Source organism: Oncorhynchus kisutch, linkage group LG28 (assembly GCF_002021735.2).
Source record: "Oncorhynchus kisutch isolate 150728-3 linkage group LG28, Okis_V2, whole genome shotgun sequence".
NCBI classification, from domain to species: Eukaryota; Metazoa; Chordata; class Actinopteri; order Salmoniformes; family Salmonidae; genus Oncorhynchus; species Oncorhynchus kisutch.
The window spans coordinates 59,839-190,215 of NC_034201.2; the positions used below are offsets into that span (position 1 = coordinate 59,839).

Genomic DNA, 130,377 nt, shown 5'->3' on the forward strand with positions numbered 1-130,377 from the left:
GGAGGAGAGGAATGGCGAAAAACTGGCTGGTAGAAAAGTGATAAAACTGTGTGTGTGTGTGTGTGTGTGTGTGTGTGTGTGTGTGTGTGTGTGTGTGTGTGTGTGTGTGTGTGTGTGTGTGTGTGTGTGTGTGTGTGTGTGTGTGTGTGTGTGTGTGTGTAGAAGTTATAAAATGACTGTGTTTGCATTTTTGACTTCAGAACGTTCTCTGAATAAAGAACTAACCTATTGCAGACTGGGGGCTTTGTCTAATTCTTCATTAACCAGGGTCTTACAAACTTCTGGGAATTGGTCCAAGCTATAGTGATAGTTGAGTTCAACCATTGGGATAAAAATTCTCGTGACAAGAAATGGGACTAACTCAGAAATGTTTCGGTTTCTTTTGCAGATTTGGTATAAAATAATCATAATAAACAACCGGAACATCCAAGGACACAAAGAACTTAACCTCCAGTCTGCCATTGACATCGCATAAATGTTTGCTGAGCACAGCAGCAACCCTGCTTGGAGGGTCCAGGCTGGCTCCACCCTAGCCTGGCTCAGTGACAGGATGACTCTGCCAGAGAGCACTACCGTTCTCTTTAATCTGAGTTTCCCCATGGAATGGAATCAGTCTGACTCCAGACCAGAGACACCTGACAAGGAGAAGAACTGGCCTGCTCTGCTCATTTTGCTGGTCATCTTCTTCACTGTGGCGGGCAACATCCTGATCATCCTGGCTGTGCCACCAGCTTCATCCTGCGCTCCCTGGCTGTGGCAGACATGCTCATGGGCTTTCTCGTCATGCCGGTCTCACTGATTAACATTCTCTATGGTAGGTGGTAGGTTGAACTCTTTTAGAATTGCAAAGCAGTGTTTGTTTGCCCTCTGGATAATGATCTCTTGAAAGCAGCAAGGGATGAAAGGCTTTACTGTGAGGCAGGGGCGTAAATTGGGTATGGCAGGGTATGGCCCTAGCTCAACACTAAAATGATTCCAATCCCGTTTCAATGGCAAATGCAGTTTAGCGGTACTCAGGCCGACCATGCGGATGCCTGGGAGCGGGATGGAACGCTGTGTGTATGGCTGGCTGGTTTTATGGAGAGCACATCAACGCAGCTGCTGGGAACAGCGCAACCTTTTCTCAAAACAGTGCAGAGGTAAAGATGGCTGTGGTAGATAGCTTTGGCTAGTTAGCTGCTGTTTGATTTGACATGAAACTAAACTAGAGTTTTAATCCCGGTGCTGAGCTAGTGCGTAGAAGCTAATTCTTGTATGATGAGCTTGATGAATGTTAAGTGTCCTATTGACTGACCTGAATGAACCTACGGCAACAAGGTGATAATGGCTAGAGTCAATTTGACTTGTTTTTGCTGTGCTCCAAATTGCATTCAAAAAAATTAATTAGCATAGAAATGCAGTAAATGAGCTTCAATTTGATAAAAATTCCCATCCAGGGACCGACTTTGCTTAACTTCAGAGACAAACCCGCAGTGGGATGCAGGGTGCAACTAGAAAAAAGTCAGTGAAATTGAAGGCCACTGTAACATAAACAAATATAGGGAAAAATGCAGGAAATATAGAGGCGTTTTATTTAATTGTGTTATCGTATTTTTTTCTTGCTGAAAACAATTTTTTTGCATCTATTTACAATTCATTTGCTCTTGCATTTATCAATTATTTATTTGCAATATTTTGATATGCTATCAATACTTTTGGGTTTATGTTTTTTTCTTTCAATATCATTATTTTTGTTTTGCAATACTAAGAATTGTATTCTCGACTTAATACGTTTTGCTTGATATTAATGTCACAAAGGTAATTCACACACTAGAGGATTGCATCATATAATAACATCATTACTCTGTTAAATGTGTTCTAAGCGGGAATCCATAATTGAAACATTTACAATTAAGAACCAAAATAGTTTCCCCGCCACAGTTTCTGTAAAAAGCTGAGGGATGAGGCTGGAGAAAAGCAACCACTTTCAAATCCATAGACTACGCTATGGATACAAGGACTGACCATCTATGTTATCCCAATTATAGCATTAACCATGGTTTTAGGCTATACTGTGTTTGTTTAAATTGAGTTTGTTTACAAATATTGGAGTAAATGTGGAGTTTTCTGACATGTGAAAGTACAAATTAGATTTTCACTTTCACATGTGGCATTGCAAGTTCACGCATGACAAAAAAAATGCAGTTCTATATGTGAAAAACTTTCACAATGTGGAATGGCAAATTAGATTTTTACATGCAATATTTTTTTTTTCACGTGACTGTTTTTCACATTTAAAAATGCAATTCAGCATGTGAAAGTTTTTAACGTAGTAATCACACGCAGCCAAATTGTACGCAAAATAGTACGCAGCATCATTGTACGCAGCATCATCTGGATATGTACGCAACAAAAGTTCAACATTCATCTTCTGCTACAGTTTCTGTCAAGACGTCTACGCGAACAGTTTGACGAATATGTTCGGTAAATCCAACGTATGCACCACCCCGAATGCACTGCAACTGCAACTGCCTCTGCAAGGCAACGCTGCAAGGCAAACGCAGCGTTTCGTTGGAAATGAGTGTAATTCTGGTGTACCAAAATGCTGTCTATTTGATGATATACTGAATAAGACTGAAAAATGACTTTGGATTTGTTTGCATGGTCACAAAGCAGGTGTTCCTATTTGATAATGAAATGTCAGTAATTCTTGGTGAACTGTGCCTGTCCATTCTTCAGACTACCTGGGGCCCTTCCCCAGACCCCTTTGTCCCATCTGGATCTACCTAGACGTGCTGTTCTCCACAGCATCCATCATGTACCTGTGTACCATTTCACTGGACCGCTATGTGGGCATCTGTAACCCCATCAAACACAGCCGCTCCAACTCCCTCTCCAAGGCCAAGGCTAAGATCGCCCTCGTCTGGAGCATCTCCATAGGTGAGTTCCTGCTGACATACAGTGCCTTGCGAAAGTATTCGGCCCCCTTGAACTTTGCGACCTTTTGCCACATTTCAGGCTTCAAACATAAAGATATAAAACTGTATTTTTTTGTGAAGCATCAACAACAAGTGGGACACAATCATGAAGTGGAACGACATTTATTGGATGTTTCAAACTTTTTTAACAAATCAAAAACTGAAAAATTGGGCGCGCAAAATTATTCAGCCCCTTTACTTTCAGTGCAGCAAACTCTCTCCAGAAGTTCAGTGAGGATCTCTGAATGATCCAATGTTGACCTAAATGACTAATGATGATAAATACAATCCACCTGTGTGTAATCAAGTCTCCGTATAAATGCACCTGCACTGTGATAGTCTCAGAGGTCCGTTAAAAGCTCAGAGAGCATCATGAAGAACAAGGAACACACCAGGCAGGTCCGAGATACTGTTGTGAAGAAGTTTAAAGCCGGATTTGGATACAAAAAGATTTCCCAAGCTTTAAACATCCCAAGGAGCACTGTGCAAGCGATAATATTGAAATGGAAGGAGTATCAGACCACTGCAAATCTACCAAGACCTGGCCGTCCCTCTAAACTTTCAGCTCATACAAGGAGAAGACTGATCAGAGATGCAGCCAAGAGGCCCATGATCACTCTGGATGAACTGCAGAGATCTACAGCTGAGGTGGGAGACTCTGTCCATAGGACAACAATCAGTCGTATATTGCACAAATCTGGCCTTTATGGAAGAGTGGCAAGAAGAAAGCCATTTCTTAAAGATATCCATAAAAAGTGTCGTTTAAAGTTTGCCACAAGCCACCTGGGAGACACACCAAACATGTGGAAGAAGGTGCTCTGGTCAGATGAAACCAAAATTGAACTTTTTGGCAACAATGCAAAACGTTATGTTTGGCGTAAAAGCAACACAGCTCATCACCCTGAACACACCATCCCCACTGTCAAACATGGTGGTGGCAGCATCATGGTTTGGGCCTGCTTTTCTTCAGCAGGGACAGGGAAGATGGTTAAAATTGATGGGAAGATGGATGGAGCCAAATACAGGACCATTCTGGAAGAAAACCTGATGGAGTCTGCAAAAGACCTGAGACTGGGATGGAGATTTGTCTTCCAACAAGACAATGATCCAAAACATAAAGCAAAATCTACAATGGAATGGTTCAAAAATAAACATATCCAGGTGTTAGAATGGCCAAGTCAAAGTCCAGACCTGAATCCAATCGAGAATCTGTGGAAAGAACTGAAAACTGCTGTTCACAAATGCTCTCCATCCAACCTCGAGCTCGAGCTGTTTTGCAAGGAGGAATGGGAAAAAATGTCAGTCTCTCGATGTGCAAAACTGATAGAGACATTCCCCAAGCGACTTACATCTGTAATCGCAGCAAAAGGTGGCGCTACAAAGTATTAACTTAAGGGGGCTGAATAATTTTGCACGCCCAATTTTTCAGTTTTTGATTTGTTAAAAAAGTTTGAAATATCCAATAAATGTCGTTCCACTTCATGATTGTGTCCGACTTGTTGTTGATTCTTCACAAAAAAAAACAGTTTTATATCTTTATGTTTGAAGCCTGAAATGTGGCAAAAGGTCGCAAAGTTCAAGGGGGCCGAATACTTTCGCAAGGCACTGTAGCTACTGGAACTAGAACAACAAAAAAACAACAGATCTAAATCATTTTCTCCCACGGTGTTGTCTGTGTGCGAGAGAGAGTGCGTCTAGAGAGATAGTGAGTTACTTTGAAACCCTCTTTTTCTTTCTCTACTGTCTGCCAAGAAGGAATGCTTTTCTCTCACCTCTCCTCGGGCTCTCAAGCGGAGCCTCATGGCATCTTCTCATGGCATGCTCTAAATGGTTGCCGACTGGACAGGCTATCATGGTCTCGACGGCTCAAGGCTTTTTGGTTTTTGCGGAAATCGGATAGCCAGGCAACCTTCGATCGACCGGGCTACCTTACTCGGGACCACCCCAAGGCTCCCCGCAGGGGACAGTCTTAGCCTCCTCAAACAGGACCCTAGTCCCGAGACCTTGCCAGCTGTTGCAGCCTCCAATATTTCCGTCTCTCAAGCCTCCTCGCAACCCGTCTCTCCAGCAGGGAGGCAGGAGCCAGGGGGACCTGGTGGGAAACCTGGCGTGGCTCAATCAATCAAAAATGAGAGGAGAGCCTCCAAGGTCCTGGGTGTGGTGTTTTTCCTCTTCCTGATGATGTGGTGTCCGTTCTTCATCACCAATGTGCTGAGCGTGTTGTGTGAGGACTCGATAATAAGCCTGTGCAATAAGCCCGTGTTGGCAGTGCTCCTAAATGTCTTTGTTTGGGTGGGATATGCCTCTTCTGGTGTCAACCCACTGGTCTACACTCTATTCAACAGGACCTACAGACAGGCCTTCCACCGCTACCTACGGTGTATCTACCACAGCCCGCCAGCCAAGAGCACCCCAGCCTACCCTGTCTTTCCAGTTTACACCGTCACCCATATTCTCTGCGGGAAAGATGCCAACCGGCTGTAACTGTAGCAGACACAATGGAAATAATGGGGTGCGTTAATGGCAGAATGAGGTTGGAGAGAGTGTAAAAAAAAAGTTCTGGGACGTTAGAGAAGTTGGTCAGCGTCTGTCCCACCCCCTGCTGACCACGTCAGCTGTGTCTGAACTAGCTAGCTGGCCTCCAGGCTTTCTCTCTCTCTCTCTCTCTCTCTCTCTACATCCAAATCAGTGTGGTGACAAAGCCGTTGCTTCATGTCACTGCTTGGATTGCCCCCCTCCACTCCCTGTTCGAACACAGGAGATATACTCAATGTCTCCCTGCCCAAACACGTAAATATGAGATATGTATTAGTCTACAAGGCTGCACAATGTGACTGAAGACATTTGATACTGTGTGTCAAACTTTAATATTTGCATTACATTTAGTGAGTAATAAGCGCATACTCAGTGTGGTGATTGTGGTGAAATGTCCGTTAACTGCGCTGCTGTTGCTGTTTGCATCTCTCATTGACAGGGCTGTGAGAGGTCACGGATGGCATGACAGGGGAAACCACCTGATGTATCTCTCCAATCATAGAGCCACAGTGCCACCATGTGGGATCATAGAATGCAGCACACAAGCGTTTCACTTCTTACTTGGTCTCTTCTTTTTCTGCCTGTCTGATAGCTTCAAGTGGCCGTTGAAGGGGAAGCGTATGTCCCATTAGACACAGATATGTTTCCCTCCTCATTCCCAGAGGACTGTTGCTATTTTGGTACATTCTTCCTGACAGATTAATATGATCTGTGTCGTCTTCTTCCGCAGTTCTAACATGCAATATACATAATGGCGCTACTGCTGCAGGATTCTCGAAGATCACCAATCCCCAATCTCTCCGAGGGTCGGGATGGGCCCGTGTTCTTTTCTTATTTTGTAATCATGTTCTGATCAGACGATTGTCCGCCACTGACTCAATGATCATGCGCATGCTATTGTTGTGGAGGGTTTCAGATGTACAATATTTGAATCGGTATTGTCTTCCAACTTCCATCATTAGTCTTGGGTAGATGGTTGGTTTGCCCTTTACTAGAAACCATGTTATGCGTGCAGCAACAAGGACGTAAAACATTTCAAAGGTCACCTCATTAGCATTAGATATCAAGAATAAACCATGTTGAAATGCCCCTATCCTTTCAACAGAATACTTTTGCTTAAAGATTTAATGGTACACATTTGCTTTCAGCCTCATAGATACGGTGTATTGCAATACCAAGTATCACCCTATTGCCAATATAAAGAACTGTATAGGTACAACTACAAGAGCCATTGTTGATCTACATACATATTTATGACTTTTGACTCTTTTGCATTGTCATTAGTGGGTGAGATGTAGAGTGAATGCAAGAGAAAGAATTAATGTTCATCCAAGCTTCCGGTTAATTCCGCACTGAGCTATGAATTAATGAATTCTTTCCACTTTAATAGGCTGTACTACACAAACAAACTCAACACAGGCACTTCTCACCCTCGACAATAAGAGTCCCATGTATTCCCCTTTCCCACAGATTCAACAGCATAGCACACTAGTACTGCCCCCCACCCTGATGCATGGAACATGTGATTATCACATAACCTGGCCTGCATATTGGATGAAGCCATTTTGTCACAGCTACAGTATGCCATTATATTATGCGTCTGCTCTTTGTTGTTTGACAGATAAAGCATGTATGTCATTTTGCCTATTAAATTGTTTAGTTTTTTCTCGGTTCTGTGGGGTCTGGGCATCTTTGAAACACAGGGTGGTGGTCCGTATGAGCCCATGTACGCATGCGTCGTGGTTTCGCTGCTGCAGAGCGTTCGCGTTCCACGGTCGCGGAGGAAAGCCGACGCTGCCAAGGAAACACACATGCAGACATAAGAGAATCCAGATTTCAGCTTCGTCGTCCATTCCCTTGACTTCGATAATTCACCGGTAGTGATGGTAGCGCGCAGTAACGCATTTGACCTATAGATCTATTCCACGCGCGATGTCTAAATAGCTGCCAAATAATACAGGCAACGAGAGGAGGTAAAATAAATCAAATAAAAAGTAAAGGGAAAGACAAACCAGCGGTAAGTAGATTTAGGTACCATTTCACCCTTCTTAGATCGCTAGGATAGACATCATTATTATACATTGCACAATAAGTATTTCCAATTATATAATGTGTTTGTGTTTGGGGGCGGGGGGGGGCTAAACAAGAAGAGAGGGGATGCGGGTGACACCGGTTCTATTTATTATAATCTTACAATATAAGAAACGCTTGCATGGCAAAGAAAAGTATATGTTTGTGTGACAGATGTTGTGCCTTGGAATTAGGGACATAGATTGACGCTCTCACCACTCGAGACACCCGTCTCCTGGCCAATTCTAATCAATATATTGGTTTTCCTCTTCACATTCACGAATATACCATTTTCAGCTGTACTTGAACAATGGTTAACTGCTGTAGCCCTATGGTCGTAGCGAACACCTGTTCTGTTCCCTTTGCGTTACAAATCACATGCTTGTGCAGAAACAGCAATGGTTGGATGTATGACGTGATCATCAGTCCAACTGCAGGAACTCACTGATGTCATTATTTTTAGTCAGTCAGATGTCTAATGAAGGATGACTACTAATTAAGTCAAATGGATATTTTTTTGGGGGAAAATAAATCTGTACCTGCACGAGGCTGCAGGTGCAGTCACATATCTGCTCATCTATTACTATGAAGTTACAAAGAAATTAGGCTTACTGAACTAGGTTACTGTGAAACAACGTGAATACTACAGTAAGGAATTGCTACAGAACATGATTCAGCCCCCCCAGAAATGTCAACCTGCTAATTACACAGGTGCAACTGATGCACAAGTGTTACCCAAATGCACTATTTAAATAAAGCATACTGTATATCCTATGAGATGAGAAGTCCAGGGTTTCTGAGATTATCGGTCTCTTTTGTAGCTCAGTTGGTAGACCATGGTGCTTGTTAATGGTTAGCGGGTTCAAATCCTGGGACCACCCATTTGTAAAATGTATGTGTGCATGACTGTTTGTTGTGTTGGATAAAAGTGTCTGCTAAATGGCATATGTTATTGACAACAGACAACAGCAGTATCACTAGTCTGAAATATCACCTGCATATTTCTTATTAAAAGAGGCACATTTCTGCAACCAAGGCCTCAAACAGTTTGTAGGAAAGAAATAGGAGGGGGGCCTCAGAGCTTATATGGAACACATTTTGGTTGGCCTTGATAGTCTATGACCTTGTATGATTGACAGACAATTCTTGGTTGTCTTGTTTTATTTGTCAACTCAAATGGTAGTTTGGCAATCTTGATTGATTTGGGATTACAAAGGGTAGGCCATAAAATGTGGGTCTTAATTGCGGTGACAGTTTGCAATTTTTTTAAGCAATGGAGGAAGCTTATGGTGTCATGACTTTGGCAGTTTTCGGCAGGTGTCATGACTTCGATGGACTCCATACAGTTCTTTGAGGATTCACTTAATTTCAGCAACAGGAGAAACCTGTCAAGTTGGGTGTTGTGCTTGTATATTTGACTCAAATGCTTGTATATTTGTGCTGATCTTTACATATTCTAACTGCTCTTAACTAGTTTGAATAGATTCACCCACTGACTATGGTTGAACTGCTAGGTCTACGATGGGAGGAATGCAGTAGATCATTGAGTTTCTACTATCTTGTTCTGAACATAGATTATGTAAAAGGGAGCCTGGAGCCAGTGTCATGCTAGCAGCACTGTGGACGTGTTGCTATGGTTTCCACTCATGAATCAGTTTTCTTCCCATGACTGTTGAGGCTGTGGCGGCATGCTATACTGGCTCCAGTAGAGGAGACAAGAATGAGAGATGAGAGAAAAGACACACAACTTGACGTTTCGGGAATCAATGGTAGCATTTAGCCAGATTCTGAGAGCCACTCTTAGTTTGAATAGTGAGAAACTCCAACAAGAAAGGGGCATTGTGAGCGATGGAAAGGATGGCAAAAAATGCGGAAGAGGGTAATGGTTAGCAGATGCCAGCAACAGACTGGGGGCCAATAGATTTTTGAGGGGACAGCAGTGTTTGGGTGTGAAAGTAATCATTCATGAAGAATTAACACACAAAGGAGAACAGAAAGTTCACTCATTCATATTTGAACAATAAGCTATGTCAGTAAATAAATAAGCATTTGGAAGGTGGGGTCTCAGCGGTCTCAGCAATGGGAGCGAGTCATGTATAAATGATCCAAGGGATAGTTCACCCAGATAGTAAACGTACAGTTGAAGTCGGAAGTTTACTTTCACTTAAGTCGGCGTCATTAAAACTCGTTTTTCAACCACTCCACACATTTCTTGTTAACACACTATAGTTTTGTCAAGTCGGTTAGGACATGCATGACACAAGTAATTTTTCCAACAATAGTTTACAGACAGATTATTTCACTTATAATTCACTGTATCACAATTCCAGTGGGTCAGAAGTTTACATACACTAAATTGACTGCCGTTAAACAGCTTGGAAAATTCCAGAAAATGATGTAATGGCTTTAGAAGCTTCTGATAGGCTAGTTGACATCATTTGAGTCAATTGGAGGTGTACCTGTGGATGTATTTCAAGGCCTACCTTCAAACTCAGTGCCTCTTTGCTTGACATCATGGGAAAATCAAAAGAAATCAGCCAAGACCACAGAATTGATTTTTTTTACCTCCACAAGTCTGGTTCATCCTTGGGAGCGATTTCCAAACGCCTGAAGGTACCACATTAATCCGTACAAACAATAGTATGCAAGTATAAACACCATGGGACCATGCAGCCGTCATACCGCTCAGGAAGGAGACGCGTTCTGTCTCCTAGAGATGAACGTACTTTGGTGTGAAAAGTGAAAATCAATCCCAGAACAACAGCAAATGACCTTGTGAATATTCTGGAGGAAATAGGTACAAAAGTATCTATATCCACAGTAAAACGAGTTCTATATCGACATAACCTGAAAGGCCGCTCAGCAAGGAAGCCATTGCTCCAAAACCGCCATAAAAAAGCCAGACTACGGTTTCCAACTGCACATGGGGACAAAGATTGTACTTTTTGGAGTAATGTCCTCTGGTCTGATGAAACAAAAATGGAACTGTTTGGCCATAATAACCAGCATTATGTTTGGAGGAAAAAGGGGGAGGCTTGAAAACTGAAAAACACCATCCCAACCATGAAGCATGGGGGTGGCTGCATCATGTTGTGGGGGTGCTTTGCTGCAGGAGGGACTGGTGCACTTCACTAAATAGATGGCATCATGAGAAGCAAAATTATGTGGATATATTGAAGCAAAATCTCAAGACATCAGTCAGGAAGTTAAAGCTTGGTCACAAATGAGTCTTCTAAATGGACATTGACCCCAAGCATACTTTCAAAGTTGTAGCAAAATGGCTTAAGGACAATAAAGTGAAGGTATTGGAGTGGCCATCACAAAGCCCTGAATCCTATAGAAAATGTGTGGGCAGAGCTGAAAAAGCGTGTGCGAGCAAGGAGGCCTACAAACCTGACTCAGTTACACCAGCTCTGTCAGGAGGAATGGGCTGAAATTCACCCAAGTTATTGTGGGAAACTTGTGGAAGGCTACCTGAAATGTTTGACCCAAGTTAAACATTTTAAAGGCAATACTACCGAATACTAATTGAGTGTATGTAAACATCTGACCCACTGGGAATGTGATGAAAGATATAAAACCTGAAATAAATAATTCTCTCTCCTATTATTCTGACATTTCACATTCTTAAAAGAAAGTGGTGATCCTAACTGACCTAAAACAGCGAATTTTTACCCGGATTAAATGTCAGGAATTGTGAAAAACAGAGTTTAAGTGTATTTGGCTAAGGTGTATGTAAACTTCCGACTTCAACTGTACATATACACATAACCAAGGAGCTGCAGAGCAGACATGCTAAAAGGCCATACTCCCATCCTCCAGAGAGTATCATGAACCCGTCTCTCTCTGTGATAGTCTCCGTGCATGAGGTTGCATTTCCCTGCTAGAGGTTCCCCTTGAGGTTGTTTACGCATGTTTAGCTATTTTACCGTGCCAATTTATTGCAATTTTTGACAGCTGCAAAAAGGACTCTGTAGCCTTGGGGAACATCTCGGCCTATTTATTTGAAATAGGAGACATATAATTAAAGCCTGACATTCCAAGATGATATACTAATGTAGGAAAACGAATGTTCTTTGTCTTTCTGGTCCTATGTTTATATGTTTTGTGTATTCTGTCCTTTTTCATTTGGTCCAATGCTTCTATTTGCAGTGTACTACAGTATGTGTATGATTGCTTTGTTCTATTTCTCTCAAATGTACTTCTTCTCATCACATTGCAATGGGCAACAGAGCATAAGGGAAGGTCCTTGGAGGTTGCCATGGTGATGGCCCCAGACTGTAGCTCTGATATAGTAGAGCCCCTTGCTGTTTGCATGCACACTACTCACAACCCCACCACACACACCCCCAATGCAATACACTTTGTTGTATACGATCACATAATAGACATTAGTCATCCATTGACATGAACAGAATAGCCTTCATTCGATAAGGTACATTAGTACTATCTCACGAGCAACATTTGTAAGCTTACTGTAGGTAAGTCTGTTTTTAGACTTGATATGCCCAAATGCCAAATGAAGATGAAAGCCCATTCTCATTGGATCCAAACTCTTTGTCATTGGATATGCTTATTGGGTTATTTTTGTTCTGCTATTCTTTATATTTTTAGACCAGTGCTTGAAAGAGACACGACATGTAAAGGCCTATAAATACAGTGATTGAACTGAGAGAGATCGGAGGTAGAACACTTGTGAAAGAGGGACGTAAGCCAAAGGAAGAGAGGTCTCTTCCATTGTCTCCACTATAGGGACATGCTGAGCAGTAGGCAGTGGGTTGTGTAAAGGCATGCCAGGCGGTTGTGTAAAGGCATGCCAGGCGGTTGTGTAAATGAATGCCAGGCGGTTGTGTAAAGGCATGCCAGCCTGCATTAGGGCTGTGTGGGGAGAGATTCAGGCTAGATGGCCACTACCCATTAGCCTGATGGGCTGAGCACAGAGTTCGTACCCACACACACACACACACACACACACACACACACACACTCACTGCCAATCACACACTATCCATGATGCAATAGGCCATGATACTGTCCTAATATTTCATTGGTTCTTTAGTCTGTGCCCCCCGACCTTTGAATCCTAATTTCCAGGCTTCCTTTGATTGCCCTTCCTTTCAAACATAGTAAAGTACTTCTGTAATCACAGTGTCATACTAATGAAGTTATGACCTTTCATAAATGCTTACTCTCAACCTCTTTTCTTTGACAATACTAGGTCTTTGTCCAGCACACCTTTCATTATTAGTCCATATGATTGCACCATTGCTGTAGATGTCGGTTAATTCCATGGTTTCTATCGGGTTCTCTCCGTTCTCTCTCCCCCGCCTATTGACTCTTTCTTTATTCAGTGCCTCTGATTGAGGTGTCACACAACATGGCGTTCAATATAGACTGCTCCACTGAAGACTGAGTTCTATTGTTCTATAGCCGCAATGAATGTGTTAATTGGAGCGTTTTTTTGTGTGTGTTTTTTTAACCCTTTCCTCCCTGGCTCTCTGTAGGTGAGTGTGTGTAGGGCGCAGCCGCCATGCCGCTGGTGAAGAGATGCATCGAGCCCAGGCACCTGTGCCGTGGAGCCGTACCGGATGGGGTCACCAGCGAGCTGGAGTGTGTCACTAACAGCACCCTGGCAGCCATCATCAAACAGTTGGGGGGCCTGAGTAAGTCTACACACCTGACTGACTGTCTGTCTGCTGACTGACTGACTGTCTGTCTGCTGACTGACTGACACCGACTGACTGAATGCAGAATGGAAATGAAATCTTAACCAAACAATTTCAGGCAGTATTTTTTATTTTCTTCAAACATGCAATGTATGGGTTATTTTAAAGGTACATTCTCATAGCCCTACTCTGACCCTGACCTCTGTTAATGCATGTTGTGTGTGTTTTTGTGAACGCAGGTCGACATGCAGAGGACATCTTCGGGGAGCTGTTCAACGAGGCCAACAGCTTCTACATGAGAATGAACAGCCTCCAGGAGAGAGTGGACCTGCTGGCTGTCAAAGTCACCCAGCTGGACTCCACTGTGGAGGAGGGTAGGTGGAGGCGGCGGGTGACAGGGGTTATGAGGGGCTATAGCATGATGATACTCAGTCAAAGTTGCAGCCCAGCATATGGTATGAGAGCGTGAATAAGCATCGAATTAAGCGCACCGTGCTAATTAGCGAAGTAAAACATACCGTTGCATAATGCAAGGGCTTCACCAGGGCTTCGTGCATCACAGCTGAGCCACAGACTCACTGCTGCTGCAATCACCAATACATTGATTTCCATTATACAGCCTGGGATACGCTGAATACTGTATACAGTGCAGTCGGAAAGTATTCAGACCCCTTGACTTTTTCCACATTCTGTTATGTTACAGCCTTATTCTAAAATGGATTAAATTGTATTTTTTTCATACACACACCATCCCATAATGAAAAAACAAAAGCTGTTTTTTAGAATTTTTGCACTGAAATATCACATTTACATAAGCACTTCAGTACTTACTGAGTAAAGACTCAGTACTTTGTTGAAGCACCTTTGGTAGTGATTACAGAATCGAGTCTTGAGTATGACGCTACAATTTTTATTTTTTATTTTTTTTATTTAACCTTTATTTAACCAGGTAGGCTAGTTGAGAACAAGTTCTCATTTGCAACTGCGACCTGGCCAAGATAAAGCATAGCAGTGTGAGCAGACAACAAAGAGTTACACATGGAGTAAACAATTAACAAGTCAATAACACAGTAGAAAACAAAGGGGGAGTCTATATACAATGTGTGCAAAAGGCATGAGGAGGTAGGCAAATAATTACAATTTTGCAGATTAACACTGGAGTGATGAATGATCAGATGGTCATGTACAGGTAGAGATATTGGTGTGCAAAAGAGCAGAAAAGTAAATAAATAAAAACAGTATGGGGATGAGGTAGGTGAAGAAGGGTGGGCTATTTACCAATAGACTATGTACAGCTGCAGCGATCGGTTAGCTGCTCAGATAGCTGATGTTTGAAGTTGGTGAGGGAGATAAAAGTCTCCAACTTCAGCGATTTTTGCAATTCGTTCCAGTCACAGGCAGCAGAGTACTGGAACGAAAGGCGGCCGAATGAGGTGTTGGCTTTTAGTGAGATACACCTGCTGGAGCGCGTGCTACGGATGGGTGTTGCCATCGTGACCACTACCTGTATTTGGGGACTTTCTCACATTCAACTCTGCAGATCCTCTCAAGCTTTGTCAGGTTGAATGGGGAGCGTCGCTGCACAGTTATTTTCAGGTCTCTCCAGAGATGTTCGATCGGATTCAAGTCCGGGCTCCGGCTGGGCCACTCAAGGACATTCTTGTGTTGTCTTGGCTGTGTGCTGAGGGTCGTTGTCCTGTTGGAAGGACAACCTGGGTGCTCCAGGTTTTCTCTGTTCATCTTTCCCTTGATCCTGACAAGTCTCCCAGTTACTGTTGCTGAAAAACATCCTCACAGCATGATGCTGCCACCACCATGCTTCACCGAATGGATGGTGCCAGGTTTCCTCCAGACGTGACGCTTGGCATTCAGGCCAAAGAGTTCAATCTTGGTTTTATCAGACCAGGTGCCTTTTGGCAAACTCCAAGCAGGTTGTCATGTGCCTTTTACTGAGGAGTGGCTTCCGTCTGGCCACTCTACCATAAAGGCCTGATTAGTGGAGTGCTGCAGAGACGGTTGTTCTTCTGGAAGGTTCTCCCATCTCCACAGGGGAACTCTGTCAGAGTGACCATAGGGTTCTTGGTCCCCTTCCTAACCAAGGCCCTTCTCCCCCGATTACTCAGTTTGACCAGACAGCCAGTTATAGGAAGAGTCTTGGTGGTTCCAAACTTCTTCCATTTAAGCATGATGGAGGCCACTGTGTTCTTGAGGACTTCAATGTTGCAGAAATGTTTTGGTACCCTTCCCCAGATCTCTGCCTCGACACAATTCTGTCTCAGAGCTCTATGGACAATTCCTTCAACCTCATGGCTTGGTTTTTGCTCTGACATGCACTGTCAATTGTGGGACCTTATATAGACAGGTGTGTGCCTTTCCAAATCATGTCCAATCAATTGAATTTATCACAGGTGGACTCCAATGAAGTTGTAGAAACATCTCAAGGATGATCAATTGAAACAGGATGCACCAGAGATCAATTTCGAGTGTCATAGCAAAGTGTCTGAATACTTATGTAAATCAGGTATTTCTAAAAACCTGGTTTCACTTTGTCATTATGGGGTATTGTGTGTAGATTGATGAGGGCCTTTGTTTTTATTCATCCATTTCAGAATAAGCCTCTAACATAACAAAATGTGGAGGAGTCAAGTCAAGGGGTCTGATTACTTTCCGAAAGCACTGTATGTATCCCATTTAGCATCACCTTAATCATGATTCATGAGCCTCTGTTTGCGGTCCTATTAAACTGTGTTGAAGCATTGATCCACCACTAATGAATGTGGTTGGTTTTCATGTTATTGAACTTCTAAACGTCCTCATGCAAACTGGGTTCCCGTGGCCATTCATAGCTGATAATGAGTCAGTGTTTGAGGGTTCATTCATTGTGTTCGTTCTTGGCATTCTGGTCCCAGTTTCGCTGCAGGACATCAACATGAGGAAGGCTTTCAAGAGCTCCACCATCCAGGACCAGCAGGTGGTGTCCAGGAACTCCATCCTCAACCCTGTCATGGAGATGTACCATCGCTGTGACAAACCTCCACCCCTCAACATCCTCAGCCCCTACAGGTCAACCCTCATCCAAACACATAACAACTTACTGAACCCCACTTTAGTCTTTGCATTTTTCCTTAGGTACAGGATACAGAATTAAGCATTGGGGATGTGCAAATGATGTGCATTATAACATAGTTATATAATGTATCATATATAAAGTGTAGGTGTCAATTGCATTGCCGAAGCACAGTCTCAGGTCAGGATGTGTTGTCATACAGGGATGACAAAAAGGATGGTCTGAAGTTCTACACAGACCCATCCTACTTCTTTAACCTGTGGAAGGAGAAGATGATCCAAGCAACAGAAAACAAGCGGAAGGAGAAGAGGAAGCAGAAGGCGGGTGACAAGGTGTGTGAGTTTGTTTGTGTGTCTTATGTGCGTCGATGATGAATCACTACTCTCACACATGTCGCTACATTCCGCTGCAAGCTCTTTGCTGGCTCTTGGTATTTTTGGGGGGTATTTTATTAGGACACTCTTCCTGGGGGTCCGCACCGGACATGAAACATGACATAATACATAACATTAATAGACGAGAACAGCTCTCTCTTATCCTCTATACTCTCATGACTGTTAGCTGTTTTTTCCCCTCTCAGATCCGCTCTCCTTCCCTCCGCCATTGACCATCAGGCCCGTCAGGATTAGCTCCTTGCTCCTTTTAGACTGTCTGCGCACAAGCGTCCTAAGCCTGGGGATGTGGACGTGTGTTTAGACCAAGATAGAGGAATAGCCTTGTCATATGTGTTTAGCAAGATGAGACACCTCTTACAAACACTACTAAGCTGTATAGCTTTTTTTTTTTGACCTTTATTTAACCAGGCAAGTCAGTTAAGAACACATTCTTATTTTATTTTCAATGACAGCCTGGGAACAGTGGGTTAACTGCCTGTTCAGGGGCAGAACGACAGATTTGTACCTTGTCAGCTCGGGGGTTTGAACTCGCAACCTTCCGGTTACTAGTCCAACACTCTAACCACTAGGCTACGCTGCCGCCCCACGCTCCTATAATTGACTTAATTAGAGGAGGCGTGCTCATTTATTTACTAAGAACTAAGACTAAGAAGGTCCACCACTAATCTAAGGAACCGTAGCGGAATTGAAATGCATTTTATACATAATAAATGAGCACTTACATGTCCTGTTTATGGTTTATGTTTGTCCCATAATGATGATAGTCGATGATAGTTTTTTCCCATATGTAGGGTTTATACCGCATAAGGGAATCCTCTGGCGCAGTCCATATCCCTGTATTTCGGCTGTAGTCACCGTCCTTGTCATTTTCAGGAGCAGAAACAGGTGGAGGACCCCAGCCGGGAGGTGAAGAAGGTGAGGAAGGCCCGGAACCGCCGTCAGGAGTGGAACATGATGGCCTACGACAAGGAGTTCCGTCCAGACACCCGCCTCACACCTTCACCCTACCATGGCATGTCCTCTGAGGGATCCCTCTCTCCAGACAGGTCAGTAGGGATGCACTGAATCAATCAATCAAGGAACAATTACTATATATTACTGTATATATTATTATAGATATTATGTGTAATATGGGGAAATGCTAATCACAAAATGTAAATGTACAAAATCTGCTGCCATCTACCTAAATGTTTGAACGCCTCCATGTTCCTTAGAGGGATACTGCGAGATTTGGAGATTTAGGTATAGAGATGTATAGAGAGCTCAACATTGTATGTTTCTCAATGGCGCTGCCCGTCCGCTCACAGACGCCATAATGGAACAGAGACAACGTTGTGACCTCTATACATCTCTATGAGTGAGGATGTGAATAGGATCTTGTTTCTTATGATTATCAGTCAAATAAGCACATTTAGAAAATATCGATTACTATGTATAGCTTTGTAAGACTTTAAATGACCAACCACCAAGCTTTGGGGTATTTAGAAGGTCTGTTTCCTTGCTTTTGAGAGGAGCTGGCTACTGTACCAGCAGACTTTCAGCAATTGCGCTAAGCTAACTTTAATAAAACTGCACGCAGAGACATAAAAATGGTATCATGAGTTATTCTGACTCCGGGTAAGTAGAAAAATCACCTAAATCGCGAAATATCCCTTTAACATGAAGTATTCTACATTGTACTCACAGTATAATGTTTGACTACCAAGTTATAGGGTCTTCTTAGATGGCAAATAAAGAAACGTGGATGTCCATTGACATGAGACTAGGTGTATACTGAACGTCTTGGAAGATATCCCTTTAACATGTAGTATTCTACATTGTACTCACAGTATAATGTTTGACTACCAAGTTATAGGGTCTTCTTAGATGGCAAATAAAGAAACGTGGATGTCCATTGACATGAGACTAGGTGTATACTGAACGTCTTGGAAGATATCCCTTTTGCTCCTCGTCGACCTCTGTCTGTGGATGAAATGTTCCAGGTCTGGTATGTCTGATGAACAGTCCTACCCTGCCAGCCCTAACCACCCACCCCAGGAGGGAGTTGTGCTGGGTCCTGATGGGAAAGAGCACCTAACAGGCCCCAACCAGACCCAGTCCCTGGACCGGGCCTACCGCCCCCCTGCTGCTGCTACCACTGCAGCTCAAGGCCGCCAGCATTCCCTGGGCCGCATGCAGCCCCACCACGGACCCACACCTGCAGACCCATCCCTGAACGGACCCCGGCCCGCAGCTTCCAAAGAGGCCAGGTGTGTTAGCCAGCTACCCCTCTTGTCCCGCCTTCTGTGCCCATTTTTGCTATTTTATCTAAGCTGAATTCAAGTCTGAAAGCCTTTTCTATCTACAGTAAATGTCACAGGTATTTATCTCATCCAACATGAATGATGTAGTGCTGGAATGGTGAGAAAGACTATGTCTGACTTGGTTGGTTTCCTGTCATTGGTCCACAGCGGTCACCAGATGCCAGAGCACTTTATCCCTCCGGCCCCGCCCCCACCTCCTCCCCTCATCCCCTCAGCCCAGACGGCCTTTGACAGCAAATCAGGGCCTCCCACCCTGGCCCCTGGCACAGTGGCCACCCTGTCCCGCCCCTACAGCCCCTCACCCCCTCCGCCCCCACCCGCTGGCTATGTCCCCTCTCCATCTCACCCTGTCACTGGAGGACCTCCTGTTGCCCCTCCTCCACCCCCACCTGGTGGCCCCCCAACATTCGCTCCCTCTCCAGCCCATGCCATACACCCCTCTGTGGGAACACTGCCAAGGAAGGGCAAGGTGCTAGGCATCCCGATAAGTGACGCACGCAGCGACCTGCTGTCAGCCATCCGCAGAGGTGAGACCCTATGGTTCTAGGTGGAACGGCCAGGATTACACTACATGATCTGTCTGCATTACTGTACATGGAAAGCTACTATTCTAGTAACATATTTACTGTATGGAAAATGTATTTTGACAATTTGTAGTACGTATCATCTGTACAGTAGATGACCGTTGTGTTGTGTTCCTCAGGCATCCAGCTGAGGAAGGTGCAGGAGCAGCGTGAGCAGGAAGCCAAGAAGGAGCCAGTGGGGAACGACGTGGCCACCATCCTGTCCCGACGCATCGCAGTGGAGTACAGCGAATCAGATGAGGACTCGGAGCCTGAGGAGAACGAGTGGTCAGACTGAGACGGAGCAGAGGGCTTAGGCTTACTTTACTTACCGACAGAGTGCTGCTATTCCAATAACAGGAAACACACACACACCACACACACACACACACACACACAGTCATCGCACACTACGTCTTGATAGACCTCTTGTTAGAGGAAGTAGATGAGAAAGTAGATGAGGAGACGCTTACACAGTATGACAGTATCCATTATCTAGTCAGATATGGGCTTGGAGGAAACCACAGTGGATCTGGCGCTGGGGCCCCCGCGAGCTGGGGGGGTCTGTTGAAAGCAGCCACAGCAAGCTTATACTTATATATATAATATGATATAGTATAATATATTACTTATGGTCCAGTATAAAAGTGTTTCTTTCATGAGTCCTGATATTGTAGTTTGAATATTATTTGTGGTTTCAGTTGCATTTAGATTTTCAATGCATCTCCTCCACCTGTAACTGAGCCACACCAACACCACAGATGTTGTTTTCTAGGTGAAGATGCTATGGCATTCTTTCAACTCATCTAACTTGATGCACTTAAATATTTGTTCATTGAAAAGTATTATTTAGAGTCATCTTCTATTCTGGCTGTGCTGTTTGTGATAACTGTGCATATGAAGATGATGTCACATCAAGTGTTAAATCGGGTGGGTGGATACTTTTGGACATATGATGCTGTAGCCGTAACCGTATTGTCAACACAGCTTTTTGTTATCTGAGGGATGTTCCTTTCATTTTGGCACTTTGTTCAATTGTTTACAGTGTTGTGGTTGAGTATTGATACCCTAACTGGCAGTGTTTAACATCAGTTGTTTACAGTGTTGTGGTTGAGTATTGATACCCTAACTGGCAGTGTTTAACATCAGTTGTTTACAGTGTTGTGGTTGAGTATTGATACCCTAACTGGCAGTGTTTAACATCAGTTGTTTACAGTGTTGTGGTTGAGTATTGATACCCTAACTGGCAGTGTTTAACATCAGTTGTTTACAGTGTTGTGGTTGAGTATTGATACCCTAACTGGCAGTGTTTAACATCAGTTGTTTACAGTGTTGTGGTTGAGTATTGATACCCTAACTGGCAGTGTTTAACATCAGTTGTTTACAGTGTTGTGGTTGAGTATTGATACCCTAACTGGCAGTGTTTAACATCAGTTGTTTACAGTGTTGTGGTTGAGTATTGATACCCTAACTGGCAGTGTTTAACATCAGTTGTTTACAGTGTTGTGGTTGAGTATTGATACCCTAACTGGCAGTGTTTAACATCAGTTGTTTACAGTGTTGTGGTTGAGTATTGATACCCTAACTGGCAGTGTTTAACATCAGTTGTTTACAGTGTTGTGGTTGAGTATTGATACCCTAACTGGCAGTGTTTAACATCAGTTGTTTACAGTGTTGTGGTTGAGTATTGATACCCTAACTGGCAGTGTTTAACATCAGTTGTTTACAGTGTTGTGGTTGAGTATTGATACCCTAACTGGCAGTGTTTAACATCAGTTGTTTACAGTGTTGTGGTTGAGTATTGATACCCTAACTGGCAGTGTTTAACATCAGTTGTTTACAGTGTTGTGGTTGAGTATTGATACCCTAACTGGCAGTGTTTAACATCAGTTGTTTACAGTGTTGTGGTTGAGTATTGATACCCTAACTGGCAGTGTTTAACATCAGTTGTTTACAGTGTTGTGGTTGAGTATTGATACCCTAACTGGCAGTGTTTAACATCAGTTGTTTACAGTGTTGTGGTTGAGTATTGATACCCTAACTGGCAGTGTTTAACATCAGTTGTTTACAGTGTTGTGGTTGAGTATTGATACCCTAACTGGCAGTGCTTAACATCCGTTGTTTACAGTGTTGTGGTTGAGTATTGATACCCTAACTGGCAGTGTTTAACATCAGTTGTTTACAGTGTTGTGGTTGAGTATTGATACCCTAACTGGCAGTGTTTAACATCAGTTGTTTACAGTGTTGTGGTTGAGTATTGATACCCTAACTGGCAGTGTTTAACATCAGTTGTTTACAGTGTTGTGGTTGAGTATTGATACCCTAACTGGCAGTGTTTAACATCAGTTGTTTACAGTGTTGTGGTTGAGTATTGATACCCTAACTGGCAGTGTTTAACATCAGTTGTTTACAGTGTTGTGGTTGAGTATTGATACCCTAACTGGCAGTGTTTAACATCAGTTGTTTACAGTGTTGTGGTTGAGTATTGATACCCTAACTGGCAGTGTTTAACATCAGTTGTTTACAGTGTTGTGGTTGAGTATTGATACCCTAACTGGCAGTGTTTAACATCAGTTGTTTACAGTGTTGTGGTTGAGTATTGATACCCTAACTGGCAGTGTTTAACATCAGTTGTTTACAGTGTTGTGGTTGAGTATTGATACCCTAACTGGCAGTGTTTAACATCAGTTGTCGTTTTTGGTTTACATAATTTGCTAAAGATTTGCTGGTTGACTAATGACCACTGTGTAAGACAGACCCTAACATGGAAATTATTTTGGGGTTTATTTTCTCTATTGTACTTTGTGTGTGCGTGCGTGGTGTGCGTGCGTGGTGTGCGTGTCAGCGAAAGGGAATATCTCAATGCCTTGCTGTTTCCTTCTTTTCTGACTCACTTCTTTTATGTTGAAGGCCTGGAGAGATAGTATCTGATTGCTGGTGGGCTTGTCGTCCATTTTGACTAACGTTCTACTGGAAGAGATGAGAGAGAGTTCATAGCAGTGTTTCGAACATACTGCCCCTGTGTTCTATTAAGTCATGTGTCTGTACAACTACTGTGTTTTACAATTCATTGTTGTATAGATTTTTTTTGTAACACTGCTTGTAAAAATGAATTTGGGTATCTAGATATGAAATGACTATCACACTGATCGAACCTGTAAATAATAAGGGCATGTGTGAGGGGGTAATAAAATGAAATAAGTGTTACGAGGCCTTACTTTTGTATTGGATCCTCTTGTGGCTGTTTTTTTTTGCTAATCGTTGGTCTATTCCATTGACATAACTTCCCTATTGTACCGTATCACTCGAATGTGAACAACCAATTTATGCACTAGTTCTGAGAGACATTTGTATGTCGTTATTTTTTGCATGTACAGTGTGACCACCACCCACCACGTCAGGCCATCTGGCCATCTGCGACGGCAGGAAGGGCATAGGGACAAATGAACTCATAAGATCCACAACATGGGATGGGACAGCTCATTCGGAGCCCAGGGAGAACACAGTATTTCTTGCCCAGCTGTATAGCCACACCCTAAGGATGGTATTTTAAGTACAGGTAAATCCCCACTAGATGTGGCACTGTACAAATACAATTATAAGGACCTTGAGAGTATGAATATCTCATGTTTCACACAATTACACGAATCCATAGAGAGCTCTGTTTTGTATGTTTTGGGGGTGTAGTTCTTTCCAAAATTCCAGAACCTTCCAGTGGTACAGTGTTTTGGAATTAACTCTCTGTGTCTCTTTCTGAGTTCAGTGGAGTTTTTCCACACCAGACAGATACGGATAGCTGTTGTTGGATCCTGTTTGTCTTCAAAGGCAGTGGCATCACACACGACAGCGGTCACTGTGCCTCCATCTGTCCCAGAGTGCATCAAGCCAGGACCCAACTGAGTGACCCAAAACAGACGAGCGGTTAACAAACATTTATTGACCTTTCCCACAGACACCTAGTTGGATATCTCGGTGCTACAGATTTGGTTGATTGCCTTTGTTACGAAAACCTCAACTAAAACCCTGTCTTGGTGACAATATGGTGAAGTGTATTGAACAGAAGTCACCAATGCAACACAACGAGTAGTCCAGGATCTTGAGGAAGCAAACAAATTTGACAGTAGTGTTGCAATCGTTTGGCGTCGTTTATGACAACAATCATTCCTTGAATACATTGAACGGGACACATTGAAGTTGTTTCCTAAAGACAAAATTAATAATTTATGATTTAAAAAACAACAACTAGATAAACAAACTACATACATTTTTTTCAATAAATATATAAAAATATAGCTTTATACCAATACAATAAGACCTTATGGGTTTCTAAACCCTGTGAGAATACTAAATAGCTGAATCAATCATGCTGACTGTGGTGGATAAGCGACAGTGAATCATCTGAATCGGACACAAGCATTCCATACAGTACTTACACAAGCAAAGCTTGGCGGCACACACAAGATCGTCTTCAATTCAATAGTGATGACACTGGTTGCAGAGTTCCCACCAATGTTGACTGGAATCATAGGGGGTTCCAATGATTGTGGATTGCTTATAGCAGCTCTTTGGCTGCACAACAAGAGAATAGGCAGTAGATAAGCCTACATACTCCACACACATCTCAAACAACAGACGTTGCATTATCATTCAAGCGCTGTACACCACACATTATTGACGTCATAGAGCTGCTCATACTGTACCATACAGTCATAAACTGGCAAATGGCTATTTGTTAAATATATTGGTCCCTTTCTATTGAGAACCAACATATACATGTCATTCAGTTTATCACTTTACACAAGTTATACATTATTGCCAGTGAGACATAGTAAGGCAAAACAATTAAGACATTCTGTAGAAAATTGGTGTTTACCGACTATTGGAACGAGTGCCATAACAGAGAACAAAACTGTACCATTTGCATAATTTAGATGCACTGCACCTATTATGTACAACTACCCAACAGACAAATCTAGGTGTGACAAATATTGATTCGCTGTGAAAACATGAGCAATGTTATAACCAATAAAACAATATATTATGACTTCTGTCCGCAATCAGATGTCGATGTGTTAGGTCTACCAAGGATGTGTAGGCTATGTGCGTACAAATATTGCACGTGGACAATTGTAATTAGAAGCAAGTAGTGTTGTGCGCGTGGCGAATGTAAGGAGTTTACCACTTTAAACATTTAGAGTGCCCTGTCATACTGGGAATATATGATACGGTCTGGGCGCGTTCATTTGGAAAACTTTGGCTGACACTATGTTGCTGTTTTTGTCTTGAATTCAATATGCACACAAGTGAGGCTTATTCTCTGCTGCTGTATTATTTATGGCAGATGACGCCACCGAGCTCGCATAACCAGACATACGCGTGCGTTATTGAGTGGGTGACAGCTCACGTTTCACTGTCCATGGTGCTGAAAAGGCCGGCGCTGAATTGAGCTGTCCACTCATTCCAGCCTTTCTCCCTCGCAATGCAACGTTAATCACAAAATCAGCTCACTTTGACTTGCCCCAACATTTAACAGACTGAGGGGACAGTTTCGGCATAGTTTTGAGGGTGCAGAGACGCAGCAAGTCAGTAGCCTACCACGTTTCAGCGTCATTCGGAAGAACATTCAACAACCTTTGATAAAAAAAAAACATTATTCCCAATTAATTGAATCAGTACGGGGACATTATAAGTAGTTTGTTTCCTTCCCCCTGTTGTACTGACACAGAACAGGTGTTTGCCTATTGAGTCAGGGCGCTAGGCTACTCTGAATGCTTTATGAGCAACACCGAGCCACTGCACATCACATGTCCCAATGGGCGCACACTAGTTGAATCAACGTTGAACCAACGTGGAATAAAATTGACTTGAGTTGACGTCTGTGCCCAGTGGAGTACACTTATAAACGCATCTATTATATATAATAAAAACGGGGTGTAACATGAGGCCTTTACTATACAGTGAAGGCTACTACCTCCACATTAAAGGTGCAAGTAGCTCTGGCACAATACACTTTTAGAGAGATTGAACGACTTTGTTTCGAGAAGAGCCTATCCCAATGCCATCACCAGTAAAAGATGCAACAAGAGGACAGTTATTCAATACAAATAAAATGCACACAACAACAACAACAACAAAAAACACTTAGAAACATTTTCGGCATAGTCAGTAAGATTGGGATGTGCTTGTAACTACTTGATAGGCTATGACGTTCAAACGTTTGCCTAGACATCACTTGGTGTCCTTGGTCGCAGAGAAACGTTGGAAGATACACATCCACAACAACAAGCGATTCTCATAGATTTCTGTAGGTCAGGATTTCTGAAAGCATAAATGATGGGGTTTATCATAGAGTGACAAATGGCCGGCAGAGCGGTGACGTAGGTATAGACAGGTGGATATCCGATGTCAGCCACCAGAGAGTACATGGCGAAAGGGATCCAGCACAATGCAAAGGTGCCAAGGATAATGGAGAGGGTGGATACCCCTTTAGTGGTGGGGGAGGAGGAGTGGGAGGTAGTCATGAACTTCTGCTGCACGGCGATTTGCTGCGCATGCCGAAAAGCAATCTTGCAAATCTGGAGGTAAAGTTGCAAAATAAGTGCAAACACAAAAAGAAAAGTCACCGCCAGTGCAGCGGCGTGATTTTTATCAATGGGGGCGCAAATGCTGCAAGTCGTCTCATCCTCAAGGCAGTTCCATCCCATGATCGGTAGCGCACCAAGAGTGATGCTAGTCACCCAAATGAGCACCAGTGTGACGATGGTAAAAATCACCGTTCGTTCCGTGTGGTAAGTCAGTGCGTTGTAAAGGGAGAGGTATCTATCCACCGTGATTGCCAGGATATTGAGAACGGAGGCCGAAAAAGCAGTGATGAGCAGTCCAGCTGATAGCAGCGTCACGAATCCGGTATCAAAAATGTAGGTGATGGTGAAATTCACTATCAAACCAAGCCCGGCCAATAGGTCCGCAAAAGCCAAGCTCCCTATCAACACAAACATGGGCGCTTTCAGGGTGGGCGTGTAAATAATTAAGGCAAGGACAATTGCATTTTCGCAGGACATTAGGGTTCCCGTGACACACAGGACTATATCCCAGGGGTTGACGCTTATGACCACCGGTTCCATTACGAACTGGAATGATGGAGGTGGTGTGGAATTCCCTCCTTCTTGAACATCCCAGGTTGAGGAAGAGGTGTTTTTGAATTGGTTACTCATTGCTGCGGCAGAGAGTGAATCATCACTGAGAAAGACAGAGAAGGGGAGGGGGCGCGAGATAGAGACAATTTCAGAGTGATCACCGGAGGAAATGTACAGTGTAAAGACATTTGCGTTCAAGAGTGTATCTTACATATTTCCAAATAAAACATGTGACTCATTAGACTGCCGCACGCCAAATTGGAGAGTGGCTAAAACGCCACATTTTACTACTTATGATTCCCTCCGTTGACTCAACATTTAGAGCAAAGAGTTCAATTGAAATGAGAGCCCCTCTGTAGGGAGTATTCACATCACACATTGACTGTTTAAGCAGGACTTGAATGAAAGGATAAACATGGAAATTAATGGGTTGTCTTTGATCTAATTTGAGATCTATGTAATTTCGATTAGTAATAGGATGCCCAAAAAATAGATATGGGTTGTTTCACTTTGGGCTTGTCGTCAATATTATTAATCCACACATGTAGGCTATTGTGCCCTCACGCCTGATTATAAAGGCCTTCTAAGGTAAAAACACACAAAAAAACACACAAAACAACATATGATGACATTTCTGTGAGAAAGTGGTTTTCTAGTCTATAATTTCTATGTAGTCTAAACCTGAACATCACATAATATGTAGATATATAACCTGATCACCAACCAGAGCATCCATGCGTGTCACTATCAGTCAGTCAAGTGATGTTGCGATGGCTTGTTGAGGTCTTCCCGGGCGCATTCCTTAACAGGGAAGATGGAGACGTGGAGCGCCCAGGTGGAGACTATCACCAGTAACCGCTGGCGCCGTTTCACCCCTCTATTTTCTTTTGTCGTTATTGTAACAAATCTTTTGTAAATCGATTTCTCACAGGAGGACGTTAAGACTTGGGTGACACACTGCTAGTGATGTTGGCAATTCGCTGGCATTGACTCTTGCTTGTTTCAATCCTATTGGTCCTTTGGATTATTCTCCAAATGACGTCAAGTGCTCCCTCTCCATTCTTTACCGATGTGTTATTCAGAGCATCCCCCCTGCTCTCACATTAGCATACCAGTATAAATAGACAACTGTTTGTAAACCTGGAACCTGTAGGTGGCAGCATATTACTTTAAAGGCTCTGCTTGCCAAAGAAACATCCAGATTTCGCTATGTCTATAATTTAGTTAGCTGACAAAATTCAACTCCATCAGAAACTTCCTTCACCATGGAGCTGTCCATTTGGCAAATCTGACCATAACTCTATCCTCCTGATTCCTGCTTACACGCAAAAATTAAAGCAGGAAGCACCAGTGACTCGGTCTATAAAAAAGTGGTCAGATTATGCAGATGCTAAGCTACAGGACTGTTTTGCTGTCACAGACTGGAATATGTTCCGGGATTCTTCTGATGGCATTGAGGAGTACACCACATCAGTCACTGGCTTTATCAATAAGTGCATCGAGGACGTCGTCCCCACAGTGACTGTACGTACATACCCCAACCAGAAGCCATGGATTACAGGCAACCTTCGCACTGAGCTAAAGGGTAGAGCTGCCGCTTTCAAGGAGCGGGACTCTAACCCAGAAGCTTATAAGAAATCCTGCTATGCCCTGCGACGAACCATCAAACAGGCAAAGCGTCAATACAACTAAGATTGAATCACACTACACCGGCTTTGACGCTCGTCGGATGTGGCAGGGCTTTCAAACTATTAAAGACTGCAAAGGAAAGCACAGCCGAGAGCTCCCCAGTGACAAGAGCCTACCAGACGAGCCAAATAACTTCTATGCTCGCTTCGAGGCAAGTAACACTGAAACATGCATGAGAGCATCAGCTGTTCCAGATGACTGTGTGATCACGCTCTCCGCAGCCGATGTGAGAAAAACCTTTAAACAGGTCAACATTCACAAGGCCGCTGGGCCAGATGGATTACCAGCACATGTACTGCGAGCACACGCTGACCAACTGGCAATTGTCTTCACTGACATTTTCAACCTCTCCCTGTCTGAGTCTGTAATACCAACATGTTTCAAGCAGACCACCATAGTCGCTGTGCCCAAGAACACTAAGGTAACCTGCCTAAATGACCACCGACCCGTAGCACTCACGTCTGTAGCCATGAAATACTTTGAAAGTCTGTTCATGGCTCACATCAACACCATTATCCCAGAAACCCTAGGCCCACTCCAATTTGCATACCACACCAACAGATCCACAGATGACGCAATCTCTATTGCACTCCACACTGCCCTTTCCCACCCAGACAAAAGGAACACCTATGTGAGAATGCTATTCATTGACTACAGTTCAACACCATAATGCCCTCAAAGCTCATCACTAAGCTTAGGACCCTGGAACGAAATACCTCCTTCTGCAACTGACGGGCCGCCCCCCCCCAGGTGGTAAGGGTAGGTAACAACACATCCGCCACGCTGATCCTCAACACGAGGGCCCCGCAGGGAGGAGGCCAGAGACCTGACCGTGTGGTGCAAGGACAACAACCTCTCCCTCAACGTGATCAAGACAAAGGAGATGATTGTGGACCACAGGAAAAATTGGACTGAGCATGCCCCAGTTCTCATCGATAGGGCTGTCCACATCACCAACAAACTAACATGGTCCAAGCACACCAATACAGTCATGAAGAGGGCACGACAAAACCTATTCCCCCTCAGGAGACTGAAAAGATTTGGCATGGGTCCACAGATCTTCAAAAGGTTTTATAGCTGCTCCATCGAGAGCATCCTGACGGGTTGCATCACTGCCTGGTATGGCAACTGCTCGGCCTTTGACCACAAGGCGCTACAGAGGGCAGTGCGTACGGCCCAGTACATCACCGAGGCCAAGCTTCCTGCCATCCAGGACCTCTATACCAGGCGGTGTCAGAGGAAGGCCCTAAAAATTGTCAAAGACTCCAGCCACCCTAGTCATAGACTGTTCTCTGTGCTACCGCATGGCAAGCGGTACCGGAGTGCCAAGTCTAGGTCCAAGAGGCTTCTAAACAACTTCTACCCCCAAGTCATAAGACTGCAGAACAGCTAATGAAATGGCTAACCAGACTATTTGCATTGCTGCCCCCCGCCCCCACACTGCTGCTACTCTCTGTTATTATTTATGCATAGCCACTTTAATAACTCTACCTACATGTACATAATTACCTCAATTACCTCGACAACGATGCCACCGCACATTGACCCATTGACTCTGTACCGGTACCCCTGTATATAGCGCCGCTCCCCACTATTGTTATTTACTGCTGCTCTTCAATTATTTGCTAGCTAATTTCTCTTACTTTTTTTGGGGGGGGGGTTAAGGGATTGTAAGTAAGCATTTCACTTTAAGGTCTACACCTGTTGTATTCGGCGCATGTGACAAATAAAAATGTATTTGATTTAGTCAGCTATAATTGAGTGAAACCACTGTCAAGCTTTAGCCTTAACATGGAACTGAAATGAAATAGCTGTCAAAATAGTGATTCGTAAGGCAGCTGAAATCTTTTGACCCTGAAAAGTTTGACCCCAACACTCGTGATTACAGAGTAACTCGTTACTGACCCTAAACTGATCTTTGACCTGGCAAAGTAAATATTTTTTTGTACTTGTATTTTATGAAGACCAATTAACCAGCAATGTTCCCTCTAAGGTGCGCACATACAAGGGCAAGCAGCCTCAACAGAAGAAATATGAGCCAGCGCAGAGTAGCACGAGATTGAATTGCAATCGACTTTCTACAGTTTTCCCCTTTAGTTAACACAACAGACATTTCCCCCTTACATTGGGAATTGTGATCGAATCAACCCAAAATGTGCCACTTGCAATGCAATATACTGAAACAAAACAAACTATGCAAGATTTAGTATGCAAAACTAACTGTGAAAGAGATCGTCTTGTAGGCAGAGCACATTGGAGTAGAATTCTATTACGTTGGCAGGCGTGCGACTCAGGCCTGTACTCTACACAGGCAGGTGCCCCACCACCATTCAGACCTGCAGTAGGCCTATATGCAAAGAGCCATTGCCAGTTATGGATCTGTGCCATTTACTTTGAACTGGACTTTGTTCTGCCTACAGCGGTCACGAGTAGATGCACTTGTTTTGAGATCAAAGTGAGATCTGCATGCAGCCACATGTGCACATTTTGTTCATATTCTTTGCTAGTTAGTGAGTTATTAGCCCAGTTATAGCTAATTTAATGGGGGAGTGGTTGTTTCCTTACAAGAGCACAAAATGTGTGCATTTCTATCCATCTTTAAAAAGGCAAGTCAGGGAAATAGCTTTTTTTTATGTCTTAAAGGGGAAGCGTTGTATTTTGAGATTGTCTTGAATAGCTAAGTAGCCAATAGGCAGAGCGTAGCATAATTTGTCCGATTCTTTTTTTTTTGTTAAGTGGTTTCTTGCATCAAACACAACATTTTCAGACACCTTGTCTGAAGAACAAGTGGATAAGCACGTTCATGTCAAGCACTGCATGTTTCTTTTCAAAAGTCTCATGGAACGTAGACATTGTATCCCCCACACATTGGCTGCGACTGTAGGCTGAATGATAGTTTAGTTTAGTTTAGTTTATTTTTTATTTTTACATGGACAGTGCACATTAATCAACGTTTCAGTAAAAGTGCCGGTTTTAGCCAGCCGGCTAATTTTCACCCGCAGTCCCTGGGCAGGTTATAAAAACAATTACAATATAGACAATAGCAACATAGAACAGGCAAGACATAGGAACATAGGACAAGCAAGACATAGCATACAGACAGAGCAACATAGGACAAGCAAGACATAGCATACAGACAGAGCAACATAGGACAAGCAAGACGTAGCATACAGACAGAGCAACATAGGACAAGCAAGACGTAGCATACAGACAGAGCAACATAGAACAAGCAAGACATAGCATACAGACAGAGCAACATAGGACAAGCAAGACATAGCATACAGACAGAGCAACATAGGACAAGCAAGACGTAGCATACAGACAGAGCAACATAGAACAAAAAGCAGCAAGACAAAATTCATAAAAGCAACAAAGTGTTTCCACACCTCACAAGCTACAGACAACAGACAACATGGAAAGCGGCAACACACAGCTAGGGACCATGTTCACAAATCTGATTGACCTTTAGCCATGTCTTCAAGCATTTTGTGAAAGTGTGATATGTGGTGCAGTTATGTGTGTCTGATGGCAGTGTATTCCAGACATGGGAAGCTCTCACAGAGAATGCAGATTTACTAAAGGTGCTTTTCCTTAGGGGAACTATACAGTCACCTCTCATGGCAGACCTTGTGGATCTGCTGCCATATGTCTGGGTTTTCTGTTTAACAAAAATATTGAGTGGAGGGGGAGCCAGGCCATTAAGGATCTTGAATACAAGACATGCGTCAGTGTATTGCACAAGATTTTCCCAACTCAAGAGCTCATGCTTTCTAAGGATGTGACAATGATGATGGCTATTGGGCTTCCTATCAAGCACTTTGAGAGCCTGTTTGTAGACAGACTGAATAGGTTTTAATGTTGTACAGCAAGCTTGGGCCCAACTAGTCAAGCAGTATGTTAAGTGGGGGAGTATCATAGATTTGAAGTACAGTTTTGCTACCTCTGTAGTCAAACAATTTCGTATAAATCGGAAATTAGCTAGGTTGAATTTGGTTATTTGAATGACCTTTTTCACATGCTTTTTAAAAGAGAGGTTGGAATCAAGTATGATGCCAAGGTACTTAAAATCGGATACCACCTGGAGCTTCTCCCCTGACACATAGACATCTGGCTCAGTAGCATCTGTTGCCCTCTTTGTGAAGAACATGCAAACAGTTTTTTTTCACATTGAGATGCAAACACGAGTCACTGAGCCACTTTGTAACCTGGACCATTACAGTAGTGAGTTCTTGTGCAGCTTGTTGTTTGCTCTTTGCATGCACATATATCACTGTATCATCTGCATACATTTGAACTTCAGACCCAGTACAGACAGAAGGCAGATCATTAATGTACAGGCTGAACAGGAGGGGCCCCAGTATTGACCCTTGGGGCACGCCCACATCATAGCTACGAGTGGGCGACAGCTCATTGCTCACTCTGACACACTGAGTTCTGCCTTCAAGGTATGATTTCATCCATCTCAAGGCATCAGGGGAAAAGTTGAACTTGGACAATTTTGTGATGAGAATCTCATGGTTAACAGTATCAAAAGCCTTCCTTAGGTCCAGAAACACAGCCCCAACAGCACCCCCTTTGTCCATCTTGGACTTCACATTTTCCAGAAGAAAGCAGTTATTAGGACAGCTATTTCCGTGTTAAAATGTTATGGGATGCATATCCTCCATTGTTTTTGACGCTAGGCCACTCTGGGTACAGCCTCAATGTTCACAGTAAACACACACTTTATTTTTTGAGGGAACATTGCTAACCAGTAATGCTTTACACCATCCATATATCCCCATCATCACTGTAAGACGCCCAATCAACTTCAGCAATCCCCAGGAGGGTGTGTGAGCATGATGTCTGCCTGTAAGGAAGCAAGGGGTGTGGTGTACATTCGATGGTTCTCACCCTTCACTGAACCCTTGACCCTGATCATCGAGCCCCAGCCCTAATCACTCCCCTGCTCTGGTTTCCTGTCACAACGCCTGGTACACAGCCACTTCCTGTGTTCTAAGGGAGGGGCTGATTTAGAAGTTACATTTGAGGAACATTGGGTCATATTGGGACATATGTGACATATGTGATAAGAGTGGGGGTTACAGCTAGGTCTAGAGAGACAACTCACCATCTCATTCAGCAGCTTGAGGATGCTGATTGTGAGCTCCTTTCCTGCATGTAAAAAGGTATGTGATTTGGTTTCTATAGTGTAAAGGCTTATTCTACCAAGGGCTGCAGGGTTCGATTGATAACGTCAGTATGGAATGGTGATTTGATGGCCATTCAATAAACTCTCCGTTTTGAGCTCTTGATGATCAGCTAAGGCTCATGGCATGAAGATGACCTGTAGCAAGTTCAAGTATTTCAAAAGTACAATGATTTGCCACTTTAACTTTTCTAAATGTAATGCAGCAAATCAATAAAGATTCAGTGCACTGAAATACAATTTAGTAGGTCATGTCGGCATGGTATTATAAAGGAAGAAATTGAATGTTCATGCACCATCTAAGTTTACTCTTGGGAAATAAGCAAAGCGTGCTTGAATAAACCCCAGCCTTTTCATTTCAAGGATTCACATTGACTCGGATCAAGAAACAATTGGCACAGCAGAGCTGTCTCGGTAAGGTTTGTGTGCATGAATTGTCTGTTGTGTTGTAATGCGTCTACTTTTCTTGCTATGATTAGCACAGTCATAAACCCAGCATTCCCACCAAGTTCATGAAGGCCTCAAAAGGCTCTATTCATATGTGTATCACAGAATAGTCTTCGCCTGGCTACCCAGACTCCAGACTCCGGCCAAATGTTACACGCCGCCCGTGGACGTTTAGTCTCTTCTTCGCAATGAAAAACGAAAGATCAGCTGAATCAATTTTGTGTGAGTCGTCAGACTACACAGGCAATGTATGTGTTGCACTGTTAATTCAGAGGAAAAACTCACCTCTCGTCATCTTTCACCTCAGTTCTTACTGTCAACACCTGCTACATCATGCATCAGTAATTTAGTTGAATTTGACTGTAATGGCACGGCACTTGTTGATTGATACGAACATAAACATGGTTTATCTTTCTACAGCATCTGAAGGGACGTTCCTGAGCGAGCAGCCACTCATGACGTGAACTTCTGAACACACCCATTGAGATAAAAAAATATATACAAAAATAAAAACACTGAGGTGATTGTAAGTTGACGTTAAAGTGTCTCAAGCTTTCATTTGTTTCTTTACATCAAAAGTTGATGGAGTTGAACATTTCCATCTGGCAAAGTCAATTTAGCAAAACAGCTGGGGCTGACTTGCAAATACAGTACTGTACATTGCATGATTGTGACGTAGAAACGGACATACATTATCTATACTCCTCAGTGTAAACCAACCAAGGCGTACCAGGAATATCAAGTCATGTTAAGTCTGTTATGTCAATTCTTGTCATGCTGCAGCTGTCTTGAGTCCACAGAACTATTTTGATGTCCCATCCTCTTTGAAACTGTTCAATACCCTTCCTGTCCCTTAGAGGCAAATGTGCTCCACACGCCATCAGAAAACAATTTTGATGTCCATCCTCTGTTCTCCCCTGTCTGTCTTTCTACCTCTCCCTCTCCCTCTCTCAGCATCCGACGAACTCAGAGCAAGCAGCAGCCCACTTCCAATTGTCATGGCAACAGCATGTGAATGCATTGGGCCATAGGTGCAGACTGTAGAGTGGATGTAGGAGTGCGGCATCGGAAGCCACAGCTCTATCTCCTGAAGCAAGCTGTAAGGTAGGAAGGGGACAACACAGAGGTTTGTAGGGGTTTAGGAACATGTTAATTGGGGTCTGTTTTACAGGAAGGTCGAGATGACAGTATGCCACTGTTGTCCGTTCATTCTGTCATAGATTCATTTTGACTTCATGTATGTAGACATGCGGACAGAGCTGTGTGGTTTATGTCAAATAATGGCATGTTTATTGTTCAAATTAGTATGTATTTATCCAAGGAAGTCGAGGGTCTCTGTCTATCTACAGTGTGTACACGTCTCTCTCGCTATCTCCATCTCGCTCTCATCTATCTGGAAAGGTAAAACATGAACATGATTATGTCAGCAAGCCCTCTATTTTAAGCGTTGTTGTTATTGTGTGTGTGTGTATTGTGAGAGGTTGTGTGTGCTTGTGCATTGTGAGAGGTTGTGTGTGCGTGTGCAATGTGCATGCATTTGTGGGTGCATGTATGCATGTGTGAGTGTGTGCATGAATGTGTGCATGCATGTGTGTGTGTGTGTGTGCGTGTGTGTGTGTGTGTGTGTGTGTGTGTGTGTGTGTGTGTGTGTGTGTGTGTGTGTGTGTGTGTGTGTGTGTGTGTGTGTGTGTGTGTGTGTGTGTGTGTGTGTGTGTGTGTGTGTGTGTGTGTGTGTGTGTGTGTGTACAGTACCAGTCAAAAGTTTGGACACACCTGCTCATTCAATGGTTTTTCTTAATTTGCACTATTTTCTACATTGTAGAATAATAGTGAAGACATCAACACTATGAAATAACAAATATGGACTCATGTAGTAACCAAGAAAAAGTGTTAAACAAATCAAAATGTATTCTACATTTGAGATTCTTCAAAGATGTCACCCTTTGCCTTGATGACGGCTTTGCATATTCTTGGTATTATCTCAACCAGCTTCACCTGGAATGCTTTCCCAACAGACTTGAAGGAGTCCCCACATATGCTGAGCACTTGTTGGCTGCTTTTCTTTCACCTTGCAGTCCAACTCATTACAAACCATCTCAATTGGGTTTGGGTCAGGTGATTGTGGAGGCCAGGTCATCTTATGCAGCACTCCATCACTCTCCTTCTTGGTCAAATAGCCCTTACACAGCCTGGAGATGTCTTTTGGGTCATTGTCCTGTTGAAAAACAAATGATAGTCCCACTAAGAGCAAACCCGATGGGATGGTGTATCACTGCAGAATACTGTGGTAGCCATGCAGGTTAAGTGTGCCTTGAATTCTAAATAAATCACTGACAGTGTCACCAGCAAAGCACCATCACACCTCCTCCTCCATGCTTCACGGTGGGAACCACACATGCGGAGATCATCCGTTCACTTACTCTGCGTCTCACAAAGACACGGCGGTTGGAACTAAAAATCTCAAATTTGGACTCATCAAACCAAAGGACGGAATTCCACATGTCTAATGTCCATTGCTCATGTTTCTTGGCCCAAGCAAGTCTCTTCTTCCTATTTGTGTCCTTTAGTAGGTGTTTCTTTGCAGCAGTTGGACCATGAAGGCCTGATTCACGCAGTCTCCTCTGAACAGTTGATGTTGAGATGTGTCTGTTACTTGAACTCAGAAGGGCATTTATTTGGGCTGCAATTTCTGAGGCTGGTAACTCGAATGAACATATCCTCTGCAGCAGAGGTAACTCTGGGTCTTCCTTTCCTGTGGTGGTCCTCATGAGAGCCAGTTTCATCACAGCGCTTGAGGGTTTTTGCGACTGCACTTGAAGAAACTTTAAAAGTTATTGACATTTTCCAAATTGACTGACCTACATGTCTTAAAGTAATGATAGACTAATTTCTCTTTGCTTATTTGAGCTGTTCCTGCCATAATAATGGACTTGGTCTTTTACTAAATAGGGCTATCTTCTGCATACCACCCCTACCTTGTCACAACACAACTGATTGGCTCAAACACATTAAGATGGAAAGAAATTCCACAAATTAACATTTAACAAGGTACACCTGTTAATTGAAATGCATTCCAGGAAGCATGAAGCTGGTTGAGAGAATGCCAAGAAAGTGCAAAGCTGAGATTATACAATGTAGAAAATAGTAAAAATAAAGAAAAACCTTAGAATGTATAGGTGTGTCCAAACCTTTTGACTGGTACTGTATGTATGTACACACACACACACACACATAAAAAACGTAAATATTACATTTACATAAGTATTCAGACCCTCTACTCAGTACTTTGTTGAAGCACCTTTGGCAGCGATTACAGCCTGGAGTCTCCTTGGGTATGATGCTACAGGCTTGGTACACCTGTATTTGGGGAGTTTCTCCCATTCTTCTCTGCTGATCATCTCAAGCTCTGTCAGGTTGGATGGGGAGCTTCACTGCACAGCTATTTACAGGTCTCTCCAGAGATGTTCGATCAGGTTCAAGTGCAGGCTCTGGCTGGGCCACTCAAGAACATTCAGAGACTTGTCCCGAAACCACTCCTGTGTTGTCTTGGCTGTGTGCCTAGGGTCTTTGTCCTTTTGGAAGGTGAACCTTCTCCCCAGTCTGAGGTCTTGAGTGCTCTGGAGCAGGTTTTCATCAAAAATCTCTCTGTACTTTGCTCCATTCATCTTTCCCCCGATCCTGACTAGTCTCCCAGTCCCTGCCGCTGAAAAACATCCACACAGCATTATGCTGCCACCACCTTGCTTCACCGTAGGGATGGTGCCAGGTTTCCTCCAGATGTGATGCCTGACATTCAGGCCAAAGAGTTCAATCTTGGTTTTATCAGACCAGAGCATCTTGTTTCTCATGGTCAAAGTCCTTTAGGTGCCTTTTGGCAAACTCCAAGCGGGCTGTAATGTGCCTTTTACAGAGGAGTGGCTTCCGTCTGGCCACTCTACCATAAAGGCCTGATTGGTGGAGTGCTGCAGAGATGGTTGTCCTTCTGGAAGGTTCTACCATCTCCACAGAGGAACTCTGGAGCTCTGTCAGAGTGACCATCGGTTTCTTGGTCACTTCTCTGACCAAGGCCCTTCTCCCCTGTTTGCTCAGTTTGGCTGGGCGGCCAGCTCTAGGAAGAGTCTTGGTGGTTCCAAACTTCTTCCATTTAAGAATGATAGAGGCCACTGTGTTCTTGGGGACCTTAACTGCTGCAGACATTTTTTGGTACGCTTCCCCAGATCTCTGCTTGGACAAAATCCTGCCTCAGAGCTCTATGGACAATTCCTTCGACCTGATGTCTTGGTTTTTGCTCTGACATGCACTGTCAACTGTTGGACCTTATATAGACAGGTGTGTGCCTTTCCAAATCAAATCCAATCAATTACTGAGGAGTATTTCTGTCTGTAATAAAGACCTTTTGTGGGGAAAAACTCATTCTGATTGGCTGTGCCTGGCTCCCCAGTGGGTGGGCCTAGCTGCCAAGTGGGTGGGCCTATGCCCTCCCAGGCCCACTCATGGCTGCACTCCTGCCCTGACTGATTTCCTTATCTGAACTGTAACTCAGTAAAAATCTTTTAAATGTTTGTATGCTGTGTTTATATCTATCTATCTGTTTAGGTCGAGGAAAGGTAGTGGGACTGATCCTATCTAAATGGGGTAATTCCATTTGAATTCAATCACTTTTTGACATCATACCTTTTGCCCCATGGAAGTGGTCAGAAAGTGACTTTTTGAACCGGAATGCCAAAACATGTAGGAGATAAAAGCTGCTCAAAATTGACCCATTTTTCGATACCCCATAATACCACGAGACATCCATGTCTTCATCACTGGAAAAGATAAACGGTCGAGAGTGACACAATTGAACCCTATCAGTCCCAAGACCCCGTTTTTTCTCTCCATTTTCTGACGTTCATTCATCCGCATGTCTGACTAACGGTTTGTTGGAGTCATTGGATTAAAAGCTTACAGTGCTGTCAAACTCTTTTTATTATTCCTTGAAAAAAAAAGGAAATTGTCATTTTGATACCTTTTTAATGTCAATGATCTAAAATAACATAAACCTAAAAATACTTTAAAAAATCTTCATATTTGCATATTAAACCCCATTTCACATCATATGAGTTTTTTTTGAGGTGCCAGCCATCGATTGAGACACAACATGCTCTTGAAAACAGTGTGGCTGTCATTTCAATCATAGATATAGAATTCAGACCCTTTACTCAGTACATTGTTGAAGCACCTTTGGCAGCGATTACAGCCTGGACCTATCCCTTCAGACCACTGCAATGTAGCTGCTACACCATTGAAACGTAAATTAAATTGTAGCTTCTAATTACTACCACAAAGATGACCGCAGGTCCACCCACCGTCGAATGTCAACTTAAATGGTCATGTTTATTCTGTTATCTACAGTGCCTTGCGAAAGTATTCGGCCCCCTTGAACTTTGCGACCTTTTGCCACATTTCAGGCTTCAAACATAAAGATATAAAACTGTATTTTTTTGTGAAGAATCAACAACAAGTGGGACACAATCATGAAGTGGAACGACATTTATTGGATATTTCAAACTTTTTTATCAAATCAAAAACTGAAAAATTGGGCGTGCAAAATTATTCAGCCCCCTTAAGTTAATACTTTGTAGCACCACCTTTTGCTGCGATTACAGCTGTAAGTCGCTTGGGGTATGTCTCTATCAGTTTTGCACATCGAGAGACTGACATTTTTTCCCATTCCTCCTTGCAAAACAGCTCGAGCTCAGTGAGGTTGGATGGAGAGCATTTGTGAACAGCAGTTTTCAGTTCTTTCCACAGATTCTCGATTGGATTCAGGTCTGGACTTTGACTTGGCCATTCTAACACCTGGATATGTTTATTTTTTAACCATTCCATTGTAGATTTTGCTTTATGTTTTGGATCATTGTCTTGTTGGAAGACAAATCTCCGTCCCAGTCTCAGGTCTTTTGCAGACTCCATCAGGTTTTCTTCCAGAATGGTCCTGTATTTGACTCCATCCATCTTCCCATCAATTTTAACCATCTTCCCTGTCCCTGCTGAAGAAAAGCAGGCCCAAACCATGATGCTGCCACCACCATGTTTGACAGTGGGGATGGTGTGTTCAGGGTGATGAGCTGTGTTGCTTTTACGCCAAACATAACGTTTTGCATTGTTGCCAAAAAGTTCAATTTTGGTTTCATCTGACCAGAGCACCTTCTTCCACATGTTTGGTGTGTCTCCCAGGTGGCTTGTGGCAAACTTTAAACAACACTTTTTATGGATATCTTTAAGAAATGGCTTTCTTCTTGCCACTCTTCCATAAAGGCCAGATTTGTGCAATATACGACTGAATGTTGTCCTATGGACAGAGTCTCCCACCTCAGCTGTAGATCTCTGCAGTACATCCAGAGTGATCATGGGCCTCTTGGCTGCATCTCTGATCAGTCTTCTCCTTGTATGAGCTGAAAGTTTAGAGGGACGGCCAGGTCTTGGTAGATTTGCAGTGGCCTGATACTCCTTCCATTTCAATATTATCGCTTGCACAGTGCTCCTTGGGATGTTTAAAGCTTGGGAAATCTTTTTGTATCCAAATCTGGCTTTAAACTTCTTCACAATAGTATCTCGGACCTGCCTGGTGTGTTCCTTGTTCTTCATGATGCTATCTGCGCTTTTAACGGACCTCTGAGACTATCACAGTGCAGGTGCATTTATACGGAGACTTGATTACACACAGGTGGATTGTATTTATAATCATTAGTCATTTAGGTCAACATTGGATCATTCAGAGATCCTCACTGAACTTCTGGAGAGAGTTTGCTGCACTGAAAGTAAAGGGGCTGAATAATTTTGCACGCCCAATTTTTCAGTTTTTGATTTGTTAAAAAAGTTTGAAATATCCAATAAATGTCGTTCCACTTCATGATTGTGTCCCACTTGTTGTTGATTCTTCACAAAAAATACAGTTTTATATCTTTATGTTTGAAGCCTGAAATGTGGCAAAAGGTCGCAAAGTTCAAGGGGGCCGAATACTTTCGCAAGGCACTGTATGTGTGTTTCAATAGGTTTCCTATGCTGGATTGACAGTGTAACTTGAAACAACAGATATTCCCATTCAAGTCAACATTCTCTGATGTGTGGACCTTCAACCATCTTTGTGGTACCATTTGAAAGTTGACATTTCAATTGTATTCCCATTTTAGTACATTTATCAGTCAAAAGATGATGTTGAGTCTCAACCGATGGCGGGCACATCACAAATACCTCAGATGTAAAATATGGTCGAAGCATATGTGAATATGAAGGGGAAAAAATCAAGAGTTAATATGTTTTTAAACAGTTGACATTAAAGGCAAAAAGTTCATGCAGAAATGATAAAATAGTTTGACCTCTTTGTAATCTTTTCAATTATATAAATCTCAACTGTTCATCTTAGAATTTATCCTTTATTTAACAAGGCAAGTCAGTTAAGAACAAATTCTTATTTACAATGACGGCCTACCCCAGCCAAACCTGGACGACGCTTGGCCAATTGACATCTACCCTATAGGACTCACAATCACTGCCAGTTATGATACAGCCTAGATGAAGACATGGATGTCTCATGGTATGGTAGGGTATGCAAAATTTAATCACCTTTATCTCCTGAATGTTTTGGCATTCAGGTCCAAAAAGTCACTTTCTGAGCTCTTCTACAATGAGCAAATATGTACGGAAGATTTCATTCAAATCAAAAGGGGTGCTGTCAAAAAGGGAATCACTTCAAATGGATTTACCCAATGGCAACTGACCCATGCAAAAACATTCTCTTGAATCCATCATAACCCACTTAGCATTTACAAGAAAGAAACTGTTAAATGTCGTTTTTTCCTAAATAGTATATTGTTCAGAGAGTTGTCAAGGGAGAAAGTGTTAAATGTCGTTTTTTCCTAAATAGTATATTGTTCAGAGAGTTGTCAAGAGAGAAAGCAGGTTATAGAACGGAAATGAAAATGGAAGGAAAGAGGGATTTTGGACTGAAAGCAATTAAGGTTAAGTCCAGCAATGAAAGAGGTGGGGATTCCATGAGCAGCTGTACACAACAGTCTTTACCCTACTAGTTGTCCCAAAAGAAGGTGCACCCTCCAACAATAACAGATGATCATTTCCCCCATGAAACAGCATTGACCATCTTCATTAGCTAACTTCATCCGCACTCTCTCGGACTGTGCTGAGACTTGCTATCAAGTATTCCATTGTTGAATGGGTAGATCTCAAAGCACCATTCATCACACTAGCCTTGAAACTATTACTACACTGCTCCTACCATCTCTTAATTCCTGTTCAATAAATAACGGGTTGGTATTCGTAATAGAGTTTGTCAATCTACCACAATCAAAAATGTACATTTTTTAACACACTCTTTCCCTTTTTATCAATGGCCATGGCTTTGTTGTTGTTGGCATGATCACTGGATTAGCTTTTTTGCCTATCTTCTTCATCCAATGCAGTGTAAATGGTGAGAAACCAGACATCACGCAGTATAGATCTCATCTGGGAGTGTTTTTGTGCTCTGACTATGGATGAACAGGTAGCAGTTGCCATGGCAAACACCCACTCTTTCTTTATCAAGCACAAGACCAAGATAAGTAGACATTTTCTGACGTCCTTCCTTCTTCCCAGCCACAGCTCTCTCTCGCCCCTCTCCTACTCTCACTCTCTCTATATATACAGTATCCTTCTACTCAATGAACTACGTCTTAATTCAAAAGGGAAATTAACTAAAGGCAGAATAGCATATATTGGTTTTATTTCTGAGACCAAGATGAACACCCCACTATGCTCGCACTCACACAACTTGTTTCTTCTCTCTTCTCATCCAGCTGAATGAAAAGTGAAACCCCGTTCTCTAAAGAGGAGCCATCTCTGCTTAGCCAATCAGCCTGTGATCTGCCTGGTCTCTGAGGAAAGTCTCTGATGCCATGGAGCACAGGGCCCTGATGTATACCAGTCAACCTTGGAAGGGGCCCAAGGGCTCCACCTTCACCCCCAACTGGGACACCCCATCATGCCGACCAACCGTCACATCCCTTTGCCCTGACGTGGTAAAGTCCCCGTGTCAACATGCTGCCAACATATGTCACCCTTCAGAAGTCCCTGTGACCTCGCAGTCCCAGCAGATTGGCCCCCACGCCTCAACATCCTCTGGGTTTTCTGCCACTGCCAACACTGCCAGTAGAAAAGGTGAAAAGGAGTGTAATATAGTCATCCCCATTCAAAATGAGGAGACGGCCCTGCCAGCATACAACCCTGGGTTTCGCGGACGCTCCTTCTCCGCAGCCACTGCCTCACACCCAGTCCCACCCAGACACAGATGTGACAGCTACGTCCACCTATGCCCCGACAACGGCTCAGAGGACACTAGCAGAGGCGACGCCTCCCAGTTGAGCCCAGACGTCTCCCCTGATCACGGTGGTCCACGGTCGCGGTCCCGCAGCATCATCCTGAGGAAGACAAAGAGGAGGCCGGCGCCGCCAACCCGTAGCGTGTCCCTGAGGAGAGAATCTGCCACCAAGCTCAGAGACAACAGGACTAAGAGCCTTTATATCGACAGGGACCCTGCCCCCCATGACTCATTCCTGCCTGACCTCATCCTCATCTCCACACCGAGGACAGAGGAGGTGCTGTGCCTGGAGCAGTCCCCTGCTCAGCCTGTACAGGCCCGGGTTGGGCCACCAGTCAACGACAATGGGCAGCTACGTGAAGTAAGGTCTATTGAGCCCTGCTGTCTCATGTCAAGCTCAGGTCCTGCTATGGGTGTACCTGTAAATGAGGGAAGAAAAGCCTCCAGCAGGTCAGAATCTGTCAGACCCCTTCCCCCCTTGCAACGCCCGCAGTCTCTAACTTGTAAGCAGTCCCCCTTCCAACAACCTGCCTCAGTCTCTCCCTCCAGTAGCCAGTCGAGCTCTCAGTGTGAGACTCATTCCCCTCATGTCCTCACATCTGCCATCACGGGACCCTCCCCCTTGGGCTGCAGGATGCGCCCCAAGTCCTCCACCTCGCCCACCTCCCCCAGATCCAGCAGGCTGCGGCTATCCTTGGAGTTGCCAGGGGTCGTCCCTCTCCCAGACCCGGCGGTGATCAAACCCAAAGCCACCCGGCGACACTCAGAGTCCTCTGGGTCGTCTGGCACCACCAGACCCAGACAGAGGCTGAGCTCCAGCATGATGGTGATGCCTGTGGTGACCCAGGAGGATCTCAGCAATGTGCGTTTGCGTTCCGTCAGCAGCTCAGACTCTGACAAAGGCCTGGAGGGCTCACCTGAAGTCATCAGGGAGGAGGAGCTGGAACAGGAGCTAGAGCTGGAGAGCTGCCCACTGGTCCACCACAGTCCTAAAGCTAAACCACCTGTTGCTGCTAAGCCCCCTGCACACAAATGGCCACCGATACATTTGGTAAAGTCTTCCTCAGTCTCTACTCATTTCCCAGAGACCGTTCCAGCCTCATTAAGAGAGAGCCAGGGGGACATGTATATGGTGGAAAGGAGACCAAAACCTAAAAGGTCGCACCAGCTTCCTCGTGTTGCCAGTGATGGGGTTATGGTTGAGAGGCAGCAAGCTGTAGACAGGCAACAATATGATGACCCACACCCACCACCCACCTCCTGCCATTCAGAGAACAGGGATGTCAGAAGGACCTCTCCCACCAGGACCTCATTTCTCCTAGCTGAACTGGATAGGAAGAAGAAGATGGTTCCCCCTCCAGTCGCAAAGAAACCGGATGTCCTCTTCATGTCCTCCATCAGCTCACTGGGACAGAAGAGTAATAGGAACCATGCCTGGTCTGGGCCCAGTGGTGCTTACCAGTCTCCTGCCAGTGCATACCAGTCTCCTGCCAGTACATACCAGTCTCCTGCCACTGCATACCAGTCTCCTGCCACTGCATATCAGTCTCCTTCCACTGCATACCAGTCTCCTGCCAGTGATTACCAGTCTCCTGCCACTGTATACCAATCTCCTGCTACTGCATACCAGTCTCCTGCCAGTGCATACCAGTCTCCTGCCAGTGCATACCAGTCTCCTGCCACAACATACCAGTCTCCTGCCACTGCATACCAGTATCCTGCCAGTGCATACCAGTCTCCTGCCACTGCATACCAGTCTCCTGCCAGTGCATACCAGTCTCCTGCCACAACATACCAGTCTCCTGCCACTGCATACCAGTCTCCTGCCACTGCATACCAGTCTCCTGCCAGTGCATACCAGTCTCCTGCCACTGCATACCAGTCTCCTGCCAGTGCATACCAGTCTCCTGCCACTGCATACCAGTCTCCTGCCAGTGCATACCAGTCTCCTGCCACTGCATACCAGTCTCCTGCCAGTGAATACCAGTCTCCTGCCACTGCATACCAGTCTCCTGCCAGTGCATACCAGTCTCCTGCCAGTGCTTACCAGTCTCCTGCCAGTGCATACAGAGACAAAGACTTTACTGGACAAGATCTCAACCATCACAGTTTAAGAGATGGTATTGTTCATTTTATAAGAGAAACTCATTCGCACTGTTTTGAACTCTGCATGCTATCTGTAACCATCACCTGTAACCATCTTTATAGTTTGTTGTTACTATCGAGTTAATATGTACAAATGATATGTAGGATGGCATGAGTTAGTTCTTAAACTAAGAGTTAGCTCATGCACGAAGTAATGGAAATGACACTGTGTTATATTTTTCCAACAGGGTTCGTCCTAGATGAGAACTGTGAAGAGAGGAGGGCAATGTCTCAGATGAGAACACTGTGCCTCGGGGAGGAAGAGGAGGAAGAGTTGGAGTACAACTCACAGTCAACTACTGAGGACCTATTCACCATCATACACAGGTAATGGGACTTACTGTTCCCCAAAATAGAACTGTGACAGACACACAAAACAAACTACCCGTATTACGTCCAGAGATGGGTTTACGTAAGTGAAAGAGATCCAGAGATGGGCCCTGTTCACTTTCATGCACACTAAATTAGTTACATAATTCCATCCAACAAAATAACCAAACATTACCACACTTCACAAAGAAATATGTTGTCAGAATTATTTTCAACTTATGTTTTAAAAAAAACATTTTTTTAAATATCTTCTTCACAAGTGTATGAAGTTAGCTACTTTCGGTCTCCCTTTTTTAAGGTCCAAGAAGAAACTCCTGGGTCGCAAAGAAACAGCTGACAGCAGGCAAGGTTACGGATCCCCCATTAAAGGCATCCAGGGGGTTGTCCAGAAGTCAAGCTCCAAAAATGACAACTTCATGGCTTTTCTGCAGAGGCGGAGGAGCAATAAACCCAACTCTGGGGAGAGACTGTCAGCCGCTGAACTGCTGAAGAGTACCAAACCACTGGTCGGTCAGCCATAGAGCATCAAACAACTCCAATGTTTATGTTTCTCAATGTGTTGCAAACACTTATCACTCAATGTGGGGCATGAGGGTGTGGTGGACAATCAGGGACGGGACGGGGGGGGGGGGGGGGGGACTGGGAGAGGGACGGGGGGGGCTATTGTTTATATTGCTTTACGTGCTACACCGACAACTTGTTTCTGTGATGGCAATACAGCGTACAGAGGTCTAACTGTGAATATGACAACATGTTGCCCAGCTGTGTTTTGCTTATGAGCTGAGACAATCTATCACGTCAACATATTTGTCTTGCCTTGACTTGTGATGCTTACACCATTTGTTTTTGAGCTGCCAACATTTGTGCTTTTGGTCATGTGTCGCTCAGAAATAAAACAAAAAGCTGCTTGTGTGTCTATGACAGATCATTAGTATGCGTCTGACCCACTGCTGCCCAAACCGGATGCCCTTATTTACTCGGACAAGCGAACGGCTCAACGTGATTGCTGTCTTATTGACTGGCTTTTCATCAATGAATAATTCCTCCAGTGTCAGGGAAATTGAACTGATATCAATTCAAGATACGTTCAAGGGACAATGTTTTTCGCCCAATATTTCCCTATTACAATTACATTGCATTCAAAATTGGTAAACTGGTAGGGCTGTGAAAAAGAGCAATTTAAGTCATTCAAGAACATAGTCACTCAAAAGTGGGGATTGCTAAACATTCAAGCCAGGCAAGGGGACTCGGAGCATGAGAGGTGTTACTGAGAGATAGATGGGACTTAATATATTAAATATATATATATAGACACTGCTCCAAAAAATAAAGGGAACACTTTAACACAATGTAACTCCAAGTCAATCACACTTCTGTGAAATCAAACTGGCCACTTAGGAAGCAACACTGATTGACAATACATTTCACATGCTGTTGTGCAAATGGAATAGACAACAGTTGGAAATTATAGGCAATTAGCAAGACACCCCCAATAAAGGAGAGGTTCTGCAGGTGGTGACCACAGACCACTTCTCAGTTCCAATGCTTCCTGGCTGATGTTTTGGTCACTTTGAATGCTGGCGGTGCTTTCACTCTAGTGGTAGCATGAGACGGAGTCTACAACCCACACAAGTGGCTCAGGTAGTGCAGCTCATTCAGGATGGTACATTAATGCGAGCTGTGGCAAGCAGGTTTGCTGTGTCTGTCAGCGTAGTGTCCAGAGCATGGAGGCGCTACCAGGAGACAGGCCAGTACATCAGGAGACCTGGAGGAGGCCGTAGGAGGGCAACAACCCAGCAGCAGGACCGCTACCTCCGCCTTTGTGCAAGGAGGAGCAGGAGGAGCACTGCCAGAGCCCTGCAAAATGACCTTCAGCAGGCCACAAATGTGCATGTGTCTGCTCAAACGGTCAGAAACAGACTCCATGAGGGTGGTATGAGGGCCCTACGTCCACAGGTGAGGGTTGTGCTTACAGCCCAACACCGTGCAGGACGTTTGGCATTTGCCAGAGAACACCAAGATTGGCAAATTCGCCACTGGCGCCCTGTGCTCTTCACAGATGAAAGCAGGTTCACACTGAGCACATGTGACAGACGTGACAGTCTGGAGACGCCGTGGAGAACGTTCTGCTGCCTACAACATCCTCCAGCATGACCGGTTTGGCGGTGGGTCAGTCATGGTGTGGGGTGGCATTTCTTTGGGGAGCCGCACAGCCCTCCATGTGCTCGCCAGAGGTAGCCTGACTGCCATTAGGTACCGAGATGAGATCCTCAGCCCCTTGTGAGACCATATGCTGGTGTGCAAGACAATGCTAGACCTCATGTGGCTGGAGTGTGTCAGCAGTTCCTGCAAGAGGAAGGCATTGATGCTATGGACTGGCCCGCCCGTTCCCCAGACCTGAATCCAATTGAGCACATCTGGGACATCATGTCTCGCTCCATCCACCAACGCCACGTTGCACCACAGACTGTCCAGGAGTTGGTGGATGATTTAGTCCAGGTCTGGGAGGAGATCCCTCAGGAGACCATCTGCCACTTCATCAGGAGCATGCCCAGGTGTTGTAGGGAGGTCATACAGGCACGTGGAGGCCACACACACTACTGAGCCTCATTTTGACTTGTTTTAAGGACATTACATCAAAGTTGGATCAACCTGTAGTGTGGTTTTCCACTTTAATTTTGAGTGTGACTCCAAATCCAGACCTCCATGGGTTGCTAAATTTGATTTCCATTGATCATTTTTGTGTGATTTTGTTGTCAGCACATTCAACTATGTAAAGAAAAAAGTATTTAATCAGAATATTTAATTCATTCAGATCTAGGATGTGTTATTTTAGTGTTCACTTTATTTTTTTGAGCAGTGTATATAATTGTATATATAATCCACAGGTAATTTGCCCTAGGTCCTCAATGTGTCACCCCTGATACTATATGACTGACTGAACTACAAGCGTTTAGTATTTCACTCGCACTACTAAGGTCCACTCTAAGTTTCAATTTCAACATGGTTTTCCTGTTCAGTGTTAGAGTGGGAACATCCCTGGATTGAAGAGACCTTAACATTCCAGAAGGGGAGAATTGGTGCTAAAATGGTGAGGACTTGTCTAAGCTGAGGCTGGATGATGGTGCACCTTCCAAATACACGTTTGTATATGAATGTCGGCTAGCACCGTATCAATATATTGTGAGATATCACTCATCTTTGACCTCTGACCCCATCAGGTGATAGGAGGTGTTCAAATGCATTGCTCGTATAAATCAATGAATGATATTTAAATGTTTGGGGAATGTAGTAGTAGTAGGAGCAGTAGTAGTAGTAGTCTAGTTATCCTATATAACACAAGACGTGTCTACTTTCACCACACATGACGAATAATCATCCCATTGGAGAAAATAAACCTATAGAATTACGTCAAATAAACCTAGCCATATCTGTCACCATAACTTTAGATTTCACAAGACATCGGGCCTTTTGGGGGAAGGACAGTGGTTGATGGAGAGTGGAATCTGCTGGAGGATTTTGCAATGCTCAGGCAGCTTTACCAGCTTCACGGTTCACTGCATGAGTGGCCTCAACCTATTTGACAACCCCAGTCCTCAAAGAAGCCAAGTTCAACTCATACCTACCTCCCCATGGACCCTGGCTGCTGTGGTTCCTGCTGGCATCCCTCAGTCTGTTTGTCCTATGTGGCCCGATCTGCTGAGTTCAAGGCAGGGATAGTGGGACCTTGGAAATGTGACCCTCTGTTTGCTAAGGTCCTGCCTCAGACTGCAGCGCGGCTAACTATGGAGACGATCGACAATGTCCCCTCACTGTCTCTGGGTGCCACCTTCGAGTATGTCATCATCGTTGAGGACTGCCAGACATCCATGCCACTCAAGGGTTGCCTAGGCCACTAGTCACAGGCTAATGCCTTCCTGGGCCCTGTCAACCCTGGCTACGGTGAAGCAGCCTCTTTATTCTTGGGCCTGTGTGAACTATGAGCTGGATGATCGAAGCAGGGCACCTTACCTCAGCACGGTGAGACACTTCCGCTGAGCACACATAGGGATCATCTCCTCGGCTGAGGATGTGTATGGGTGGACGCAGTCAGTATGGTGGCCAATGCCCATTGCAACCATCGTGGTATCCACAGACAAGGACCTTGCTAGCATACGACTGGCTCTCACTAGGGTCCAGAGAGCAGAAAACAGTACTGTTTTTTCATTGTGGTTTTTCTTTCAGTACAACTACTATTTGTCCACCATTAACTACTATTAGTACTACAATCAGTACCAGAGACAGTATAAAAAGACAACTACTACTGTGTCGCAACTGCTACTATTACTACTAACCTATTGTGTGGTTGTGTTTGTGTTCCCTATAAATCGGTAGTGATCCTCGGCATGCACTCTGTGCTGATTGGAGGGCGCAACCAGAGGTTGCTGTTGGAGACTGCTCTGGACATGCATCTGACGGACGGTCCCTCGTGTTCATCCCCTACAACACGCTGCCCTACAGCCTGCCCTACAAGGACGTGCACTACCGCACCCTCATCAACCACGGCAAGCCGCGGAGAGCACGCAACGCTGTCTTGACCGCCACCATGAACTCAGAGGAAAACTCCTCCTACAAGACACATCAAGCTCCACCAGGTACAGCTGAATGAGCTGAGGAGATCTGGGGCTAAAGGGTTTTTTCATGAATAGCCAGAGTTTGGGCTAAATCAGATCGTTGGGAGTGTCCCTGGTTTTGAATATTTGCATTTGTGTTACATCAGTATGTTCTTATATCCTTTTCCACATTCCCCCTCTGTTTGGTACCGTCTACAGCTCTATCCTCTTCATGGCTAACGCTATGCAGTGTGCGTGACGTTGGGTAGTCGATGTCTGGAGCCGACCTGGTGCGCAACTCCAGAAATATGTATTTCTATGGGTTCCGCCAGTGTGTCGGGGACCAATGGCTCCGGGGCCAGCCTACTGGAGTATGTGGTGCTGGACACAGATAGGCAGTCCTGGCCTCTGCAAAAACACATAGGGTATGGGGGGTTAAACGCAGACAAAGGAACACACACACTAACACACTGCCCTCACTCACGCCCACACACACACACACACACCAGCAAAACAGGAAGAGAAGGTCACCATCTGTTCATAGAGAAGACATCTTTCTCTAGAGGAAAGTGGAACAGAGAATTAGAACAGGGTGTGGTGGTGGAATGTTGATATAGTTTGTGGTAACTTCAGGAAGCTGAGGGTAATTTTTTAAAATCAGGCAAATGCTACATTTACTATATGATGTTCTAATATTACGATTCTCCTCTCAGTTGGACTCTAGTTATCATGACTCAAGGCGAGACCCAGACACAGACACAGGAGGCAGATGGTTGGAGTTTAAGATGTTTAATCATCCAAAAGGAGTAGGCAATAGAATGGTCGTGGACAGGCAAAGAGGTCATAACCAGATCAGAGTCCAGGAGGTACAGAGTGGCAGACGGGCTCGAGGTCAAGGCAGGCAGAATGGTCAGGCAGGCGGGTACAGAGTCCAGAGTCCGTGACACTAGTACTGCATTAGGTATTTCCACATATTGCATTTTTTTTAAACAGCTGGTAATAGCAGCAACACCTCCCTACTGTCTGCTGAAGGTAGGGATCGCTCATCCAATCACAACCCCCGACACAATCAAAAACAGGTTTAACAGTTTAGTTTAATATGCGTGAGTGATTCAGGCTTCATTTGAATGTGTGTACATATACGTGGTCAGTTGCATGCCTGGTCCCAATGCTCTCTTCCCGTCTGTCAAATATCATCCAGAAGGTGAGAAACCCTCCTCCACTATGCTGTGGTGTCACCAGACCACGTCCACCCTGGAGTGTGTCCTTCTGATGAAACAGTGCTGGAACGAACAGGCAGACAGGCGCACTTTGATGACATCTTTGACCGGGTACCTTAGCCTGGAGACATCCGAGGCATCAAAAACAGCTCACAATCGGCGTCTTCATGAAATCAAGAAAGAAACAAACATTTGACTAAGGGAACCTTTTGTCAGTGAAATTTCAATCAATTTCACAATTCATTTAACCCTGTTCCCAATCAATCCCAGTTTAAGAACATTAACAAAAGGGAGGGAGGCCAACATTCTAGACGCTGTGCTGTGGATCCTGGAGCAGTACTCCTCTAGCACGGAGGAGCTGATCCGAGAGAGCTGGAGATAGAGCAACAGAAGACTGAGAAACTACTCACTCAGAAGCTGCCTCCATGACTAACAGACAACAACAACACACACCCTCAAAGAAACTGTCTAGGATGTACACGTTTATCCAGTTTCAATTGAATAGGGCCCTAAGTGGTGTGTTTCAGTCAACAGGAAAGCGTAAGTCCTCTCAACTGTCACCAGAAATCACAATATGGCTAAAATATGAAGCAATTATAATTCAACTCCTCAGTGTCCTGGTGCTCTTTTTTCTCCTAGATACTCAGGTCATTCAGAGCCAGGTACCTATCCTCTTGCTCCTCCGCATTCTTCGCTCTCATGGTGAAGTTCTCATCCTTCGTGCACAGGCCTATCAGGTGCTTGTGGTTAGGGATTTCTACACTTGTGCCAAAGTTGTCATCAACACTGACTTTGTGTAACATCATATCAAACTGACTACTCCTGCATGCCTTTTTCATGTATACTGGACAAATATATAAACGTGACGGTTTCGTAGCTCACCTCGTCGTACTTCTCATCCAAACAGTGATTTGTATGTGTCGGATGTCACTGGTTTATCCTGCTTTTGAATTGATTAATACATTGTAAACCAGATTGTGAATACTCAGCCTCGTTGTCTATAGAATGAGAAATAAATAAATGGAAGTTATTTCTTCTCATTTGAATTATTCATATTGAAAATGTCTGTAATGTTTATTTTCTTTTGGTGGTTGTTGCTACACTTGGAGAACATATTCCTATAGCTCCTTGCCAAGAAGTTGGTTTTGTATTGGTTGTCAATTTGAATATACTTTTTGTGTGGGCCTTACTGATGTCTTTTTCGTGAGTCAGGAGAGGGGGGGGTTTATTTTCTTATATTTCACAGGGCATGTACTGGAAAGTTGCTCTGTACCTGTATGGAAGTCATCACTTTTGGGTTCTGAAAAAAATAATAATAATAACTGTTTCGTATTGGATTGCCACGTATTGGATATCACCCTTTTATGCCTGAGATAGGATTATACCATTAAAAGAAAGAAAATGCTGTTATCCACAGCTTGTCTTCATTTACTGGGTTAGATGAAAACCAGTAATACTAGAACCATTATAATTCAGTTGTCACCACAGGCTATCATCTTCAGTACTAATACAGTGGGCTGCAGGGACAATCAATAACCATCATAGAACCACAATTCATTTACATGGGGGGGAGGGGTATTCCACACCAATACCTTGGGAAAACCCTTATTCTAACCATTGAATAACATACATATATTTAAGAGAGGCACTTTTCTTAAGTTATTTGTTGAATGTTTGTATTTTAACCCTGGGAGAAAAAAAATGTGTCTGCATATTTGCTGTCTCCTGGCGTCAGGAGGTAGTGTGTAATGAGGAGATATCATCCTCACCCCTGTCTTCACCTACTGTAGGACCCTGGCTTTGTTTCCTAGTTACAACATCAAAATGAGACAGTGCCAGCTTGTATTTACGGTGTACATCACGTTTCTGCCTTCATTTGCTCACTTTGTTTTGAGTTGTTGTCCAGAATCTTTTCTGATCTTTTTTTGCAAAGTGGTAAGCAGTTAATGCTTGGTGTTGTTCTGAGGCACTTCTACAGCACAGTATGGAAGATGGTGGCCAAGGGAATCAACCCAATCGCCATCATCCGCTGGACTGGGCGGAGGGGGGAGCTGGTCACACGTTAAGGATCTCAAACTCCTCTTCAGACTCAAACAGCTTGTCGGACGATTCGATGAACTCTGTTCAAAAAGAGAACACGACAGTAATCCGTTTGACACGGCACACTCGATTTAGTTTGTAGGTTGCAGTTGAGATTAAACACCACATAGAAGTTTCAATACGGTTCAAGTAATAAGAAGCAGTCATGCACCTATAAATAAATACACTTCCTGTAATCTCAAAACAATATAGAGAAATAAGAGTGGAAGCTGGATACCCGTATCCCTATAATTATTTGCAGCCAGAATTAGTTATTGGTGTAATATTATGGTTCTGTCTGGTGACATAGCTCATACCTGCCCCTGTGGTCTGAACCTCTGGTTTGGTGGGAGGAACGAAGGGGGGCCAGTGGGGCGGGTGATTCTCCACCAGCTCAAACATCCGCAGGTTCCTCTTAATCTGGATCTTCTTAAAAAAAGGACAAGAACACGGGTCTCAATCACAAGAGAATAACCTCCATCTGCATTGACGTGTGACTTGAGTGGATGACTCTTACCTGCTGGACCAGGTTACACCAACTGTCAAAGTCATCCTCACTCTTACAAAAAAATCCCTTGGAAAAGAAAAAAAAGAATCGAATTTTGATTTGGCAAAATCATCACCACTGTACACAAAATTCACATTGGAACAACACTTTAGAACATGCCACTTGAAAAAAAGAATCATTTTAACTATGCAAACAAGGCCCGTGAGGTGTGTGGGTTCAGCTCTCACCAGGGCCACAGAGGGGTCCAGGTTGGTGATCTTCATGCGGCGTGGACTCCTCAGACAGTGGTAGCTCTGGTCGTCCACTCCGCTGCCAGCCTCTGACTCCACGGCTGACTGGGTGGTGTGGGGGTCCAGGTAGATCAGCTCCTCTCCTGAAGGACACATACAGGCCTGGCTGAACACAGTGGCTTGACAACTCACAGGTTTGGCTTATTTTTTTGCTTCCTTTTTGGGAACCTTCACTTACAGCTTCCTCTTAGACTCACCTACAAATCCGATGAAGTAATAGGCCAGATTGGGCTTTCCTCCCAGCACACCACAGGATTGTGGTATTTTAAAACACTCCTGAATGGGAGAACACAGAGTGAGACCAGTATAACTATTTAAAAGGCAACAGTAACTACAGGAATATTCTAGTTTAGTATCAATTGAATAAGAACAGAATAATTAATTGTACCTTGAGGGCCTGGATGTAGACAGGGTTGATGTGGTTGATTCCCAAACGGAGAGGTATGACCAGCAGCAGGGGCCTCCAGTCAGAACGAGACTGGGATTGAGAATGTGGACACATCGTGGCTCTGTTCCCGTGCGTGTGCAAACAGGCTTGCTCTGGTGTTTGTCCAGAGGTGAAGGGTTCCCCCCAGCCACAGGGTCTGGGCCGCAATCTGCTCCCTCTGCTTGCCTGGCGACACTGCTTCTCTGGAGAGGATATGGAAAGAAAACATTTGTGTCCTTTTGGCATCCTATACAGAACTCTCAGATGGTAAGAGTTCAACAAGTGAGGGGAAGAAAAACGTACTGATGTCCTCGATCACCACCGTGTTGTCCATTGACACATACACAGCAAGAGAATTCCAGTCATCAAATAGTGCAAGTTTCCTGAGGAGAGATAACCGGTTTCTTATTCGTGGCCCAAACTTATTTTAACTTGAAGTCTTGAAGTCACTGAGTCCACTGATTACTGATCTTTTCAATGTTCCGTAATCAATATTCAGAAATGAATTGATCAGTCGTAAAACATGCTCATAAAATACTTACTTGAGTACTTGCGCAACTGTGTTTGGGCCATACCACTCTCCCACAGACTTCCCTTCACCGACTCCCATCTGAGCTGCAAGCAGGTAAAAGGCAAACAAAGTTCACTGCAAAGGTCATGGCTCCTTTCTAGCCTGTCTAACCTGTCGCCTATTCATCAGACTATTTGATATTCTTTCTTCAAGTTACACCTTTTTACTTTGAGGACCGGTCCTCTAGAAAATTATAGGAATGTGAGAGAATTTTTGTTTTGTTTTTGATCTGCTGATTCATGGTAGGTGTGGTCAGGGCAGGGTGTGGTTAAGGCAGGGTTAGCTTATGACTCAGTCTTACCCATTTGGTGTACGGAGTAACAGCTGTCTTTCTTATCCAGGAAACAGTGGAGGATACGATGGTACTCCTCTGGCTGTCCTCCCTCTGCCCTCCAACGCCAGGCTACAACAGGAAGACAGGCCACAATCACTGTGCCATTCTGACATAGCCATGCTACAGATGCTATGGTCAGGGAATACAGGACTAGTAAAGGCCCAGTGCACTACTTTTATGAGAAAAAAAACAATTTTTCACAACAGCAAAAAAAAAAAAATCTGATTTTTCAGGGGGTGCTGCAGCACCCTCATCACCCCTCATTCCCGCAGCTATGCATTCTGATACCCTTTCTCTTTCTCACTGTTGAATTGATTACATAGTACTATACATATCATGACCTATTTGGGATCCTCAAAATCTCTCCCCCAGATGAATAATTCACACATAAAACACCCCTTTCCTGATGCAGTTCCATAGATCCCCACCCCATACAGCTATGTGCACGACTCCTGAGACATCCTCCTCACCTCGTCCCAGCTGTGAGCAGACCAGGGCCTGTGCAAGAATCATCTGCCCACACCGTAGCATGCATCCCCAGCCTGTATCTGAAGAGGGGCCTGTTCCGCCTACAGACCAAGCAAAGATAGACACTTAACCGTTAAAGCAACTAGCCATCAATTGGATGTCACAATAACATCTGCCCGTTTCACTCACCTATGGGAGAGAATTTTTTCCTGTAGGTGAACCATAGCCGCGAGTGAACGTCTGATAGGAGTTTTGTCTTTTCTGTGACCACACAACAAGAAGCACCGTCAAGCCCTTTATTCTGCTTCTTTTTCCACATATAAAATCACAATCTAACTGCTGGAAGATGCCGGCCTACCTGTTTTAACATTGTAACACTCTCCTAAAACCCACACAGGTTCATCGGTGTCAGGCAAGTCTTCAAGGAATTCAGAAAACACATTTATCTGGTTTTCATACTTGGCTAATACTGAAACGAGACATGGAAAATGGGAGACATAAAAGAAGACGTGTCAATAAACATATATGATGTGATACACCAGTTCATAGAGTTCATATACAAGAAGTTTGTGGTTGTTGGGTTGTTATTTAGCTGCAAATTGATATAATAATTTAGGTTTGCTGGAATTATTAGACATGCAGGTTGGTTTGTTGTTTCCACCACTATTTGTAGATGTCTGATAACACACAGTGTAGGCTGTACACTAGATCTCAAAAACCCTTCTCCGTATGAAGCATTTGCCACCATTGCATTTGCCCAGATTTGGCTCTGTGTAAACTACAAATCCATGCTGCGTTTTAACGTTTAGAAACGTCAATAATCATCGCTTTACGAAACGTTTTTCGAAAACATATGCTCATACGGCCCTTCATCTTTCATGTCAGCGAGAAAGAATCTTTAGGTGTTGTACAGACCCCATATACTGACAAACAGTACACTGCACCCCCAGTTAGAGACAATAATGCTTGGACTGAAAATATGGTCGGAGGTGCCGTATGAATGGTGTGACCGCAATCGCGGAGCCTCGTGTCACACAGAGGCTGTGCGCCTCTCAAAATGCTCTGTGAAGTGCAAGAAGTATGAATACCCTGCTGAGGCCGTATCACCGTAAATGCTGCACGGCCAATGCAGACGTTGGATTGACCATGCAGCACCTTTCAGCTTACACACAAGTGTTCCGAGCATGCTAGATAGCTAATTAGCGGTTTACATGTGGGATGCACTGTTGAGCGCTACATCCCGAGGGGTTCCTGCTGATTATAAAGGCGATTGTGACAGCTGGTTAAATGGCGTATGTCAGGAGAAGTGCAGTATTATCATAAGGAGACTTACACTTGGAATATGGAGGAGGAATTGGGGGGGGGTGTATCGGAGGTGGTAGGTGTGGTGCCCGGTCTAGCACCGAGGGTCAGGATAAAGATGAGTCTGTGACAGTAGGAGTGAAGTTTTTGGAGAAAGTGGACCCTAGCCTTTTGGCTCATCCATTTGAGATTTCAGGGTGGGTCAATTACAGAGTTGGGTGCTGTGGAATCTGTGAGGGTAATCAGAAGTGGTCTTGTGCTAATTATATGTGTTTCTGCTGGTCAGGGGGAGTAGGTGCTCCATGTTAAACTAATGAGGGCAAGAGATGTGAATTATTATGCTCTCAAGAAAAGGGTGCCATTGAAAGGAGTGATTACTGGGGTAGCAGTAAATGTGAAAGCTGACCAACTGAAGGGGAAGATTCCCAGTGTTTGTGATGCTTGTCGTGAGTGGCACCAAGTGGAGAATCAGAATACATTGTCTGTTCTTTTGAGTTTTGATGTCGAGTCTGCCCGACAAAGTGATGTTAGGATATATTTAAAAAAAATGTATTTCACCTTTATTTAACCAGGTAGGCTAGTTGAGAACAAGTTCTCATTTGCAACTGCGACCTGGCCAAGATAAAGCATAGCAGTGTGAACAGACAACACAGAGTTACACATGGAGTAAACAATAAACAAAGTTAATATAACAAAGTTAAATATAAGTTATCCTGTACGAGCCTTTGACCCGAATACATTACACTGTTACAGGTGTCAAGCTTATGGGCATGTGGCAGCAATGTGTTGGAGGAAGGTTCCTAGGTGTGAGAAGTGTGCAGAAGGGCATGAGACAAAGGAATGTGTACCATTGGGGAAAGTAGTGATATGTGTTAATTGTAGGGGTGCCCATGGGGCTGGGGATCAGAAATGTCCCTTGCGAGAGAGTTGAAGTTTCCAGGGTTAGAGTAGTGCAAAAGTTGTTATATGCTGAGGCAGTGAAGAAAGTAGAGGAAGATGGGTCAATGAGGAGGGATCCTGAGAGGAGTGGTGTGAGTAGTAGATCTGTACCAGTACAGAGGGATAAATAAACAAGTGATATGTTTCAGTAAGATTGGATTTTTGGAATTTATAGTAATGGTTATCAACTGTACTGAAGGGATGGAACGTAAGGCGCAGAAAATAGGTTGTGGTGGCAGCTGCAGAGAGGTATTTGGGTGTGCGAGACTTGATTTCAGAAGATGTACAGGGTGTGTTAAGGGGTGGTGTCCCATCTTTTCAGGATGTTGGCCTGAAGTAGGACTACAGTATGTATTATTATGGTATTATTATACTTTTTTTTGTGAGTGTAGTGTTAGATGGTAGGGTATTTGTTGTAATTGTTTTTTGTAGAGATTTTTTTTTTTTTAGCAAAGCATAAAGGGAGGTTATACTCCAGTCTAATAGGTGGCGGTAATGCAACATGTATTAGATGCCAAACGCCATTAAACCATTAAAGAAGATAGCTAATTAGCACAGTTGGCGGCCCATGTCTTCTGTAAACTAGCGGTGAAGAAATGGCCGTGTGGGAACACTAACCCTATAAAAGCCATGTAGTAATATACCTTGTACCGCAAGCCATGCGTGTTAATGTTTTGAGCAAGCGTCGGAGCTCTTATTAACAAAACTCCCCTTGCCAGAAGACACTATCGTCAATAGGGCTAAAGTAGCGTCTACGAGTGTAGCTGTACACTACCGACTACAGTACAATACTGTGTGTGACCAAATTACCATAGTATCCTAACACTGAAATGTTCCACTGACAATGCCTCGCTTTTCAAAATGTTATGAAAGCCGCCGGGTAGACAAGTGAGCGAAACAGGCCACCAAGGAAACAACAATGGCTAAAACGTTCACATCAGCCAAGTTAATAACGACCAAACATCTTTAGAAAACATGTTTTTGGTTCAATGGCAGGAGGATCTGACCACATGTAAGGGACTAAATGAAAGGCGCATAATACGTGAATAAGGTATTTGTTTTAGTGGCTATTACCTGCCTCCATCCTTCGGCTGTCATTGGCGTTAAAAGGCAGTATACACGCATAGTGTAACCTATTGGATAATGTAGTTTAAATGCGTTTGTGATTCGTGACAACTAATAACATTTGAAAACATTCTAAACTACATCTACCAAAATGCCTTGTTCACAACGAATCAACGTGAGAGTTTCCAGACTGCAAAACATTACTTGACAGTCTGGTTTTTGTAGTTTTTTCACCCAATTAAAAAAAATGTTTATGGACATACTTAGATATGGCTAATTCCGATATGAAAAATATTCATTTTCGTTGTCTCAATTATTAAATGCGTGCACGTTGCTTTAAAACATAATCCTATTTTTACGTGCGTTTAGGCTACAATGTATATATCAGTCAAAAAACGTTCATGCCCTGTGCCAGAATGTGGCAGTGTAAGAGAGGATCAAAATCGTAGTGTTATGTATCACGGGTCAATTGTGACTGACTGATCTACAAATAATAATGAGTAGTTAGTTACGATGCAGTGTTCTTTGTAGATCAGTCAGTCGGCAGTCTTCTGCAATGTCGAACATGCTCCATTATCATTGTAGCAAGCTGCTTTGACAACATTCGCTACATTGTTGCCAGTGGCAGTAGCCTTACTGTACATGACGCCCCTAGTGGCCTGTCTCTCTAGCTAGCGTGAACCGCAATAGCAAGCCGTTTGATTAAAAGAAAACATCCTTTTGATACGTAATTTTATTGTTAATCCAAATAAGGATATAACATATAGTCATGAATCTTCGGGGATTCTTTCAAGACTTCAATCCCAGGTAACGTAAAGAGAAATCTAGCTGTTAAATTAACGTGTCGCGTTCGCGCTACCAGGAACTTAACGTTAGCGAACTAGCGAGGCTATCTGAACCGGTGAACCATTAGGACTTCTGACCCAACTAACGAACTAGCTAACATTAGCAAACTAATTTAGCTATTATATTGGGGAAGGACAGCATTAGCCAAGTTAGCAAACATTGACGTTAGCTAGCCAGCCTTGTTTTACAGTCGCTATTATTAGCTAGGTAACGTTTATTGTTTTTATGCCAACTAGCTAGATAACAAACCAGCTGAATAGTCGGAATGGCTGACTCCACTGAGCTCAGTTTCCTTGTTCTGGAATTGCATGGGGTGCACATTTTTGTACCAGCCTGCGCTAACATAATCTGATAAGTAGTAAACTCAATTTATTGCTGAGTAGACTCATGGTTGATGAAATTGTTTTTTTCCCTCCCTTCTCAGTAAATTCCTCATCTATGCCTGTCTGTTGCTGTTCTCTGTTCTACTGTCCTTGCGTCTGGATGGCATCATCCATTGGAGCTATTGGGCTGTGTTTGCCCCCATTTGGCTATGGAAGCTAATGGTTATCATCGGTGCCTCAGTTGGCACAGGCGTCTGGTCCCATAACCCACAGTACAGGTGTGCTTTTAATCCCAAATGCTTTTATGTTTTGTTTTGTTTTCCTGTCAGTGTGGCTGTCATTAGCTATCAATATGACGCTGTCTGGTTGCCATACCTATCACTGCTGACTAGTATGCCTTATTTACTGTGCCTGTTATGCTGGCAATGCAGGGCTGAGGGTGAAACCTGTGTGGAGTTCAAGGCCATGCTGATAGCGGTTGGGATCCACCTACTCCTGCTCACCTTTGAGGTTCTGGTGTGTGACCGTGTGGCGAGGGGCACCCACTTCTGGCTGCTGGTCTTCATGCCCCTCTTCTTTGTCTCGCCTGTCTCTGTTGCAGCATGTGTGTGGGGCTTCCGCCATGATCGCTCTCTAGAGGTCAGTCTGACATTTTTTATCAGTTACAAGGATGTTATTTTTCTCAAATAGAATATTTAGGCTAGATCTTGGTGATTTATAATAGATATATGTATCTATCTCCCTCATTTCCCCCCCTCACCCATTTTTTTCTGTTCTTCCTATCCCCTTGTATTAGTTGGAGATCTTGTGCTCGGTCAATATTCTCCAGTTTATCTTCATTGCCCTGCGACTGGATAAAATCATCAGTTGGCCATGGCTGGTAAGAGAACTACCTCCCTAATATTTAGGTCTGAAATATTATGGGAATTGAGTACGATATATAGCGAGTTGGAATGGAAATATACGTAGACATTCTGTTGATTTTTGTCGTCCAGGTCGTCTGTGTGCCACTGTGGATCCTCATGTCCTTCCTGTGCCTTGTGGTGCTCTACTACATGGTGTGGTCAGTGCTCTTTCTGCGGTCTATGGACGTCATCGCAGAGCAACGGCGCACTCACATCACCATGGCGATCAGCTGGATGACAATCGTTGTACCCTTGCTCACTTTTGAGGTATGTTGTCATGACATCCCCCCCCAGTTATTAGTGTGTTCAGAGAGTTAAGGAAGTTGGGACATTGTTATTGTTGTCTCTGTCATTGGCTCTTCAGATCCTGTTGGTCCATAAATTGGATGGCCACTACAGCTCCAGCTATGTGTCCGTTTTCGTACCTCTCTGGGTATCCCTGGTGACTCTGATGGCCACAACCTTTGGCCAGAAAGGAGGCAACCACTGTGAGTTATTCCTCAGACAGTGATAGCAGTGAATCCAGTCAGTGTATCTCTGTAAATGTTGCTTCAAGCTGTATTTGTTTTAACTGGGTTTTTCTCTCTTTTCTAACAGGGTGGTTTGGCATCCGAAAAGATTTCTGCCAGTTTCTTCTTGAGCTCTTTCCCTTCCTACGGGAGTATGGGAACGTTTCTTATGACCTGCACCATGAGGACCCTGAGGTGTGCGAGGAGATGCCTGCACACGACCCGCCAAAAATAGCCCCGATGTTCAGCAAAAAAAATGGTGTGGTGATCACACAGAGCCCAGGGAAGTACTTTGTGCCGCCTCCAAAACTGTGCATTGACATGCCTGACTAAATGAAAGCTTTGCAACAACTGCTCTAGTAGAGCTTTGATGGACTTCAAATGCACCAGACAGCTGGATAAGTATTTTTTACAACCACATATCGATTTTTTTATGGAAATGGAATGTTCTAGAAGGTTAAGTAGATACTTACCCCAAACGGCAAATCACTCCCTCAATATTGTTGTGCAGTATGGGTGCCCTGAAAAAACGTGAACAAAGGCTCCAAAAACACCCAAATATGGCCTTTTAGAAATGGCATATAACATTGCGGATAAAGTTCGGGATGATGCGATTTCACGTGTACATATCTAAATACCTGCGTCACTATACTGAGAGCTTTACCGTTTCTAAAGTAACCTATTTTGGTGTTTTTGGAGCATTCATGTTTTTTTCTGGCCATATTGCACAACGAGGATGAGGAAGTGATTTGCTGTTTGTGGTAAGTTTCTCAAAAACAAGTAGAATCACAAATAAAAAGGTAGCTGGACCCTTCTATAACATGCCATTTACATCAGAAATAGAGATTTGATTGTAAAAAAGAAGAAGAAGAGCATAGCTTTCCATGTAAGTCACTCCTAGTGAGTGATGGGACCTGGTGGGACCGGAATTTGGACATGTTTTTTTCTGAAAACAAAAATCCATGGCAGAGTATGTGGAACAAAAGGCACTCTTATATCAACGTGTGTTTTTCCATTGTATTGGCAGTGGAAATAATTAGTTTATTTTCATTGATTTTATGTGATATACTGTATAGTACTTTCTATTTTCCTTGTGATGTTCTGGCCGCCAACAAAATATCTCCAAAGCGTTCATCCTCTTTTATAATTCAGATATATCTTTCACCTTATTCCAGTTGAAGATACATTTTGTTGTATGTTTGTCAAATGACCCAAACCCTGATTTATTTGTATTTTTTTTGTATCAAAGCTCAAATACTATATGTTAAGATGACAACACGATCATGCTAATTAGTCTAACCTTTTTAAACCTAAGATTAGCTTGCTACTTGGGTATATTTGTTTATTAAATTATTTAACTTCTCTATTGTGAGGAACATTTGTTGTAATATAATAGCGTGTGTGTATATATAGTATTATTCCCTAACACCCATTTTTGTATTTGGATGGTTTGGTTTTGATTTCATAGGGTATTTTCCTGAATTAAGACCCTGTTCTATGTCCACTCAATTGTATTAAGGTTTACAACCTTGTTCCTCTAGTGGCCCTTTGCACTGAGTGTATAAAAACATTAGGAACCTCTGCTCTTTCCACAACATAGCTTTCACCTGGATAGTCTATGATCCCTTATTGATGTCACTTGTTAAATCCACTTTAAATCAGTGTAGATGAAGGGGACTGGTTAAAGAATGATTTTTAAGCCTTGAGACATGGATTGTTTGTGTGCCATTCAGAGGGTGAATGGGCAATACAATAGATTTAAGTGCCTTTGAACGGGGTATGTTAGTAGGTGCCAATATTAGGAAGGTGTTCCTAATGTTTGGTATAGTCAGTGTATATGGCAGTATGACAGTCATTGTAGTTGGCTTTTGCTGTTAAAATAATGTCAGATTCAGGGTGCACAACTTCACCTCAAGGTTCCTAGTAGTGTATTCTAGTTTTCAATTCATCTTGAGTATTATGGGTAAACAGCCTGTTTGCGTCTTCTACCTTGCCAGGTCTACATTGGGTAATGTAAGGGAGAAAACCTGCAGTTCATCTTGAGTATTATGGGTAAACAGCCTGTTTGCGTCTTCTACCTTGCCAGGTCTACATTGGGTAATGTAAGGGAGAAAACCTGCAGTTCATCTTGAGTATTATGGGTAAACAGCCTGTTTGCGTCTTCTACCTTGCCAGGTCTACATTGGGTAATGTAAGGGAGAAAACCTGCAGTTCATCTTGAGTATTATGGGTAAACAGCCTGTTTGCGTCTTCTACCTTGCCAGGTCTACATTGGGTAATGTAAGGGAGAAAACCTGCAGTTCATCTTGAGTATTATGGGTAAACAGCCTGTTTGCGTCTTCTACCTTGCCAGGTCTACATTGGGTAATGTAAGGGAGAAAACCTGCAGTTCATCTTGAGTATTATGGGTAAACAGCCTGTTTGCGTCTTCTACCTTGCCAGGTCTACATTGGGTAATGTAAGGGAGAAAACCTGCAGTTCATCTTGAGTATTATGGGTAAACAGCCTGTTTGCGTCTTCTACCTTGCCAGGTCTACATTGGGTAATGTAAGGGAGAAAACCTGCAGTTCATCTTGAGTATTATGGGTAAACAGCCTGTTTGCGTCTTCTACCTTGCCAGGTCTACATTGGGTAATGTAAGGGAGAAAACCTGCAGTTCATCTTGAGTATTATGGGTAAACAGCCTGTTTGCGTCTTCTACCTTGCCAGGTCTACATTGGGTAATGTAAGGGAGAAAACCTGCAGTTCATCTTGAGTATTATGGGTAAACAGCCTGTTTGCGTCTTCTACCTTGCCAGGTCTACATTGGGTAATGTAAGGGAGAAAACCTGCAGTTCATCTGGAGTATTATGGGTAAACAGCCTGTTTGCGTCTTCTACCTTGCCAGGTCTACATTGGGTAATGTAAGGGAGAAAACCTGCAGTTCATCTTGAGTATTATGGGTAAACAGCCTGTTTGCGTCTTCTACCTTGCCAGGTCTACATTGGGTAATGTAAGGGAGAAAACCTGCAGTTCATCTTGAGTATTATGGGTAAACAGCCTGTTTGCGTCTTCTACCTTGCCAGGTCTACATTGGGTAATGTAAGGGAGAAAACCTGCAGTTCATCTTGAGTATTATGGGTAAACAGCCTGTTTGCGTCTTCTACCTTGCCAGGTCTACATTGGGTAATGTAAGGGAGAAAACCTGCAGTTCATCTTGAGTATTATGGGTAAACAGCCTGTTTGCGTCTTCTACCTTGCCAGGTCTACATTGGGTAATGTAAGGGAGAAAACCTGCAGTTCATCTTGAGTATTATGGGTAAACAGCCTGTTTGCGTCTTCTACCTTGCCAGGTCTACATTGGGTAATGTAAGGGAGAAAACCTGCAGTTCATCTTGAGTATTATGGGTAAACAGCCTGTTTGCGTCTTCTACCTTGCCAGGTCTACATTGGGTAATGTAAGGGAGAAAACCTGCAGTTCATCTTGAGTATTATGGGTAAACAGCCTGTTTGCGTCTTCTACCTTGCCAGGTCTACATTGGGTAATGTAAGGGAGAAAACCTGCAGTTCATCTTGAGTATTATGGGTAAACAGCCTGTTTGCGTCTTCTACCTTGCCAGGTCTACATTGGGTAATGTAAGGGAGAAAACCTGCAGTTCATCTTGAGTATTATGGGTAAACAGCCTGTTTGCGTCTTCTACCTTGCCAGGTCTACATTGGGTAATGTAAGGGAGAAAACCTGCAGTTCATCTTGAGTATTATGGGTAAACAGCCTGTTTGCGTCTTCTACCTTGCCAGGTCTACATTGGGTAATGTAAGGGAGAAAACCTGCAGTTCATCTTGAGTATTATGGGTAAACAGCCTGTTTGCGTCTTCTACCTTGCCAGGTCTACATTGGGTAATGTAAGGGAGAAAACCTGCAGTTCATCTTGAGTATTATGGGTAAACAGCCTGTTTGCGTCTTCTACCTTGCCAGGTCTACATTGGGTAATGTAAGGGAGAAAACCTGCAGTTCATCTTGAGTATTATGGGTAAACAGCCTGTTTGCGTCTTCTACCTTGCCAGGTCTACATTGGGTAATGTAAGGGAGAAAACCTGCAGTTCATCTTGAGTATTATGGGTAAACAGCCTGTTTGCGTCTTCTACCTTGCCAGGTCTACATTGGGTAATGTAAGGGAGAAAACCTGCAGTTCATCTTGAGTATTATGGGTAAACAGCCTGTTTGCGTCTTCTACCTTGCCAGGTCTACATTGGGTAATGTAAGGGAGAAAACCTGCAGTTCATCTTGAGTATTATGGGTAAACAGCCTGTTTGCGTCTTCTACCTTGCCAGGTCTACATTGGGTAATGTAAGGGAGAAAACCTGCAGTTCATCTTGAGTATTATGGGTAAACAGCCTGTTTGCGTCTTCTACCTTGCCAGGTCTACATTGGGTAATGTAAGGGAGAAAACCTGCAGTTCATCTTGAGTATTATGGGTAAACAGCCTGTTTGCGTCTTCTACCTTGCCAGGTCTACATTGGGTAATGTAAGGGAGAAAACCTGCAGTTCATCTTGAGTATTATGGGTAAACAGCCTGTTTGCGTCTTCTACCTTGCCAGGTCTACATTGGGTAATGTAAGGGAGAAAACCTGCAGTTCATCTGGAGTATTATGGGTAAACAGCCTGTTTGCGTCTTCTACCTTGCCAGGTCTACATTGGGTAATGTAAGGGAGAAAACCTGCAGTTCATCTGGAGTATTATGGGTAAACAGCCTGTTTGCGTCTTCTACCTTGCCAGGTCTACATTGGGTAATGTAAGGGAGAAAACCTGCAGTTCATCTTGAGTATTATGGGTAAACAGCCTGTTTGCGTCTTCTACCTTGCCAGGTCTACATTGGGTAATGTAAGGGAGAAAACCTGCAGTTCATCTTGAGTATTATGGGTAAACAGCCTGTTTGCGTCTTCTACCTTGCCAGGTCTACATTGGGTAATGTAAGGGAGAAAACCTGCAGTTCATCTTGAGTATTATGGGTAAACAGCCTGTTTGCGTCTTCTACCTTGCCAGGTCTACATTGGGTAATGTAAGGGAGAAAACCTGCAGTTCATCTTGAGTATTATGGGTAAACAGCCTGTTTGCGTCTTCTACCTTGCCAGGTCTACATTGGGTAATGTAAGGGAGAAAACCTGCAGTTCATCTTGAGTATTATGGGTAAACAGCCTGTTTGCGTCTTCTACCTTGCCAGGTCTACATTGGGTAATGTAAGGGAGAAAACCTGCAGTTCATCTTGAGTATTATGGGTAAACAGCCTGTTTGCGTCTTCTACCTTGCCAGGTCTACATTGGGTAATGTAAGGGAGAAAACCTGCAGTTCATCTTGAGTATTATGGGTAAACAGCCTGTTTGCGTCTTCTACCTTGCCAGGTCTACATTGGGTAATGTAAGGGAGAAAACCTGCAGTTCATCTTGAGTATTATGGGTAAACAGCCTGTTTGCGTCTTCTACCTTGCCAGGTCTACATTGGGTAATGTAAGGGAGAAAACCTGCAGTTCATCTTGAGTATTATGGGTAAACAGCCTGTTTGCGTCTTCTACCTTGCCAGGTCTACATTGGGTAATGTAAGGGAGAAAACCTGCAGTTCATCTTGAGTATTATGGGTAAACAGCCTGTTTGCGTCTTCTACCTTGCCAGGTCTACATTGGGTAATGTAAGGGAGAAAACCTGCAGTTCATCTTGAGTATTATGGGTAAACAGCCTGTTTGCGTCTTCTACCTTGCCAGGTCTACATTGGGTAATGTAAGGGAGAAAACCTGCAGTTCATCTTGAGTATTATGGGTAAACAGCCTGTTTGCGTCTTCTACCTTGCCAGGTCTACATTGGGTAATGTAAGGGAGAAAACCTGCAGTTCATCTTGAGTATTATGGGTAAACAGCCTGTTTGCGTCTTCTACCTTGCCAGGTCTACATTGGGTAATGTAAGGGAGAAAACCTGCAGTTCATCTTGAGTATTATGGGTAAACAGCCTGTTTGCGTCTTCTACCTTGCCAGGTCTACATTGGGTAATGTAAGGGAGAAAACCTGCAGTTCATCTGGAGTATTATGGGTAAACAGCCTGTTTGCGTCTTCTACCTTGCCAGGTCTACATTGGGTAATGTAAGGGAGAAAACCTGCAGTTCATCTTGAGTATTATGGGTAAACAGCCTGTTTGCGTCTTCTACCTTGCCAGGTCTACATTGGGTAATGTAAGGGAGAAAACCTGCAGTTCATCTGGAGTATTATGGGTAAACAGCCTGTTTGCGTCTTCTACCTTGCCAGGTCTACATTGGGTAATGTAAGGGAGAAAACCTGCAGTTCATCTTGAGTATTATGGGTAAACAGCCTGTTTGCGTCTTCTACCTTGCCAGGTCTACATTGGGTAATGTAAGGGAGAAAACCTGCAGTTCATCTTGAGTATTATGGGTAAACAGCCTGTTTGCGTCTTCTACCTTGCCAGGTCTACATTGGGTAATGTAAGGGAGAAAACCTGCAGTTCATCTTGAGTATTATGGGTAAACAGCCTGTTTGCGTCTTCTACCTTGCCAGGTCTACATTGGGTAATGTAAGGGAGAAAACCTGCAGTTCATCTTGAGTATTATGGGTAAACAGCCTGTTTGCGTCTTCTACCTTGCCAGGTCTACATTGGGTAATGTAAGGGAGAAAACCTGCAGTTCATCTTGAGTATTATGGGTAAACAGCCTGTTTGCGTCTTCTACCTTGCCAGGTCTACATTGGGTAATGTAAGGGAGAAAACCTGCAGTTCATCTTGAGTATTATGGGTAAACAGCCTGTTTGCGTCTTCTACCTTGCCAGGTCTACATTGGGTAATGTAAGGGAGAAAACCTGCAGTTCATCTTGAGTATTATGGGTAAACAGCCTGTTTGCGTCTTCTACCTTGCCAGGTCTACATTGGGTAATGTAAGGGAGAAAACCTGCAGTTCATCTTGAGTATTATGGGTAAACAGCCTGTTTGCGTCTTCTACCTTGCCAGGTCTACATTGGGTAATGTAAGGGAGAAAACCTGCAGTTCATCTGGAGTATTATGGGTAAACAGCCTGTTTGCGTCTTCTACCTTGCCAGGTCTACATTGGGTAATGTAAGGGAGAAAACCTGCAGTTCATCTTGAGTATTATGGGTAAACAGCCTGTTTGCGTCTTCTACCTTGCCAGGTCTACATTGGGTAATGTAAGGGAGAAAACCTGCAGTTCATCTTGAGTATTATGGGTAAACAGCCTGTTTGCGTCTTCTACCTTGCCAGGTCTACATTGGGTAATGTAAGGGAGAAAACCTGCAGTTCATCTTGAGTATTATGGGTAAACAGCCTGTTTGCGTCTTCTACCTTGCCAGGTCTACATTGGGTAATGTAAGGGAGAAAACCTGCAGTTCATCTGGAGTATTATGGGTAAACAGCCTGTTTGCGTCTTCTACCTTGCCAGGTCTACATTGGGTAATGTAAGGGAGAAAACCTGCAGTTCATCTTGAGTATTATGGGTAAACAGCCTGTTTGCGTCTTCTACCTTGCCAGGTCTACATTGGGTAATGTAAGGGAGAAAACCTGCAGTTCATCTTGAGTATTATGGGTAAACAGCCTGTTTGCGTCTTCTACCTTGCCAGGTCTACATTGGGTAATGTAAGGGAGAAAACCTGCAGTTCATCTGGAGTATTATGGGTAAACAGCCTGTTTGCGTCTTCTACCTTGCCAGGTCTACATTGGGTAATGTAAGGGAGAAAACCTGCAGTTCATCTTGAGTATTATGGGTAAACAGCCTGTTTGCGTCTTCTACCTTGCCAGGTCTACATTGGGTAATGTAAGGGAGAAAACCTGCAGTTCATCTGGAGTATTATGGGTAAACAGCCTGTTTGCGTCTTCTACCTTGCCAGGTCTACATTGGGTAATGTAAGGGAGAAAACCTGCAGTTCATCTTGAGTATTATGGGTAAACAGCCTGTTTGCGTCTTCTACCTTGCCAGGTCTACATTGGGTAATGTAAGGGAGAAAACCTGCAGTTCATCTTGAGTATTATGGGTAAACAGCCTGTTTGCGTCTTCTACCTTGCCAGGTCTACATTGGGTAATGTAAGGGAGAAAACCTGCAGTTCATCTTGAGTATTATGGGTAAACAGCCTGTTTGCGTCTTCTACCTTGCCAGGTCTACATTGGGTAATGTAAGGGAGAAAACCTGCAGTTCATCTTGAGTATTATGGGTAAACAGCCTGTTTGCGTCTTCTACCTTGCCAGGTCTACATTGGGTAATGTAAGGGAGAAAACCTGCAGTTCATCTTGAGTATTATGGGTAAACAGCCTGTTTGCGTCTTCTACCTTGCCAGGTCTACATTGGGTAATGTAAGGGAGAAAACCTGCAGTTCATCTTGAGTATTATGGGTAAACAGCCTGTTTGCGTCTTCTACCTTGCCAGGTCTACATTGGGTAATGTAAGGGAGAAAACCTGCAGTTCATCTTGAGTATTATGGGTAAACAGCCTGTTTGCGTCTTCTACCTTGCCAGGTCTACATTGGGTAATGTAAGGGAGAAAACCTGCAGTTCATCTTGAGTATTATGGGTAAACAGCCTGTTTGCGTCTTCTACCTTGCCAGGTCTACATTGGGTAATGTAAGGGAGAAAACCTGCAGTTCATCTTGAGTATTATGGGTAAACAGCCTGTTTGCGTCTTCTACCTTGCCAGGTCTACATTGGGTAATGTAAGGGAGAAAACCTGCAGTTCATCTTGAGTATTATGGGTAAACAGCCTGTTTGCGTCTTCTACCTTGCCAGGTCTACATTGGGTAATGTAAGGGAGAAAACCTGCAGTTCATCTTGAGTATTATGGGTAAACAGCCTGTTTGCGTCTTCTACCTTGCCAGGTCTACATTGGGTAATGTAAGGGAGAAAACCTGCAGTTCATCTTGAGTATTATGGGTAAACAGCCTGTTTGCGTCTTCTACCTTGCCAGGTCTACATTGGGTAATGTAAGGGAGAAAACCTGCAGTTCATCTTGAGTATTATGGGTAAACAGCCTGTTTGCGTCTTCTACCTTGCCAGGTCTACATTGGGTAATGTAAGGGAGAAAACCTGCAGTTCATCTTGAGTATTATGGGTAAACAGCCTGTTTGCGTCTTCTACCTTGCCAGGTCTACATTGGGTAATGTAAGGGAGAAAACCTGCAGTTCATCTTGAGTATTATGGGTAAACAGCCTGTTTGCGTCTTCTACCTTGCCAGGTCTACATTGGGTAATGTAAGGGAGAAAACCTGCAGTTCATCTTGAGTATTATGGGTAAACAGCCTGTTTGCGTCTTCTACCTTGCCAGGTCTACATTGGGTAATGTAAGGGAGAAAACCTGCAGTTCATCTTGAGTATTATGGGTAAACAGCCTGTTTGCGTCTTCTACCTTGCCAGGTCTACATTGGGTAATGTAAGGGAGAAAACCTGCAGTTCATCTTGAGTATTATGGGTAAACAGCCTGTTTGCGTCTTCTACCTTGCCAGGTCTACATTGGGTAATGTAAGGGAGAAAACCTGCAGTTCATCTTGAGTATTATGGGTAAACAGCCTGTTTGCGTCTTCTACCTTGCCAGGTCTACATTGGGTAATGTAAGGGAGAAAACCTGCAGTTCATCTTGAGTATTATGGGTAAACAGCCTGTTTGCGTCTTCTACCTTGCCAGGTCTACATTGGGTAATGTAAGGGAGAAAACCTGCAGTTCATCTTGAGTATTATGGGTAAACAGCCTGTTTGCGTCTTCTACCTTGCCAGGTCTACATTGGGTAATGTAAGGGAGAAAACCTGCAGTTCATCTTGAGTATTATGGGTAAACAGCCTGTTTGCGTCTTCTACCTTGCCAGGTCTACATTGGGTAATGTAAGGGAGAAAACCTGCAGTTCATCTTGAGTATTATGGGTAAACAGCCTGTTTGCGTCTTCTACCTTGCCAGGTCTACATTGGGTAATGTAAGGGAGAAAACCTGCAGTTCATCTTGAGTATTATGGGTAAACAGCCTGTTTGCGTCTTCTACCTTGCCAGGTCTACATTGGGTAATGTAAGGGAGAAAACCTGCAGTTCTTTATTATTACTGCAGTTCTTCATACAAAATGGTCTCCCCATTGAACTTCTAATCGATCCCCTTATGTTTAGTTTGTTTTGTCTATGTTGTGTGACCACTCTCAGCTGGCCTGAGAGATGAGCATTACTCATTTGAAAACATGTTTTTGACCGAGAACGGACCAATGTTATACTTTTCCCCTCTATTGTACCTTGTTTCTAACCTTTCACCATACACATTCTGTTGCACTATAGCTGTTTTTCTTTCTGCTAGCAAGCACTTCAGTACGTGTTAAATGCTGATTAACATTTAAATCACTGTTAGTTATCTGGTCGTCATTTTGTTGACTTGTCAAATGCATGAACATTGATTTCAAATTGAAATAATACTTTTCCGTTTCCACATTGTGTTTACTTGATTTGCTGCAATTTACAATGAATACAAATAATGGAATGAATGGTTTCCATGGACTTGTCAGTCGCTAGATGGCACTATGCGCCTATTTTAAACATTTTGGAACTCCATTACCTTCTTATCAAGACGTGCTTGTTAACAGGACAAACAGGAAGTGCGTAAGGTTTGGGAGAGTAGTTGAAAAGTATTGTGGCTAATGTAAAAAATTACGTTTACGGTGCGTCGAGGAATTGCCGAGTAAATTGCATTTGTTGTAACGAGGTGGTCTATATAAATACAAGTCAACCATTGCTCCTTTTATAATTACAGTCGGATACATGTAGCCAGCCAGATTTTACGCGTCACAGAGACTACAAAGGCGTTGATTGATTGCGTGATGATGTGTGCAATAGCTCTTTCTTCTTACTAGATCATTATTTTAGGATTGGTTTAGAGTGATAGAGTAGCATAGCACCTGGTTGCAACGTATTCACGACGTGGAGTGACGATGACATTACAAGTGGGTTGCCTATCATTCAAGCAGCCGTATGCAGGATTAGTACTGGACGGTGTAAAAAGTATTGAGACACGTTGGCGCCCTCTGCTATCCACAATGGAAAACTGCACTCTAGCTATTCATATTGCGCAGAAGGACTGGGAGGCCGACCAGTGGAGAGACATCCTCACCCATACACTGGGAATGAGCCACATGCAAATAGAGAAACTTCTAGCATCCGGAGACAGATTTGGCCGTGGAGTCGTAGCAGGTAAAACAGACTTTTGCATGATTGAGCAAGTGGTGAGGACTAAAATGCAGCACATCCCATGTTTGTTTTAAACTCAATTTTCAATTGTAAAGTAGATGAATCTCCAACCCCCGTCATGTCTTGTTTTTAGGCTTGGTGGAAGTGGGGGAGACCTGGTGCTGCTCTGATAATGTGCCAGAGAAGGATCTGAGGGAGCTGGAGAAGGCAGCAGTGCACACTGGGCTGACAGAGAAACACCTCACACAGCTGTCAAACCCACGCTGGCTCAAGGAACCCCTTTATGCCAGAGGTCACAAAGACATATGGACAGTAGATATCCCAGTGCAATTACTGCCATCTGCGTAGTTGTAATAAAATAATGTATACTCATTTTGTACTGACAGGATCATCTATCAAGTTAGGGAGGCAATATATTTGTAGACTACTCGCATTCGCTTTAAGGTGCAATAAATGACCAATGGACCAAAGTATTGTCAAGGTTATTGTATATCCTGCATGTCTAAAATTCATATAGACACCATAACTTTGTTGCCATAGGCATTTATTATGACTCTAGATCTGTTTGCAGGGAGAATGGGAGGTCTGAATCATTGGAGAACTGTGGGAGGGAGGAGGTAAAAGAGGGCAAGGGTGCCATGCCTGCCATCACTAATGGAAGACCGAAGGCTATCCAGGTGGTGGTCATGTAGGTCTGGAGCTGCTCGGGCATTCCTCTTTGAGAAGTGGGTAGTCAACCAGTGCTGTTGCTGTGTTCTTCAGCCTCCTGGCCTGAAGTGCAAAGGGTCTGGTGCCAACAATATGGCTGAAGTGCTTGGGAGTGGAGCTCTGCAGTTCAGCCCAGTCCGAGTCCCATTGCCTGTATCTGCTATGCTGGTGACCAGCGCTGGTCTCATTGCTGTTACCTGATTCCTCCCTCCCAATGCCTTTGACCTGCACACATCTCTTCATTGGAGATGACAGGAGATGTTTGAATGCTCGGCCGGAATTGGAGTGGTAGTGCATAATAGAATACATTTTTGAGTCTGAGCGGTATCTTAAGGTTTCTTGGAAATGTTTTCTGAGACCGAATCTGGAATGCACTCTTCCTCTTTTAGTCCTCGACTCCAGAGTATACCAGCCCAGAGTGTATACCAGCCCAGAGTGTATACCAGCCCAGAGTGTATACCAGCCCAGAGTGTATACCAGCCCAGAGTGTATACCAGCCCAGAGTGTATACCAGCCCCGAGTGTATACCAGCCCAGAGTGTATACCAGCCCCGAGTGTATACCAGCCCCGAGTGTATACCAGCCCCGAGTGTATACCAGCCCCGAGTGTATACCAGCCCCGAGTGTATACCAGCCCAGAGTGTATACCAGCCCAGAGTGTATACCAGCCCAGAGTGTATACCAGCCCAGAGTGTATACCACCCCCGAGTGTATACCAGCCCAGAGTGTATACCAACACAGGGAGAGAAACGAGAACGCCAACTTTCTGCATGTTTCTTTTCCGTGGAAACTTTGGTAACCGAAATGTCACATACTTTCAAAATGAATATGCAACCTAGACATCAAGCCCTATATGCGTGGCGTTAAGGAGCTAAATTACCCGCCAAGCTTCAGATTGTTATAAATGGAAGGAATCAAACATTCTAGGCCATTCTTTTGTTGAAAAATAAAAGGCAACACAAGAATGATTCATTTATTTCACTATATAGAAACAATGGGTGAATGGGCAAGTAGAATGTGTGTCTTGCAGTGTTGTAGAACTCGAGACCACATATTTGTTATATCAAGCTTCGCCGTCAGAGAACGTACATCTGCGCATTTTCACATTGTACATCACTCTCTAGTTTAATGACGCGCCACTCATTCGGACAACCCGTTCATCCGTAAAGCAGCACACCGTCGTAAACCATAACAACGTACGGTATGACGAACAGCACGAACTGCTACCCTCTGTGTTCTGAGTCTGTCCAGTGGCAGTTCCATCTCACAACCTAGCAAGAGAGATGCCGGGGAGACATGTTGTGTGTTTTCTTGCTCTGTAGTGCATTAAGCGTTTGTTTCAAAGCAGTTTGGAATGTGCACCCCTGGACCAGGTGTGCTCTGATGCTGTTCTTCAGCATTTGGTTGAAGCCTTCCACCCCTCTGTTAGCTTGTAGGTTGTAGGAGACCGTGAGGATGTGTTTTGATTACCTTGTTACTGAGATTGTCGAGTTCGCCTGAGGTTAGCTGGGGCCCATTGTCCGTGGTGAAGGAGAGGGGTAGGCCCCACCTTGTGCTTCACCCTGGTGAAAGTCTCCAGCTCTTCCAGCACACGTGTTGGCCTTCCAGTGCGTATGTAGGTGCGCAGGGTAGACAGCGTGGGATCCTGTTCCAATGCTTGCTTCAGCTCCTCCAATGAGAAGGCTGATTGAAGGGAAACGTAGATTATTTGTACGAGCTGTGATTTGTTGTCGTCTGGCAAGATGGTTGGAATAGGAGAGTCAAAGGGGCGTGTGAGGTCTGCTGTTATCCCTCCCCGGAGTGAACTTCAGCTGATAGTCATACTGTCTGAGGTGGTCGGCCCATCTGTGCAGATGATGTGGCTTGTGGCCAGCTCCTGATGCCGACAGTAGCGTTGTGAGGGACTGGTGGTCGGTTCTGAGCAGCCGGCCATATAGGTAGAGGTGCCACCTCTCGCACGCCAAGACACAGGCCAGTGCTTCTCGTTCGCCCACAGAGTACCGTTGTTCAGTGGGGCTCAGGGCCTTTGAGCGGAAGGCAACGGGCCTCTCAATGCCATTCTGCAGCTGTGAGAGGACAGCTCCTAGTGCTCCAGCTGAGGTGTCACAGTAGACAATGGTGGGGCAGACGGGGTCAAAGTGAGCCAAGACTGGGGCTGTTGTGAGCTGGCTCTTCAGTGAGCGAACCGTGTCTGAGCAGGCTGCTGTCCATGCCCATGGATCATCCTTCTTGAGGAGGCGCTGTGGTCTGAGAGTAGTGGAGCAGAAACCGGAGGTACTAGGCTGTCATGCCCAAGAATGAGGCTACCTGAGAGGCTAAGGTCGGTTTTGGGATGCGGAGGACATGAGTGGGGCAATGCCTTTGGCCGACAGGCCAATTTCAACGGCTGGAGCTGCAAAGGTGCACTTTCCACCTTTGAGGATCAGGTTGTCACGCAGTAGAGTGACAAACTGAATACTCTGTGGGGTCGATGGTCATGGATGTGGAGGTCAGGGCCGTGGACCACGATGTCATCCAGACAGACTGCCACCCCGGGTATTCCAGCGAGGATGGTGCTCATCACCTTCTGGAACCAGCTGGGGGCGGAGCTAAGTTCAAAAGGCATGCGTGTGTATCTGAACACACCAGCACATGTGACAAAGGTGAGGTCTCTGCTGGCTGGGTGGAGGGCCACCTGAAGATAACCCTGACGCAGGTCGAGCTTCGTGGAGACGGTGGAGCCATGAAATTGTGCGGTCAGTTCCTCAGCTGTAGGCAAGGGGTACTTATCCGGGACAACAGCCTTGTTCACAGCACGGAGATCCACACAGGTCCGGATTCCACCTGACTTTTTGGTTGTGATGACCAAGTTTGAAATCCAGGGGACCTCGTTGACTGGCTCAATGATGCCTGCCTCCAACTGTGACTGGAGATCTTTTGTGACATCATCACGCAGTGCAAAGGGAATGCGCCACAGGGACTGCATGACTGCGGTCACGTCTGGGTTCACTAGGGGCCTGGGAGTCAAATCTGTGAGGCAGCCCAGTCCATCAAACAGAGTTGGCCAGTTCTGTTGCCATGTGCCGGTAACTTGGTGGCTAGCTGACCCACTGTCATCTCTGTGAACCCCAAGCCTGTGAAGAGGTCGAGGCCCAGGAGGTTGGCACCCCACTTTGCAACGTGAAATGTAAATGATGGCAGATGCTTGGTGCCGTAGTGCACTGGGACCTGGAGGGTGCCTGCAATGTCCATCTTGGATCTACCATACCCGCAGTGGAGGGCTGTTGGAGTGGTAGGTGACTGAAAAACTTGTGGCAAGGTTGAGCAACGACACTGCAGTGCCAGTATCCAGTAGCAAAGGCTAACCCACCTCGCCCAGCTGCACAGTGCATGTTAGTAGAGATGGTTTGGATTTCAGTGTTCATGTTGAGAGCGAGATTAAAATAAGGTCCTGTTCTGGGTGGAGCTAGTAGCTGGGGTAGAACGACACACTTTTTAGCAAAGTGATTGTATTTTGAACAGTATTAGCATATTTTCCCACAGGCTGGGCAGTTTGAAGCCCTTGAATTGTGAGAGCTAGCCCCACAGTTGCCACAACTACTTCTGTTTGTTTGTCTGCATGCTGCACAGGCATGTCGGTGTCTGTGTCCATGCAGCTATCGACGTGGGAGGGCATGCGCAGTGAGTGATCGTTGTAGTGCGCGTGAAGTTGCTGTGAGAATGGCTGGGGGCCGAGTGCATGCTGCAGAGCTGTTTGTTAGCATAGTAGAGCGTTCCAAAGCCGTTATTTTAATAGCTCCATCAAGTTATAAATGATCTGATTCCAAAAGTAGTTTCTCCCTTGTCTTTTCACATAACGTCCCCTCTATCAGCTGATCCCTGATTATCTCCTCCTGAAGTGTCCCATAGTTACAAGAGCTAGCCTAAATCCTCAGATTAGCAACATAGCTGTGAATGGACTCACCCGGACGTTGATGTCTTTTCCGTAGCCGGCAGCGTTGGAGGAGCACTCGCTCTTTCCCGACGAAGTGGTTCTTTAGGACGCTGACTGCAGCGGTGAATGTAGGAGCCAATCCAAATGCTCTGAAAATCCTGTGTGCCGAGGCAGTGACGGAGCAGTGCTGTCCTCCGCTTGTTGGAGATTGTAAAACAGTCCATAGCTTCGAGATAAGGTTAACTTTGAAGCCAGTTATTCCACGGGACTGGAGGTTCGCCAGGCATGGTGAGGAATGGTGCTGGTGGTGGTAAACTGAATTCAGCCATCTTCGTCACCAATATATCTAGCATCGCTGTCAAAGAACGCACATCTGCACAGTTTCACATTGTACATCACTCTCTTGTTTAATGCCGTGCCACTCATTCTGACAACCCATTCATCCGTAAAGCAGCACACTGTCGTAAACCATAACGTACAGTACGTCGTACCATACATAACAATATTGATGGCGGTTTTGACTCGTAATTTCTTCCCGAGTCCAGCAAAGTAAAAACAACTCATATCAGCTTCCATTTAGTCTGCACATAAAACCGCTTCCCCAGGCCAAATACACTGCTCCAAAAAATAAAGGGAACACATAAACAACACAATGTAACTCCAAGTCAATCACACTTCTGTGAAATCAAACTGGCCACTTAGGAAGCAACACTGATTGACAATAAATTTCACATGCTGTTGTGCAAATGGAATAGACAACAGGTGGAAATTATAGGCAATTAGCAAGACACCCCCAATAAAGGAGTGGTTCTGCAGGTGGTGACCACAGACCACTTCTCAGTTCCAATGCTTCCTGGCTGATGTTTTGGTCACTTTTGAATGCTAGTGGTAGCATGAGACGGAGTCTACAACCCACACAAGTGGCTCAGGTAGTGCAGCTCATTCAGGATGGTACATTAATGCGAGGTGTGGCAAGAAGGTTTGCTGTGTCTGTCAGCGTAGTGTCCAGAGCATGGAGGCGCTACCAGGAAACAGGCCAGTACATCAGGAGACGTGTAGGAGGCCGTAGGAGGGCAACAACCCAGCAGCAGTACCGCTACCTCTGCCTTTGTGCAAGGAGGAGCAGGAGGAGCACTGCCAGAGCCCTGCAAAATGACCTTCAGCAGGCCACAAATGTGCATGTGTCTGCTCAAATGGTCAGAAACAGACTCCATGAGGGTGGTATGAGGGCCCGACGTCCACAGGTGGGGGTTGTGCTTACAGCCCAACACCGTGCAGGACGTTTGGCATTTGCCAGAGAACACAGAGATTGGCAAATTCGCCACTGGCGCCCTGTGCTCTTCACAGATGAAAGCAGGTTCACACTGAGCACATGTGACAGACGTGACAGTCTGGAGATGCCGTGGATAATAAAATCATTTTCTCTTCCTACTTTTCCCTTTATGATATAAGCCTAAAGTGTGTGGTAGTTTTCAATTAGGCTAATTAAATAAACCTCTTATGTCGTATTTAATTTACCACCAACAAAATGTCGACAGGCTACATTCTTTGCACATGATAAATAACCCCATTTGTGTAGACTATTCGATTACCGAAGAAAATATGTTGCACATTGTTGTAACAAACTCATGGTTTTGGCATGACGCTTAGAGTGTTGGTCCAATTGAAGTTGGAATGTCAGCTATATAGAGTATAAATTGCCTACTGTATGTGCTCTCCAAGTTGTCCATCAGACCGGTCTCGCAGTGAGCTAGCGCGAGGTTGTGTAAACCGCTATTAAAGCCTGAACCGACGTGGGATCGTGTGACTGACTGGGCTCAAACAAGCGACACAGGTAGGCAGACCACAAATCCTATTGAAAGCAATTGTTTTGTAATATGTTGGCAGCCTATAAGAAATGCATGTTTTGGATAATGTTTCTCATTCTTTACACTGTGTTCATATGTTCTATTCCTAAACAGTTGAATTAATTAGCTAGTGGCCTAATTGCTGTTTTTTGGGGGTAGATTATCGGGATATTTGTATGTTGAAAAGCCTTGTAATTTGTTCCATTAAATATGATTGATTTTTAGACTGTTAATTATTGGATATTTAAAATCATTCAAATGGGTGGCTATTTAAGCCATTTAAGAAAGACCACAATCGGCCATCAAATGTTTTATTAAAGTCTGACAATCTCATGAAACGACACCATTTCGTTTTAATCTCAGTTGCACTTTAGTTCCCTCGACACATTTTTTTTTTTCTTTTGCGTTTCGGTTTGCAGTGTTTGACTCGGTTTTACCATCGATATACCAGTCATGGCTGGTTTGTACAGCCTTTTGTTACTGACCGCTCTGCCGGGCATTGCTTGGAAATGAAGTGTAGGCTACATGTAGGAATATATATATATATATATATATCTATATATATATATCAAACGTTTGAGATCAGAATATAGGTAATGCGTTGACATTGCTCCCGTAACGTTTGTAATCCGAGGCTGTGTGGCTTTGTTACTAAACCTTTCCCTAGCAGTGGAACAGGGGCCATTGGTGGTGGATCATATAACTAAATGTCTCCAATTAATTAATTTGGAAAGCTATACTACCTAAAGTTATATAAAAATCTGATACAGTGCGTTTGGAAAGTATTCAGACCCCTTGATTTTTTTTCACATTTTGAAACATTACAGCCTTATTCTAAAATGGATACACACAATTCCCCATTATGACAAAGCAAAAAACGTATTTTTGTGTGCAAATCTCTAAAAAAAAGAAACTTCAATATCACATTTAAAAAGTATTCAAACCCTTTAGTCAGTACTTTGTTGAAGCATTTTTTAGCACCGATTTTAAAGCCTGGAGTATGATGCTACAAACTTGGTGCAACTGTATTTGGGGAGTTTCTGCAGATCTTCTCAACCTCTGTCAGGTTGGATGCGGAGCGTTGTAGCACAGCTATTTTCAGGTTTCTCCAGAGATGTTTGATCCGGCTTTTTTACTGAGGAGTGGCTTCCGTCTGGACACTCAACTATAAAGGCCTGATTGGTGGAGTGCTGCAGAAATGGTTGTTCTTCTGGAAGGTTCTCCCATCTCCACAGAGGATCTCTGGAGCTCTGTCAGAGTAACCATCAGGTTCTTGGTCACCTCTCTTACCAAGGTCCTTCTCCCCTGATTGCTCAGTTAGGCCTGGCAGTGAGCTCTTGGATAAAGTCTTGGTTGTTCCAATCTTCTTCTGTTTAATAATAATGGTGGTCACCGTGTTCTTGGGGACCTTCACTGCTGCAGACATTTTTTTGGTACCCTTCCCCAGATCTGTGCCTCGACACAATCCTGTCTCGGAGCTCTCCGGGCAATTCCTTCGACCTCATGGCTTGGTTTTTGCTCTGACTTCTTCTTCTTCAGTATAATGTCATTCCCAACAATTAGATATACATTCCGCCACCTACTGTGCGGGTGGCTAATAAGGATCCCAAAAAGCGAAACATTGGGGTTACATGTTTTTTTCTTTTTAACCCTTATGTTTTCTTTTTTGGGTATTTTTTTGTAGTATGTACAGGGGGGAGAACAAGTATTTGATACACTGCCAGTTTTTCAGGTTTTCCTACATACAAAGCATGTAGAGGTCTAGGTACACTTCAACTGTGAGAGACAGAATTTAAAACAAAAATCCAGAAATCACATTGTATGATTTTTTAATTAATTGCAAATGAATTCTCTTGTGGCTGAATGGAAGCAAGTCCTTGCAGCAATGTTCCAACGTCTAGTGGAAAGCCTTCCCAGAAGACTGGAGGCTGTTATAGCTGCAAAGGGTGGACCACGCCATATAAATGCACTTGATGTTCGACGAGCAGGTGTCCACATACGTTTGGCCATGTAGTGTATATGTGAGTGGCTATTTTTGTATGAAATTATTATTTTTGATACCAACCGAAACAGATTTGTTTTTTATATATTCTATCAATTCTGAGTGATGCTGTCCATGAACCAGACACCTTTTTCCAGTCTCATATATATTTTCTCTTGTTTTACAGGATACTATTATCTGTTGATGTGGTCCTAAGCCTGTTACACCTATATGAGTTGCATCACCAACACACGCACTACAAATCATTTATTCAAATTAGTCATGGATGTGTGTTTTGGAGGTGGATGAGAACACAATGTCTTTTCTTGAATAAACTGACACATAGTTTCCTATTTGATTTTAGGAGCAGCATGGAGAGTTAAATAAACCTTTTCAGATGTCGTCATGATAAATGTTTTTAATGAAATACACCATCTTAACATTTTATTTGGCACACATCTTTTTTTTCTCTTTTTTGCAGACCATGTCTCCAAAGGAGAAGTCAACGTTTGAGGACTAGTGCTCCAAAGAGACCTCCGTAGGTCTATTCCTAAAATACTGTAATCATCTATGCGCAACTCAATATTAGGAAGGTGTTCCTAATGCTTGCTTGGCATTCTCATTGTATATTGGTTTATGCTGATTTATTATAGACAATTCCAGGGTCGGCCCTATATTTTTACGGACCCTAAGCGCAAGATTTGGTTTGGGGGGCCCCCTCACCTCACGGGGCAAACATTTTAGTGGTCCCTCTCTTGACAGAGGAGAAAATTTCTGTTTTAAAGTAGAGTTCATGGAAAAATGCGTAGAATTGCAGGGAGTGGAGAGAATTTGGCTGTTTTTAAAACTACACTGAACAAATATATAAATGTTTCAGTGTTGGTCCCATGTTTCATGAGCTGAAATAAAAGATACCAGAAATGTTCCATATGTACAAAGCTTATTTCTCAAATGTTTGGCACAAATTAGTTTACATCCCTGTCAGTGAGCATTTAATATTTTGTCAAAATAATCCATCCACCTGACAGGTGTGGCATATCAAGAAGCTGATTAAACAGCGTGATCATTAAACAGAGACACCTTGTGCTGGGGATAATAAGGCCAATCTAAAATGTGCTGTTTTGACACAACACAATGTCACAGATGTCTCAACTTTTTAGGGAGCATGCAATTGGCACGCTGACTGCAGAAATGTCCACCAGAACTGTTGCCAGATAATTCAATATTCATTTCTTTACCATAAGCTGCCTCCAACGTCATTTTAGAGAATTTGGCAGTACGTCCAACTGGCCTCACAACCGCAGAACACAGCCCAGGACCTCCACATCTGTCTGCTTCACCTGCAGGATTGTTGGGGGGGGGGGGGGGGGGTATTTCTGTCTGTAATAAAGACGTTTTGTGGGGAACAACTCATTCTGATTGGCCTGGCCTGGCTCCCAAGCGGGTGGGCCTGTGCCCTCCAATGTTGCATTTCTTTTCTTCATAATATTTTCATGCATTTCTACAAATTTTGCCATGGGGTGGAGAGAAGTTTTAAAGCTGATTTCCTGTTATTCTACACATTTTGCCATGTTCATATGATATCTGAGTGAGAGTACCTAACAAAAATCAATGGGGGCCCCCTGGAGGTCAGGGCCCCTGGACACATGCCTTGTTTGCCTGGTCAGTAATTACTACAAGGTGTAGATAGCTGGCTAGACTAACTTACCAATACAAACCCATTTTTAGCTGACATGAGCTACTTCAGTGACTGTCAGTGACTGACATTACATGAGATACTGCTGATGCGCTACCATATTTCAAAATTGCACCTTGTGTATTCGACTAACTCTCAGCAAAAATGTGAATTTGGGTTAGGGGCCCCCTAGCGTCTGGGGGCCTTAAGCGACCGCTTATGTCACTTATGCCCAGGACCGGCCCTGGACAATTCATAACAAAGTATGATACATTTTTGAAGTCCTGCAACCATCAGTAACAACTGCATTCCTTCTCTTATACAGATCAGAGGTCTTTGTTTTCTGTGCTGAGCAGCACCCCAAGATCCAAGCCCAACACCCAAGCCTTGGCATTTGGGATGTGGCCAAGAAGCTTGGAGAGATGTGGAACAATATGACAGACTCCAATAACCAGCCATATCTTGCCAAAACCAACAAACTCAAGGAAAAATACAATAAGGTAATGCCATTGGGGACTCCTTATTTGTCTCAAAGGAAATGTAATTGAATAGGATTTTTACAACTAATTGGTCTGACTGTGGTGTCAGACCCTATATGCAAGGAATCACTGGCTAAATATTACAAAACCTGTGATTTTTCCAAGGGATTGAAAATGTTTTATTTAAGGCACCTTTGCTTACTGTTTCTAGGATGTGGCAGGTTACAAAGGAGGAAAAGGAAAACTGGGCGGGGCAGGAGCCTCTAAATTGAAGAAGGCGGAAGACGAAGACTATGATGATGAGGATGACTAATAGAAAAGGGTATTGTGGTTTGTTAAGACACTGGCCATTTAGATGTGAGCACACATATCTGTAGGTTTACACCTAGTTCAACTGTCCCAGAAGAAAACATCAAATTGGTTTTGAAACTGGTTTCTCACTGTAGTTTCTTTCTGGCTGTCATTTTGAGTCTTTAACACTTTGCTCTCCAGTGTTTGTCTTGATCCCTTAGCTTTTTTTGAAAAGCTGAACAAACCTATTCACAGTGATAGCATAAGGGTTCATACCCTATACAATGCTTGTATGGTGATGTGTATGCTACTATATGGTTGTTGAAATAGATTTAGATTTAATTTTTCTCTTTTACAGGGATCCACATTTCAAGGAATTGTAAGTTTGCGTTTGAGGGAATTGTATGTGTATCTAGACACAAAATCCATAGACTTGAGGTAGGTGTCCAGTCTGACAATCAGGTATTCCGGTAACATTGCCGTGGCCTATTATGCCAACCACCTGTGTGTTTGAGGCAGGACTGATCCATTTCAATGTGTTGTGGCTGAAAGGAATGATGATGAAATGGGTTCTATGTTTTCATTGTTCTGTTGTTAATTTGGATAAGTGGAATGACATTTTAGATCTTAACATTTCTCCATCTCTTGACCAGTGGTGACAATACATCTGTTGGACAAGGAGTTTTTCTTTGCACCTGCACAATGTGTTTTGTATGTCTCTGATCTAAATAATAACGTTTTTTACGTTCTGTGTGGACCAAATAGATTTATTCCCTCTATGGAAATGACTGATTTTGTATTTTTTGTGGTCTTTTTCTTTAGCGGTAAATGTCATAAACATTATGCTATTTTGATTTTACATTGGAACATTTAGCAGATGCTCTTATCCATAGCAACTTGCACTACTGTTGTGACAGGCATTCATATTTTAGTAGCAACGTTAAAACTCATTATTACACTTAATAGGAACATGTCACAATTCTGAGAATGTAAGAATTTAGCTGCTTACAATTTCTTAAAGATAAGAATACTTCTATGCTTTGGGCCCTGAAAGTGCTCCCTGGAAAGCCACTATCCTCAATTGAATCCTGGATTTAATCTTCAAGGTTAATAATACATTTTTTAAATAGCTCCTCTCATTGAGTTTTGAGAATATAATCTGCAAACCACCTTTCCCCACATGCACTACACCAAATACGAAATAAAAATAATATAATACAAATAATTTTGTAGGTTATTTATTATCCAACAAAGTTTGCCCGAAAAGTCAAAAGCGTTGGCAGCAGGCAAGTAAAACTTTTTTTAAAATCTTTAATTACCTCAATTACCTAAGCCTTGATGACTCTTGACTGACACATGTACAACACAAGGTTTTTTTGTTGTTCAGTGGTAACGTCTAGTGAAGGACAAAGCTGAACAGGATGGCTGTCATTCAGAAAATGTAAACTTTTTTTATCCGTGAACATGACAGAAGAGTGGAAGAAAGGGTTGAGGTCCTTCATGGTGACCCTGGAAATCTCTCCTCTCACATGGGGGGGGGGGGTGCTGAGCGGTCAGCCCTTCGACGCGGTCAAGGTGAAGATGCAGACGTTCCCCAGCCTGTACCGTGGCTGCCTGGACTGTTCCCTGATGACATACCGCCACGACGGGCTTCGGGGGCTCTACCAGGGAAGTGTGCCTCCTCTACTGGCCAACGTGGCAGAGAACGCTGTGCTCTTCGCCTGCTACGGGAACTGCCAGCAGCTCACCAGGAGAGTCTTTGGGCTGGGGAAAGGGTCTCACCTCATGTTGGCAACAGGATCTCTGTCTTAGCACTCTCATCTCATCCCTCTCCCCATTCCCCATGTGTCTGGCAGAGGGCTTAAAAAATGCAAAGCGGTCTCTTCGTCTGTTATTGTGTTTTGCTGCTGGTTCTCTTTGCTCTCCTGTAAATCTCTCGCTCGTTGTCTATAACGTCTTTGTCACAGTGACCTGCAGAATGCCCTGTCTGGGTCCCCGGCATCTGTCTTGTCCTCACAATTCTAAAACATATCCATGTATTTACTGTATATATGTGTACATAAACGCCTTTTATATATTTTTTATTTTAATGAACCTTTATTTAACCAGGCAAGTCCGTTAAGAACAAAATCTTATTTACAATGACGGCCTACCCAGGCCAAACCATAACCCGGACGACATTGTGCGCCGCCCTGTGGGACTCCCTATTACGGCCGGTTCTGATACAGTCTGCTTTTGAACCAGGGTCTGTAGTGACGCCTCTAGCACTGAGATGCAGTGCCTTAGACTGTTGCGCCACTCAGGATGTGACTACACCACTGATCAACAACATTGTTTTTTGTTATGTTTGTTCTTTTTCTACATGAGATATACACTGAGTGAACAAAACATTCAAGAACACCTGCTCTTTCCATGACACACACTGACCAGGTGAATCCAGGTGAGAGCTATGAGCCCTTATTGGTGTCACTTGTTAAAGGGGGGGGTGTTCCATTCAAAGGCTGAATGAGCAAGACAAAAGATGTAAGCGCCTTTGAACGGGGTATGGTAGAAGGTGCGAGGCGCAATGGTTTGTGTCAAGACCTGCAACGCTGCTGGGTTTTTCACACTCAACAGTTTCCCATGTGTACCAGGGAATGGTCCACCACCCAAAGGACATCCAGCCAACTTGGCAACTGTGGGATTGGGAAACGTTGGCGTCAATATGGGCCAGCATCCTGGCCCATGTTGGCCCATCCTGGCCCATGTTGACGCTTTCAACACCGGAGTCCATGCCCTGACGAATTGAGGCTGTTCTGAGCAGCGGAGGCTGTTGAGGGGAGAACGGCTCATAATAATGGGATGTCATCAAACACCTGGAAACCATGTGTTCGATTTTTATTGATACCATTCCACTGATTCCGATCCAGTGGAATAGGGGGGGCAACTCGATATTAGGAAGGTGTTCCTAATGTTTGGTGTACTTTGTGAATATTACACTCAAGTGTTATGCCATCTTTATCATGACGGAGAAGCTACTGTATGTATGAAATGGACAACAATGTCTTCTTTTGAACATCTGAATCTAATCCAAACTCTAAGTAAAGAAATGTTAGGTAATGGGAACACTGTATCGAATTTGTTTTGAAGCTGACTGTTCAAATTCTTCAAACCTTTCCAAGCTTTTTTTCCCCTCCCAGGTCAGCAGACGAACTGGTCATCTGATATTTTCTTTGCTGTCAATGTGAAAGCGGGGAGTCATACGAAGCAGGTTTGAGGAGTTAGCGAGGTAACTTTGGTCAACTCTGAGTTCATCTCGGGATAACCGGTCAGACGAAAGTGGCTCACCTTTTAGCCAGGTACATTTCTATGGCAGCGAAACCTAACTCAGGCTCTGGGGCAGGTGAACTCACAGCTAACTCCACTTACCTTCAATGAAGTGACTTGAGTTGAGGACCAATGAAAGCAGGCTACCCTGAGTCAGGCTCTGTGGCAGGTGAACTCACAGCTAACTCCACTTACCTTCAATGAAGTGACTTGAGTTGAGGACCAATGAAAGCAGGCTACCCTGAGTCAGGCTCTGGGGCAGGTGAACTCACAGCTAACTCCACTTACCTTCAATGAAGTGACTTGAGTTGAGGACCAATGAAAGCAGGCTACCCTGAGTCAGGCTCTGGGGCAGGTGAACTCACAGCTAACTCCACTTACCTTCAATGAAGTGACTTGAGTTGAGGACCAATGAAAGCAGGCTACCCTGAGTCAGGCTCTGGGGCAGGCGAACTCACAGCTAACTCCACTTACCTTCAATGAAGTGACTTGAGTTGAGGACCAATGAAAGCAGGCTACCCTGAGTCAGGCTCTGGGACAGGCGAACTCACAGCTAACTCCACTTACCTTCAATGAAGTGACTTGAGTTGAGGACCAATGAAAGCAGATTCCCATCCCCTTCATTTGAGGAAGATGACTGATTTAAATATTTTATTAATCAAATGTTTGAAAAAGGAAACCGCACACTGCTCTTGACAGTATCTCTGATCTTTAATGAGCTTACGTGAGCTTTAACAAGCTTATCAACTATCAGTGATATTACCAAGAGCAGTGTGCTGTTTATTCTCAGAACCCAACACAAGTATTAATGTTGAGCAAGTGTATCTCATATATCTTTATGTACATATTCTTTATCCCCTTACACTTGTGTCTATAAGGTAGTACTTTTGGAATTGTTAGCTAGATTACTTGTTGGTTATTACTGCATTGTCGGAACTAGAAGCACAAGCATTTCGCTACACTCACATTAACATCTGCTAACCATGTGTATGTGACAAATAAAATTTGATTTGATTTGATTAACTATCAGTGAAATTACCAAGAGCAGTGTGCGGTTTCCTTTTTCATTCACCTTGTTCAACTGTTGCCATGCACCTGCAAAGAGATTGCTCAGATGTGCGGTTTCCTTTTTCATTCACCTTGTTCAACTGTTGCCATGCACCTGCAAAGAGATTGCTCAGATGTGCGGTTTCCTTTTTCATTCACCTTGTTCAACTGTTGCCATGCACCTGCAAAGAGATTGCTCAGATGTGCGGTTTCCTTTTTCATTCACCTTGTTCAACTGTTGCCATGCACCTGCAAAGAGATTGCTCAGATGTGCGGTTTCCTTTTTCATTCACCTTGTTCAACTGTTGCCATGCACCTGCAAAGAGATTGCTCAGATGTGCGAGTGCCTTTTGAATATTCATCAAATGTTTGTTTTGTGTAAAAAAAACATAACGTACACGTTTGGTGATGTCAGAATGCATTTTAAACGTTTGTATGACTTAATAACACAAATATTGATAGGAAGGCGCTTGTGCATTGATAAGCACACCAAAGACGGCGTTAACAATAAGTCATAAAATAAAGATGGCACTTCTAAAAGCCTATTTCACACCATAGCCTGCTGAATTGCAAGACAACTTTTATTTTCGACGCAAACGAAACAGCGTCTAGATAGATTTTTCAGCATTGTCTCAATAAAGGCGTTGGCGTTTGACTAGCCATGTGCGACATGCACGTGCAGTTACAAGCCTGCTAAAGTTAAGAGGCAGGCGGACGAGCAATATTCACCGTCACAGTAGGCCTACGGATGATGCCTGAGCTGGAATGTAAAGCTAACTGAAGTTGGTTAGCTTTAGAAAACCCTGAGTAGATATAGCTTGCTTCGTACGACACCCCTCTGGACATGTCATCATTTACCTCAGCGCATTCAAAGTACAGTGGGTTCACATCAACTGTCCACCAAGTTTCAACTTTGGGATAGATCAAAGACAATACTCTGACACTGTGGTAAGAAAGCATGTTTGTTTCACTCAGTAAACACAGTTTTGTTGAGCACGTGAATATATACTAAACTAAAATATAAACGCAACAGTTCATATAAGGAAATCAGTCAATTGAAATAAATAAGGCCGTAATCTATGGATTTCACGACTGGGAACGGGAGCAGGCCCAGCCAATCACAATTTTTTTCACCACACAAGATGATCCCACAGGTGAAGAAGCCAGATGTGGAGAGGTCCTGGGCTGGCGTGGTTACACGTGGACTGCGGGTGTGAGGCAAGTTGGACGTACTGCAAAATTCTTTAAAATTAAGGTGGAGGTGGCTTACGGTAGAGAAATTAACATTGAATTCTCTGGCAACAGTTCTGGTGGACATTCCTGCCGTCATCATCACACTTGCAAACTCCCTCAAAACATGAGACATCTGTGGCATTGTGTTGTGTGACAAAACAGAACATTTTAGAGTCTCTTTTTATTGTTCCCCAGCACAAGATGCACCTGTGTAATGATTTTGCTGTTTAATCAGCTTCTTAATATGCCACACCTGTCAGGTGGATGGATTATCTTGACAAAGGCTAACATGCTCACTCACAGGGATGTAAACAAATTTGTGCACAACGTTTAGAGAAAAAAGCATGTAGTGCACGTGGAAAATTCCAGCTCATGAAACATAGGACCAACACTTTGTATTTTTGTTGTGCGTAAGGTTGTTAATGTAGACGTAGAGCACAACGGTTCCACCAGAGGGAGCTCTCTCTCTCTCTCTCTCTGTCTCTCTGTCTCTCTCTCTCTCTCTTGTTCTCACACACTCACTCTCTCTCTCTCTCTCTTTCTTGTTCTCTCTCTTTCTTGTTCTCTCTCTCTTTCTTGTTCTCTCTCTCTCTCTCTCTCTCTTTCTTGTTCTCTCTCTCTTTCTTGTTCTCTCTCTCTCTCTTTCTTGTTCTCTCTCTCTCTCTCTCTTTCTTGTTCTCTCTCTCTCTCTCTTTCTTGTTCTCTCTCTCTCTCTCTCTCTCTCTCGTTCTCTCTCTCTCTCTCTCTCTCGTTCTCTCTCTCTCGTTCTCTCTCTCTCTCGTTCTCTCTCTCTCGTTCTCTCTCTCTCTCTCTCTCTTTCTTGTTCTCACTCTCTCTCTCTTGTTCTCACTCTCTCTCTCTCTCTCTCTCTCTTTTGTTCTCACACACTCTCTCTCTCTCTCTCTCTCTCTCTTTTGTTCTCACACTCTCTCTCTCTCTCTCTCTCTCTCAGCAAAAGGGGATGCATTAGCCAATCCTTTGCACAGCATTCACTGCTATACCCCCCTAGAAGCTCCCGTTTATTTGACCACAGCATAAAAGAAAATCAATTCAATGAAAAGGAGATGTTGGTGTGATACTGCAGTATTATCGGCCCTGTTTTCTCATCTGGGTAGAGAGTTGATGAAGTATACTATAATTATTATTATAAAATGTCGACATGTGGTGGGGTTTTGATTATGCATATAATGGTTTTACCCTGATGTCACCTTTCAGAGTCAGAGTCCAGACCTTCATCAGTCATTGGTACTGTCTATGTGACCACTTGGCAAAAGCACTGTGCATTACATACCGTCACTGATAGACAGCTAATGCACCCAGTCACCTATTGACTGTTTACATGCAAGAAAGGATTTTACGGAGGCGGCTAAAGAACATTTATTTATCTGCCTCTTCGTAGGAAAAGAAGCCTGGCTTTGCTGCTATTTACCATCATATGCCTGCATTGTACTGTACAATACACGAACAGGAACTAGTGTATAGTTTCGTCCACGTTAAACAGTAATGTTTTGATGATGAAAGTAAAGGAGAGCCACCTGGAGGTTTACTCAGAATGTTTATGTTGTAGTAGGTGTAGTATCATATCACCATCCAATGACAATGTCAGCCAGAGGACATTGGAGGATTCAGAGAAGTTGCAGTGGTAATTGTGAAGATGAGACAGAGGCTCACAATAAACATACGATATACAGGAAGGTCCATAATTATTGGCACCCTTAATAAAGATGAGCAAGAAAATATTAAAATAATTAATACAAAAATACTGAGTTATATTGTAGGCTCAGAGTAATTGGATGACGTGAAAATAGAGCTCTTTGGCCATTGCACACCAGTGGTTAGGAGGCTTTCCCCAGGGTGTCCGGCCATCTAGGCAGGCTATAGCCAAAGGTCATGCTTCAGTCTGCACAATACCGCCAATCTGCTACAGTCCTGGAGAAACGGATGAATTATGGAGTGTATTGCATAAGCAGGATGTCATGTACATTCTCTACGTTGCAGGGAGAAGGTCCTCAAACAGACAGGGGGACAGGAATAGTGCCCATAAGCTTCGTGGAGATTTCCCTTATGAAGAGGGTAGACTTCCTTTCTTCATGTCAAGTAAGTCGTTTGACCACATGAAGAGGGAGAAGGGGTGATATTAGTTAGTGGGTGTGTGTTTACTCAATAATTAGGGTATTACTGAAAGCTGACAGAAAGGCTTAAGTATGTGTAAACATTGGGATGCTTAATTTCTAACTTATAGCTGAGTATAAATGGCAATGCATTTTTATACAGGCCTTTTATAGCTGCAACAATGCCATGTATTCACAATAACAAAGACAAGATGGATGCCATCCCTGTAATCATTCCCGATCTTACAGTAAAATTGTTAATTAGTACTTGACAATCAACTTCATAACGATGGGACACAGACTTTTATTTTGCCCTATAAACCACAGATGTGGTTTTATACCCAAGGCCTTTTCTACTTACCGCATTAAAAGGACATATTTAATCCAGGCCATCGAATACGACCACGTCAACTAATGGGCTCTCTCCTACTCCTTTGCTCCTCCATACGGTACTGTATATATGTCAGATATGAGTTATTTTGTGCCCCAGCGCAATTTCGGGAATGTTTCACAATGAACAAGACTTCGAAAAATGTATAAAAATGCCTTTTAAAAGTCTCTCTTCAAAAATAGGCTTCTGGTGTAAATGCTCACCGGGCAGTAAGGGTGGGGCCAGTTGCCTGTCGTTTCTACGTTGTTGGTCGTACACCTGCTGTTGTTGGGTCGCCTTCCCCACCTTCTCATAGGTCTCCAGGAGGACCTCTTGATGACGCTGCAGCCACTGGTCCGTGGATCCACCTGTCTGGGAAAATTTGACACCAAGAGTACATTCAATAGGCAATTGTGCATGTCCACCAAATATTAGGAAGTGTGGGGTGTACCCGGTCTACCTGTGGACTGTATTGTTGTTGGCTTGAAGAATAGCTGGTAGCTGTTCTTCTCAATGGGCCCTTCTTCACTCCATGTGTTTAACAGAGTCAACAGCATCTGGTTCATTCTTTCACAAGCCCCATTACCTTGTGGCCAGCATGGGCTGGGTCTGGTACAACCATACAATGCACACAGCTGTTTGACCACTGCAGACTCGAAAGTTGCCCCTCGGTCGCTGTGAAGATGCTTGGGGCAACCAAAGATTTGGTAGAAGTGTTTCCATAGTACTCGAGCTGTGGTGTGGGTCATCTGGTCCTTTGTGGGCAATGCCCATGTGTACCTGGAAAGCACATCAACCATCACGAGTAAGTAGAGACATGCATTGGCTGGGCGACCCAGGGAGATGTAATCAATGGCCACCATTTCCATTGGGGCTCTACTTGACACTAGAAGCATTGGTGCATGGGAAAAGGCACAGGTTTACTCACCACACATTGTTGACATTGAGCAGTCTACATTAAATATCTGCTCTAATTTCTGTCAGGAAGAAACCTCTGCTGTAGGGCAGATAGGGTCTTCTCTGCCCCATGTGTTGTAGTGGTTCGTGGAAGTGTTTCCATACCTTTTGCCGTTTCCCCTCAGGGACAACTATCTGGATGTGATGCTCCCCTGTCCGTTCTTCTTGCACCTGTCTGACTATCAACCTCTCTTGTTTTTTGATCAGGTTCCTGCCTTTGAGCAGGTTCCACTCCTGCAGTAAAGTTTTGGTTGGCTGGGGCGGTGCTTGCCGTGCTGCCTTGCCCTGGTCTAACAGTGATCCCATGTGTTTGGGGGTCCCTCTCTACTGAAGTCCCTCCAACAAACTGGGACGGGGGTGTCTCTTCGACTTGTCCTTGCTCTAGAAGTCCCCTCTAATGAACTGGGTCTGGGGTGTCATTTCACCTCCTTGCTCTGGAAGCCTAGAGAGGACATCGGCGTTGATGTTGTGGGCTCCTGGACGCTACTTGATGTTGAACTGTTAGTTTGCCAACTGTGCGGCCCAGCACTGCTTGACTGCCCCTAGGTTGGCTTTATCCAGATGGACAAGCGGGTTATTGTCAGTGTACACAGTGAAATTGGAGCCCCACAGGTATGGTTTAAACATCTGTTACCGCCGATTTCAGTCCCAGCAGTTCCAACTTGAAGGAGCTATAGTTTTGGTAATTTCACTCAGTTGGGATCAGGCTTCGGCTGCCGTACGTGATGACCCTTTCCAGTCCATCCTGCACTTTAGGCAACACAACCGCCAGCCCCCGGAAGCTTGCATCTACATAGAGCCGGAAAGGGAGAGAAAAGTCAGCATATTGCCATTGCCATAACAGGGTGTCGCAAAAGATTACTTTCAAGGTAACAAAAGCAGTCTGACACTCTAGTGACCACTGTACTGGGACCCCGGTTTTTCATGAGCTGGACCCCTGGTCCTCCAATAGCCTATTGAGAGGTGCAGCAATCATTGAGAACTTCGGACTAAATCACTGATAATACCCCACAAAGACCAGAAACGATTTTACTTGAGTCACTATGGTAGAGGTAACCCACTCCTTTACTGCTTCTACCTTACCATGGTCCGGCGTGACCCCCTGGGTACCCACAATGTGCCCAAGGTAAGTGACCTGCCTCTGGAACAGGTGACACTTCAATGGGTTGTAGTTTCAATCCATGGCCCCAGAGGTGCTCAAACGCTTCTTCCAAGGAGGTCAGGTGGGTTTTGAAGTCTGGGAAAGAGACAATAACAAAGGTAGAAAAGGTAGCAATGGTAGCAATGATTCTCCTACCTGGTACACCAGTCACCTTTCCATCAGTCTCTGCACTGTGGGTGGCACGTTACACAGCCCGAATGGCATCCACTCAATATTCAAACAGTGGTGAAAGCAGTCCTTTCCATCAGTCTCTGCACTGTGGGTGGCACGTTACACAGCCCGAATGGCATCCACTCAATATTCAAACAGTGGTGAAAGCAGTCCTTTCCATCAGTCTCTGCACTGTGGGTGGCACGTTACACAGCCCGAATGGCATCCACTCAATATTCAAACAGTGGTGAAAGCAGTCCTTTCCATCAGTCTCTGCACTGTGGGTGGCACGTTACACAGCCCGAATGGCATCCACTCAATATTCAAACAGTGGTGAAAGCAGTCCTTTCCATCAGTCTCTGCACTGTGGGTGGCACGTTACACAGCCCGAATGGCATCCACTCAATATTCAAACAGTGGTGAAAGCAGTCCTTTCCATCAGTCTCTGCACTGTGGGTGGCACGTTACACAGCCCGAATGGCATCCACTCAATATTCAAACAGTGGTGAAAGCAGTCCTTTCCATCAGTCTCTGCACTGTGGGTGGCACGTTACACAGCCCGAATGGCATCCACTCAATATTCAAACAGTGGTGAAAGCAGTCCTTTCCATCAGTCTCTGCACTGTGGGTGGCACGTTACACAGCCCGAATGGCATCCACTCAATATTCAAACAGTGGTGAAAGCAGTCCTTTCCATCAGTCTCTGCACTGTGGGTGGCACGTTACACAGCCCGAATGGCATCCACTCAATATTCAAACAGTGGTGAAAGCAGTCCTTTCCATCAGTCTCTGCACTGTGGGTGGCACGTTACACAGCCCGAATGGCATCCACTCAATATTCAAACAGTGGTGAAAGCAGTCCTTTCCATCAGTCTCTGCACTGTGGGTGGCACGTTACACAGCCCGAATGGCATCCACTCAATATTCAAACAGTGGTGAAAGCAGTCCTTTCCATCAGTCTCTGCACTGTGGGTGGCATGTTACACAGCCCGAATGGCATCCACTCAATATTCAAACAGTGGTGAAAGCAGTCCTTTCCATCAGTCTCTGCACTGTGGGTGGCACGTTACACAGCCCGAATGGCATCCACTCAATATTCAAACAGTGGTGAAAGCAGTCCTTTCCATCAGTCTCTGCACTGTGGGTGGCACGTTACACAGCCCGAATGGCATCCACTCAATATTCAAACAGTGGTGAAAGCAGTCCTTTCCATCAGTCTCTGCACTGTGGGTGGCACGTTACACAGCCCGAATGGCATCCACTCAATATTCAAACAGTGGTGAAAGCAGTCCTTTCCATCAGTCTCTGCACTGTGGGTGGCACGTTACACAGCCCGAATGGCATCCACTCAATATTCAAACAGTGGTGAAAGCAGTCCTTTCCATCAGTCTCTGCACTGTGGGTGGCACGTTACACAGCCCGAATGGCATCCACTCAATATTCAAACAGTGGTGAAAGCAGTCCTTTCCCAGTCTCTGCACTGTGGGTGGCACGTTACACAGCCCGAATGGCATCCACTCAATATTCAAACAGTGGTGAAAGCAGTCCTTTCCATCAGTCTCTGCACTGTGGGTGGCACGTTACACAGCCCAAATGGCATCCACTCAATATTCAAACAGTGGTGAAAGCAGTCCTTTCCCAGTCTCCGGGTTCCACCTCCACTTGCCAGTAGCAACTGGTGATGTCAAGAGTGGAGTACCAGGCAGATTTTTTCAGGGTGGTTAAGGACTCCTCGATCCAGGGGAGGGTGTAGGCAACTTTGTAAGTCACTGCGTTGCACTTTCTGTTTTCAACACAGAAACGCCATGTACCATTCTTCTTCTTGACCAGGACAATAGGTGCAGCCCAAGGGCTAGTGCTCTCACACACCAGTCCTCCATCCAGCATCTGCTTCAAAAAGCTGCACAGTTCCTGGTAGAGTGCTGGGGGTTGGGCTGGAACCATGTTCTGCTGAGTGGGGCAGTGCCTGTATGGCCAAAGTCGTCTTCGTGACATGAAAACACCTGGGCCAATTCTGCAGGTCTGAGAGTTTGTTCAGCTTGAGCTGGGGTCAAGTCCTTCCCTTCCATGACATCTGCTTGCAGCGTGTCTGCTAACACAGCTACTTCTGGGGTAGCACTGGTCACTTCCACCTCTATGGTGTGGGGCCCTTTTGGGTTAAGGTTGATGTCCTTTTCCCCTCTGATATCCTCTGGATTGATGGTATGGATGATCTTCCATCCCTTCCACTAGGCCACAAAATGGTTGTATCACAGAGGGGCCACACACCTCAGTCCATACCACCATCTTGAGGACTAGTGATTGCGGCCGGTGGCGGACAGTGCGGCATACTCCCTCCCCTCGTTCTGCCACTTGGACTTTACTTTGTTGCAGAGGGTGAAGGCTTTGGCTCACTCCTTCCAGGTCTCTGGTCTCATAACGGTTTAAAACTGAACATGTTGAATGGGAGGCGCTCTCGCCAGCAGGCGGTTATCGCATTCATGCCTAGCACATTCATTCTTAGTCATCTTGTACCAGGATCACTCCCCGTTTGAGTATCTCCACCCCTCCTACCTCAAAATTCAAGACTGCGTACCCCACATATGGACAGCCCATTAGCAGCCTTCAAAGTCAACCAGTCGATGCCCTCGGTAATACCATTTCTGGTTTTGGATCCACTTCTGAATGAAAGATTCACTGAACAGTGGTACTTGAGATCCCGTGTCTGCTCATGCTTCCTTCTCCCAATGCCCCATGTTAGTGGGCACGGGGGTTGCCCTTCTCTGGGTGGTATCCAACCGCAGCACACTGAGCCTCCCCATGGATGTCTGGCCACCTCCTTCCAAGGTATGGCCCTCTTGGGTGGCATCTGAAAATGACATTTATGGTTATGACAAAGTTGTTTGTGAAGTTCTTGACTAACCGGATGTCTAGGGATCTAAGGATTCCCTTGTCTTTTGCTCCACTCTTAATGCCAGCTCATTCAGGCGAAAGGTGTAGCCTCCATTTCTCCCAAAAACGTTCTACTGGTGAACCTGGTGTACGAGGAACGTAAAAACTAGTGACACATTACGTCTGTCAACAGCGGGCAAGATAAGTCAATTCTCTTTTTGCATCCCTTTTCAGTGCACGCATTAAACACTCCAGCTGTTGTTGTGGAGTCAGCATTAGTGTTCGGATCATAAACTGAATTTGGCCTTGCCATTCTTCATAAGAATCTTCATTATCTGACCCTTTAAATGTAGGAACCCATGGCGCTTCCATCATCGATGGCATTAACAGAGTGCTTGTTTGGAAGGGCTGCATTATTTTGTTCACCTCGGTCGTTCATCCAAAAAGTATTGAGCATCCTGCCAACTACGCCACATGTCAGATGTGGGAAAACTTTTTGTGCCCCAGTGCCATTTTGGAGAGGGTGAACAACAACCAGGCAAGAAACATTTTGGAAAATGTATCCGAGTCAGGTAGGTATCACAGTTTCCCCATAAGTATTCCCTTTTACTTCTATATCTTCATCACATTGTTAGCTCATATCCTGCATAATCATTACACCGGTGACTTTGATAAGTAAATGATAACTCCGAGAGTGAGAGGAAAAGAGTACCTACACTTTAGTTTGATGTGTTTGTGTTAGGAGCGAAGGGTAGACCGGAGTGAATGCTGTCTCTGTGGGGGTCCTAACCGGACAGCTGTATGTCCACACCATTGGATACAGGGAGAGAGGCACGCTCACTGGCTACACACTTTTGTCTTTTAGGGAGTCCTGTTCATTTCGTTCACCTGTGCACAATCAAGAGTAGAAAGAGAGGCACGGAGTAATGTCACCTCTCAATTTGGGTTAGAGTATATCATTGGTCGACAAGCTTAATAGATAGTATGTGTGAGAATTTAGCACATGCTTTATTGGTAGCATACGTGTCATGTTGGTATGAGTGATTCGGGAGACAGATGCAGGAATGCGTAATATGGGTTTTTATTTCACCCGAATTACGGCGTGCTGTGTAAAGGCACAGGGACGAAGAGCAAACAGACACGTAACAAAAACACAGGGTAGTAAACCCAAAACAAAAGAGCGAGCCGTACCTCAAATAAATAACACACGCGCACAATGATTAATGACACACGGGACGAGACCCGGAATCATCTGCGCAATCCACAATGGCATGAAAGCCAGAACACACAGCACAGGCACTCACACGCACCAACGGACATAGTAACAATAATCGACCGCACCATGGTGAACAAATGGCACATACAGTGGGGCAAAAAAGTATTTAGTCAGCCACCAATTGTGCATGTTCTCCCACTTAAAAAGATGAGAGAGGCCTGTAATTTTCATCATAGCTACATTTAAACTATGACAGACAAAATTAGGGGAAAAAAATCCAGAAATTCACATTGTAGGATTTTTTATGAATTTATTTGCAAATTATGGTGGAAAATAAGTATTTGGTCAATAACAAAAGTTTATCTCAATACTTTGTCATTGCCAACAAAGGGTATATAACAGAGGTCAAACGTTTTCTGTAAGTCTTCACACAAATACAATCAGTGGGAATAGGGGCCAGGTGTGGGTAACGAAAGTTCCCGAGGGGTCTGTGACAATACGTGCGATTTCACACTTCAATTAATTAAATAAAGGTTACATTTAAAAAGATCTATTATTGAACACACGACTCTTGTGAGTAGGTTGGCACAGCAGACGTATTTCGAAACGTGAACACTACACATGCGGGAGGAAAAAAAGGAAGCTGTTCATCCCTAGATGACATACAGTCTGTCTGCCTGGGTATGCTGGATCCATTTGCAGTGAGTCATTGTGAGGTTGGAAATCATTCTAATGTTGCCCTTGTAGCTACTCTAGATATTGCGGAACTTATTTGCATTCCCGGCGACAGTGATAGCATAGTTTCCATTTTGTGATAAGAACAATCCAACATAGGAATCTTGGTCTGTGACGCTCAAAAGTCACAGTGCATTAAATATCCTGTTGATGTCATAATCTATCACAGCAGCCTATTAACATCTGAATTTGAGAAGGGAAACGGCATCAAATGGCATCAACCTCAGAATTGATTTTGCTCGGAAGATCATTTGAATCTTCTTTTTCTCACTCTGTGCCTGCAGAATTGAGTTTGTTCTCTGAAAACCCATTTCACTGCAACACCAGAAAAACGGTGTCTCTCCCGATGTGAAGTGCAGTACATATATAAATCACAGAGGATGAAAGTGTCTCTCCCGATGTGAAGTGCAGTACATATATAAATCACAGAGGATGAAAGTGTCTCTCCCGATGTGAAGTGCAGTACATATATAAATCACAGATGATGAAAGTGTCTCTCCCGATGTGAAGTGCAGTACATATATAAATCACAGAGGATGAAAGTGTCTCTCCCGATGTGAAGTGCAGTACATATATAAATCACAGAGGATGAAAGTGTCTCTCCCGATGTGAAGTGCAGTACATATATAAATCACAGATGATGAAAGTGTCTCTCCCGATGTGAAGTGCAGTACATATATAAATCACAGAGGATGAAAGTGTCTCTCCCGATGTGAAGTGCAGTACATATATAAATCACAGATGATGAAAGTGTCTCTCCCGATGTGAAGTGCAGTACATATATAAATCACAGATGATGAAAGTGTCTCTCCCGATGTGAAGTGCAGTACATATATAAATCACAGATGATGAAAGTGTCTCTCCCGATGTGAAGTGCAGTACATATATAAATCACAGAGGATGAAAGTGTCTCTCCCGATGTGAAGTGCAGTACATATATAAATCACAGATGATGAAAGTGTCTCTCCCGATGTGAAGTGCAGTACATATATAAATCACAGATGATGAAAGTGTCTCTCCCGATGTGAAGTGCAGTACATATATAAATCACAGATGATGAAAGTGTCTCTCCCGATGTGAAGTGCAGTACATATATAAATCACAGATGATGAAAGTGTCTCTCCCGATGTGAAGTGCAGTACATATATAAATCACAGATGATGAAAGTGTCTCTCCCGATGTGAAGTGCAGTACATATATAAATCACAGATGATGAAAGTGTCTCTCCCGATGTGAAGTGCAGTACATATATAAATCACAGAGGATGAAAGTGTCTCTCCCGATGTGAAGTGCAGTACATATATAAATCACAGATGATGAAAGTGTCTCTCCCGATGTGAAGTGCAGTACATATATAAATCACAGAGGATGAAAGTGTCTCTCCCGATGTGAAGTGCAGTACATATATAAATCACAGAGGATGAAAGTGTCTCTCCCGATGTGAAGTGCAGTACATATATAAATCACAGATGATGAAAGTGTCTCTCCCGATGTGAAGTGCAGTACATATATAAATCACAGATGATGAAAGTGTCTCTCCCGATGTGAAGTGCAGTACATATATAAATCACAGAGGATGAAAGTGTCTCTCCCGATGTGAAGTGCAGTACATATATAAATCACAGATGATGAAAGTGTCTCTCCCGATGTGAAGTGCAGTACATATATAAATCACAGAGGATGAAAGTGTCTCTCCCGATGTGAAGTGCAGTACATATATAAATCACAGAGGATGAAAGTGTCTCTCCCGATGTGAAGTGCAGTACATATATAAATCACAGATGATGAAAGTGTCTCTCCCGATGTGAAGTGCAGTACATATATAAATCACAGATGATGAAAGTGTCTCTCCCGATGTGAAGTGCAGTACATATATAAATCACAGAGGATGAAAGTGTCTCTCCCGATGTGAAGTGCAGTACATATATAAATCACAGAGGATGAAAGTGTCTCTCCCGATGTGAAGTGCAGTACATATATAAATCACAGATGATGAAAGTGTCTCTACCGATGTGAAGTGCAGTACATATATAATCACAGATGATGAAAGTGTCTCTCCCGATGTGAAGTGCAGTACATATATAAATCACAGATGATGAAAGTGTCTCTCCCGATGTGAAGTGCAGTACATATATAAATCACAGAGGATGAAAGTGTCTCTCCCGATGTGAAGTGCAGTACATATATAAATCACAGATGATGAAAGTGTCTCTCCCGATGTGAAGTGCAGTACATATATAAATCACAGAGGATGAAAGTGTCTCTCCCGATGTGAAGTGCAGTACATATATAAATCACAGATGATGAAAGTGTCTCTCCCGATGTGAAGTGCAGTACATATATAATCACAGAGGATGAAAGTGTCTCTCCCGATGTGAAGTGCAGTACATATATAAATCACAGAGGATGAAAGTGTCTCTCCCGATGTGAAGTGCAGTACATATATAAATCACAGAGGATGAAAGTGTCTCTCCCGATGTGAAGTGCAGTACATATATAAATCACAGATGATGAAAGTGTCTCTCCCGATGTGAAGTGCAGTACATATATAAATCACAGAGGATGAAAGTGTCTCTCCCGATGTGAAGTGCAGTACATATATAAATCACAGATGATGAAAGTGTCTCTCCCGATGTGAAGTGCAGTACATATATAAATCACAGATGATGAAAGTGTCTCTCCCGATGTGAAGTGCAGTACATATATAAATCACAGATGATGAAAGTGTCTCTCCCGATGTGAAGTGCAGTACATATATAAATCACAGAGGATGAAAGTGTCTCTCCCGATGTGAAGTGCAGTACATATATAAATCACAGATGATGAAAGTGTCTCTCCCGATGTGAAGTGCAGTACATATATAAATCACAGAGGATGAAAGTGTCTCTCCCGATGTGAAGTGCAGTACATATATAAATCACAGAGGATGAAAGTGTCTCTCCCGATGTGAAGTGCAGTACATATATAAATCACAGATGATGAAAGTGTCTCTCCCGATGTGAAGTGCAGTACATATATAAATCACAGATGATGAAAGTGTCTCTCCCGATGTGAAGTGCAGTACATATATAAATCACAGATGATGAAAGTGTCTCTCCCGATGTGAAGTGCAGTACATATATAAATCACAGAGGATGAAAGTGTCTCTCCCGATGTGAAGTGCAGTACATATATAAATCACAGATGATGAAAGTGTCTCTCCCGATGTGAAGTGCAGTACATATATAAATCACAGAGGATGAAAGTGTCTCTCCCGATGTGAAGTGCAGTACATATATAAATCACAGATGATGAAAGTGTCTCTCCCGATGTGAAGTGCAGTACATATATAAATCACAGAGGATGAAAGTGTCTCTCCCGATGTGAAGTGCAGTACATATATAAATCACAGAGGATGAAAGTGTCTCTCCCGATGTGAAGTGCAGTACATATATAAATCACAGATGATGAAAGTGTCTCTCCCGATGTGAAGTGCAGTACATATATAAATCACAGATGATGAAAGTGTCTCTCCCGATGTGAAGTGCAGTACATATATAAATCACAGATGATGAAAGTGTCCTCTCCCGATGTGAAGTGCAGTACATATATAAATCACAGATGATGAAAGTGTCTCTCCCGATGTGAAGTGCAGTACATATATAAATCACAGATGATGAAAGTGTCTCTCCCGATGTGAAGTGCAGTACATATATAAATCACAGATGATGAAAGTGTCTCTCCCGATGTGAAGTGCAGTACATATATAAATCACAGATGATGAAAGTGTCTCTCCCGATGTGAAGTGCAGTACATATATAAATCACAGATGATGAAAGTGTCTCTCCCGATGTGAAGTGCAGTACATATATAAATCACAGAGGATGAAAGTGTCTCTCCCGATGTGAAGTGCAGTACATATATAAATCACAGATGATGAAAGTGTCTCTCCCGATGTGAAGTGCAGTACATATATAAATCACAGATGATGAAAGTGTCTCTCCCGATGTGAAGTGCAGTACATATATAAATCACAGAGGATGAAAGTGTCTCTCCCGATGTGAAGTGCAGTACATATATAAATCACAGATGATGAAAGTGTCTCTCCCGATGTGAAGTGCAGTACATATATAAATCACAGATGATGAAAGTGTCTCTCCCGATGTGAAGTGCAGTACATATATAAATCACAGATGATGAAAGTGTCTCTCCCGATGTGAAGTGCAGTACATATATAAATCACAGATGATGAAAGTGTCTCTCCCGATGTGAAGTGCAGTACATATATAAATCACAGATGATGAAAGTGTCTCTCCCGATGTGAAGTGCAGTACATATATAAATCACAGATGATGAAAGTGTCTCTCCCGATGTGAAGTGCAGTACATATATAAATCACAGATGATGAAAGTGTCTCTCCCGATGTGAAGTGCAGTACATATATAAATCACAGATGATGAAAGTGTCTCTCCCGATGTGAAGTGCAGTACATATATAAATCACAGATGATGAAAGTGTCTCTCCCGATGTGAAGTGCAGTACATATATAAATCACAGAGGATGAAAGTGTCTCTCCCGATGTGAAGTGCAGTACATATATAAATCACAGAGGATGAAAGTGTCTCTCCCGATGTGAAGTGCAGTACATATATAAATCACAGATGATGAAAGTGTCTCTCCCGATGTGAAGTGCAGTACATATATAAATCACAGATGATGAAAGTGTCTCTCCCGATGTGAAGTGCAGTACATATATAAATCACAGAGGATGAAAGTGTCTCTCCCGATGTGAAGTGCAGTACATATATAAATCACAGAGGATGAAAGTGTCTCTCCCGATGTGAAGTGCAGTACATATATAAATCACAGATGATGAAAGTGTCTCTCCCGATGTGAAGTGCAGTACATATATAAATCACAGATGATGAAAGTGTCTCTCCCGATGTGAAGTGCAGTACATATATAAATCACAGAGGATGAAAGTGTCTCTCCCGATGTGAAGTGCAGTACATATATAAATCACAGATGATGAAAGTGTCTCTCCCGATGTGAAGTGCAGTACATATATAAATCACAGATGATGAAAGTGTCTCTCCCGATGTGAAGTGCAGTACATATATAAATCACAGATGATGAAAGTGTCTCTCCCGATGTGAAGTGCAGTACATATATAAATCACAGATGATGAAAGTGTCTCTCCCGATGTGAAGTGCAGTACATATATAAATCACAGAGGATGAAAGTGTCTCTCCCGATGTGAAGTGCAGTACATATATAAATCACAGAGGATGAAAGTGTCTCTCCCGATGTGAAGTGCAGTACATATATAAATCACAGATGATGAAAGTGTCTCTCCCGATGTGAAGTGCAGTACATATATAAATCACAGAGGATGAAAGTGTCTCTCCCGATGTGAAGTGCAGTACATATATAAATCACAGAGGATGAAAGTGTCTCTCCCGATGTGAAGTGCAGTACATATATAAATCACAGATGATGAAAGTGTCTCTCCCGATGTGAAGTGCAGTACATATATAAATCACAGATGATGAAAGTGTCTCTCCCGATGTGAAGTGCAGTACATATATAAATCACAGATGATGAAAGTGTCTCTCCCGATGTGAAGTGCAGTACATATATAAATCACAGAGGATGAAAGTGTCTCTCCCGATGTGAAGTGCAGTACATATATAAATCACAGATGATGAAAGTGTCTCTCCCGATGTGAAGTGCAGTACATATATAAATCACAGATGATGAAAGTGTCTCTCCCGATGTGAAGTGCAGTACATATATAAATCACAGAGGATGAAAGTGTCTCTCCCGATGTGAAGTGCAGTACATATATAAATCACAGATGATGAAAGTGTCTCTCCCGATGTGAAGTGCAGTACATATATAAATCACAGATGATGAAAGTGTCTCTCCCGATGTGAAGTGCAGTACATATATAAATCACAGATGATGAAAGTGTCTCTCCCGATGTGAAGTGCAGTACATATATAAATCACAGATGATGAAAGTGTCTCTCCCGATGTGAAGTGCAGTACATATATAAATCACAGAGGATGAAAGTGTCTCTCCCGATGTGAAGTGCAGTACATATATAAATCACAGATGATGAAAGTGTCTCTCCCGATGTGAAGTGCAGTACATATATAAATCACAGAGGATGAAAGTGTCTCTCCCGATGTGAAGTGCAGTACATATATAAATCACAGATGATGAAAGTGTCTCTCCCGATGTGAAGTGCAGTACATATATAAATCACAGAGGATGAAAGTGTCTCTCCCGATGTGAAGTGCAGTACATATATAAATCACAGATGATGAAAGTGTCTCTCCCGATGTGAAGTGCAGTACATATATAAATCACAGATGATGAAAGTGTCTCTCCCGATGTGAAGTGCAGTACATATATAAATCACAGAGGATGAAAGTGTCTCTCCCGATGTGAAGTGCAGTACATATATAAATCACAGATGATGAAAGTGTCTCTCCCGATGTGAAGTGCAGTACATATATAAATCACAGAGGATGAAAGTGTCTCTCCCGATGTGAAGTGCAGTACATATATAAATCACAGATGATGAAAGTGTCTCTCCCGATGTGAAGTGCAGTACATATATAAATCACAGATGATGAAAGTGTCTCTCCCGATGTGAAGTGCAGTACATATATAAATCACAGATGATGAAAGTGTCTCTCCCGATGTGAAGTGCAGTACATATATAAATCACAGATGATGAAAGTGTCTCTCCCGATGTGAAGTGCAGTACATATATAAATCACAGATGATGAAAGTGTCTCTCCCGATGTGAAGTGCAGTACATATATAAATCACAGAGGATGAAAGTGTCTCTCCCGATGTGAAGTGCAGTACATATATAAATCACAGATGATGAAAGTGTCTCTCCCGATGTGAAGTGCAGTACATATATAAATCACAGAGATGAAAGTGTCTCTCCCGATGTGAAGTGCAGTACATATATAAATCACAGATGATGAAAGTGTCTCTCCCGATGTGAAGTGCAGTACATATATAAATCACAGATGATGAAAGTGTCTCTCCCGATGTGAAGTGCAGTACATATATAAATCACAGATGATGAAAGTGTCTCTCCCGATGTGAAGTGCAGTACATATATAAATCACAGAGGATGAAAGTGTCTCTCCCGATGTGAAGTGCAGTACATATATAAATCACAGATGATGAAAGTGTCTCTCCCGATGTGAAGTGCAGTACATATATAAATCACAGATGATGAAAGTGTCTCTCCCGATGTGAAGTGCAGTACATATATAAATCACAGATGATGAAAGTGTCTCTCCCGATGTGAAGTGCAGTACATATATAAATCACAGATGATGAAAGTGTCTCTCCCGATGTGAAGTGCAGTACATATATAAATCACAGATGATGAAAGTGTCTCTCCCGATGTGAAGTGCAGTACATATATAAATCACAGAGGATGAAAGTGTCTCTCCCGATGTGAAGTGCAGTACATATATAAATCACAGAGGATGAAAGTGTCTCTCCCGATGTGAAGTGCAGTACATATATAAATCACAGATGATGAAAGTGTCTCTCCCGATGTGAAGTGCAGTACATATATAAATCACAGAGGATGAAAGTGTCTCTCCCGATGTGAAGTGCAGTACATATATAAATCACAGATGATGAAAGTGTCTCTCCCGATGTGAAGTGCAGTACATATATAAATCACAGATGATGAAAGTGTCTCTCCCGATGTGAAGTGCAGTACATATATAAATCACAGAGGATGAAAGTGTCTCTCCCGATGTGAAGTGCAGTACATATATAAATCACAGATGATGAAAGTGTCTCTCCCGATGTGAAGTGCAGTACATATATAAATCACAGATGATGAAAGTGTCTCTCCCGATGTGAAGTGCAGTACATATATAAATCACAGATGATGAAAGTGTCTCTCCCGATGTGAAGTGCAGTACATATATAAATCACAGATGATGAAAGTGTCTCTCCCGATGTGAAGTGCAGTACATATATAAATCACAGATGATGAAAGTGTCTCTCCCGATGTGAAGTGCAGTACATATATAAATCACAGAGGATGAAAGTGTCTCTCCCGATGTGAAGTGCAGTACATATATAAATCACAGATGATGAAAGTGTCTCTCCCGATGTGAAGTGCAGTACATATATAAATCACAGATGATGAAAGTGTCTCTCCCGATGTGAAGTGCAGTACATATATAAATCACAGATGATGAAAGTGTCTCTCCCGATGTGAAGTGCAGTACATATATAAATCACAGATGATGAAAGTGTCTCTCCCGATGTGAAGTGCAGTACATATATAAATCACAGATGATGAAAGTGTCTCTCCCGATGTGAAGTGCAGTACATATATAAATCACAGATGATGAAAGTGTCTCTCCCGATGTGAAGTGCAGTACATATATAAATCACAGATGATGAAAGTGTCTCTCCCGATGTGAAGTGCAGTACATATATAAATCACAGAGGATGAAAGTGTCTCTCCCGATGTGAAGTGCAGTACATATATAAATCACAGAGGATGAAAGTGTCTCTCCCGATGTGAAGTGCAGTACATATATAAATCACAGATGATGAAAGTGTCTCTCCCGATGTGAAGTGCAGTACATATATAATCACAGATGATGAAAGTGTCTCTCCCGATGTGAAGTGCAGTACATATATAAATCACAGATGATGAAAGTGTCTCTCCCGATGTGAAGTGCAGTACATATATAAATCACAGATGATGAAAGTGTCTCTCCCGATGTGAAGTGCAGTACATATATAAATCACAGATGATGAAAGTGTCTCTCCCGATGTGAAGTGCAGTACATATATAAATCACAGATGATGAAAGTGTCTCTCCCGATGTGAAGTGCAGTACATATATAAATCACAGATGATGAAAGTGTCTCTCCCGATGTGAAGTGCAGTACATATATAAATCACAGATGATGAAAGTGTCTCTCCCGATGTGAAGTGCAGTACATATATAAATCACAGATGATGAAAGTGTCTCTCCCGATGTGAAGTGCAGTACATATATAAATCACAGATGATGAAAGTGTCTCTCCCGATGTGAAGTGCAGTACATATATAAATCACAGATGATGAAAGTGTCTCTCCCGATGTGAAGTGCAGTACATATATAAATCACAGAGGATGAAAGTGTCTCTCCCGATGTGAAGTGCAGTACATATATAAATCACAGATGATGAAAGTGTCTCTCCCGATGTGAAGTGCAGTACATATATAAATCACAGATGATGAAAGTGTCTCTCCCGATGTGAAGTGCAGTACATATATAAATCACAGATGATGAAAGTGTCTCTCCCGATGTGAAGTGCAGTACATATATAAATCACAGATGATGAAAGTGTCTCTCCCGATGTGAAGTGCAGTACATATATAAATCACAGATGATGAAAGTGTCTCTCCCGATGTGAAGTGCAGTACATATATAAATCACAGATGATGAAAGTGTCTCTCCCGATGTGAAGTGCAGTACATATATAAATCACAGAGGATGAAAGTGTCTCTCCCGATGTGAAGTGCAGTACATATATAAATCACAGATGATGAAAGTGTCTCTCCCGATGTGAAGTGCAGTACATATATAAATCACAGATGATGAAAGTGTCTCTCCCGATGTGAAGTGCAGTACATATATAAATCACAGATGATGAAAGTGTCTCTCCCGATGTGAAGTGCAGTACATATATAAATCACAGATGATGAAAGTGTCTCTCCCGATGTGAAGTGCAGTACATATATAAATCACAGATGATGAAAGTGTCTCTCCCGATGTGAAGTGCAGTACATATATAAATCACAGATGATGAAAGTGTCTCTCCCGATGTGAAGTGCAGTACATATATAAATCACAGATGATGAAAGTGTCTCTCCCGATGTGAAGTGCAGTACATATATAAATCACAGATGATGAAAGTGTCTCTCCCGATGTGAAGTGCAGTACATATATAAATCACAGAGGATGAAAGTGTCTCTCCCGATGTGAAGTGCAGTACATATATAAATCACAGAGGATGAAAGTGTCTCTCCCGATGTGAAGTGCAGTACATATATAAATCACAGATGATGAAAGTGTCTCTCCCGATGTGAAGTGCAGTACATATATAAATCACAGAGGATGAAAGTGTCTCTCCCGATGTGAAGTGCAGTACATATATAAATCACAGATGATGAAAGTGTCTCTCCCGATGTGAAGTGCAGTACATATATAAATCACAGATGATGAAAGTGTCTCTCCCGATGTGAAGTGCAGTACATATATAAATCACAGATGATGAAAGTGTCTCTCCCGATGTGAAGTGCAGTACATATATAATCACAGATGATGAAAGTGTCTCTCCCGATGTGAAGTGCAGTACATATATAAATCACAGATGATGAAAGTGTCTCTCCCGATGTGAAGTGCAGTACATATATAAATCACAGAGGATGAAAGTGTCTCTCCCGATGTGAAGTGCAGTACATATATAAATCACAGATGATGAAAGTGTCTCTCCCGATGTGAAGTGCAGTACATATATAAATCACAGATGATGAAAGTGTCTCTCCCGATGTGAAGTGCAGTACATATATAAATCACAGATGATGAAAGTGTCTCTCCCGATGTGAAGTGCAGTACATATATAAATCACAGATGATGAAAGTGTCTCTCCCGATGTGAAGTGCAGTACATATATAAATCACAGATGATGAAAGTGTCTCTCCCGATGTGAAGTGCAGTACATATATAAATCACAGATGATGAAAGTGTCTCTCCCGATGTGAAGTGCAGTACATATATAAATCACAGATGATGAAAGTGTCTCTCCCGATGTGAAGTGCAGTACATATATAAATCACAGATGATGAAAGTGTCTCTCCCGATGTGAAGTGCAGTACATATATAAATCACAGATGATGAAAGTGTCTCTCCCGATGTGAAGTGCAGTACATATATAAATCACAGATGATGAAAGTGTCTCTCCCGATGTGAAGTGCAGTACATATATAAATCACAGATGATGAAAGTGTCTCTCCCGATGTGAAGTGCAGTACATATATAAATCACAGATGATGAAAGTGTCTCTCCCGATGTGAAGTGCAGTACATATATAAATCACAGATGATGAAAGTGTCTCTCCCGATGTGAAGTGCAGTACATATATAAATCACAGAGGATGAAAGTGTCTCTCCCGATGTGAAGTGCAGTACATATATAAATCACAGAGGATGAAAGTGTCTCTCCCGATGTGAAGTGCAGTACATATATAAATCACAGATGATGAAAGTGTCTCTCCCGATGTGAAGTGCAGTACATATATAAATCACAGAGGATGAAAGTGTCTCTCCCGATGTGAAGTGCAGTACATATATAAATCACAGATGATGAAAGTGTCTCTCCCGATGTGAAGTGCAAGTACATATATAAATCACAGATGATGAAAGTGTCTCTCCCGATGTGAAGTGCAAGTACATATATAAATCACAGATGATGAAAGTGTCTCTCCCGATGTGAAGTGCAGTACATATATAAATCACAGATGATGAAGTGTCTCTCCCGATGTGAAGTGCAGTACATATATAAATCACAGATGATGAAAGTGTCTCTCCCGATGTGAAGTGCAGTACATATATAAATCACAGAGGATGAAAGTGTCTCTCCCGATGTGAAGTGCAGTACATATATAAATCACAGATGATGAAAGTGTCTCTCCCGATGTGAAGTGCAGTACATATATAAATCACAGAGTGATGAAAGTGTCTCTCCATGTGAAGTGCAGTACATATATAAATCACAGATGATGAAAGTGTCTCTCCCGATGTGAAGTGCAGTACATATATAAATCACAGATGATGAAAGTGTCTCTCCCGATGTGAAGTGCAGTACATATATAAATCACAGATGATGAAAGTGTCTCTCCCGATGTGAAGTGCAGTACATATATAAATCACAGATGATGAAAGTGTCTCTCCCGATGTGAAGTGCAGTACATATATAAATCACAGATGATGAAAGTGTCTCTCCCGATGTGAAGTGCAGTACATATATAAATCACAGATGATGAAAGTGTCTCTCCCGATGTGAAGTGCAGTACATATATAAATCACAGATGATGAAAGTGTCTCTCCCGATGTGAAGTGCAGTACATATATAAATCACAGAGGATGAAAGTGTCTCTCCCGATGTGAAGTGCAGTACATATATAAATCACAGATGATGAAAGTGTCTCTCCCGATGTGAAGTGCAGTACATATATAAATCACAGATGATGAAAGTGTCTCTCCCGATGTGAAGTGCAGTACATATATAAATCACAGATGATGAAAGTGTCTCTCCCGATGTGAAGTGCAGTACATATATAAATCACAGATGATGAAAGTGTCTCTCCCGATGTGAAGTGCAGTACATATATAAATCACAGATGATGAAAGTGTCTCTCCCGATGTGAAGTGCAGTACATATATAAATCACAGATGATGAAAGTGTCTCTCCCGATGTGAAGTGCAGTACATATATAAATCACAGATGATGAAAGTGTCTCTCCCGATGTGAAGTGCAGTACATATATAAATCACAGATGATGAAAGTGTCTCTCCCGATGTGAAGTGCAGTACATATATAAATCACAGATGATGAAAGTGTCTCTCCCGATGTGAAGTGCAGTACATATATAAATCACAGATGATGAAAGTGTCTCTCCCGATGTGAAGTGCAGTACATATATAAATCACAGATGATGAAAGTGTCTCTCCCGATGTGAAGTGCAGTACATATATAAATCACAGATGATGAAAGTGTCTCTCCCGATGTGAAGTGCAGTACATATATAAATCACAGATGATGAAAGTGTCTCTCCCGATGTGAAGTGCAGTACATATATAAATCACAGATGATGAAAGTGTCTCTCCCGATGTGAAGTGCAGTACATATATAAATCACAGAGGATGAAAGTGTCTCTCCCGATGTGAAGTGCAAGTACATATATAAATCACAGATGATGAAAGTGTCTCTCCCGATGTGAAGTGCAGTACATATATAAATCACAGATGATGAAAGTGTCCTCTCCCGATGTGAAGTGCAGTACATATATAAATCACAGATGATGAAAGTGTCTCTCCCGATGTGAAGTGCAGTACATATAAATCACAGATGATGAAAGTGTCTCTCCCGATGTGAAGTGCAGTACATATATAAATCACAGATGATGAAAGTGTCTCTCCCGATGTGAAGTGCAGTACATATATAAATCACAGAGGATGAAAGTGTCTCTCCCGATGTGAAGTGCAGTACATATATAAATCACAGAGGATGAAAGTGTCTCTCCGATGTGAAGTGCAGTACATATATAAATCACAGATGATGAAAGTGTCTCTCCCGATGTGAAGTGCAGTACATATATAAATCACAGATGATGAAAGTGTCTCTCCCGATGTGAAGTGCAGTACATATATAAATCACAGAGGATGAAAGTGTCTCTCCCGATGTGAAGTGCAGTACATATATAAATCACAGAGGATGAAAGTGTCTCTCCCGATGTGAAGTGCAGTACATATATAAATCACAGATGATGAAAGTGTCTCTCCCGATGTGAAGTGCAGTACATATATAAATCACAGATGATGAAAGTGTCTCTCCCGATGTGAAGTGCAGTACATATATAAATCACAGAGGATGAAAGTGTCTCTCCCGATGTGAAGTGCAGTACATATATAAATCACAGAGGATGAAAGTGTCTCTCCCGATGTGAAGTGCAGTACATATATAAATCACAGATGATGAAAGTGTCTCTCCCGATGTGAAAGTGCAGTATTCTCTCCCGATGTGAAGTGCAGTACATATATAAATCACAGATGATGAAAGTGTCTCTCCCGATGTGAAGTGCAGTACATATATAAATCACAGAGGATGAAAGTGTCTCTCCCGATGTGAAGTGCAGTACATATATAAATCACAGATGATGAAAGTGTCTCTCCCGATGTGAAGTGCAGTACATATATAAATCACAGATGATGAAAGTGTCTCTCCCGATGTGAAGTGCAGTACATATATAAATCACAGAGGATGAAAGTGTCTCTCCCGATGTGAAGTGCAGTACATATATAAATCACAGAGGATGAAAGTGTCTCTCCCGATGTGAAGTGCAGTACATATATAAATCACAGATGATGAAAGTGTCTCTCCCGATGTGAAGTGCAGTACATATATAAATCACAGATGATGAAAGTGTCTCTCCCGATGTGAAGTGCAGTACATATATAAATCACAGATGATGAAAGTGTCTCTCCCGATGTGAAGTGCAGTACATATATAAATCACAGATGATGAAAGTGTCTCTCCCGATGTGAAGTGCAGTACATATATAAATCACAGATGATGAAAGTGTCTCTCCCGATGTGAAGTGCAGTACATATATAAATCACAGATGATGAAAGTGTCTCTCCCGATGTGAAGTGCAGTACATATATAAATCACAGATGATGAAAGTGTCTCTCCGATGTGAAGTGCAGTACATATATAAATCACAGATGATGAAAGTGTCTCTCCCGATGTGAAGTGCAGTACATATATAAATCACAGATGATGAAAGTGTCTCTCCCGATGTGAAGTGCAGTACATATATAAATCACAGATGATGAAAGTGTCTCTCCCGATGTGAAGTGCAGTACATATATAAATCACAGATGATGAAAGTGTCTCTCCCGATGTGAAGTGCAGTACATATATAATACAGGTCTCCCGATTGAAGTGCAGTATAATCACAGATGAAGTGTCTCTCCCGATGTGAGTGCAGTACATATATAAATCACAGATGATGAAAGTGTCTCTCCCGATGTGAAGTGCAGTACATATATAAATCACAGATGATGAAAGTGTCTCTCCCGATGTGAAGTGCAGTACATATATAAATCACAGATGATGAAAGTGTCTCTCCCGATGTGAAGTGCAGTACATATATAAATCACAGAGGATGAAAGTGTCTCTCCCGATGTGAAGTGCAGTACATATATAAATCACAGATGATGAAAGTGTCTCTCCCGATGTGAAGTGCAGTACATATATAAATCACAGATGATGAAAGTGTCTCTCCCGATGTGAAGTGCAGTACATATATAAATCACAGATGATGAAAGTGTCTCTCCCGATGTGAAGTGCAGTACATATATAAATCACAGATGATGAAAGTGTCTCTCCCGATGTGAAGTGCAGTACATATATAAATCACAGATGATGAAAGTGTCTCTCCCGATGTGAAGTGCAGTACATATATAAATCACAGATGATGAAAGTGTCTCTCCCGATGTGAAGTGCAGTACATATATAAATCACAGATGATGAAAGTGTCTCTCCCGATGTGAAGTGCAGTACATATATAAATCACAGATGATGAAAGTGTCTCTCCCGATGTGAAGTGCAGTACATATATAAATCACAGATGATGAAAGTGTCTCTCCCGATGTGAAGTGCAGTACATATATAAATCACAGAGGATGAAAGTGTCTCTCCCGATGTGAAGTGCAGTACATATATAAATCACAGATGATGAAAGTGTCTCTCCCGATGTGAAGTGCAGTACATATATAAATCACAGATGATGAAAGTGTCTCTCCCGATGTGAAGTGCAGTACATATATAAATCCACAGATGATGAAAGTGTCTCTCCCGATGTGAAGTGCAGTACATATATAAATCACAGAGGATGAAAGTGTCTCTCCCGATGTGAAGTGCAGTACATATATAAATCACAGATGATGAAAGTGTCTCTCCCGATGTGAAGTGCAGTACATATATAAATCACAGAGGATGAAAGTGTCTCTCCCGATGTGAAGTGCAGTACATATATAAATCACAGATGATGAAAGTGTCTCTCCCGATGTGAAGTGCAGTACATATATAAATCACAGATGATGAAAGTGTCCTCTCCCGATGTGAAGTGCAGTACATATATAAATCACAGATGATGAAAGTGTCTCTCCCGATGTGAAGTGCAGTACATATATAAATCACAGATGATGAAAGTGTCTCTCCCGATGTGAAGTGCAGTACATATATAAATCACAGATGATGAAAGTGTCTCTCCCGATGTGAAGTGCAGTACATATATAAATCACAGATGATGAAAGTGTCTCTCCCGATGTGAAGTGCAGTACATATATAAATCACAGATGATGAAAGTGTCTCTCCCGATGTGAAGTGCAGTACATATATAAATCACAGATGATGAAAGTGTCTCTCCCGATGTGAAGTGCAGTACATATATAAATCACAGATGATGAAAGTGTCTCTCCCGATGTGAAGTGCAGTACATATATAAATCACAGATGATGAAAGTGTCTCTCCCGATGTGAAGTGCAGTACATATATAAATCACAGATGATGAAAGTGTCTCTCCCGATGTGAAGTGCAGTACATATATAAATCACAGATGATGAAAGTGTCTCTCCCGATGTGAAGTGCAGTACATATATAAATCACAGATGATGAAAGTGTCTCTCCCGATGTGAAGTGCAGTACATATATAAATCACAGATGATGAAAGTGTCTCTCCCGATGTGAAGTGCAGTACATATATAATCACAGATGATGAAAGTGTCTCTCCCGATGTGAAGTGCAGTACATATATAAATCACAGATGATGAAAGTGTCTCTCCCGATGTGAAGTGCAGTACATATATAAATCACAGATGATGAAAGTGTCTCTCCCGATGTGAAGTGCAGTACATATATAAATCACAGATGATGAAAGTGTCTCTCCCGATGTGAAGTGCAGTACATATATAAATCACAGATGATGAAAGTGTCTCTCCCGATGTGAAGTGCAGTACATATATAAATCACAGATGATGAAAGTGTCTCTCCCGATGTGAAGTGCAGTACATATATAAATCACAGATGATGAAAGTGTCTCTCCCGATGTGAAGTGCAGTACATATATAAATCACAGATGATGAAAGTGTCTCTCCCGATGTGAAGTGCAGTACATATATAAATCACAGATGATGAAAGTGTCTCTCCCGATGTGAAGTGCAGTACATATATAAATCACAGATGATGAAAGTGTCTCTCCCGATGTGAAGTGCAGTACATATATAAATCACAGATGATGAAAGTGTCTCTCCCGATGTGAAGTGCAGTACATATATAAATCACAGATGATGAAAGTGTCTCTCCCGATGTGAAGTGCAGTACATATATAAATCACAGATGATGAAAGTGTCTCTCCCGATGTGAAGTGCAGTACATATATAAATCACAGATGATGAAAGTGTCTCTCCCGATGTGAAGTGCAGTACATATATAAATCACAGATGATGAAAGTGTCTCTCCCGATGTGAAGTGCAGTACATATATAAATCACAGATGATGAAAGTGTCTCTCCCGATGTGAAGTGCAGTACATATATAAATCACAGAGGATGAAAGTGTCTCTCCCGATGTGAAGTGCAGTACATATATAAATCACAGATGATGAAAGTGTCTCTCCCGATGTGAAGTGCAGTACATATATAAATCACAGATGATGAAAGTGTCTCTCCCGATGTGAAGTGCAGTACATATATAAATCACAGATGATGAAAGTGTCTCTCCCGATGTGAAGTGCAGTACATATATAAATCACAGAGGATGAAAGTGTGTCTCCCGATGTGAAGTGCAGTACATATATAAATCACAGAGGATGAAAGTGTCTCTCCCGGTGTGAAGCGCAGTACATATATAAATCACAGATGATGAAAGTGTCTCTCCCGTTGTGAAGTGCAGTACATATATAAATCACAGGTGATGAAAGTGTCTCTCCCGATGTGAAGTGCAGTACATATATAAATCACAGATGATGAAAGTGTCTCTCCCGATGTGAAGTGCAGTACATATATAAATCACAGATGATGAAAGTGTCTCTCCCGATGTGAAGTGCAGTACATATATAAATCACAGATGATGAAAGTGTCTCTCCCGATGTGAAGTGCAGTACATATATAAATCACAGATGATGAAAGTGTCTCTCCCGATGTGAAGTGCAGTACATATATAAATCACAGATGATGAAAGTGTCTCTCCCGATGTGAAGTGCAGTACATATATAAATCACAGATGATGAAAGTGTCTCTCCCGATGTGAAGTGCAGTACATATATAAATCACAGATGATGAAAGTGTCTCTCCCGATGTGAAGTGCAGTACATATATAAATCACAGATGATGAAAGTGTCTCTCCCGATGTGAAGTGCAGTACATATATAAATCACAGAGGATGAAAGTGTCTCTCCCGATGTGAAGTGCAGTACATATATAAATCACAGATGATGAAAGTGTCTCTCCCGATGTGAAGTGCAGTACATATATAAATCACAGATGATGAAAGTGTCTCTCCCGATGTGAAGTGCAGTACATATATAAATCACAGATGATGAAAGTGTCTCTCCCGATGTGAAGTGCAGTACATATATAAATCACAGATGATGAAAGTGTCTCTCCCGATGTGAAGTGCAGTACATATATAAATCACAGATGATGAAAGTGTCTCTCCCGATGTGAAGTGCAGTACATATATAAATCACAGAGGATGAAAGTGTCTCTCCCGATGTGAAGTGCAGTACATATATAAATCACAGAGGATGAAAGTGTCTCTCCCGATGTGAAGTGCAGTACATATATAAATCACAGAGGATGAAAGTGTCTCTCCCGATGTGAAGTGCAGTACATATATAAATCACAGAGGATGAAAGTGTCTCTCCCGATGTGAAGTGCAGTACATATATAAATCACAGATGATGAAAGTGTCTCTCCCGATGTGAAGTGCAGTACATATATAAATCACAGATGATGAAAGTGTCTCTCCCGATGTGAAGTGCAGTACATATATAAATCACAGATGATGAAAGTGTCTCTCCCGATGTGAAGTGCAGTACATATATAAATCACAGATGATGAAAGTGTCTCTCCCGATGTGAAGTGCAGTACATATATAAATCACAGAGGATGAAAGTGTCTCTCCCGATGTGAAGTGCAGTACATATATAAATCACAGAGGATGAAAGTGTCTCTCCCGATGTGAAGTGCAGTACATATATAAATCACAGATGATGAAAGTGTCTCTCCCGATGTGAAGTGCAGTACATATATAAATCACAGATGATGAAAGTGTCTCTCCCGATGTGAAGTGCAGTACATATATAAATCACAGATGATGAAAGTGTCTCTCCCGATGTGAAGTGCAGTACATATATAAATCACAGATGATGAAAGTGTCTCTCCCGATGTGAAGTGCAGTACATATATAAATCACAGATGATGAAAGTGTCTCTCCCGATGTGAAGTGCAGTACATATATAAATCACAGATGATGAAAGTGTCTCTCCCGATGTGAAGTGCAGTACATATATAAATCACAGATGATGAAAGTGTCTCTCCCGATGTGAAGTGCAGTACATATATAAATCACAGATGATGAAAGTGTCTCTCCCGATGTGAAGTGCAGTACATATATAAATCACAGATGATGAAAGTGTCTCTCCCGATGTGAAGTGCAGTACATATATAAATCACAGAGGATGAAAGTGTCTCTCCCGATGTGAAGTGCAGTACATATATAAATCACAGAGGATGAAAGTGTCTCTCCCGATGTGAAGTGCAGTACATATATAAATCACAGATGATGAAAGTGTCTCTCCCGATGTGAAGTGCAGTACATATATAAATCACAGATGATGAAAGTGTCTCTCCCGATGTGAAGTGCAGTACATATATAAATCACAGATGATGAAAGTGTCTCTCCCGATGTGAAGTGCAGTACATATATAAATCACAGATGATGAAAGTGTCTCTCCCGATGTGAAGTGCAGTACATATATAAATCACAGATGATGAAAGTGTCTCTCCCGATGTGAAGTGCAGTACATATATAAATCACAGATGATGAAAGTGTCTCTCCCGATGTGAAGTGCAGTACATATATAAATCACAGATGATGAAAGTGTCTCTCCCGATGTGAAGTGCAGTACATATATAAATCACAGAGGATGAAAGTGTCTCTCCCGATGTGAAGTGCAGTACATATATAAATCACAGATGATGAAAGTGTCTCTCCCGATGTGAAGTGCAGTACATATATAAATCACAGATGATGAAAGTGTCTCTCCCGATGTGAAGTGCAGTACATATATAAATCACAGATGATGAAAGTGTCTCTCCCGATGTGAAGTGCAGTACATATATAAATCACAGAGGATGAAAGTGTCTCTCCCGATGTGAAGTGCAGTACATATATAAATCACAGAGGATGAAAGTGTCTCTCCCGATGTGAAGTGCAGTACATATATAAATCACAGATGATGAAAGTGTCTCTCCCGATGTGAAGTGCAGTACATATATAAATCACAGAGGATGAAAGTGTCTCTCCCGATGTGAAGTGCAGTACATATATAAATCACAGATGATGAAAGTGTCTCTCCCGATGTGAAGTGCAGTACATATATAAATCACAGAGGATGAAAGTGTCTCTCCCGATGTGAAGTGCAGTACATATATAAATCACAGATGATGAAAGTGTCTCTCCCGATGTGAAGTGCAGTACATATATAAATCACAGATGATGAAAGTGTCTCTCCCGATGTGAAGTGCAGTACATATATAAATCACAGATGATGAAAGTGTCTCTCCCGATGTGAAGTGCAGTACATATATAAATCACAGAGGATGAAAGTGTCTCTCCCGATGTGAAGTGCAGTACATATATAAATCACAGAGGATGAAAGTGTCTCTCCCGATGTGAAGTGCAGTACATATATAAATCACAGATGATGAAAGTGTCTCTCCCGATGTGAAGTGCAGTACATATATAAATCACAGAGGATGAAAGTGTCTCTCCCGATGTGAAGTGCAGTACATATATAAATCACAGATGATCTGATGATCAGTCTGCAGCATGTTATTGTGTTTGGTGTGATCATTGACTACGGTGCCTAAAGATACAATCTGTAGCCTACATACTGTTTGGCCTATGGGCCTGTAGGAAGGTTCAAGGGTATGTTCAATCAACAACCGAGCAGCTGACAGTGTCCAAGTCATTCACTTTACCCGCATTGATTTATGGTAATGATGCTTCAGTATCACTATAGATGCGTCTTTTTCTCAGATCGTTGTTATGCATCCAAACATCAGTGCAGATGATCAGTGAAACAAGGGGAGGAAGGACTTGAGCTATTCACCATGTTGCTGGCTCTGGGAACATTGAGTATGCTGACCTGGTCTTCGTCACTGTAGCTGTCCTAGATTGGGCAAATATTGTATTGGAATACCTTTTGGTGAATCTCATCTTTCAAGTTCTGCTTATGTTTTATGATCACTTGTCGTGATGCGAAACTAATGTATTAGCCTCCACCAGGGGTCTCCAACTGGCTGGCCGATTTTGTTGTTGGTGTTAGACATAAAAACACAAGCAAATCCTCTACAAGTGATTTTAATTTTGGAAATGTGTTCCAAGGTATTCCGACGCATAGAGAGGTATATGTGATCGTATACAAATGTAAACATGGATTGAAGCGATTATGTTTTAGTCAAATATTATTATATCTGTTTGGGTTTCTTGCTGTCCCATTTTTGCAAATCTCCAAATGATTTATAATTATGTTCTGCCCATTGACCATCCATTCAAGAACAAATTGTCCCATGGGCTGAATCTAGTTGATGATCCCTGGCCTGCACTAATGCATGCTGTTGTAACTTACATTATAGAAGCCGCAGGTACGATGAAGTTGTCTAAAGGTTGGTACATGCTTCACTCCGTTGATCGGCGTGCATGCATGTGCAAGGGCTGAGTCCGCTTTTTGGGGGGCAGTGCGCACTTTTGTCCATATCGTTGTTGTATTTCCACCCAGAGAGGAAGTCCGCCAAGTGTAGTGTAAATCTACTAAGGGCTTGGGCAGCCAGAGTAGCTGACCAAGCAAGATAGGCCTTGTGTAGTGGATATCCACTAGGGGCAGCCAGAGTAGCTGACCAAGCAAGATAGGCCTTGTGTAGTGGATATCCACTAGGGGCAGCCAGAGTAGCTGATCAAGCAAGATAGGCCTTGTGTAGTGGATATCCACTAGGGGCAGCCAGAGTAGCTGACCAAGCAAGATAGGCCTTGTGTAGTGGATATCCACTAGGGGCAGCCAGAGTAGCTGATGAAGCGAGATAGGCCTTGTGTAGAGGATATCCACTAGGGGCAGCCAGAGTAGCTGATGAAGCGAGATAGGCCTTGTGTAGAGGATATCCACTAGGGGCAGCCAGAGTAGCTGATCAAGCAAGATAGGCCTTGTGTAGTGGCTATCCACTAGGGGCAGTCAGAGTAGCTGACCAAGCAAGATAGGCCTTGTGTAGTGGATATCCACTAGGGGCAGCCAGAGTAGCTGATGAAGCGAGATAGGCCTTGTGTAGAGGATATCCACTAGGGGCAGCCAGAGTAGCTGATCAAGCAAGATAGGCCTTGTGTAGTGGATATCCACTAGGGGCAGCCAGAGTAGCTGATGAAGCGAGATAGGCCTTGTGTAGAGGATATCCACTAGGGGCAGCCAGAGTAGCTGATCAAGCAAGATAGGCCTTGTGTAGTGGATATCCACTAGGGGCAGCCAGAGTAGCTGATCAAGCAAGATAGGCCTTGTGTAGTGGATATCCACTAGGGGCAGTCAGAGTAGCTGACCAAGCAAGATAGGCCTTGTGTAGTGGATATCCACTAGGGGCAGTCAGAGTAGCTGACCAAGCAAGATAGGCCTTGTGTAGTGGATATCCACTAGGGGCAGCCAGAGTAGCTGATCAAGCAAGATAGGCCTTGTGTAGTGGATATCCACTAGGGGCAGCCAGAGTAGCTGATCAAGCAAGATAGGCCTTGTGTAGTGGATATCCACTAGGGGCAGTCAGAGTAGCTGACCAAGCAAGATAGGCCTTGTGTAGTGGATATCCACTCGGGGCAGTCAGAGTAGCTGACCAAGCAAGATAGGCCTTGGGTAGTGGATATCCACTAGGGGCAGTCAGAGTAGCTGACCAAGCAAGATAGGCCTTGTGTAGTGGATATCCACTAGGGGCAGTCAGAGTAGCTGACCAAGCAAGATAGGCCTTGTGTAGTGGATATCCACTCGGGGCAGTCAGAGTAGCTGACCAAGCAAGATAGGCCTTGTGTAGTGGATATCCACTAGGGGCAGCCAGAGTAGCTGACCAAGCAAGATAGGCCTTGTGTAGTGGATATCCACTAGGGGCAGCCAGAGTAGCTGACCAAGCAAGATAGGCCTTGTGTAGTGGATATCCACTAGGGGCAGTCAGAGTAGCTGACCAAGCAAGATAGGCCTTGGGTAGTGGATATCCACTCGGGGCAGTCAGAGTAGCTGACCAAGCAAGATAGGCCTTGGGTAGTGGATATCCACTAGGGGCAGCCAGAGTAGCTGATGAAGCGAGATAGGCCTTGTGTAGAGGATATCCACTAGGGGCAGCCAGAGTAGCTGATCAAGCAAGATAGGCCTTGTGTAGTGGATATCCACTAGGGGCAGTCAGAGTAGCTGACCAAGCAAGATAGGCCTTGTGTAGTGGATATCCACTATGGGCAGTCAGAGTAGCTGACCAAGCAAGATAGGCCTTGTGTAGTGGATATCCACTCGGGGCAGTCAGAGTAGCTGACCAAGCAAGATAGGCCTTGTGTAGTGGATATCCACTCGGGGCAGTCAGAGTAGCTGACCAAGCAAGATAGGCCTTGTGTAGTGGATATCCACTAGGGGCAGCCAGAGTAGCTGACCAAGCAAGATAGGCCTTGTGTAGTGGATATCCACTAGGGGCAGCCAGAGTAGCTGACCAAGCAAGATAGGCCTTGTGTAGTGGATATCCACTAGGGGCAGCCAGAGTAGCTGACCAAGCAAGATAGGCCTTGTGTAGTGGATATCCACTAGGGGCAGTCAGAGTAGCTGACCAAGCAAGATAGGCCTTGGGTAGTGGATATCCACTAGGGGCATCCAGAGTAGCTGACCAAGCAAGATAGGCCTTGTGTAGTGGATATCCACTAGGGGCAGTCAGAGTAGCTGACCAAGCAAGATAGGCCTTGGGTAGTGGATATCCACTAGGGGCAGCCAGAGTAGCTGACCAAGCAAGATAGGCCTTGGGTAGTGGATATCCACTAGGGGGAGCTCTTACTACTCAGGAGGTGAAAAATAAATAAAACTGAGAAAATTCGCCCACTGAACACTGCAAGAGAGGACGATAGAGAATACATATGTAATCTCCATTATAAACAACAGCTCTGGGCTCCCCCCCATATTCACACCAATTACCATCCTCAATACATTTTCTGATTTCCAACTTGTCTACTTTCGTAATGCTAGACAAATATCAGGCACTACTTTTCTGTTATCATTTGCTGCATTGTGAACACAAACGTTTCGAGAAACTTCAATGAACAAAAGCAAACTCAGAAGCTACACGTGTTAATTTTGTACAGATAAGTCTTGTAGCGTTAAAATTTATGGCGTATACCGTACGTCTTCACATATAACCCAACGGTTACCACAAATGTTACCACAGGAATGTCCCTGTTGGGGATATGACTGTTACACATGAATGTCTGATACACTTTCTCTTGTCTGTTTGATGATTTCACTTGAAAGAGTATAGACTTTCTTGACTGGTATGAAGAGCGAGGCCCTAATGTGTGCAGGAGGGAGATGCGTGTATCTTCTCACGAAACAAGTTCGACTCCCAACTCATTGCAGGCCAGCTGCCTCTACCAAGGAGAGTGCTTGCCGGGTACCCAAACATCGAGCCCACATGTCTTTGTGGGAGACGAGGCATTCCCTCTGAGGGTAAACCTGATGCGACCATATCCAGGTAAGATAGCTAAATATTGTACATGTGACTATATCCACATGGTGTAAAAAGTATACCAATATAGATGTTGTAATTATATGCCTGACATAAAAGTGATCTGGCAGGATGGGGGCCTATGTCCAAAGCATAGGCTACACAAGTTGTTACAGTACACATTCGATAGCCTTCATGTTCCTGTTCAATACTAATGGAAACGCTTCTTTCATTCAAAAGATTCTTCTGGCCTTGAAGCCGCCAAGAAGATTTACAACTACCGCCATTCACGAGCCAGAATACTTTCAGAGAACTGCTTTGGGATCCTTGCTGCAAGATGGACCCTGAGATGAGACCCAGAGGTTGCCCCAGAGAAAGCTGAGACCACGGTGAAGGCCTGCGTGGCCCTCCAAAAATACCTTTGCATCACAGACACTGACAACACAGAGTCATCAACACGATACATCCGCCCCACATTTTTTTGACCACTCCACATCCACTAGGGACCTGCGTCCAGGAGAGTGGAGACAGGTGGTACAATGGGACCGCCCTTTTGTGACAAGAAACAAAATTGTTACACGCTCCCGGAGGGTCCTTTTCTATAGAGTATAATTGGCCTTTACTAGTCTGCGGAAATCCTTTTTTGTGTGTTGATATTGGCGCTGGAACATTCAGGACCATGGACAGCGATCAGCACGAAGTGAACCAAAGGACTGCTAGCCGATATCAGCGCCACAAGATTTTAAACAATCAACGACAACCTTTTGCCATATGCGAACTCCAGTGGAGGCTGCTGAGGGGAGGACGACTCGTAATAATGGCTGAAATGGAATCAATGGAATGGTATCAAACACCAATCCATTCACTCCATTCCAGCCATTATTATCAAACGTCCTCCTCTCAGCAGCCTCCACTGGACAACTCCCCCCCCAGTGGCGTGTGGGAGGTTACCAGGACAAGGGCACAGGCAGACCAAAACAAGAGATTAAGACATGGCCTCACTGATCAATCTTCTCCTCCTCTCTCACATGGCCAAAATCATCATGGGACTAAGACTGTAATTGAAACGTATGTTTTCCCGCTGATGATCTCAGAAAGCTCTCGGTTGTTTAGGTAGTGCGTGTGCAGAGGGACCGTCAGAGTGAGACTGCTGCTGCTGTCCGATGGCTGCTGTCCACAGCTGAGTGTGTAATGGCTTTATTGATCTCTGGGGCCTGTGTCGCTGCCTTACCTCTGTCATTCCGGGCCCACATTGCCTGGGTATCCTTCCGTACTCCCAGGGTCCTATCTGTTCAGTGCACACTCACGCATCTACCGAGTCTCTCTCTCTCTCTCTCTCTCTCTCTCACACACACACACACACACACACACACACACACACACACACACACACACACACACACACACACACACACACACACACACACACACACACACACACACACACACACACCATATGCATCTCTTGTTTTTTTTTTGCACGGAAGTTGCAGCCATTTGGGTTGTATTTGCGTTGTAATTGTGTGTGAAACCTGGTGTGATAACCAGTGCACATTTCAGGTCAAATGCCATTTCAAGACACTTCCCACAAAGTCTATTGGACTTTGACCTGAAGTAGAACCAGAAGCAGCACTATGGTATATCATGTTGTTGCCGGGTCATTTACGTGGAGATATAATAGAGAGAACTAGTGACATCATGTTGAATAAATGATAGGAAGTACTGTATCATGGCACTGAAAGTGCTACGGCAGAGAGTAAGGTGACGGCAGAGAGTAAGGTGTTACTGAATAGCACCATCGTTGTCCATTTGCTCTACATGTTATCGTGGCCGTTAGGTGGTGCAGAGCACAATTACGTTGACATCATTGCCACCGTTCGGTTTAGATTTATTCTCTCCATTACACTCACCCTCTCCCCCAACACCCAAATGCTCCATCACTCCTCAATTTCCTTTGTAATATCAGCAGGCTCTCAAAGAGGCATGTAATCTGTTGATTATAAATCAACAAGATGGAGGGTTTGGTGGAATTTTCTCACATATATTGAGCCAGGGGCAGCGTTATGACCTACCTAGCAGGTTTATATACAGTGCCTTGCAGAAGTATTCATCCCCCTTGGCGTTTTTCCTATTTTGTTGCATTACAACCTGTAATTGAAATAGATTTGTAAATGTAATGGACATACACAAAATAGTCAAAATTGGTGAAGTGAAGCTTATAGAGACATACCCCAAGGCTAGCTTATAGAGACATACCCCAAGGCTAGCTTATAGAGACATACCCCAAGGCTAGCTTATAGAGACATACCCCAAGGCTAGCTTATAGAGACATACCCCAAGGCTAGCTTATAGAGACATACCCCAAGGCTAGCTTATAGAGACATACCCCAAGGCTAGCTTATAGAGACACACCCCAAGGCTAGCTTATAGAGACATACCCCAAGGCTAGCTTATAGAGACACACCCCAAGGCTAGCTTATAGAGACATACCCCAAGGCTAGCTTATAGAGACATACCCCAAGGCTAGCTTATAGAGACATACCCCAAGGCTAGCTTATAGAGACACACCCCAAGGCTAGCTTATAGAGACATACCCCAAGGCTAGCTTATAGAGACATACCCCAAGGCTAGCTTATAGAGACACACCCCAAGGCTAGCTTATAGAGACATACCCCAAGGCTAGCTTATAGAGACACACCCCAAGGCTAGCTTATAGAGACATACCCCAAGGCTAGCTTATAGAGACACACCCCAAGGCTAGCTTATAGAGACACACCCCAAGGCTAGCTTATAGAGACATACCCCAAGGCTAGCTTATAGAGACACACCCCAAGGCTAGCTTATAGAGACATACCCCAAGGCTAGCTTATAGAGACACACCCCAAGGCTAGCTTATAGAGACATACCCCAAGGCTAGCTTATAGAGACACACCCCAAGGCTAGCTTATAGAGACATACCCCAAGGCTAGCTTATAGAGACACACCCCAAGGCTAGCTTATAGAGACATACCCCAAGGCTAGCTTATAGAGACACACCCCAAGGCTAGCTTATAGAGACACACCCCAAGGCTAGCTTATAGAGACATACCCCAAGGCTAGCTTATAGAGACACACCCCAAGGCTAGCTTATAGAGACATACCCCAAGGCTAGCTTATAGAGACACACCCCAAGGCTAGCTTATAGAGACATACCCCAAGGCTAGCTTATAGAGACACACCCCAAGGCTAGCTTATAGAGACATACCCCAAGGCTAGCTTATAGAGACACACCCCAAGGCTAGCTTATAGAGACATACCCCAAGGCTAGCTTATAGAGACACACCCCAAGGCTAGCTTATAGAGACACACCCCAAGGCTAGCTTATAGAGACATACCCCAAGGCTAGCTTATAGAGACACACCCCAAGGCTAGCTTATAGAGACATACCCCAAGGCTAGCTTATAGAGACACACCCCAAAGCTAGCTTATAGAGACATACCCCAAGGCTAGCTTATAGAGACATACCCCAAGGCTAGCTTATAGAGACACACCCCAAGGCTAGCTTATAGAGACACACCCCAAGGCTAGCTTATAGAGACATACCCCAAGGCTAGCTTATAGAGACACACCCCAAGGCTAGCTTATAGAGACATACCCCAAGGCTAGCTTATAGAGACACACCCCAAGGCTAGCTTATAGAGACACACCCCAAGGCTAGCTTATAGAGACATACCCCAAGGCTAGCTTATAGAGACACACCCCAAGGCTAGCTTATAGAGACATACCCCAAGGCTAGCTTATAGAGACACACCCCAAGGCTAGCTTATAGAGACATACCCCAAGGCTAGCTTATAGAGACATACCCCAAGGCTAGCTTATAGAGACACACCCCAAGGCTAGCTTATAGAGACACACCCCAAGGCTAGCTTATAGAGACATACCCCAAGGCTAGCTTATAGAGACACACCCCAAGGCTAGCTTATAGAGACATACCCCAAGGCTAGCTTATAGAGACATACCCCAAGAGACTTGCATCTGTAATTGCTGCAAAAGGTGGCTCTACAAAGTATTGACTTTGGGGGGGTGAGTAGTTATTCACGCTCAGATTTTCTATGTTTGTGTCTTATTTCTTGTTTGTTTCACAATAAAAAATATTTTGCATCTTCAAAGTGGTGGTAGGCATGTTGTGTAAATCAAATGACACAACCACCCCCCAAATATACTGACTACTTGTGAATACTTTCGCAAGCCACTGTAGTGACATCACACTGCTGATGTCATATATATGCTATTCTCTCTTAAAGTCTGTCATTGCATGCTCACGCGTGGATACAGCACACAAACCCAACACTTTCTAATCAGACTAGGCCATGATAGCTCACAATCACCTTAGACATTTGTCCGGCATAAGAGAATAATTGATCAATCAAAATAGTGACTGGGGGGGGAGGGTGGGATAGAGCTCTCATCTCATCCTCCTAAAATCCGTGTGTGTGTGTGCTTTGCTCTCTGCCAGAAGCTGCTTAACATTTTCAGATCCTCGTGTACAAACCACTCTAAACCAGCGTAGACTAGAGAGAATGCAGGAAAGCTTCTGTGTACCCATGACAGCATAGCCATTTGTCGCAGTATGCCACACTGTGTTAGCATCTCGTGTCTCCACCCTCGTACAATTGAGAAGAGCTCTGTCTCTTTTCCTTTTTCTCTCTTCACTCTTTTTTGTCCTCCTCCCTAGATCCCTGTCTTTAAAAAATAAAGAACAGTCAAACTAATAATCTAATAATAAGTCGGAGTTGACAGCATTGAAGAAGCAAAAGATACAAGGGTTATTGATGTTAATGCGTCTGTCGTTTATATGTCTTTCCTGCGTCAGACAAACAACGAGAGCCATGGAAAAGCCACATCATGCAAGGTTTATTTCTACAGGAATAAATTAGAGAACAGACCCATACATTATGAATGTCCAGACCCACAAGCCGTCGAGACGCAGAGATATTAATGAGGAAACGGCACCATGGGGAAGACAACTTAGCTACAGGCCAGGCTGAATCTTGTTTTGAGGACTAACCCACCTCTCCCATTTCTAATTACAGGATTGTCTAATTCATCAAGTAATTCAATGAATCACTCTTGACTGGGTGTGGTTGGCTGGATTGCAGATGAACCAGAGATATATATTTATGCTACTGAATAATCCCCAAGTGTGATGGATATTCGATGATAATTGTTAATATGGGTAATCAATCAGGGGTTTAGGATGGAGTCCTTCAAAGACAAAATGATTACTTTTTGTTGAATGGCAGCAATGCAATCTTTTCATGTTGAAGAATCCCCGCTGGCAGCACATTGCATTCTTATTAAAGACAGATAATGTATTTAAACAGCAGAAACTGATAATGGTATGTCAGTGAGACACTGAATCTAAATTGGCCTGTTATTGTTTCTAGCAAGTGTGTGGTGTGTGTGTGTGTGTGTGTGTGTGTGTGTGTGTGTGTGTGTGTGTGTGTGTGTGTGTGTGTGTGTGTGTGTGTGTGTGTGTGTGTGCTTGAGTGTGTGTGTGTGTGTGCTTGAGTGTGTGTGTGTGTGTGTGCTTGACTGTGCGTGCCAAAGCATTTCTAGAGCCCCTTGTCTCCTGTGTGCTTCATCTGCAGTGCCACAAGCCAGCCATCCCTGTACAGGTAACGTCATCTGACTGGGGAAAATGAACACCACAGTGAATCAATGCTAACCCCCGCTCCCCGCACGTCACTCTTGTTTCCCATGAGGCTGAGCACATCGCTGGCACATATCGTCTCTCCTGTTGTCATTCCAAGGGTGCTCCATTCACCCCCGCAATGGGACTGGATCCATGTGGAGAGTCACCAGAACACGTGGGGCCTCTTTTCAATTAACATGATTCGGGTAGCAAAATGTGGTTAGTTGCAACTCAAGGTACACTACAACTCCAGACAGGTTTGTGTATTGATTATGCATGAGAACGGGATACTGCAGCAGTGTAACTCTGCAGGGTTGGTGATGATGGGTGGGGAGGGGTAGGCCATGTCAAATCCCTTGATCCTTGATTAGCCTCGGATGACAAAATTGCACCTGCAATTTGGGAAGCAGGGGAGGAA

General features: G+C 43.4%; 7 protein-coding genes, 1 long non-coding RNA gene and 1 pseudogene across 19 annotated transcripts; 7 read left to right on the plus strand and 2 right to left on the minus strand.

Moving 5' to 3' along the window:
• Positions 1-475: 475 nt before the first annotated feature.
• On the plus strand, positions 476-5,441 carry LOC109872737 (5-hydroxytryptamine receptor 2A-like). Its single transcript, XM_031808536.1, has 4 exons — positions 476-542; positions 644-814; positions 2,719-2,919; positions 4,804-5,441. The coding sequence occupies exons 1-4, from the start codon at positions 476-478 to the stop codon at positions 5,439-5,441; spliced, it is 1,077 nt and encodes a 358-aa protein (XP_031664396.1).
• Positions 5,442-7,217: 1,776 nt separating this feature from the next.
• LOC109872736 (wiskott-Aldrich syndrome protein family member 3) lies at positions 7,218-22,763 on the plus strand. Its single transcript, XM_031808337.1, has 9 exons — positions 7,218-7,509; positions 13,067-13,225; positions 13,468-13,602; positions 16,138-16,291; positions 16,498-16,627; positions 17,564-17,736; positions 18,673-18,939; positions 19,141-19,520; positions 19,697-22,763. Exons 2-9 carry the CDS (start codon positions 13,093-13,095, stop codon positions 19,852-19,854), a joined length of 1,530 nt encoding a protein of 509 aa, XP_031664197.1. The 5' UTR covers positions 7,218-7,509; positions 13,067-13,092; the 3' UTR covers positions 19,855-22,763.
• Positions 22,764-23,479: 716 nt separating this feature from the next.
• On the minus strand, positions 23,480-27,785 carry LOC109872511 (G-protein coupled receptor 12-like). Its single transcript, XM_031807455.1, has 2 exons — positions 27,417-27,785; positions 23,480-26,795 (listed from the first exon to the last, which is right to left on the minus strand). The coding sequence occupies exons 1-2, from the start codon at positions 27,422-27,424 to the stop codon at positions 25,778-25,780; spliced, it is 1,026 nt and encodes a 341-aa protein (XP_031663315.1). The 5' UTR covers positions 27,425-27,785; the 3' UTR covers positions 23,480-25,777.
• A 5,628-nt stretch (positions 27,786-33,413) lies between these two features.
• On the plus strand, positions 33,414-46,764 carry LOC109872970 (NHS-like protein 2). Of its 6 annotated transcripts, XM_031808177.1 has the most exons (8): positions 33,422-33,549; positions 33,933-33,983; positions 34,437-34,542; positions 34,971-35,120; positions 42,479-42,558; positions 42,851-45,491; positions 45,705-45,843; positions 46,145-46,764. In XM_031808177.1, exons 6-8 carry the CDS (start codon positions 42,950-42,952, stop codon positions 46,365-46,367), a joined length of 2,904 nt encoding a protein of 967 aa, XP_031664037.1. In that variant the 5' UTR covers positions 33,422-33,549; positions 33,933-33,983; positions 34,437-34,542; positions 34,971-35,120; positions 42,479-42,558; positions 42,851-42,949; the 3' UTR covers positions 46,368-46,764. The 6 variants fall into 6 exon arrangements, with proteins under 6 accessions (XP_031664035.1, XP_031664037.1, XP_031664032.1 ...); XM_031808175.1 differs by lacking the exon at positions 42,479-42,558 and having other exon boundaries at positions 33,414-33,549; XM_031808172.1 differs by having other exon boundaries at positions 34,437-34,536; positions 42,479-45,491.
• A 2,237-nt stretch (positions 46,765-49,001) lies between these two features.
• Positions 49,002-51,032, plus strand: LOC109872735 (retinal guanylyl cyclase 2-like; annotated as a pseudogene).
• Positions 51,033-51,514: 482 nt separating this feature from the next.
• On the minus strand, positions 51,515-59,773 carry LOC109872549 (cysteine protease ATG4A-like). 4 transcript variants are annotated; one of them, XR_004205955.1, is made up of 14 exons: positions 59,651-59,773; positions 56,694-56,804; positions 56,525-56,596; positions 56,338-56,436; positions 55,835-55,936; positions 55,505-55,577; positions 55,266-55,345; positions 54,924-55,165; positions 54,733-54,811; positions 54,473-54,618; positions 54,255-54,311; positions 54,055-54,163; positions 53,543-53,778; positions 51,515-51,821 (listed from the first exon to the last, which is right to left on the minus strand). XR_004205955.1 is itself a non-coding variant. In XM_020463820.2 (13 exons), the coding sequence occupies exons 1-13, from the start codon at positions 59,658-59,660 to the stop codon at positions 53,714-53,716; spliced, it is 1,245 nt and encodes a 414-aa protein (XP_020319409.1). In that variant the 5' UTR covers positions 59,661-59,773; the 3' UTR covers positions 51,515-53,713. The 4 variants fall into 4 exon arrangements, 2 of the variants coding, with proteins under 2 accessions (XP_020319409.1, XP_020319408.1); XR_002252480.2 differs by having other exon boundaries at positions 54,055-54,166; XM_020463820.2 differs by having other exon boundaries at positions 51,515-53,778.
• Positions 59,774-60,054: 281 nt separating this feature from the next.
• On the plus strand, positions 60,055-63,588 carry LOC109872550 (transmembrane protein 185-like). Of its 4 annotated transcripts, none has more exons than XM_020463821.2 (7): positions 60,055-60,448; positions 60,912-61,088; positions 61,242-61,449; positions 61,607-61,690; positions 61,806-61,982; positions 62,080-62,203; positions 62,313-63,588. In XM_020463821.2, exons 1-7 carry the CDS (start codon positions 60,411-60,413, stop codon positions 62,555-62,557), a joined length of 1,053 nt encoding a protein of 350 aa, XP_020319410.1. In that variant the 5' UTR covers positions 60,055-60,410; the 3' UTR covers positions 62,558-63,588. The 4 variants fall into 4 exon arrangements, with proteins under 4 accessions (XP_020319410.1, XP_031663629.1, XP_031663630.1 ...); XM_031807769.1 differs by lacking the exon at positions 60,055-60,448 and adding an exon at positions 60,503-60,800; XM_031807770.1 differs by lacking the exon at positions 60,055-60,448 and adding an exon at positions 60,523-60,542.
• Positions 63,589-64,146: 558 nt separating this feature from the next.
• LOC109873311 (protein CXorf40A-like) lies at positions 64,147-73,877 on the plus strand. The gene is made up of 2 exons (XM_020464962.2): positions 64,147-73,410; positions 73,541-73,877. Exons 1-2 carry the CDS (start codon positions 73,152-73,154, stop codon positions 73,753-73,755), a joined length of 474 nt encoding a protein of 157 aa, XP_020320551.1. The 5' UTR covers positions 64,147-73,151; the 3' UTR covers positions 73,756-73,877.
• A 7,872-nt stretch (positions 73,878-81,749) lies between these two features.
• Positions 81,750-85,522, plus strand: LOC109873471 (uncharacterized). The gene is made up of 3 exons (XR_002252591.2): positions 81,750-82,393; positions 83,856-84,030; positions 84,221-85,522. It is a non-coding gene; the product is annotated as an uncharacterized LOC109873471 (long non-coding RNA).
• Positions 85,523-130,377: the final 44,855 nt, after the last annotated feature.

Excerpts from the sequence above, each read along its gene's own strand:
- LOC109872737 (XM_031808536.1), top strand. The coding sequence starts at position 476 with ATGTTTGCTGAGCACAGCAGCAACCCTGCTTGGAGGGTCCAGGCTGGC. Across the intron at positions 543-643 it reads CTCCACCCTAGCCTGGCTCA|GAGAAGAACTGGCCTGCTCT; the intron begins GTGACAGGATGA and ends ACACCTGACAAG. Across the intron at positions 815-2,718 it reads ACTGATTAACATTCTCTATG|ACTACCTGGGGCCCTTCCCC; the intron begins GTAGGTGGTAGG and ends TCCATTCTTCAG.
- LOC109872736 (XM_031808337.1), top strand. The coding sequence starts at position 13,093 with ATGCCGCTGGTGAAGAGATGCATCGAGCCCAGGCACCTGTGCCGTGGA. Across the intron at positions 16,292-16,497 it reads AACATCCTCAGCCCCTACAG|GGATGACAAAAAGGATGGTC; the intron begins GTCAACCCTCAT and ends GTTGTCATACAG. Across the intron at positions 19,521-19,696 it reads GCTGTCAGCCATCCGCAGAG|GCATCCAGCTGAGGAAGGTG; the intron begins GTGAGACCCTAT and ends TGTGTTCCTCAG.
- LOC109872970 (XM_031808175.1), top strand. The coding sequence starts at position 42,950 with ATGGAGCACAGGGCCCTGATGTATACCAGTCAACCTTGGAAGGGGCCC. Across the intron at positions 45,492-45,704 it reads CCATCACAGTTTAAGAGATG|GGTTCGTCCTAGATGAGAAC; the intron begins GTATTGTTCATT and ends TTTTTCCAACAG. Across the intron at positions 45,844-46,144 it reads CTATTCACCATCATACACAG|GTCCAAGAAGAAACTCCTGG; the intron begins GTAATGGGACTT and ends CCCTTTTTTAAG.
- LOC109872549 (XM_020463819.2), bottom strand. Across the intron at positions 54,812-54,923 it reads TCTACATCCAGGCCCTCAAG|GAGTGTTTTAAAATACCACA; the intron begins GTACAATTAATT and ends TCTCCCATTCAG. Across the intron at positions 54,312-54,472 it reads TGGACCCCTCTGTGGCCCTG|GGATTTTTTTGTAAGAGTGA; the intron begins GTGAGAGCTGAA and ends TTCTTTTCCAAG.
- LOC109872550 (XM_020463821.2), top strand. The coding sequence starts at position 60,411 with ATGAATCTTCGGGGATTCTTTCAAGACTTCAATCCCAG. Across the intron at positions 61,983-62,079 it reads TACCCTTGCTCACTTTTGAG|ATCCTGTTGGTCCATAAATT; the intron begins GTATGTTGTCAT and ends TTGGCTCTTCAG. Across the intron at positions 62,204-62,312 it reads CCAGAAAGGAGGCAACCACT|GGTGGTTTGGCATCCGAAAA; the intron begins GTGAGTTATTCC and ends CTTTTCTAACAG.
- LOC109873311 (XM_020464962.2), top strand. The coding sequence starts at position 73,152 with ATGACATTACAAGTGGGTTGCCTATCATTCAAGCAGCCGTATGCAGGA. Across the intron at positions 73,411-73,540 it reads TGGCCGTGGAGTCGTAGCAG|GCTTGGTGGAAGTGGGGGAG; the intron begins GTAAAACAGACT and ends TCTTGTTTTTAG.